This window comes from Ranitomeya imitator, chromosome 8 (genome assembly GCF_032444005.1).
Source record: "Ranitomeya imitator isolate aRanImi1 chromosome 8, aRanImi1.pri, whole genome shotgun sequence".
Lineage (NCBI taxonomy): Eukaryota > Metazoa > Chordata > Amphibia > Anura > Dendrobatidae > Ranitomeya > Ranitomeya imitator.
Genome location: NC_091289.1, coordinates 188,961,676 through 189,105,854, shown reverse-complemented (window position 1 = coordinate 189,105,854; position 144,179 = coordinate 188,961,676). Strand labels below are relative to the sequence as shown.

Sequence of the window (144,179 nt, the reverse complement as noted above, 5' to 3'; positions counted from 1 at the left end):
TTACTTTTTCTTTTTCACTCTTCATCAACATCTTGTCTGCACTATGGGTGCTGGACCATCCTTTTCCCTCACATACCAGCTTGTGTTTCACCTGCCATTGTCCAATACCTTGCCTGCCTTAAGCTGAAAACTGTTCTGCCAGTACACAATGTATTAGAAAAGAAAGAACACAGAGACAATGATCTGGCCCACTTGCTGTACAGACAAAGCCCCATCCCACTTCCTTTAGAGAGACAAAGACTCAACACCACTTCTAGTAGAGAGACAAAGAGCTTCCCACACTTCCTATAGAGATAAAGAAATGCCCACACTTTAAGATAAACATCCAATTCCTGTAGAGAGTTAAAGCTCCATCCCCACTTACTGTGAACAGACAGACTGGCCCCAAATTCCTTTAGAAAGACAAAGACCTGCTCCCACTTCCAGTAAAGAGAAAATACCCATATCCACTCCCTGTAGAGAGACAAAGATCAGTCTCCACTTCCTTTAGAGACAAAGACCCTGCCCCACTTCCTGTAAAACAAAGATCCTCCCTACTTCCTGTAGAAAAACAAAGATCCTCCCTACTTCCTGTAGAAAAACAAAGATCCTCCCAACTTCCTGTAGAGAGACAAAGACTCGCCCCCATGTCATGTTGAGAGACAAATACCCTCAATCACTTCCTGCAGAGGCAAACATCTGCCTCTTCCTGTAGAGATACATAGACCCCCTCCCACTTCCTGTAGAGAGACAAAGATCCACTATCACTTCCTGTAGAGACAAAGATCTGCTCCCACTACCTGTATAGAGAAAAAATAGCCCCCACTTTAGAGAGAGACCCGCCACTACTTCCTGTATAGAGACAAAGACCTGCCCACTCATCCTATATAGAGATAAAGAAATGCCCCCACTTTAAGTAGAAAGATGCAGACCCACATATTATAGATGGTTAAAGATCCATCCCCACTTCCTGTGAAAAGACAAAGACCCAACCCCACTTAATTTAGAGTGACAAAGACCCACTTTTATGTAAAGACATACAGACAAAGCAGACAAGGTATTCAGCCATTTGGATATAATACTTCACCAATTCATTAGTACAGCGTAAGAGGTTCCAGGTATATTAAAAATATTGTATCAAGACAAAAAATGTTACGTTTCAGACATAGAACGGTAAGGAGTGTTCTATGTCTGAAATGCGTAATTATTTGATTTGGTGCTAAATTTTTAATGTACCTCGTACCTCTTAAGCTATACTAATAAGTTGGGGAAGTTTTATATCCAAATGGCTGAATACCTTTGTTTTGCTCTGTCTGCATTTCATGCCAAGCAGGGACTTTTACTGTTTGTGCCTATGATCTTCACAACCAACCTACGGAAGCTGGTGAACTTTGAACTCTCTGTTTAGATAAAGACCCACCCCCACGTCCTGTACAGGGACAAAGATCTGCCATTACTTCCTGTAGAGAGATATAGGCCTGGCTGCACTTCCTGTCACAATATAAACCCACCCCACTTCCTGTAGAGTCATCCACACAGGTCCCCACTTCCTTTAGAAAGATATAGACCCACCCCACTTTCTGTAGAGAGATCTAGACCCGCTCCCACTTCCTGTAGAGATATAGACCTGCGTCACTTCCTGTAGAGATATAGACTGGCCCAACTTCCTGCAGAGAAATATAGACACGCCCCCACTAGCTGTAAAGATATAGACCCTCTCCCACTTCCTGTAGAGATATAGATCGTCTCCCACTTCCTGTAGAGAGATGTAGACTTACTCCCACTTACTGTAGAGAGATCTAGACTTGCTCCCACTTCCTGTAGAGAGATATACCTGTGCCACTTCCATTAGAGAGATATAGACTGGCCCCCACTTCCACTAGCTGTAGAGCGATATAGATGGGCCCCCACATCCTATAGAGAGATATAAACCGGCCCTCACTTCCTGTAGAGAGATATAGACCCACCCCCACTAGCTGTAGAGATATATAGACCCACTCCCACTTCCTGTAGTGAGATGTAAACCAGCTCCCACTTCCTGTAGAGAGATGTAGACCAGCTCCCACTTCCTGTAGAGAGATGTAGACTTTGTCACTTTGCCACCTGGCTTCCACACTTTCTTTCCTGTGACACCCCCACCCTTATCATGGGTGATTTCAACATCCCTATTGCCTCTCCCCTCTCCCCATCTGCTTCTCACCTTTTGGCTCTAACCTCCTCTTTCGGCCTCTCGCAGCATACTAACTCGCCAACACATGAAGATGGAAACTCCCTTGACTTGGTCTTCTCCCGGCTTTGCTCAGTGGATGATTTCACAAACTCCCCTCTCCCACTCTCTGACCACCACCTTCTTTCATTCTCTATCAAGAACTGCCATCCCGCTCAGGTCACCCCCACTTTCCACACTTATAGAAACATACAGGCCATTAACACCCAGGAACTTATGAAGAACTTGCAGTCCTCATTGGCCCCAATCTCCTCCATCTCATGTCCTGATTCTGCATTGAAGCATTACAATGAAACCCTGCAAAGTGCTCTGGATGAAGCTGCTCCTCCTATACATAAAACAACTCGGCACAGACGGCAACAACCGTGGCACACGCTGCAAACACGTTTCCTGCAGCGGTGCTCCAGGTGCGCAGAACGTCTGTGGAGAAAATCTAATCTACCCGAAGATTTCATCCATTATAAGTTCATGCTAAAGACATACAATTCTGCCCTTCACCTCTCCAAACAAACCTACTTCAACACCCTCATCACCTCCCTGTCCAATAACCCTAAACGTCTCTTTGAAACGTTCCAGTCCCTACTCAACCCAAGAGCGCAGGCCCCAACCACGGATCTCCGTGCTGACAATCTGGCCAATTACTTCAAAGAAAAAATTGACCATATTCGACAGGAAATCATCTCCCAATCTCTTCATACCATGCACTGTCCTCCCTCCCCCACTGCATCTAGTTCACTCTCTGACTTTGAACCAGTTACAGAAGAAGAAGTAAGCAGGCTCCTTGCATCTTCTCACCCGACCACTTGCACCAGTGACCCCATTCCGTCACATCTCCTCCAGTCCCTTTCCCCGGCTGTCACCTCTCACCTAACAAAAATATTCAACCTTTCCCTCACTTCCGGTATTTTTCCCTCCTCATTTAAGCATGCCATCATACATCCATTACTTAAAAAACCATCCCTCGACCAAAACTGTGCCGCTAATTATAGACCTGTCTCTAATCTTCCCTTCATCTCTAAACTCCTCGAACGCCTGGTCCACTCCCGTCTTACCCGCTATCTCTCAGATAACTCTCTTCTCGACCCTCTTCAATCTGGTTTCCGCTCTTTACACTCTACTGAAACTGCCCTCACTAAAGTCTCTAATGACCTACTAACAGCTAAATCTAATGGTCACTACTCCATGCTAATTCTCTTGGATCTCTCTGCAGCATTTGATACTGTGGATCATCAGCTCCTCCTCACTATGCTCCGCTCCATCGGCCTCAAGGACACCGTTCTCTCCTGGTTCTCCTCCTATCTCTCTGACCGATCCTTCACTGTATGTTTCGCTGGTTCCTCCTCCTCTCACCTTCCCCTTACTGTTGGGGTTCCTCAAGGATCAGTCCTAGGCCCCCTCCTCTTCTCTTTGTATACTGCCCCTATTGGACAAACAATCAGTAGATTTGGCTTCCAGTACCATCTCTATGCTGACGACACCCAACTATACACTTCTTCTCCTGATCTCACGCCTGCCTTATTAGAAAACACCAGTGATTGTCTTACCGCTGTCTCTAGCATCATGTCCTCCCTCTATCTGAAACTAAACCTGTCAAAAACTGAACTCCTCGTGTTTTCTCCCTCTACTAACCTACCTTTGCCTGACATTGCCATCTCCGTTTGCGGTTCCACCATTACTCCAAAGCAACATGCCCGCTGCCTTGGGGTCATCCTTGATTCTGACCTTTCATTCACCCCCCACATCCGATCACTGGCTCGCTCTTCTTACCTGCATCTCAAAAACATTTCTAGAATTCGCCCTTTTCTTACTTTCGACTCTGCAAAAACTCTTACTGTTTCACTTATTCATTCTCGTCTGGACTATTGTAACTCTCTACTAATCGGCCTCCCTCTTACCAAACTCTCCCCGCTCCAATCTGTCCTGAATGCTGCTGCCAGGATCATATTCCTCACCAACCGTTACACCGATGCCTCTACCTTGTGCCAGTCATTACACTGGTTACCCATCCACTCAAGAATCCATCCACAAAGCACTCCATGGCTCAGCACCACCCTACATCTCCTCTCTGGTCTCAGTCTACCACCCTACCGTGCCCTCCGCTCCGCTGATGACCTCAGGTTAGCATCCTCAATAATCAGAACCTCCCACTCCCGTCTCCAAGACTTTACACGTGCTGCGCCGATTCTTTGGAATGCACTACCTAGGATAATACGATTAATCCCCAATCCCCACAGTTTTAAGCGTGCCCTAAAAACTCATTTGTTCAGACTGGCCTACCGCCTCAATGCATTAACCTAACGATCCCTGTGTGGCCTATATTAAAAAAAATAAAATTAATTAACTGGTTCATGCAGCTTTACATGAACACCCAAGCCTTACACTATGGCTGGTCCGAATAACTATAGCAATTGTTACCATCCACCTCTCGTGTCTCCCCTTTTCCTCATAGTTTGTAAGCTTACGAGCAGGGCCCTCACTCCTCTTGGTATCTGTTTTGAACTGTATTTCTGTTATTCTGTAATGTCTATTGTATGTACAAGTCCCCTCTATAATTTGTAAAGCGCTGCGGAATATGTTGGCGCTATATAAATAAAAATTATTATTATTATTATTATTATTATGTAGACCAGCTCCCACTTCCTGTAGAGAGATGTAGACCCACTCCCACTTCCTGTAGAGAGATGTAGACCCATTCCTACTTCTTGTAGAGATGTAGACCCACTCCCACTTCCTGTAGAGAGATGTAGACCCACTCCCACTTCCTGTAGAGAGACGTAGACCCACTACCACTTCTTGTAGAGATGTAGACCCATTCCCACTTCCTGTAGAGATGTAGACCCACTCCCACTTCTTGTAGAGATGTAGACCCACTCCCACTTCCTGTAGAGATGTAGACCCACTCCCACTTCCTGTAAAGAGATGTAGACCCACTCCCACTTCTTGTAGAGAGATGTAGACCCACTCCCACTTTCTGTAGAGATGTAGACCCACTCCCGCTTCCTGTAGAGAGATATAGAGCTTCCCCAACTTACTGTACATAGAAAAAGACCCTCTCCCACTTCATGTAGAGAGCTATAGACCCGCTCCTACTTCATGTGGTCCGTCTCAACCTCTTTCCTGTTAGAAATAGGTTACACTTGATCACAGGCCCTTTTCATCAATTTTTGAGAGATGTCCACTTCTAAGTAGTATCACTGTTGTGCCAATTTTAAGCCACTTCTCGATGATGTCTTCAGGGGGCTTCATGTTAGATCTAATGCATGGGAAAGTTTTTAAACCTTTCTCCTGAGTAATAACTTACAACAATGGGATCCCATTGCTGTGTTGTAAGCGATTTATGGCTTTTGTTATAAAATGTCAGAAAAATCTTCCTACTACAGCAAAACTTTCCATAGGGTTAATCAGAATCACTGTAAATGATGGCAACTATTCTGAACACAATCAAATATCCATTTATAAGCAACCACATTATCTTAGTTTGTTATTTTTATTTTCCCACGCAAAATGATTTCTGTGTTTCCTCTTAATGGATTTGTACATATTATGGGCAGCACTACAGGTGGGAAAAGTTCTGACATTAATCTTTATCTCTCTCTCTCTTTGTATATATATATACAGACAGAATCCATGTAAATATGTATATATGTATATACAGTTGAAACCAGAAGTTCATATTACACTATATAAAATGACATATATACATGTTTTTCACAATATCTGTCATGAAATCAGAATAAACCTTTTCCATTTTAGGTCAATTATGATTACCATAATTATTAATATTTGCAAAATGGCAGAATAATGAGAGAGAGAAAATGTTTTAAGGCATTTTTCTTACTTAGTGCAAAGCCAAAAGTTTACATACAGTGGGGCAAAAAAGTATTTAGTCAGTCAGCAATAGTGCAAGTTCCACCACTTAAAACCACTTAAAAAGATGAGAGGCGTCTGTAATTTACATCGTAGGTAGACCTCAACTATGGGAGACAAACTGAGAAAAAAAAATCCAGAAAATCACATTGTCTGTTTTTTTAACATTTTATTTGCATATTATGGTGGAAAATAAGTATTTGGTCAGAAACAAAATTTCATCTCAATACTTTGTAATATATCCTTTGTTGGCAATGACAGAGGTCAAACGTTTTCTGTAAGTCTTCACAAGGTTGCCACACAGTGTTGTTGGTATGTTGGCCCATTCCTCCATGCAGATCTCCTCTAGAGCAGTGATGTTTTGGGCTTTTCGCTTGGCAACACGGACTTTCAACTCCCTCCAAAGGTTTTCTATAGGGTTGAGATCTGGAGACTGGCTAGGCCACTCCAGGACCTTGAAATGCTTCTTACGAAGCCACTACTTCGTTGCCCTCGCGGTGTGCTTTGGATCATTGTCATGTTGAAAGACCCAGCCACGTTTCATCTTCAATGCCCTTGCTGATGCAAGGAGGTTTGCACTCAAAATCTCACGATACATGGCCCCATTCATTCTTTCATGTACCCGGATCAGTCGTCCTGGCCCCTTTGCAGAGAAACAGCCCCAAAGCATGATGTTTCCACCACCATGCTTTACAGTAGGTATGGTGTTTGATGGATGCAACTCAGTATTCTTTTTCCTCCAAACACGACAAGTTGTGTTTCTACCAAACAGTTCCAGTTTGGTTTCATCAGACCATAGGACATTCTCCCAAAACTCCTCTGGATCATCCAAATGCTCTCTAGCAAACTTCAGACGGGCCCGGACATGTACTGGCTTAAGCAGTGGGACACGTCTGGCACTGCAGGATCTGAGTCCATGGTGGCGTAGTGTGTTACTTATGGTAGGCCTTGTTACATTGGTCCCAGCTCTCTGCAGTTCATTCACTAGGTCCCCCCACGTGGTTCTGGGATTTTTGCTCACCGTTCTTGTGATCATTCTGACCCCACGGGGTGGGATTTTGCGTGGAGCCCCAGATCGAAGGAGATTATCAGTGGTCTTGTATGTCTTCCATTTTCTAATTATTGCTCCCACTGTTGATTTCTTCACTCCAAGCTGGTTGGCTATTGCAGATTCAGTCTTCCCAGCCTGGTGCAGGGCTACAATTTTGTTTCTGGTGTCCTTTGACAGCTCTTTGGTCTTCACCATAGTGGAGTTTGGAGTCAGACTGTTTGAGGGTGTGCACAGGTGTCTTTTTATACTGATAACAAGTTTAAACAGGTGCCATTACTACAGGTAATGAGTGGAGGAAAGAGGAGACTCTTAAAGAAGAAGTTACAGGTCTGTGAGAGCCAGAAATCTTGATTGTTTGTTTCTGACCAAATACTTATTTTCCACCATAATAAGGAAAAAAAAATGATAAAAAAACAGACAATGTGATTTTCTGGATTTTTTTTTCTCAGTTTGTCTCCCATAGTTGAGGTCTACCTACGATGTAAATTACAGACGCCTCTCATCTTTTTAAGTGGTGGAACTTGCACTATTGCTGACTGACTAAATACTTTTTTGCCCCACTGTATATTAAGATTACTATGCCTTTAAACAATTCTGGACTGCACATATGATGATGAGACACACCTGTGGATATATTTTAATGCACACCTGAAACACACTGCTTCTTTGTATAGCATCAAGGGAAAGTCTAAAGAAATCAGCCAAGATATCAGGAAGAGAATTGTGGACTTGCACAAGTCTGGCTCATCCTTGGGTACAATTTCAAGATACCTGAAGGTGCCTTGTTCATCTGTAAAAACAATTATATGCAAGTACAAACAAGATGAGAATGTCCAGCCATCATACCGCTCAGGAAGGAGACGGGTTCTGTGTCCCAGAGATGAAAGTGCTTTGGTTCGACATGTGCATATCAACCCAAAGAAAAAAGCAAAAGACCTTGTGAAGATGATGCTGGTAAGATTGTGTCAACATCCACAGTGAAACAAGTACTATATCAACAAAGGATGAAAGGCCACTCTGCGAGGAAAAAGCCATTACTCCAAAAGAAACATAAAAAAGCCACATTAATGTTTGAAAATGCACACAGGAACAAAGACCTAAATTTTTGGAAACCTGTTCTGTGGTCTTATGAAACTAAAATTGAACTTCTTGGACATAATGACCATTGTTATGTTTGGAGGAAAAAGGGAGAAGCTTGGAAGCCCAAGAACACCATCCCAACTGTGAAACACAGTGGAGGCAGCATCATGTTGTGAGGTTGTTCTGCTGCAGGAGGGACTGATGCTCTTCAGAAAATAGATGGCATCATGAGAAAAGAAGATTATGTGGCAATACTGAAGCAACATCTCAAGCCATCAGCAAGGAAGTTAAAGCTTGGGCGGTAATGGGTCTTCCAAATGGACAATGACCCGAAGCATACTGACAAACTGGTAACAAGGTGGCTTAAGGATAACAAAGTCAATGTTTTGGAGTGGCCATCACAAAGCCCTGATCTCAATCCTATTGATAATTCGGTGCGAGCAAGGCAACCTACAAACCTGGATCAGTTACAACAGTTTTGTCAGGAGGAATGGGACCAAATTCCGACCAACTAAGCTTGTGGAAGGAGATCCTAAAAGAGTGACCCAAGTCATTCAGTTTAAGGGCAATGGAACCAAATACTAATGAAATGTATGTAAACTTTTGACTTTGCAGCAAGTAATAAAAATGCCTTAAAACATTATCTCTCTTTCTCATTATTCTGGCATTTGGCAAATGATAATTATGGTAATCCTAATTGACCTAAAACGGGAAAGGTTTATTCTGATTTCATGTCAGATATTGAGAAAAACATGCAGATGTGTCTTTTTTATATAGTGTATGAAAACTTCTGGTTTCAACTATATATGCACATGCTGGAAGGAGAAGAATCCACAGACTTAGAACTATCGCTTTGTGTTGTTAATGGTTGAATATAATTTTGAGAATATAACATGTAGTAATGTTTTAATTATATACATTTAACCCCTCAAATGCCTGACATTCAAACTCCACCAAGTTCCATTCAATTATTTTTCTTAGTGTCAAATGAACGTTTGTCAGCTTATGCAGAACTTGAAACTAATTAGGAGATATATGTTTCATTAAATTGCATAGACCTGACCCTCACAGATAAGTACCAATGTTATTAGCGCACGGAGCTAATTGGAGCCATTTCCAATATAACAAGTTTATGGCACAGAAATGTGCACCTGACCACAGTGGCATTTGCAAAAATGATCACCGCCTACCACCAAAGCTCCGTACATTATCTCCAATAATCTCTTCATTAATTTATTGCAAGAAGGAATATGCTACAGATATCATAGTTAGTAACCATCAAAATTATGGCGGCTTACAAGGAAATGGGGGTAGAGTAAAATAACACATACTGTACATCAATTAGAATAATACATGGCATTAATCATAAAATAAATGTAACATTACAGCTCAGTCCAAATCCAGACAATGTTTCACAGTTCATACAGCACAAATACCAGACTGTGTTCTGAAAATGCAGGGGGTAGAGGGAGGTTCAATCTCTGAATATTCCACTATTCACTATAATACAGGCTGCATCAGTACAGGATCAGTAATGTAATGTATGTACACAGTGACTGCACCAGCAGAATAGTGAGTGCAGCTCTGAAGTATAATACAGGATGTAACTCAGGATCAGTAATGTAATGTATGTACACAGTGACTGTACCAGCAGAATAGTGAGTGCAGCTCTGAAGTATAATACAGGATGTAACTCAGGATCAGTAATGTTATGTATGTACACAGTGACTGCACCAGCAGAATAGTGAGTGCAGCTCTGGGGTATAATACAGGATGTAACTCAGGATTAGTAATGTAATGTATGTACACAGTGACTGCGCCAGCAGAATAGTGAGTGCAGCTCTGAAGTATAATACAGGATGTAACTCAGGATCAGTAATGTAATGTATGTATGTACACAGTGACTGTACCAGCAGAATAGTGAGTGCAGCTCTGGGGTATAATAAAGGATGTAACCCAGGATCAGTAATGTAATGTATGTACACAGTGACTGCACCAGCAGAATAGTGAGTGCAGCTCTGAAGGATAGTACGGGATGTAACTCAGCATTAGACATGAGCGAACATGTTCAGCTCCCTCCTTTTTTTCAGAGAATATGAATGATAACACCAAAACTCTTTCCCCACTCATGGTTATTGGTTGGGTGAAGCCATTTATTGTTAAACTACTGTGTTTCTCTTTATATATCATAATGACAACCCAAAACATTCAAATGACCCTGATCAAAAGTTCACATACCCCATTTCTTAATACTATGTATTGCCCCCTCTAACATCAATGACAGCTTGAAGTATTTTATGGTAGTTGTGGATGAGGTTCTTGATTTTCTCAGATCATACAGCTGCCCACTCTTCTTGGCAAAAAGCCTCCAGTTCCTGTAAATTCCTGGGCTGTCTAGCATGAACTGCGAGCTTGAGATTTCCCCAGAGTGGCTCAATGATATTGAGGTCAGGAGACTGAGATGGCCACTCCAGAACATTCACTTTGTTCTGCTGTAGCCAATGACAGGTCGACTTGGCCTTGTGTTTTGGATCGTTGTCATGTTGGAATGTCCAAGTACATCCCATGCGCAGCTTCCAGGCTGATGAGTGCAAATTTGCTGATAACGTGCTGCATTCATCTTTCCTTCAACTTTGACCAAGTTTCCTGTGCCTTTGTAGCTCACACATCTCTAAAACATCAGCGATCCACCGCCATGTTTTACAGTAGGAATGGTGTTCCTTTCATATGCCTCTCTCCAAATGTAACGTTTATCGTTGTGGCCAAAAAGTTCAATTTTGGTTTCATCACTCCAAATTACCTTGTTCCAGAAGTTTTGAGGCTTGTCTCTGTGCTGTTTTGTGTATTGTAGGCGAGATACTTTGTGGCATTTGCGCAGTAATGGCTTTCTTCTGGTGACTCGACCATGCAGCCCATTTTTCTTCAAGTGCCTCCTTATTGTGCATCTTGAAACAGCCACACCGCTAGTTTTCAGAGAGTCCTGTATATCAGCTGATGTTAATTGTGTTTTTTTTCTTTGCATCCTGAACAATTTTCCTGGCAGTTGTGGACGACATTTTTGTTGGTCTACCTGACTGTGGTTTTGTTTTTACAGAGCCCCTGATTTTCCATTTGTTAATCACAGCTTGAACGCTGCCGACTGGCATTACCAATTCCTTGGATATCTTTTTGTATCCCTTTCCTGTTTTATACAGTTCAACTACCTTTTCCTGTAGACCCGTTGACAAATCTTTTGCTTTCCCCATGACTCACAATCCAGAAATGTCAGTGGCTGGATGAAAGAGGCGAGAGTCTTCTGGATCCCTGAAACTCACTCAGCTTTTATGCACACACACTGATTACAAGCAAACAGGTCACAGGTGAGGATGTTTCCTTTAGTAGCTATTCACACCCATTTGTGTCAACTTCTCTGTATGTTATCAGGGCAAAATCACCAGGGTATGTGATCTTTTGATCAGGGTCATTTGGATGTTTTGGGTTGGCATTATGATTTAAAATGAGAAAACACAGTAGTCTGACAATAAATGGCTTCACCCAACCACTAACCACGAGTGGACAAAAGTTTTGTAAAAGCCAGAGTTCTTCTTTAGTATGACTTACTACGCTACATTCTATTGGAGAAATTTCTGCGTCTAAAAATCGATTCTGTTTTTTTCAATAGGCTTGTTTCAGAGGAATGGAACCATTGTAGAACTTTCCACAACAAAAACAAATATGCAAGTTGTGAACTGTGAACATTTTCTTTGTGTGTATTTAGGTAGTGTGAACATACCCTGAGGAAGCAGAAAACACGGCCAATTGAGGAAATGTTACATTTTTTTCTGTTGGTGTAAATAAACACCAAAATACACATTAGAGCTTAAACACAGCAGATAATCTGCACAGAATAATCCAGTGGAAAAATGCAGCGTTTATGATATGTTAAACATGGCTTAAATGTGAAAAACTGCATGCTCATTTTGCCAAAATGCTATGTGGTTGCAATTTTTTACAGGTCAAATATATAATTTATGTTTTCACCTGTAAAACTAATTAAAAACTGCAACAGAAATGCACGGTCCTTCAGTTTCCAGTGTGGCTTTAGGATTTGTTCACACATAGTGTTTTTGATGAATTTTTTCCTTTCATTTTTTAGGAGGTCAAAATATTACATTTTACAGCAGCAGCAAATTAATGAGATTTTAAAAATATCATTCACATTGTGCAATTTTTCTTTGCATTGTTCTCTCTGATGTGTGTTCTTTTATGCACCATGTCAATTATTTCAGCTTTTTTTTTACTACATTTTTGTTTTCCATTGAGATCAATGGGGCTTTGCAGCAAAAAGGGGAAAAAAAGCATAAATTTTCCCCTGCATTATTTAAACTATAGTTTGATTTTCATGCAAAAAAGGCATAAAAAAATACATGTCAATATATCCTAAACCGCACTAAACAGCACAGTCTGAACTCTAGGCCTAGGTTCACACTTTGTGCTTTTTTTTTTCAATCAATTTTGGAAAATAGCAGCAAAAAGACGCACTGCAGTTATAACATGAGAACCTAGACTTAGGCTATGTGCACACGTTGCGGATTTCCTGCGGATCTGCAGCGTTTTTTTACCATGCAGAAACGCTGCAGATCCGCAAGTGATTTACAGTACATTGTAAATCAATAGGAAAAAAAAATATGCTGTGCTAATAGGGCAGAAAATTCCGTGCGGAAACGCTGCGGATTAAAAGAAGTAGCATGTCACTTCTTTTGTGAGGATCTGCAGCGTTTTTGTACCCTTCCATTATAGAAATCCGCAGGGGTAAAAAACGCAGTAAATCCGCAGCAAATCCACACAAAAAAACGTGTAAAATCCGCGCCTGCGTTTTCTGCCAAGAGATGCAGAATCCGCACAAAAAATTCTTGAGGCTAATCCGCAATGTGTGCACATAGCCTTAAGGGTCTCCAATAACTTCAGGACGTATATTAGCAATTAAAGGTGAATGACAATACATTACGTTCATCCATTTGTGTCGTCACAATGGAAAAATGCTTTGCTAAGTGAGAGTGGATTGTTTCATTTATCGCATCATGATGGTGAATACCGTACCGGACACGCTTCTTTTTCTGTGGACGTCCATTATATATTGAGATGGGGATCTGTATCAGAGCTGCCCACATAGGACTGTGAAGTCTGTATCCAGAATATTTAAGGGTGAGCGATTGCAACAAAGCAGCTTCTTCTCTCCTTAATTACCCAGGAGATATCAGTAAGATGGATGTTATACGCCGGGCCCGTCTGTTGTGTGCTTGCTGCCTGCTAACAAGCGTGTAAATTGGCTGTTTCCAGTATGAATGGGATAAGCAGGAAGCCTCATGTGTTATATTATTATGTGTCATCGTTATATTCATTGTAACAAGTTTTCTTTACTCATGTTCTATGGTAGGGGTGGGCATATCATTGGTGCAACCTATGCGGTCCCACAGGAGCTCAAAAAGTAAGGGCGCCATTTATACCTCCAAAGCAGGTGCAATTTTGCATTTTTAGGAGTTCTTGGGCTGCAATGGGCCCATATTTTGTTTTTGTGCAGGGACCCTTTTCTGTCTGTGTCCGCCACTGTGCTATGGATTCTGAGCGAAGTGTTGATTTCTTCTCCAGTCACAGCCAAAAGTAAAAATGTAGTTTTTATGTGCCCTTATAGGAGACCTCTATCTATTCAGAGCCACCTGGCATCACCGAGTGCAGCGGCAGCCGGCAAGTGTGATGAGCAGCGTCACTCAGTATGAATAGCAGTAGCGTTACTTACCGCTATTCACAGTCGCCTGGGCCGGATTTGGGAAACACTGGACTATGTCAAAACTGAGTGGGAACAATTTTTTTTTTAACCCCTTAAGCCCTGAGGGTGGTTTGCAAGTTAATGACTGAGCCAATTTTTACAATTCTGACCACTGTCCCTTTATGAGGTTATAACTCTGGAACGCTTCAATGGATCCCAGTGATTCTGACATTGTTTTCTCGTGACATATTGTACTTCATGATAGTGGTAAAATTTCTTTGATATTACCTGCGTTTATTTGTGAAAAAACGGAAATTTGGCGAAAATTTAGAATATTTCGCAATTTTCCAACTTTGAATTTTTATGCCCTTAAATCACAGAGCTATGTCACACAAAATACTTAATAAGTAACATTTCCCACATGTCTACTTTACATCAGCACAATTTTGGAAACAACATTTTTTTTTGTTAGGGAGTTATAAGGGTTAAAAGTTGACCAGCAATTTATCATTTTTACAACACCATTTTTTTAGGGACCACATCACATTTGAAGTCATTTTGAGGGGTCTATATGATAGAAAATAACCAAGTATGACACCATTCTAAAAACTGCACCCCTCAAGGTGCTCAAAACCACATTCAAGAAGTTTATTAACCCTTCTGCTGCTTCACAGGAATTTTTGGAATGTTTACAAAAAAATGAACATTTAATTTTTTTTTCACAAAAAATTTACTTCAGCTCCAATTTGTTTTATTTTACAAAGAGTAACAGGAGAAAATGCACCACAAAAGTTGTTGTATAATTTGTCCTGAGTACCCCGATACCCCATATGTGGGGGTAAACCACTGTTTGGGCGCATGGCAGAGCTCGGAAGGGAAGGAGCGCCATTTGACTTTTCAATGCAAAATTGGCTGGAATTGAGATGGGACGCCATGCTGCTTTTGGAGAGCCACTAATGTGCCTAAACATTGAAACCCCCCACAAGTGACACCATTTTGGAAAGTAGACCCCCTAAGGAACTTATCTAGATGTGTGGTGAGCACTTTGACCCACCAAGTGCTTCACAGAAGTTTATAATGTAGAGCCGTAAAAAAAAAATATAATATTTTTTCACAAAAATTAATTTTTGCCCCCAATTTTTTATTTTCACAAGGGAACCAGAAGAAATTGTACCCCAAAAGTTGTTGTGCAATTTGTCCTGAGTACGCTGATACCCCATATGTGGGGGTAAACCACTGTTTGGATGCATGGCAGACCTCGGAAGGGAAGGAGCGCCGTCTGACTTTTCAATGCAAAATTGGCTGGAATTGAGATGGGATGCCATGTTGCGTTGGGGAGCCCCTAATATGCCTAAACATTGAAACCCCCCACAAGTGACACCATTTTGGAAAGTAGACCCGTAGAAGCGCGGCAGCGCGAAACGGCCGTCGTCCTTTCTGTCCACGTTCTCCCTGTTATCACCTGCATATGTTCTAAATCAAGGACCGTGGTTTCCAAGACCGGTGAGTGCACTTTCGTTTTTTCTCATTTGGACATTTTGGAAAGTAGACCTTAGATGTGTTGTGAGAGCTTTGAACCCCCAAGTGTTTCACTACAGTTTATGACGCAGAGCCGTGAAAATAAAAATTATTTTCTTTTTCCACAAAAATTATTTTTTAGCCCCCAGTTTTGTATTTTCCCAACGGTAACAGGAGAAATTGGACCCCAAACTTTGTTGTGCAATTTGTCCTGAGTACGCTGATACCCCATATGTGGGGGGGTAACCACCTTTTGGGCGCATGGCAGAGCTCTGAAGGGAAGGAGTGCCATTTGGAATGCAGACTTAGATGGATTGGTCTGCAGGCATCACGTTGCATTTGCAGAGCCCCTGATGTACCTAAACAGTAGAAACCCCCCACAAGTGACCCCATATTGGAACATAGACCCACCAAGGAACTTATCTAGATGTGTTGTGAGAACTTTGAACCCCCAAGTACGGTGTTCACTGAAGGTTTTAACTAGCGGGACAGTTTTATAGGTGGGGTCGTTACCGACGCGGCGATACTAAATATGTGTACTTTTATTGTTCTTTTTTATTTGGATAATGGAATGTATTTATTGGAACAATATATTTATTTATTTTTATTTATTTATGAATTTTTTTTATATATTTTTTTTACAAATGTAATTTTTTTTTTTCATACAGGAACAGCAGGGAGACTTACCAGCGCTTGCTCTGAGGGTTTCAGGGAAGCCCGCAGGGAGCCCCCTCCCTGCATGATGCTTCCCTATACCGCCTGAACACTGCGATCATGTTTGATCGCAGTGTTCCGGGGGTTAGTGTGCCTGGGGTGGTCCATGACCACTCCTAGCACATAGTGCCGGATGTCAGCTGCGATAGTCAGCTGACACCCGGCCGCGCTCTCCCCGTGAGTGCCGCTGATCTCACTGGACGTACTATTGTCAAGGTAAAAATATACGTCTTTATACACTTTTGTACTTTTATATATTCTTATGCTGTGAAACAATAAGTTTTTCCCCTTCGCTTGCTAATGCAAATTTAACTGTATTTAAGATGGCTGCCAGTATTTACCTTTGCCCCACTTTCAGGCTGAAGAAACAAGTTTCACATTCCAGAAGGACAAGTATCATTTCTCTGGAAATGATACTTAAAGCGATGTGGACAAGATGTGGACAAAGGAATATTCATCAGATGATGTCAGAGCCAATCAGAAGGACTGAATACTAGATACATTGCTTAACCCCCGCCTAACCCCGCCCTCTGCACACCTTCCCCCAATGGACCATGTAATATTGTGTTTTAGGAAATAAAGTTCAGTAGTTGCTGTGAGGTTACCACTACGTGTGGAAGCATAAGCAGACTCTGAGTTTGAACCAGATTTTGTCTGACTCATTCTTCACTCCGGTACCACTGCTTTAAATCTGATTTGGAATGACTGGTGGATGAAGGGTATTGTCGTGACGACCCCGACAATTTGGCGCAACCAACGTGGGGCGTGGCCCGCGATCCGAGACCCCCTGGACCCATGCCTGGACGTCCGTGGACGACACCCGTAGTGGCTGACCTCGAGGACTGATCACCCTCTAAGCACGGTAGTGGAGAATGCATACTATGTATGTGTCACACTTGCTAGTGTTTCAGCCGTTATTGGTTAGTCTGTGGTCTCCTTGGGTCCGGGGAGTGACCGGTCGAGTGGTGAGACCGAGCGCGATCCCGTGCCATGCTTCGAACCAGCAACTGAGAGACGTCGCACTCTGCGCGTCCTCGTGTACACCACGCCTCCTCCACCGGTCATTGTACTCCATTCAACCACCCTACCCGTGACTGTTGCCTAGTAGTGATAGAGTGAAAGATTGAGGAAGTTTGTGGATTGGGGGCGGCTGAGAGAAGGGACAGGAGACGCAGCCTCTGTGATATTGTACCAACTAGGTAATTAAGACGTCCCGAGAGGGGACCACCTGTTTTTCTGTGGAGGGCTCTCACTAGGAGACCGCCTCCCGACTGGTCAGAATATCGTGACAGGGTAGACTGTTAATCACTGGTGTTCAGAGGTTAGGGACAACACGTCGAACGAGAGGCTCCATGTTTTTTTCGATGGGAAACCAGTGTTGTTACCGCTGTCAGCGATCCTGAGCTGCAGCAGGGCGTAGTATTCTGTGAGTCATGTTGCGTCTCTTGAAGCAGAAGTCCGTGCCCCACGAGTTAGATGAGGATGCTGTGGAAGTCAAGACAATAGTAGAGTCACGGGAGGGCAAGAAGGCAGTCAAGAATGTTGAAAGATGAAGCACTGTTAGAACAAGTGCAAGCTCATCTGCGAGTTGCGCAAGGTTTAAAGAACGAGGAATGGAAAAAGGTTGATGGAGAGGGAGGATGAGGAGATGCAGAGCCCGTGTTTGGCTATAAAATACCTCAATCATCAGTTTTTCTAAGGTGTTTTGGTATATGAGTTGTGTGAAGGTTTTGTAGAAATGAATTGAGTCTGAAAATTGCTGTATTCCGTTACTGTGGTTTTCCAAAACACCCCATGGGAGGGGGGAGTCAAATAGCTGCGTTATTGGGTTTTTTTTTTTCTTTTGTGTTGAGGAATGCTGTAAATTCTTATCTGTGTGCTTGTGGCCGATGGGAGGGGTGAACCCCTGCGCGAATTGTTTTTCTGATTTCTCCTCTTTGTGCTGCGGGCCAGAGAAAGGGGGGCCAAAGTTTCCAGAAGAACTTAACCCAGTCTGTATCAGCAGCTGCAGCAATCCTCACTCGCTCTCTAGCCCCCGCAGCTTCAAGGACACAGCACGTAGCTCGGTTCCTTATCAGTGGCCCAAGAAACAGATTCCAGCTCCAGCCCCCTCCCTTACACAAATCCAGTCTTACGCTCCAATATCTATTTTAACCCTGTGTCTGGAAATCTCTCTCGCCATGTTAACTCTCAGACCAAGACAAGACAGATGGACTTGTAAATATTGCGGTCAGACAAACCCAGACTGGAGAAATACTTGTATAATCTGTGCTGCAACTCGACCTAAGTGAATTACACTGATTCCTGTCCAGATAAGATCACATGTAGTGATAAGCTGACACAGGAAAGTGGGTAGTGGGGACATTAATTTTGGGAGTAAGCTGACAGTAATCCTTTTGGGAAGGAGCTGTAGACCAGCATGTCATGTCACCCCCAACCGGTCATCTAGTCACCCCCACCACCAGAGAACCAACCACATCAGGTAGTGTAAAACAGATACAGGAGTATTATCCCTGGAAGCCCTCTGACTAGCTAGCTACGCTAAAATAATTGGCTGACCCTGAGAACAAACCTTTCCCATTATACAGACAAAGATAATATGATGGATGTATAGGTGCACCTGAGCAGACCTAGAGAGTTGGTGAGCCAAGATGATGGTCAGATGGTATTTATGTTATTTAACCCCTATGTAGATGAGTATAATGAGATGTGTTATAAAAAAAAAAAAATAGGGGGGATAGTGTCTCTAACCCTGGCAGTTAGAATATCCCTATGTTATGCTGCTTTAGTATGTGGGTAATTTTTTTGTTTTTTGTTGTGTGCACAGACAGATCAGGAAGCCATTGTTGCCACAGTTAGTTTTCGCAAGTATCTGGCAGATCTGAACTGGCAGGTTTCGGCCTCGAAACTTCGGTTCTGCCTTGGTCAAGTGATATTTTTGGGTCACTGTCTCCTTCAGGGTGCCAGACACCTCACAGAAGAAAGGAAAATAGCCGTCAGCTACAAAGGATGTGACTGAGCTCCAGCGTTTTCTTGGATTATGTACTTATTGTTGTCAGTGGATACCGGACGCATCCCGCATAATGCAATTTCTCTACAAAGCCCTGAATGACTGTTCAAGATATGGTGATGATTTTGGCAGATTTCACACTGGATACGCTGTTACTACGGAAGATACTGTAGTGCACGCAGCTGCACTCCCTCCCTCCCTGTCAGCACAAGAAGCAGAATTTCGGGATCTGTCTACTGCATGTGTTCTGGCCAAAGACAGGCGGGCTAATATATATACGGACTCACAGTATGCATATGGTATTGCTCATGATTTCGGAGCTCTATGGACCAATCGAGGATTTGTTACTACCGCCGGGACCCAGTGAAGAATGCTGAAGCTGTTAAACCCTTATGGACTCAATCGAATTACCTACCCAGGTGGTCATTATCAAAGATAAGGAGCACGGTGCTATGGAACAGTAAACAGACTGTTGGTAACGCCTTTGCGGATATGCAAGCAAAAGCCGCTGCTCTCCTACCCGTTGAACAGACCATATCAGCTATGGTGACCACACGCTCTCAGCGTAAACAGTTACAAGAAACACTGACTCTACAAGAACCTGATGATCTATGCCAGACTGAGGTTTTCTGCCGGACCCCGCGAGACCGCTTAATGACGATGCAGAGAATGTCTCCAAAGGAAGAAGTGAAGCAGTGGAAAGCTGATGGAGCACGTATGGACAATGGTCGCTGGAAAAAGGACCAACTTGTGTGTCTCCCTAAGCGGATGTACCCTGCTATTGCCACGTGGGCGCATGGGCCCACACATCGAGGTATCTGTCAGATCTGCAATCCCGGTCAACTTCAACGTGTACCCCCGAAGTATCTTGCTAAGCCCGACTATCCTTTACAAAAGCTCCAGGTGGACCTCATCACGTTGCCGAAGTCTGGAAGGTATGAATATTGTCTGGTGGTTGTTGACATGTTCTCCAGTTGGCCAGAAGCATTCCCCGTTACCAACGTGACTGCAAAGACCACAGCAAAGAAACTGGTGATGGAAGTTATATGCAGATATGGTGTTCCAGAAGTTGTTGAAAGTGACGAAGGCCCGGCCTTTTCTTCTCATGTGTATCAGGAGGTTCTGACAATGCTTGGATCCACTGTAGCCCTCCATACTCTCCACAATCCAGTGGGAAAGTTAAGAGGCTGAACGGCACACTGAAGGGACAATTGACCAAATTGATGCAGGAGACTACGGCTCCATGGCCAGGGCTCTTATACACATTCGCACTACCCCTATTGCAAAATATGGCCTGTCCCCATATGAGATATTGTTTGGTGCTAGGTTCTCAGTTGCAAATTTTCAGTCTCAGTAGTTGTCAGAAGAAACTGACCGTGCTGTTCAATATGTTATTCAGCTTAGTAAAAAAAAAAATGTTGCTAACACCTCCGGGTCCGGATGGCATACACCCACGAGTACTAAGAGAACTAAGTAATGTAATAGATAAACCATTATTTCTTATTTTTAGTGACTCTATAGCGACAGGGTCTGTTCCGCAGGACTGGCGCATAGCAAATGTGGTGCCAATATTCAAAAAGGGCTCTAAAAGTGAACCTGGAAATTATAGGCCAGTAAGTCTAACCTCTATTGTTGGTAAAATATTTGAAGGGTTTCTGAGGGATGTTATTCTGGATTATCTCAATGAGAATAACTGTTTAACTCCATATCAGCATGGGTTTATGAGAAATCGCTCCTGTCAAACCAATCTAATCAGTTTTTATGAAGAGGTAAGCTATAGGCTGGACCACGGTGAGTCATTGGACGTGGTATATCTCGATTTTTCCAAAGCGTTTGATACCGTGCCGCACAAGAGGTTGGTACACAAAATGAGAATGCTTGGTCTGGGGGAAAATGTGTGTAAATGGGTTAGTAACTGGCTTAGTGATAGAAAGCAGAGGGTGGTTATAAATGGTATAGTCTCTAACTGGGTCGCTGTGACCAGTGGGGTACCGCAGGGGTCAGTATTGGGACCTGTTCTCTTCAACATATTCATTAATGATCTGGTAGAAGGTTTACACAGTAAAATATCGATATTTGCAGATGATACAAAACTATGTAAAGCAGTTAATACAAGAGAAGATAGTATTCTGCTACAGATGGATCTGGATAAGTTGGAAACTTGGGCTGAAAGGTGGCAGATGAGGTTTAACAATGATAAATGTAAGGTTATACACATGGGAAGAGGGAATCAATATCACCATTACACACTGAACGGGAAACCACTGGGTAAATCTGACAGGGAGAAGGACTTGGGGATCCTAGTTAATGATAAACTTACCTGGAGCAGCCAGTGCCAGGCAGCAGCTGCCAAGGCAAACAGGATCATGGGGTGCATTAAAAGAGGTCTGGATACACATGATGAGAGCATTATACTGCCTCTGTACAAATCCCTAGTTAGACCGCACATGGAGTACTGTGTCCAGTTTTGGGCACCGGTGCTCAGGAAGGATATAATGGAACTAGAGAGAGTACAAAGGAGGGCAACAAAATTAATAAAGGGGATGGGAGAACTACAATACCCAGATAGATTAGCGAAATTAGGATTATTTAGTCTAGAAAAAAGACGACTGAGGGGCGATCTAATAACCATGTATAAGTATATAAGGGGACAATACAAATATCTCGCTGAGGATCTGTTTATACCAAGGAAGGTGACGGGCACAAGGGGGCATTCTTTGCGTCTGGAGGAGAGAAGGTTTTTCCACCAACATAGAAGAGGATTCTTTACTGTTAGGGCAGTGAGAATCTGGAATTGCTTGCCTGAGGAGGTGGTGATGGCGAACTCAGTCGAGGGGTTCAAGAGAGGCCTGGATGTCTTCCTGGAGCAGAACAATATTGTATCATACAATTATTAGGTTCTGTAGAAGGACGTAGATCTGGGTATTTATTATAATGGAATATAGGCTGAACTGGATGGACAAATGTCTTTTTTCGGCCTTACTAACTATGTTACTATGTTACAATGTTACCTATGTTTTAGTTTCTTTTTCCCTTCCAGATTCAGCAGAAACCGATATTGGTCACAATTTGAAGCCTGGTGGTCTTATGGTCGTGAAAAGCTATGTCAGTAAAACTTGAAGGAAAGAGCACCTGGATCTACGCTTCACACTGTAAAAGAGACCGGACCAGCGCTTACTCATAGTGATGATCGAAGGAAAATGTTGCTGTTGTTTTTGGTCCAGAGGCTGGGGGCCATCCTCGCCCCTACCTCCCCGGCCCCTATTGTAAATAAGTATTCCGGTGCCACTATTCTCTGGGTAAACCTAACGGCCCCGGTAAATATCTGGTGATTTGATTTCTGCAATGTAGTCAAGTGCCCCGAGACTCAGCGGGTGGTAGAGGGAATTATCCAGTTTTATATATGTGTTACCAGAGATAACAATTGAACTGGGGAGGTATTTTCATAATGTGTTTAATAGTGGATACTATGGGAATTTAGGCCATATACAGCTCCAGGATATTAGCTTCAGACCTACCAAGGCCCCCGTTACCAGTACAGCTAAAACAGGCCCAGGTGAACGTTTGCAAAATATAGTTAACGAAGTAATCCCCATTCCAGGTCTCAGTTGGCAAGAAGTTTTCTCCATAGAAACACAAACAGCCCCAAGGACAAATTTATGGTTAGAATGGGTAAGATACAATGTACGAGTCCAGAATATCTCTGTAGGACGTATTGCTTGTGCTGCAGCGAATACACATCTATACACACATGCATTGTTTTTTTCCTGATGACAATACCACTGCCTGTGTTATGAATCTGTTGAAGGGTCTAATGCCCACTAATTGCTGAGATTATGTCCCACTAATTCATGAAGCACCTAAACTAAAGGTTCCAGGGGGGATAACTGTGTTAGCTGATAATTATACCTGCTATAATTCCCACGACACTACAGGTACACCAGTAGGGGTCTTCGAGGCAGGTTTCTGCAAAGAGAACAGTTCCCTAGATACTGACTTGCTAGCTAATCATACACAGTATATGTACGACATTTATTGGTTATGTGGAGATGGTAAGCTCCGTCCTAGGTTGCCTAATGCCTGGACAGGTCAATGCACCCTTGTTAAATTAGCTATGCAGTTCAAGATTTTACCTTGGGATCCGGAGACACCTGATGAATATACCAGAAAGAGGAGAAGTCTCGATCAGCTCCACATGAGTTATGAAGAAAATCCATTGGTATATGTCGATGGCATTGGAGTGCCAAGGGGGGTGCCTGACCAATTTAAAGCCCAGAACCAGATCTATGCTAGCTTTGCTTCTATAATCCCACAAGTGCAGATTAATAAAAATGTTGATTGGATCAAGTATATATATTACAGTGAACAAAGGTTTGTCAATTTTACCTGTGATGCCTTCCAAGGTATAGTTGAGGAGTTGGGCCCTAACACTGGAATGACCCTCCAAAACCGACTAGCCCTTGATATGATCTTAGCTGAGAAAAGAGGAGTCTGTGGGATGGTGGGAGAGGAATGTTGTACCTATATCCCTCAGAACTCTGGGGTAAATGGAAAGACCATGATAGCTCTTAAAAAGATAAATGGGTTAGCAGCAGAATTAAAATGCTGGAGTAGACACATCTTTCTTTTCCGGTTGGTTGGGTGGGCTCAAAGGATTCCTTCAACAAGCTTGTCTAGTACTGATTGCTCTTCTTGTAGTTAGATCGATAATCCTCTGTTGTGTTATTCCCCTGTATAAACAAGGTTATCACTGAGGCAACTCCGACTGGCACCTTCCTCAACCAAGAAGTAGACCCACTAGAGTACAATGGCACTGATCCAGGGGAGATCCCTAAGTATGTCCCCCTCAAGAAGTTAGACAAAACCCTTTACTCTCAGATGTTGCTAAAAGATTTAGTTTAGGGACAGTAGGAGAACTCCATGTGAAGCTAGTGAAGGGTTCAGCTGCCTGGAGGCCTCTCACAAGGGGAGAGCTTCTGAGGTGTCTGGATGAAGAAATCCAACTCCCCTTTCCCTATCACATAGACAGTCTCGAAGGATCTTTCTTTTTAGGGAAAAACTTAGTGTTTAGGGGGGATTGTCAAGGTAAAAATATACGTCTTTATACACTTTTGTACTTTTATATATTCTTATGCTGTGAAACAATAAGTTTTTCCCCTTCGCTTGCTAATGCAAATTTAACTGTATTTAAGATGGCTGCCAGTATTCACCTTTGCCCCACTTTCAGGCTGAAGAAACAAGTTTCACATTCCAGAAGGACAAGTATCATTTCTCTGGAAATGATACTTAAAGCGATGTGGACAAGATGTGGACAAAGGAAGATTCATCAGATGATGTCAGAGCCAATCAGAAGGACTGAATACTAGATACATTGCTTAACCCCCGCCTAACCCCGCCCTCTGCACACCTTCCCCCAATGGACCATGTAATATTGTGTTTTAGGAAATAAAGTTCAGTAGTTGCTGTGAGGTTACCACTACGTGTGGAAGCATAAGCAGACTGAGTTTGAACCAGATTTTGTCTGACTCATTCTTCACTCCGGTACCACTGCTTTAAATCTGATTTGGAATGACTGGTGGATGAAGGGTATTGTCGTGACGACCCCGACACTATCCTGTCACTGGGAATTAAGTCCCAGGTCACCTTGACGGGATAGTACGTCCAATGGGATTAAGGGGTTAAATAAAGTAATTTTTGTGTGTGTTTTTATTTTTAATTACTGTGTTAGTAATGGGGGTGTCTGATAGACATCTCTCCATTACTAACACCAGGATTTGACGACAGCTATGATTTTTGACAAATAACAGCTGGCATCAACCCCAACTACCATTACCCTGATTGCCAACACACTAGGGCAATTGGGAAGAGCCAGGCCCAGCGCCAAATTGGTGCATCTCATTTAATGCGCCACTTCTGGGGCAGCTGAGAGCTTGTATTTTTAGGCTAAGAAGGGCCCAAAAAACAGGGACCTTCCCAGCCTGATAATGCAAAGCATTCAGCTGTCTGCTTTACCTTGGCTGGTTATCAAACATAGGGGAGAAGTCATTTTTTAAAATGTATTTATTTACTAGTTTCAGTAAGGCTAAACACCATTTAGTATCACATGAAAGGTAATAAAGGGTGCAAGTTTATTATATGTAGATGCCTTGTGACATTAAATATCTACAGGACATCTATCTTATTTATCTATTCTATATATCTATTAATTCTGAGGGTTCTGGCTGTGAATTTACTGCAATTTTCTGGTTCCTCTAAGATGCGCTTGTAAAAATAGGTCGGCAGACGGACGATCTGTGCACCTTCCGATTTTTTTCCTCGCACCCATTGACAAGTCTCATCCGATATATGCAATCTCAGCATGCTGCAATTTTTTCCTGGTGCCGTTTAGACCCAAGAAAATATAAGCAGATGAGCACTGCCTCATTAAATAACATTGGTCAGACTGCAATGCATTGTTTGCTCGCATTGTCCTTCTCCATATTATACCCCAGAGGGAGCGAGCCCTTATAATGTTGCAATGTAACATGGCATCACTGCGTTCATTGGCCAGCCAACACAGCACCACGCTGATTATTTATTAACATATCTTCAGAACAGGTCAGAGCTCCATTATTCTGATCCAGAACTCCAAATATCCTGCTTAGATACAGAGGTTAATGATAAAGTTGTGTCCGCCTGCAGCCACCACTAGAGGGAGCTCCCTGCATACAGTTTACATATAACTGCATTGCATGCAAAAAAAAAATCACAAACCACCAACACAACCACATATTATGGAGGATTCTAAGCTTTATCCTATATAATTTCAATCATAGACCCCCATGTGGATACTTTATCATAACGGACACATCATTTATCAACAACCAAATTCCACTAGGGCACAAACGATGTACTAGTCCAATAAATGTTATATGATCTTTATTAGAAACGATAAAAACAAACTGACAGGTGTGTGAAAAATGCAACTATGAAAAACACTTATACCATGAGGCACAACACCCCGCTGTGTATGCCCACCAATTACCATACTAAAATTGTCCATTATCATAATAATAAACAGGGTGTTTTCCCCATTATTAGCACTGCCCTGCACCAAATATCCGTGACATGCTCATAACTTGTGACTCATCACTGGGTCATGTCCCTATTTGAGACACCACACCACAATATATTTGTATCTTTATACACACTGTAAAGTGCAGAGTGCGCAGCAAGAGGTTGGGGACCAGGGGAGTGTGCGCCCGCCCCAACGCGCGTTTCGGTCCGAAAGGAGCGGTACGGTTTATGAAACATGGGCGATATTGATAGATCGTAATGGGTTTAAAATGCTCTGTGTATTGGGACTTAAATGTTGGGAGCTTTAGGCTTAATTTTCATGGTTTTGTCATTGTGGAGAGGAAACATTGCCGGGTGCAGCCAAACACAATGTTCTATTTGCTCAGCAATGTTTTGTCTACGCCTGACGCCGGCACCAAATGTGTTAGTGTAAGTGTCAGCCTGGCCGATGTGAATGCCCCGTGGGGAAGCAGGCGACGTACGTGAATTCGCTGTCTTGTAATTTAACTACCTGCGGTAATGTGATTTTCGGCAGCAGTAAATGTCGTCTTTTCATTCAGTCTGTACCAGTAATAATATTACGGTGATGGCCGCCACCGCGTATAAAACATTATTTAGTCATATCATTGGCACATCCTTGATTTAAATTTCAGGAAGACAAATAATTTGTTTACTAATTTTCTTTTACTCCTATTTTATCATATTGTAACCAAACTCTTTTCCCTGAACCCCGTTCTCCTTCCTGGCAGCTAAGCCTATGTATCTAAGCCAACCATGTGAGATACTGCCTGCTGAGCTAGTGCATCTAATCCTGTCATGGGTGATACTGTATTCGTGTTGAGCCTGTGTATTTAAGGTTATCATGAGTAATACTTTCAGCTGTGACAGTGTATCCAACCCTATCAAGTGTGATAAGATCTACTAAGCTAGTGTATCCAAGTCCTTCCTATGTAAAACTATCTTCTTAGCCAATGTGTCTAATCTATAAGGTGTGATACTGGCTGCTGAACTGGTGTATCCAAACCTATCAAATATGATACTGTCTGCTGAGCCAGTGTACCTTATCTTATTAGGTATTATGCTGACTGATTAAATGGTGTATCTAAGCAAATCACATGTGATACTGGCTGCTGGTCCTGTGCAGCTAAGACTACCATTTGGTAAACTGTCTTCTGTGCTCTGGGTGTCACACCAATGTAAATACAAAGTACAAGAAATTACAGAAAAACCAAATAAATGAGCCGGAGCGTAAGTTGGTATACGCACAATGTGTAAGAGCACATTCACCTGGTGGCCAGTTTACAGACAAAACCCAAGGTAATAAAATATATAAATTCTTTGGAAAATTTGTCAATGAGCTGTGAATTCAGTTGTAAAATGAGTTACCCAAGAAAGCAGGATCAGACTACGCAGGGTTTGTTTGTAGTCTGTAACCATGGAAACACAATATTATTTTAATTACTTTTTGCAAAGCTGCTTTATTTTAAATATATTAAAAAAATAAGTTGTTAAATCCTAACAAATATTGTTAAACCCTGAAAATTATTTTATAGATATTTACATGAAGACGCAGTTTTGTGTAAACCAGACAAGTACAACATGAGTAAAAATACTTGGTTGACAGGTACAATGGCTGAAGTATGCACTGACTTAGTCACAGACATTACAACGAAGATAATTGTTTTAAATTAGGCATAATGAGAGCAAATAACGGAGAGAAATTGAATAACAACATTGTAATTAAGTGACAGAAAAACACAAACACCTGCATGTAGAAATCTGCATATGAAGCAAACATCCCTAAAAGTGTCATTAAAGGGAATCTGTCAGTAAGATCAACCCCCACAATCCATATGAATGCAGGTCTTGGAAAACCGAAATCTATTAACACCTTTAAATCTTCTATCTGTTGCTGCATTCCCCAGTAAACAGCATTTTATTAATATGTAAATGAAGTATTAAGTGATCTGGACATGACAGAGCACTTAAGGTGCTTCTGATTCCCCAGGTTGTTTTGTCGCCAAGCGCCAACTTATTTAGCTATATCAATTGCTTACTGCCAGACAAATTCAAGAGACAGGCAAAGAAATCCGACATTGAACTGGCTAAAGAGGCTGGTAATGGGCAGTACTTATATTCTAGTACATATGGACAGTATTATAGGAGTTATATTCTTGTACATAAGGGCAGTATTATAGTAGTTATATTCTTTTATATAGAGCAGTATTATAGTAGTTATATTCTTGTACACAGGGACAGTATTATAGTAGTTATATTCTTGTACATGGGGCAGTATTATAGCAGTTATATTCTTGTATGTAGGGGCAGTATTGTAGCAGTTATATTCTTGTACATAGGGGCAGTATTATAGTAGTTATATTCTTGTACTTAGGAGCAGTATTATAGTAGTTATATTCTTGTACATAGGAGCAGTATTATAGTAGTTATATTCTTGTACATAGGAGCAGTATTATAGTAGTTATATTCTTGTACATAGGAGCAGTATTATAGTAGTTATATTCTTGTACATAGGAGCAGTATTATAGTAGTTATATTCTTGTACATAGGAGCAGTATTATAGTAGTTATATTCTTGTACATCGGAGCAGTATTATGGTAGTTATATTCTTGTATATAGGAGCAGTATTATAGTAGTTATATTCTTGTACATAGGGGCAGTATTACAGTAGTTATATTCTTGTACATAGGAGCAGTATTATAGTAGTTATATTCTTGTACATAGGGGCAGTATTACAGTAGTTATATTCTTGTACATAGGAGCAGTATTATAGTAGTTATATTCTTGTACATAGGGGCAGTATTACAGTAGTTATATTCTTGTACATAGGAGCAGTATTATAGTAGTTATATTCTTGCACATAGGAGCAGTATTATAATAGTTATATTCTTGTACATAGTGGCAGTATTATAGTAGTTATATTGTTGTACACAGGGGGCAGTATTATAGTAGTTATATTCTTGTACATCGGAGCAGTATTATGGTAGTTATATTCTTGTATATAGGAGCAGTATTATAGTAGTTATATTCTTGTACATCGGAGCAGTATTATGGTAGTTATATTCTTGTATATAGGAGCAGTATTATAGTAGTTATATTCTTGTACATCGGAGCAGTATTATGGTAGTTATATTCTTGTATATAGGAGCAGTATTATAGTAGTTATATTCTTGTACATAGGAGCAGTATTATAGTAGTTATATTCTTGTACGTAGGAGCAGTATTATGGTAGTTATATTCTTGTACATAGGGGGCAGTATTATAGTAGTTATATTCTTGTACATCGGAGCAGTATTATGGTAGTTATATTCTTGTATATAGGAGCAGTATTATAGTAGTTATATTCTTGTACATAGGGGCAGTATTACAGTAGTTATATTCTTGTACATAGGAGCAGTATTATAGTAGTTATATTCTTGTACATAGGGACAGTATTACAGTAGTTATATTCTTGTACATATGGGCAGTATTATAGTAGTTATATTCTTGTACATAGGAGCAGTATTATAGTAGTTATATTCTTGTACATAGGGGGCAGTATTATAGTAGTTATATTCTTGTACATCGGAGCAGTATTATGGTAGTTATATTCTTGTATATAGGAGCAGTATTATAGTAGTTATATTCTTGTACATAGGAGCAGTATTACAGTAGTTATATTCTTGTACATAGGAGCAGTATTATAGTAGTTATATTCTTGCACTTAGGAGCAGTATTATAATAGTTATATTCTTGTACATAGTGGCAGTATTATAGTAGTTATATTCTTGTACATAGGGGCAGTATTACAGTAGTTATATTCTCATACATAGTGGCAGTATTATAGCACGGTAGCTATATGTGTATAGAGGTGCAGAGTGCCCTTGTGTCCATAGAGAACACAAATAATTTTAGTTCATAGATCTAGTTGTGTTTATGGCAGGAAAAGAGCTGCAGACTGGGCTCTTCTTGCCATCAAATAACAGAAGCCCAGGACAGAAAGGCAAAAATGCCAATGTGAACAGGACATTATGTAGCAAGTTTTGCCATTATATCCAAGTATCAATGAAGGGGGGGTGGGAGGTGGAAGATTATGGATCTGATTACATGTAAGCATAATTCCAAGATTAATTGGAGCTGTGACCTATCTGGGAATGGCCACAAAATAAATTAGCCAACATTTGCATAATTTCTTTTGAGATCTAAGAGACAGATCATTTCATGAAATAGTAGCTTCCCTATTTTGGTGGGTGCATTCCGTGGACCTGGCGTCCTTATGCACTGCATTATGCTGCTAATTTACAATTCAGTGTTTTCTAGGTACTGGTTTATAAGATCTCTGGACTTTTGAAACAATTTTATTTGGTTTTGATTTATTTTTTTGTATTACTTTCTTTACCCCCCAAAACCTAACTGTCAGGCTATTAGGTCATGCTGGGAGCTGTATTTTCGCAACAGATGCAGTGACGAGTTATGATAGATTCCGCTTTGTGTTTGGTAATGATGAGATCTGGAGGGTTTATGTATCATGTCGTCATCTTTGATCCTCTGTATAAATCTATCCAGTCCCATCTCCTCAACATCTGATTTCCCATTCGGAAATTCCAGAAAAATCCATGAAGAAGCAATTAAAAGTAACACAAAACTTTGCAGAACATCTCTATTTCCAGTGCAGGTTAAAGCAACCTATTGCTTGCTGTTATCAGCCATTCACATAGTAATGTTCTTCATGGGGAAGAATAATTTTAAAGAAAACTCCCTGTTCTCACAAATACTGAATAGAAGAACCCCCTGGACTGGAGTCACGGTGGATTTATGTAGCGCATCGACCTCTCTCTGGACTATACATCCTGCAGTGAGAACTGTAAGATGTTCTATAACTTTCAGGCAGCACTAATCAATACTATACTAGCAGCATGAGATTTATGCTTTATCTCTTCTCGCATGCCTCCGTCCACATATTTCCATCATGCTGTAAGGCCTTTACGAGATCAGAAAATGGTTTTCATCTCTTACAAGGCATTCCCAGGGTCAACTAATCTGCGGGAAGGGTCCACTCATTAACTTTACAAGAACTACGACGCTTTACAGAAAGTTTTCCTTCAAGTTATAGCCGTTCCAGGAAGGCTCCTAAGATAAGATAATGGCCTATGTTATGTATGTTTATATTCAATCCTCGCTTTCTATTCCAGGTAATTAGGTATCCATTCTTGGCGGAATCCATATTGTTCATCCAGGTTCATGAAAGGAGAGCAGAGAATCGAGAAACAAGAGCGAGAAATCGACTGGGAAATCTAGATACATAGTAATGTAGGAGGATACACTGTGCTGGATGACAACCCTACAGGCATTGTAATGTCTTCTACTAGTGGAAAAGACCTGGAAAAAGCAAACGACTCACTAACATTCCTACATAATATTTATTTAAAAAAAATAAAATTACTGGAATTACATATAATGCCTTTTAATCTCTATTTTAGTTTTGCTCTGCGTTGTATAAATATAGTTTAACTTTATAATACGGGTGAAGTCGATGTAAAAAAACAATGTTTTCCATTTCATTAATTTTGTATTTTTAAATAAGTTGTCTAAGATTTATGGACTCCATACACACGAAATAAGTTAGCCGAACCTACCGATATTGGCGTGATGGGCCAACCATCTCATGTGTATGGGTCTTCCTGACTATCCTCCAACATTATGTTTTAGGGGAGAGTCAAGAGGACCCCCAAACACTTTAGAGGATGGGGGGAGGGAGGAAACTGATATTAACCCCCACTGGTCCTGAAATGAAAAAGCTATATTTAAAACAGAGTGAAACCAGACCTGCCACAAATCCAAACATGGATGGTGACACAGGTTTCTGACAAGGTTTTTAAAAGGAATTTTGCTTGCAGCTCTGCAGGTGACTGGAGTACGAGACTTGCCGATAAATTATTAACCATCATTTGACATTTTTCATTACAGCGGCTAATTCAGACATGAAACGGATGAGTCAGTAATTTATAGTCTTTCCATACAAAACAGTGATGTAATATTTTGTCCAAAATTGACATAATTACAGTTGCAAAGGAAAATGCTAATGGATCAAATCCAGCCTGACAGAAATCATTCATTATGGTCACTGGATACTAAAATAAGTATACAAAACTGATAGACAATCCAAAAAGGACAAGATGCTATTTTGAATGTTCCTGTCGCCTTAACATTGTAAGGTCAGACATGTTTGCAGATTGATAGTGCAAATAACGAGTTGCATTACTAGTATCTAAAATCATATGCATGTGATATGCAAAGGTTGCTCCAGCACCTATAGTGCTGACAAAATACCAGTGAAGAGGATCCGCCCACCTAAATACATGGCATGTTACAAATTATGAAAATCAGCACAGTTTCTGGAAATATTAGATTGATATGTGCAGTATGAACTTGTTGTTAGGGACAAGGTCAGCAAAATCATGCTTTTCTATAGATTTTATGTCAAAGGGCAAAGCGACCCATTCCTCACCTCCGAGCAGCTAATGCTTCCCCTAATGTTCAAACACACCTCTGTCACATGTAAAATCAGTAAAAAGGAGATGGGAAAATTCAGGGAAGGGAGAGGAGGGAGACGCAGCTGCAATGTCGCATAAGGAGGAGCAGGGAAGGAAATATCTGATTGGTTCGAGCACACGGCTCTGACATCACATTAGAAAGAGCCCGGCCAGCATGGATCGCACAAAGGAACAATCATACAAACACCAGCAGACGGAAGGAAAAATACCCAAAATCTGCGAGTCACGCACATTTCTGGTTACTCTCCATCTGATACACATTTACAGCAGTCTAAGGATTTATGCAGATATGATAGGCGCTGTCGTCATATTTAAGCTCCTGTGGAGGTATTTTTTATCTATTTCCAAGAAATAAAATGTATTTTCCCTGGAACATAATCAATATTTTTCAGCAGACTGTCTTCTTACATCATCTGTCTACAGAGAGGACAGTACAGTATTTATGACACTCACACCACCCTGGGAGTGATCTCAAACAGCGCGATTCATAAAGAAAATCTCTTATTTAAAGGTGAACTACACTTAATCCACTGGCCTGTAATCTCGCACTGAGAGCACATGCCAGGACCAAGCTTTCCTGGAGTTCTAAAGGGCACATCTGCAGAGTTCAAAAGGTAGTCTCATCTCGAAATACCCATTTTCTTTTTCTTTACTGAACATGTCTTAGCATTAGCTGATCACTGCAGATCCAGAACCTCCATCGTAATGTCCATTTGACCCGATATAGTTTAGGATAAGAGAACCCTATAGGCATTTACTATCTAATCACAGGATAGGTGGTAAATATCCTGTGGTTAGATGGTAAATTCCTATTATTGGCACGTAAACTAATTCTTAAAAAACATTTTAGTACAGACACCTCTGCGATGACTACTAATGCCGAAATTCAGGCACTTTATGATCTAGAATCCCGGGCTAGGGAGCATATAATGAAGAGGACCTCTCTGATTGTCCCCCAGTACCTACACACCCGTATTGTTCTTCACGATCCTTCCCGCCTCTGCAGTCTTGCCCACAGGTTGAGATTTTCGTCAGGGTGGTCAAAAGTGAATTTGAGCGCCTTGACGATGAGATAAAACAGGATAATCTCACACCGGCCCAAAGGAATGCCATTAGGGAACTTGCATCCCTGAAAGACACCGTTATTAAAAGGGCGGATAAGGGCGGGAACATAGTTCTATGGATATCTTAAATGAGGGAGTGGAAAGGGGCAGCACGGTGGCTCAGTGGTTAGCATTGCAGCGCTGGGGTCCTGGGTTCAAATCACATCAAGGACAACATCTGCAAGGAGTTTGTATGTTCTCCGTGGGTTTCCTCTGGGTTCTCCAGTTTCCTCCCACATTCCAAAGACATACTGATAGGGAATGTAGATTGTGAGCCCCATTGGGGACAGCGATGATAATGTGTGCCAACTGTAAAGCGCTGCGGAATATGTTAGCGCTATATAAAAATAAAGATTATTATTATTAAAGGGACATTATTTAAACCAAACTCAAAGACTCCCTAATACAAGAACCTCCGGTGATGCCAACTTTTTATCTCCTTCCGAAGGATCACAAGGACCCCCAAAATCCGCCAGGCAGACCCACTGTCTTGGGGTTTGGGGGCCTTTATGTAGATATATTGACTATTACTTGCAAGGATGTTTTTCTAAACTCTACCATCATATACAAGAGATATGACAGATATTTTGAGAAAACTGGATGGTGTACACCTGGATGAGGACATGCTGATGGTCACCTGTAACTTGGAGACACTGTATAATTCTACTGGTCAGATGATGAGAGCTACAAAATTCTCTCTCGATATGACTACGGTAATTTGGATCATGATTTGATAGACATTATCATATCACTCTATTACATTTTGTACTGACTCATAACTTTTTCGTGTTCAAGGACCGCCCCTTCCTACAGCTCCAGGGAACAGCAATGGGGGCCACTTGTGCGCCCTCATATGCAAATCTTTTCCTGGGGCTGTGGGAAAGGGTAGTGGTCCTTGACACCCCAGGACATGAAAGCCTCATCTCGTGGTCACACTATATAGACGATACCTTTTTCATCTGGCAGGGCTCCACGTCACAATTACACAATTTCCTTCAATGCCTTAATATTAGTGAATTGAATATTAATCTAACCTGAAAATATAGTAAATCTAAAATGGAATTTCTTGACATCTTAATCACAAGAAGGGCTGATGGTATGGTGGCCACAGATGTGTTTCGAAAAAATATAGCGACAAATGCAATGTTACATGCTGATTCGTCTCATTTACCACAACTTAAAAAATCAATACCGATCGGTCAATGTTTAAGAGTACGCCGTACTTGTTCTGACAATTTTACATTCCATCAACAGGTAGAGAATCTTGCTAATAGGATCAAAGAATGAGGTTATAAATCTAAAGACATTCAAAAAGGTTATACCAGGGCCACCAAATGCAATAGGCAGTCATTGCTAACATACAAGTCAGCACGAAAACAACAAAAAAATTTCGAAGTGAAAGCACATTTCATTTCTACTTTTAACTCAAATTGGTTGCATATGAAGGAAAAACTTTCTAAAAATTGGCCCATCCTTCTCACAGATAAAGATCTTTAATACCACCTAAAGGTACCGTCACATTAAGCGACGCTGCAGCTATATAGACAACGATGCCGATCGCTGCAGCGTCGCTGTGTGGTCGCTGGAGAGCTGTCACACAGACAGCTCTCCAGCGACCAACGATGCCGAGGTCCCCGGGTAACCAGGGTAAACATCGGGTGACTAAGCGCAGGGCCGCGCTTAGTAACCCGATATTTACCCTGGTTACCTAAAAAAAAAAAAAAAACACTACACACTCACATTCCGGTGTCCGTCGCGTCCCTCACAGTCAGCTTCCCGCACTGACTGTGAGGGCCGGCCGGCCGTGAAGCAGAGCACAGCGGTGACGTCACCACTGTGCTTTATGGCCGGCACTCAGTCAGTGCGGGAAGCTGACTGCGAGGGACGCGACAGACACCGGAATGTAAGTATGTAGTGTTTTTTTTTTTTTTTTTTAGGTAACCAGGGTAAATATCGGGTTACTAAGCGCGGCCCTGCGCTTAGTAACCCGATGTTTACCCTGGTTACCAGTGAAGACATCGCTGAATCGGCGTCACACACGCCGATTCAGCGATGTCAGCGGGTGATCCAGCAACGAAATAAAGTTCTGGCCTTCTAGCTCCGACCAGCGATCTCACAGCAGGATCCTGATTGCTGCTGCGTGTCAAACACAACGATATCGCTATCCAGGACACTGCAACGTCACGGATTGCTATCGTTATCATTCTAAAGTCGCACAGTGTGAAGGTACCTTAACTCGTACCCCATCCGTCACATGGCGAAGATCCCGAAACTTCAGAGATATCTTGAACCATTATGTTCCATCTAAAAACAACCAATCATTGTTTGGTAGAAAAGTTCCACCATGGGGTTTCTTTTCTTGTGGGACATGTTCAGAATACAAATTTATCCCAAAAACCACACAGTTCTCTAATGGCAAGGGAGATAATTTTTTTTACCATTGTTCACCATATCTCATGCAATACAGAATCTGTTGTCTATCATCTCACAAGCCCCTGTGGCCTAATATACATAGGAATGACCACTAGAGCCTTGAAAGTTTGGATACAGGAGCATGTGAGAGATATCCTTAATGCATGGAAGATGGACTCAAGAGCATCCCAAGGCACTTTCGTGAACACCATGACTGTAACCCAAAAGGTTTGAGTTTGTGGGATAGATCGGGCATACATGGGAATAAGAGGTGACGATTTAAAATGCAAACTTCTACAACTAGAGACAAAATGGATGGTCTCTTTAAACACCACCACCCCCTTTGGTCTAAACGAATTTATTAGCTTCAAGTCTTTTCTTTAAATGTAAGATCAAGCGTTTTTTTATTAGGCTTCTTTCATTTATGTTTTTTTGTGTTCATTGTTCATTTTATATTTTTCATGTATTTAATTGTATATAATGTACAGTATTTCAGGTCTGGGTATGGTTCTATATAGCCATTCCATCCATCTTCTTTACCTTGGCGCGCTGTCTGTTCGGGATCCTTGCTTGCTTTTCACCCCGTTCTCTCTGGGATTTGCCATGCCTTCTGTCTGTGGTCAGGTGGCCGGCCCGTGGCGTAACTAAGAAAAGAAAAAAGAAAAGGAGAGGAGAATGACATTCTGTTTATTATTTTTTCTGATTATACACTTTGCTGTGATTATATTAATGGGTCGTGACTAATTTTTACTTCATTTTTCCTCTTTATATTGCCATTCACTAATATGACGATTTATTAACATTCAGCATTTGATTGTCTTGTTGAATGGCTGCTTATGAGAATAACTGTTTAACTCCATATCAGCATGGGTTTATGAGAAATCGCTCCTGTCAAACCAATCTAATCAGTTTTTATGAAGAGGTAAGCTATAGGCTGGACCACGGTGAGTCATTGGACGTGGTATATCTCGATTTTTCCAAAGCGTTTGATACCGTGCCGCACAAGAGGTTGGTACACAAAATGAGAATGCTTGGTCTGGGGGAAAATGTGTGTAAATGGGTTAGTAACTGGCTTAGTGATAGAAAGCAGAGGGTGGTTATAAATGGTATAGTCTCTAACTGGGTCGCTGTGACCAGTGGGGTACCGCAGGGGTCAGTATTGGGACCTGTTCTCTTCAACATATTCATTAATGATCTGGTAGAAGGTTTACACAGTAAAATATCGATATTTGCAGATGATACAAAACTATGTAAAGCAGTTAATACAAGAGAAGATAGTATTCTGCTACAGATGGATCTGGATAAGTTGGAAACTTGGGCTGAAAGGTGGCAGATGAGGTTTAACAATGATAAATGTAAGGTTATACACATGGGAAGAGGGAATCAATATCACCATTACACACTGAACGGGAAACCACTGGGTAAATCTGACAGGGAGAAGGACTTGGGGATCCTAGTTAATGATAAACTTACCTGGAGCAGCCAGTGCCAGGCAGCAGCTGCCAAGGCAAACAGGATCATGGGGTGCATTAAAAGAGGTCTGGATACACATGATGAGAGCATTATACTGCCTCTGTACAAATCCCTAGTTAGACCGCACATGGAGTACTGTGTCCAGTTTTGGGCACCGGTGCTCAGGAAGGATATAATGGAACTAGAGAGAGTACAAAGGAGGGCAACAAAATTAATAAAGGGGATGGGAGAACTACAATACCCAGATAGATTAGCGAAATTAGGATTATTTAGTCTAGAAAAAAGACGAATGAGGGGCGATCTAATAACCATGTATAAGTATATAAGGGGACAATACAAATATCTCGCTGAGGATCTGTTTATACCAAGGAAGGTGACGGGCACAAGGGGGCATTCTTTGCGTCTGGAGGAGAGAAGGTTTTTCCACCAACATAGAAGAGGATTCTTTACTGTTAGGGCAGTGAGAATCTGGAATTGCTTGCCTGAGGAGGTGGTGATGGCGAACTCAGTCGAGGGGTTCAAGAGAGGCCTGGATGTCTTCCTGGAGCAGAACAATATTGTATCATACAATTATTAGGTTCTGTAGAAGGACGTAGATCTGGGTATTTATTATGATGGAATATAGGCTGAACTGGATGGACAAATGTCTTTTTTCGGCCTTACTAACTATGTTACTATGTTACTATGTTATTTTTGATCCGATATGCTCGGACGCTGCTCCATGTTTCGTTTTGATATGTTTTATGCTTCCTGGCCATTTGTATTCTGATAGCATTCTATACAAACGGTCTGATAGGAACTTGTATACTTACTGCCATCAATAGAGCTTAGGTCAGTATTTCATTTTCCAGCCTATGCACCCAGACGCACTGCCGAATGTGCGCTTCCTCTGGCCTGTTTGGCACGGTGTCCGGTTTCTGTGGTGATCGCGGGGATGACATCACATCCTCCCTTCGATCCCATGCGGCGCCGTCCGCCTGTGTTGGCCACGGGGGGCGAGGCATCACATCGTAGTACGCCGATTGGTTCCCTAAACTGACTCTACATGCCCACCATCCGCCTATACCATGTGGACAAGTTCTTCGCTCTCCTATTGGCTGACAGCCCGGGAAGGTCCTTTTAGTACTTACTATGAAATAAGGTCCGATTCCTCTATTGGGTGAGAGTTTAGGAAGGCCATTTTTTCTAATATATGTGGCCGAGACTACTGTGACATGAGTGAAGGGTTCTACACACCAGCTATTTATTTTTCCTTGATTGTACGCACTATATAGGGAGCTCAATTTTTAAGTTAGCCATGCCTTCCGACGAAGCCTAGAGGGCGAAACGCACGTCTAGGTGCAGCGCAGTGCAGAGTAGAGACGAATATCGGTCCCTTTGTATAGGAAACATGGCCTTAAAGGTACACTGTCACCTGAATTTGGAGGGAACAATCTTCAGCCATGGAGGTGGGGTTTTTGATTCACCCTTTCCTTACCCGCTGACTGCATGCTGGCTGCAATATTGGATTGAAGTTCATTCTCTGTCCTCCATAGTACATGCCTGCACAAGGCAATCTTGCCTTGAGCAGGCGTGTACTATGGGAGGACAGAGAATGAACTTCAATCCAATATTGCAGCCAGCATGCAGCCAGCGGGTAAGGAAAGGGTGAATCAAAAACCCCAAAACCCCGCCTCCATGGCTGAAGATTGTTCCCTCCAAATTCAGGTGACAGTGTCCCTTTAAGTATTATTCAAGCAATTTAGCAATGTAGTAGCTTCTGCTTAACCTGTTTCCATCTATGAATTGTTCACTCATATGGATATTGCTACCTCTTGAGATACTGATGGGATTATCTGGGTTGGCAGATTTGGCCTGACCTATAACTTGCTGAGACTGTGCCCTCCACTTTTTAATCTCATTTGACTGGTTGGTCATTCTACAGAGGTGTACCTGTTGTTATTTAGGTTCCCATTAACTACAATCTCTGACTCCCAATAATATAAATTATTCAGTCTCTGACTCTCCCCAATTACCTGTACGGCTATGTGCACACGAAATATACACAAGGTTTTACAGTACAAGCGAAGTGAACGAGACCCCTGAAGTCTCATGCTCACGCTGCTTATTTTTTCCTTGCAGATTTGCAGCAGATTAAAATCTGCATAATGTCAATTCTTGCAGCATATTTCTCCTGTACTAATGGGGAAAAATACATAACAAAAGCAAGGCAAAAATGTGGGAAAAAAATGTATTTTACACAACTTTCTCCCTGCCAACACATTAGGACATGCAGCAGAATTTTCTCCTGCAAATCCAGAACATGTGCACATAGCCTTAGTCCCTATCCTGTGTCCCCCCATTCATTATAAGTCCTTGATAGCATCATAAGGAGTATGGGAAGACGCTATCATGTACTGAGCATCCTCCGCCACCTCCCAATTCATTACAAGTCCCTGAATCTTCTCCCACCATTCAGTTCCTTACAAAGTGTCCTATGCACCTTATCGCCTCCTCTCCCACACTCCAATAAATTTTAAGTCCCCGATAGCATCACAATGAATGGGGAAGTACGCTATCAGGGGCTTAGCACACTCCTCCACCACTCAATTCATTTTACATCCAGATCTAACATCTTCCTCCACCTCCCCGTTCTTAAGTCCATTATAAGTCCACCTTCTTCCCATCCCCCACCCCTCATTGTCCTCTCCCCCACCTCATCATTGCCTTCTCCATCACCTTCATCATTGCCCTCTGCATCACCTCCTTTATTGCTTTCAACCACCTCAAACACTAACCTGTCCACCACCTCCATCATTGCCTTCTCCCCCATCATTCCCCTTTCCACCTCCATCATTGTTTCCGCCCCATCACTGCCCTTTCCACCACCTCCATCATTGCCTTCTTCCCCATCATTCCCCTTTCCACCACCTCCATCATTGCTTCCTCCCCCCACCATTGCCTCCTCTTCATCGCCTCCATCATTGCCACAAACACACACACAGCACCACGGACCTCTCTGCACGTTTCCCGGCAGCCGCATCTTCCTCGCTGGCAGCTTTCTCTCTGGCACAGCTGTGTGCTGAATGCTGACGTCACCCAGCTGCGCTGCTGTATCGGACAGGAAGCACAGGCAGGAAGCAGAATGGATCCGTACAGCTCCGCTGCCATTTTCCAGGTAGCTGCCCGACGCCCATGAGGGCAATCTGGCCAGGGGCCCCTCGTCGGGCCAGATTGCTCTCAGTGTTAGCCGCCCTGCATGGGCCCCCCCTCCACCTCCGGGTCCCGATGAAGCCGTAACAGCTGCACATGCGGTGAATCCGCCCCTGACTAGTAGTGAGCTGTAACACCAGACACAACCGCTACCAAAAACACTGCACTGTGCAACAATGAAACCCTCCATACAGCAGATAAAGAGTGCAGAAAGTTGGATCCCGACAAGTCTAATGTAGATGAGCTGTGTGAAAAATTTGCCATCAATTTTGAAGACCTGAATTACGAATTTAACCATTTCCTTTCTGAAGGAGAGAGAGAAAAAAAAAAGACTCAGACCCTGGCCAGTGTAATTACACAATAAAACTGGGCAAGTGGTTGGATAGGCGATCTGGTTTCATTCCCAGTAACTGTGGTCAGGGCTTTGAATGTAAATTATACCATGAAGCAAATGTGTAAAATTGGTCAGACGCCGTGGAATGTGTGGTTATAAGGGACGCAATATTCAGGCCAACGGATGGTTTATTTACAGCTTATGAGGAAACAGAATGAAACAGAAAACAGCAGTAAGTGGAGCTGCGTCCTTAACATGAAGTTTCTAAAATAAAGTTTCTGTGCTGATAAATTTACCAATATATTTTTACATGGTCTCAGGAGTCTCTCTTCTTTTCATGTGCTACATAGACACAAAGCTTATAATAAAATGCACACTACCTGTAGCCACCACTAGAGGGAGCCCAATGTCTGTATTGAACACTATGACAAATACCCTTCAGTGAGCTCCCTCTAGTGGTGGCTGACAGCAATGTAAACTGTACTATTGAACGCTTTTCTAAGGAAGATATTGGAGCATATATCTACAGATCTTTATTGCGGCCCAATTATTACATATAATACACAAGCTGCTATAAAGATATATTAGGATGTGAATTAAGAAGTTAAAATTCTGCAGATTCGCTGATCACTAGTTGAATGCACTAAACAAACTTTACTGACAGCTGTTGGGAAAATTATTAGTTCATGACTCTTCAGATGAGTGGCTGCCCTTGTAGTATATAGATCACCCGAGCTTGCGAGAGAAGTCATCAGGTAGGAAAGGGTGATCCATAGACAATCATATGAAACATGAACGGATAATTAAACAACCCCTTTAATAGAAACAAAACGAGAAGAAATCTACCATGCAGAAGATAAAAACTAATAAATGAACGAATGAAACAGTAAAAAAGTTAATAAAGTTATATTAAAATCACAATTACCGATTATTCTTCATTTTAAGTCAAAGGTTATACAAAAAAAGTGTCATTAATTTTTATTGTTTTTTAACCTTTCTGCATAAATTGTTACAAATATGGAAAAGTGCTTCAGTCTCAAGAAAAAAAAAAAAAAAAAAACACAAAAAGCAGTAGAAATGACACGCTGAATATTCCAAGTCTCAATGTGATATACATTTATAAAAGTCAGACCAGGATACACGTGTAAAACACGTACGTCTTTCAGAAAAAAAAGTTTTATCACAATAGTAAAGTTTACAAAACTAAACATATTTAAGAAGAAAAAAACTGGACGTACGGCCTCCCGCTGCTCCCTCATCATTAGATATACCGGCCATGATCAATATACTAGTGTTGTATATACAGAGGATAATCGTGCGGCTGTCTATACAATATGATGAGAGGCTGCTGCGGTTCACCACTGCTCCCAGCTAAAGTCATCGCCTCTTCCAAAGACAATGAAAAATCCCAGAATCGTTAGGAAAATCACTGCATTCCCTGCAAGGACCAGGCCGCATGCTCCCCAGAAGATCTGAAAGAAAACACACAACAAGTAATAAGAACATTTTCATATGGAACCACTGAAATATTTGCAGACAAATCTCCCATTTCTGTTATGGTCCTTGGACGCCACCTAGTGGCAAAGTTTCAGCACTACTTGATGGGTTATACACCTCTTTGAGTAGGTCCTTTATATCACAGACAATATTTTGTTTTTTCCTACCATTCTTTTAAGTGCCATTACTTTTTACATTTTTTTGTGTACAGAGTCATAGGAGGGTGCTGTGGTGTAGTGGGAAAACAGGGGACAAAATGATAAATGAGTGCTGTGACTTTTTCAGTCTCAGAATAAGTGGGGCTTCCAGATGTCAGACCCCAGCCAATAAGAAAGTAATGGCATATCCCAGCAATATACTATCCCCTTATAGGATGGGATTAGAAAACCTTACAGACTAAGGCTGCCGTCACACTATCAGTAGTATTTTACATCAGTATTTGTAAGCCAAAACCAGGAGTGGGTGATAAATGCAGAAGTGGTGCATGTGTTTCTATTATACTTTTCCTCTAATTGTTCCACTCCTGGTTTTGGCTACAAATACTGATGTAAAATGCTGACCAAATACTGATCGTGTGACGGCAGCCTAACACTACAACAGTAAGGATTTAGGAGCCGCAATGGTAAATGGGTCCCTATGAGCAGAGAAGGGCACAGGTTTGCAGGCATTCCTGCAACATAAAAAGCATAGAAGAGCTGTAATTGGTGAGAATCATGGGCACATATGGTTCTAGTTACCCAATGGTGGTAAATATTTTCTTAGTTCTCCGCCCACAAACTGTGCAATGAAAGCTTCCATAAAATCATGATGCAATTATTCAGCAACTGCCTCTGTAATCGCTTCTCTAATAAAATCTGCTTCCCTACCTGAAAACTTAGTCAGAATCTTACTGTCTCAAGGATTGTTTCAACAGATGAGATAATAGCCTGGAAAAAGCTTCAGCCAAGCCACCCAAGGTTTATATGAGGGGTATGAGCACCATCTGGTGGCATTTCTGAAAATCACACCGTGGGCAGCCGATGGGACCAGCTTATAATAAAGATGAGCAACTACATTCCCCCTGGATCAGTGGCCATGTCAGTAGCCAGGAACCCTGCAGACTGCCTCCTGCCTGCCGGCCTCCCTGCAGTCTCTTCTGATTTGTAGGCCTGGTACAATGTCATTGTTGTAGCATGACGCACAATGCTGCATCAGGGCTACTTGTCAGAAGAGGATAGTGGCAGGTATGAGGCAGTCTGCAGTGCTCTCGCCCAGTGGCCATTGACTACTGACCTGGGTCCTCTGAATCAATTTGCTCATCTGTAGCTTATAAGTCTGCAATTGCACACAAACGTTTGATCCCTGAATGTCTGATACACTGAAATTGACTTTCCTCACTGAAACATAACTGGTTTCACGTCTTATTGTCGCAGAGAACATGAAGAAGATCCGCTGGACTTAGCTAAGCGTGTGAGGCACAATGAACAGTAATAGATCCGTCAATAAATGACGTAACGGGACCCTCAAGCGTCATCGTCCCTTTCATATAGACTTTATTGTTATGAAAAACAGATCAAGCTGCTATCCAGACTGAACAAAAAAGTTATGCAGAATAGCGAGTGCAGCTCTGGAGTATAATACAGTATGGAAATCAGGTTCAATAATGTACTGTATGTACACAGTGACTGCACCAGCAGAATAGTGAGTGCAGCTCTGGAGTATAATACAGGAGGTAACTCAGGATCAGTAATGTAATGTATGTACACAGTGACTGCACCAGCAGAATAGTGAGTGCAGCTCTGGAGTATAATACAGGATGTAACTCAGGATCAGTAATGTAATATATGTACACAGTGACTGCACCAGCAGAATAGTGAGTGCAGCTCTGGAGTATAATACAGGATGTAACTCAGGGTCAGTAATGTAATATATGTACACAGTGACTGCACCAGCAGAATAGTGAGTGCAGCTCTGGGGTATAATACAGGATGTAACCCAGGATCAGTACAGGATCAGTAATGTAATGTATGTACACAGTGACTGCACCAGCAGAATAGTGAGTGCAGCTCTTTGGTATAATACAGGATGTAACTCAGGATCAGTAATGTATGTACACAGTTCTGCACCAGCAGAATAGTGAGTGCAGCTCTGGGGTATAATACAGGAAGTAACTCAGGATCAGTAATGTATGTACACAGTGACAGCACCAGCAGAATAGTGAGTGCAGCTCTGGGGTATAATACAGGAAGTAACTCAGGATCAGTAATGTATGTACACAGTGACAGCACCAGCAGAATAGTGAGTGCAGCTCTGGAGTATAATATAGGAAAACTCGTGTAGATTATTTATATGGTTAAATTATAAAATATTGCTTAAAGTTAAACACATTAATATTTTTTTTACCTTCAATACATATTTAAAAGAAGCTACTAAAAAATATGACCTAAAAGTCTAGAGAGCGTAATTGCAGCTGCAGCAATTCCACAAAATACAGAAAACATGAGAAACTGTCTGTACATACAAACTCATTATCTTTTCACACAAATGGGACTTACAAACACCCAACTTCCAATGGTAAAGGTTTTTTACTGCCATACTACGTTGAGGTTAACCTCTTCCATGGGAATCATACATTACGTACCACGTGCATCCTGGCAAGAACAATGGGGAGGCCAAATGCGGAGACCACAATCCCAGTGGTGAAAAAGTACGCCAATTCTCGGCAGGCACTGCTCGCTGCATCGCTGTCATCACTGACTCTTGTGGCAATAAAATGTGGAATGGGGCTAATAACGTAAAATATTAAAACAAAGAGGGGCCAATAGGTCCTGAAAAAAAAGAGAGAATTTAAGTTCCAGAAAGGACTTTATTGGAGAACAGGGGAAACTAGGGACAAAAATATGTGGTGGCACTAGAAGGGCTGTGACATAAGCAGCTGATAGTCAGGTGGTTAACATGGTGTTCTACTTTCACAGCCCAAAAGCAAAATATTTTATAAAATTGCAAAATCAGTCTCAGATACCATCTCCTGCGCCAGAACTACTCATAGATGGTCAATGTTTACATGGTTGCAGAGGTGAAGTGACATCAACTGCACGCGACCACTGCCGCCAATCACTGGGCTCAGCGGTACGCTAATATAGACAGTACAAGACCGCTGCAGACAGTGATTGGCTGCTGTGGTCACGTTCTGTCGATGGGAAGTCATCGCTCCAGCCACGTGAACAAAGACCGTCAAGGAGAAGAAGCGGTTTCCAAATTAAGAGAAATTGAAAAGTAAAAAAAAATATATAAACGCTTTACCGCCATTGTTTTTTCTTGCATTTATGATGTTCATTGTGCAGTAAAAATTATCTAGCAATATGATTCACCAGGTCAGTGCAATTATGGTGATACCAAACTTACCATATATGTTTTTCATTTAAGAGGTGGGAAAAAAGTTATGAAATATAAAAAAATAAAAAACTGTGTTCCTATTTTCAGAGGCTTGTAAGGTTTTAATTTTTTGGTTGATAACAGCTGTTTTTTTTGTGATAATTAAAAGAAAAAAAAAAAGGAGGGTATGCAAGCACAAGGATCACCATAGGTATAAAAATATGTTTATTGACAACAAACCAAAACATTTAAAAACAATATTGGTGTATTTTTTATTGGCTTTTTTTTTTTTGCATATTTTTCTACAGACAGATGGATTACACTCAAATACTATACTGTTGTGGTCTGTTAGGCTAGTTTCATATTTGCGTTTAAATCCGCAGCGTTTAAAACGCATCCACAAGTGGTGAAAAAAACACATGTAAACGCGTACAAACGCTGCGTTTTTTAGACGCATGCGTTGTCGCATGCGGTTAAAAAAACGCTGCGTTTGTACGCGTTTACATGCGTTTTATCCTGCGTTTGCGCATTTGGTACGCATGATGAGAAATTTCACAAGCTGGTTTTTGTTCATTCTGCTTCACAAAAATCGGAATAAAAAGCAATCAAAAATGTCACGTGCCCGAAAATGTTACCAATAAAAATGTCAACTCGTCCCGCAAAAAACAAGACCTCACATGACTCAGTGGACCAAAATATGGAAAAATTTTAGCTTTCAAAATGTGGTAACGCAAAAAATATTTTTTGGAATAAAAAGCGTCTTTCAGTGTGTGACAGCTAAACAAAAATCCACTAGAAAACCCCTTATAAATAGAAATCAAACCCCCCTTCATCACCCCCTTAGTTAGGGAAAAATTAAAAAAATAGAACTATTCTTACCGTTAATTCGGTTTCTAGGAACCTTCCACGACGGCATATGGAGGTTGTCTCTTTGCCCTAATGGGGAACAGGAAACACAGAGAGGTTTAAAAGGACCTCCCACCTCCCACCTGCCAGTGACTTACAACTGAAACCATAGCACCGGTTTACCTTCTGAATCCCAGAACTAGTCCAGGAATATGTATCGGGTGGGAAATTAGTGCCGTCGTGGAAGGTTCCTAGAAACCGAATTAACGGTAAGAATAATTCTATTTTCTCTAGTCACCTTCCACGACGGCATATGGAGGAATACCAACTAATTTGGCACTAGGGAGGGACAACGGCCTGCAGAACTTTACGGCCGAAGACTAAGTCCTTATTGGACAATACATCTAATCTGTAATGTTTAGAGAAAGTATGAAGTGAAGACCACGTTGCTGCCCTGCAGATCTGCTCTGGGGATGCACCTGCTCTTTCTGCCCAGGAGACTGACGTAGATCTTGTTGAATGGGCCTTGATCCCTACTGGAGGTATTTTGTTTTGAGCAAGGTAGGCTTCCGTTATAGCCTTTTTGATCCATGTAGCAATGGTACTTTTAGCTACTTTTTTACCCTTATTTTGCCCAGAGGGATGGACAAAGAGGTTATGATCGATTCTGAAAGCACGGGTCTGATCTAAGTATTGCAGCACAATACGTCGGACGTCCAGAGTGTTGAATCTTCTTTCTTCCGAATTTGCAGGATTATGGCAAAAGGTTGGTAGAACAATCTCTTGGGAACGATGAAAATCAGAGACTACCTTCGGAAGAAAAGAAGGATCTAGACGAAGTACTATTGAGTCATCTCTCACTAGAAGATACGGCTCTCTTATAGATAAGGCTTGTAGTTCACCCACTCTTCTAGCCGAAGTTATGGCTACCAAAAACACAGTTTTATAGGCAAGATTTTGAAGAGAGCAGGAGGACAAAGGTTCAAAAGGCGGGCCTGTAAGACCTTGAAGCACCACATTAAGATCCCATGGGGGAACTATTAACTGTTTTCTAGGATTCATCCTAGTTGCTGATGTTAAGAATCTTTTGGTCCAGCGATGACCTGCTAGATCTTGATCAAAAAAGGAGCTAAGTGCCGAGACCTGGACTTTGAGAGTACTGGGCCTAAGACCCATTTCTAAGCCTTTTTGTAAAAAATCTAAGATGTTAGGTATATTAGGCTTGAGAGGGTCTGGAAGGTTAGGTAAACAAAAAGACGAAAACTTTTTCCATATTTTGTTGTATATGGCGTTGGTTACTGGCTTTCTCGACTTTTGGAGAGTAGCTATGACGGGGTCCGATAGACCTTTTGCTTTCAACACGTGGGCTTCAGTAACCACGCTGCTAAGTTCCATTTCTGAGGGTCTGCGTGGAGAATAGGACCCTGAGAGAGGAGATTGTTCTTTTGAGGTAATATTACCGGTCCATCCACTTGTAGTTGGATGACCAAGTTGAACCAACTTCTCTTGGGCCAAAAAGGAGCTATCAAGATAGTCGGAGTCCCTTCTGATCGTATCTTCCTTAGAACCTTTGCCAGGATTGGGATTGGCGGAAATGCGTAGGCAAGCTGGAAGTGCCAATCTTGGACTAGGGCATCCAGACCTCTGGGATTGCCTCTTGGGTTCAAGGAAAAGAAGGTTTTGACTTTTGCGTTCTGGTAAGAGGCAAAGAGGTCGACCTCTGGAAGACCCCACTTTTGAACTAGCATATTGAACGTCTGAAGATCCAGGCTCCATTCGCCAGGATGAATGTCCTGGCGACTCAGGTAATCTGCTTGAATATTTGCAGTCCCTTTTAGGTGAATTGCCGTCAGGGACAGCAAGTGTTTTTCGGCCCAATAAAAAATTCGAGCGGAGATCTTTTTCAGACTGAGGATTTTTGTACTGCCCTGGTGCTTGATATGAGCCACCGTGGTCATATTGTCTGAATAGATCTGGACATGTTGACCAGAAATCTGACGGCTTGCTGCCAACAGGGCCTCTTCCACAGCTTTGAGTTCTCTGAAATTTGACGATTTGTTGCTGATTGACTGGTTCCAAAGACCTTGGTAAGGAACATGATTTATTATGGCTCCCCAGCCCCTCCTGCTGGCATGTCTTGATTGTGACTAGCGGAAGCTGAATCCAACTTACACCTTTCAGGAGGTTTGTGGAATTCATCCACCATGTTAAGGATGCTTTCACTCGACCGGGTGTGTGAATCCTTTTTATTAGAGTGCCAGGACGACCATCCCATCTGTCTAGAATGTGGGTTTGAAGAATTCTCGAGTGAGCTTGAGCCCAAGCCACTGATTGTATGCAGGCTGTCATAGAGCCTAAGAGAGACATTCCCTCCCGAAGAGTAGAAAATCTCGTCTCCTTGAATCTTCTGACTTTTGCTACTAATGGTAGCCTGTGATCGTCTGGGAGAAAGGACATCTGTTTTGCTGAGTCCAGAACCACACCCAAGAACTTTCTGGTTTTTGAGGGTTGAAGCTGTGATTTCTTCATATTTGGAATCCAACCCAGAGACTTCAATATCTCCAAAGTGGTTGACACATGGGACATCAGGGTCATCTCGGTGGGGGCTACTATCAGGAGATCGTCCAGGTAGGGCACTATGCAGACACCTTAACTCCGGATAAATGACACTGCTTCTGCCATGATTTTGGAGAATACTCTTGGTGCTGAGGAAATGCCGAAGGGAAGGACTCCAAACTGATAGTGCTCCACACGATGACTCCCCTGTATCGCAAACCTGAGGTATTTTCTGTGTCTCGGGTGGATAGGGATGTGAAAATATGCATCCTTTAGGTCGATGGTTGCCATAAAGGAGTGATGTCCTATCAGAGGAATTGCAGATCTTACAGACTCCATCTTGAACTTGCGATATTTCACATGTTGGTTTAGACCCTTTAGGTTTATAATAATTCTTACATCCCCTGAGGGTTTGGGTACTAAGAACAGCCGGGAATAATGTCCTTTTCCCTGTTCCAAAAGTGGAACTGGGGAGATCACATTTGATTTCATAAGATCCCTGAGACCTAGAGTCAATAAACTGTGATCTCTTGAAGTCGGCAGGGTAGTAATTTTTAGACCCTGAGGGGGGGAAGAAATTAACTCTATTAACAGGCCCTCCTTGATGACATTGAGGACCCAGTGGGAACTGGTGATATTTTCCCACTGACCCACATATTTCGAGAGTCTCCCCCCTACCGGGTCGGAGTCATTGCTTGTCCTGTTGGGACTGTTGCTGCTGCTGCTGGGGGACAAAAATATTTTTCCCTCTACCTTTTGCGTAACTCCACCCATTCCTGATTAATCATACTAACGATGTTAGCGTGCACCGGGAACCCCACTCTCTTCTCCGATCTGAGTCCACCAAACATCTGATCCTGTACGGACTGTGGTTCATATTCCTCTTCTAGGCCCATAGTATTACGGACAGCAGATACTAAATCCTCAATATAATCTGAGGAAAAGAGGTATTTCCTGACCTCAGCTTTAGGTGATACAGGATCTTCCCAGCCCACAGATGAAGTATGGGAGAGGTCTGAATCAGAGTCCGATTCGACCACCTGAATTTTCCTCTTTTTAGCTGGGGAATGTGGTGGCGGAGGTGGAGGAGTAGTAAAAGCTGCTAACGAAGATTGCATCTCCTGTTTTACTAAGGAGCGAATTTCATCCAGCAGAGATGGTTGCTCAGCTTTTACAATCTTGTCAGTACATGGCTGGCAGAGTCTTTTGTCCCAGTTAAGAGGGAATTTAGTAGAACAGACTGGGCACTTCTTTTTAATAGCGGCTTTAGGGGCAGACTTCTCTCCCTGAAATGACAAGGGAGAGGGGAGTGAGGACATTAAACCCCCTATAGGTACTACCTCCCGGATCCTATCCCTGCAAAACACTTACTGTAGCAGGGGTAGCGCTGGGCTCCGCAGATGCAGGGCACAAGGAACCATCCATACTGGGAAAAATAGTCTTACCTCAGTGGTGGTTCAGCAGGGTTTAAGAACGCTGTCCGCACCTGCCTCCAGCAATCAACAGTTCCCCCTCCCCCTCCGGGATCCATGTGAGGGGACGCCATCAGTCCGACACACCGGCCGGCGAACCCGGAAGAAGCGGCCTCCAGGAGAACGAAGGACCGGAAGTGACGCGCGAGACCGCCGACGTCACATCCGGAACGCCGAGCCGGCAATGGAGGGGGAGAACGCCGAGCAGCTCATGGAGGAGCCCAGCGAGGGATCCCAGGCCTGCTTTGCCCTCGTGGGGGCGCGGGAAGGCCGGGAGGGGGTCCCTGAGGCACCTGCATAGCAGGACGACGGGAGCACCAGGGGAGGAGGCGGAGCGCGACCATCAGCTGCCCGGCTATAACAGGCAGAGCCTGCACAAAGGTACCGCAGTCGCCGGCCACAACAGCACCTGGAGACCTCTCCCTGTCCCATGGGGAACAGGAAAGACACTGGCAGGTGGGAGGTCCTTTTAAACCTCTCTGTGTTTCCTGTTCCCCATTAGGGCAAAGAGACAACCTCCATATGCCGTCGTGGAAGGTGACTAGAGAAAAATGTATTTATTTCCATTTTCCCATTAGGGTTAGGGCTAGGGTTTGGATCCCTTTATCACCTTGATGGTGGCTTAGGGTTAGGGTTAGGATCCCTTTATCACCTTGATGTTGGGGGTGGCTTATCAGTGTCTAGACTTGGTTTTCTCTATTGAAACGCATGCGTTCAAAAACGCTACCAAACGCATGTGCTTAAAAACGCATGCGTTTACATAGACAGTAATGCTTTTTTTTTTCACGCAAACCGTGCGCAATTGAACGCATGGGTTTCCTGGCGGCAAATAGAAGCCTCTAAAATTACATGTTGCATTTCCGCGCCAAGCCGCAAGCGACAAAAAGACACATGTGTCGTCAAACGCGGCAAAACGCGAACAAAAAAAAAGCATGCGTTTTTAATGTTAAATAAAGAAAAACACGACGCATGCGTTTATATGCAGTACAAACGCTGCGGCAAAAAACGCAAATGTGAAACCAGCCTTATTCTGTTATGGAATTGTATGTTTTTTTTAGTGTTTTTAACCCCTTCGTGACATGCGCCGTACTATTACTGCGCTGCCGGCACTGCATTAGTGCCAGCAGCAGTACTAGTACGGCGCACCGATCACCGCGGTCTCGCGCTGAGCGCCGCGGTGATCGGGTGCGGGTGTCAGCTGTATATGACAGCTGACACCCCGCAGCAATGCCCACGATCGGCGCTATCGCCGATCGCGGGCATTTAACCCCTCTGATGCCACTGTCAGTAGTGACAGCGGCATAGAGGGGGATCGCGCAGGGACGGGGGCTCCCTGCGCTCTCCCACCGGAGCAACGCAATGAGATCGCGTTGCTCCGGTGACCCGGAAGGAGTCCCCGGATCCAAGATGGTAGCCGGACTCCTTCCGGGTCATGAAGTGACCTGGCTAGCCGGCGCCTGCTGAGAGCAGGCGCCAGAAAGCCACCTAAACTGCCTGTCAGATCGTTGATCTGACAGAGTGCTATGCACAGTGTCAGATCAACGATCTGATCTAATACAGAGATGTCCCACCCTGGGACAATGTTAGAAAGTAAAAAAAAAAAAAAAAATAGAATGTGTAAAAAAAAAAAAAAAAAATCCCCAAATAAAAAAAAACACATTTCCCAATAAATCCATTTATTTATGTAAAAAAAAAAAAAAAACAATAAATGTACACATATTTGGTATCGCCGCGTCCGTAACGACCCGCTCTATAAAACTATCCCACTAGTTAACCCCTTCAGTGAACACCGCAAAAAAAAAAAAAAAAAAACAAGGCAAAAAACAACGCTTTATTATCATACAGGCGAACAAAAAGTGGAATAACACGCGATCAAAACGACAGATATAAATAACCATGGTACCGCTGAAAACGTCATCTTGTCCCGCAAAAAAAAAGCCACCATACAGCATCAGCAGAAAAATAAAAAAGTTATAGCTCTCAGAATAATGCGATGCAAAAACAATTATTTTTTTATATAAAATAGTTTTTGTTGTGTAAAAGCGCCAAAACATAAAAAAAATTACATAAATGAGGTATCGCTGTAATCGTACTGACCCGAAGAATAAAACTGCTTTATCCATTTTACCACACGTGGAACGGTATAAACGCCCCCCCTAAAAGAAATTCATGAATAGCTGGTTTTTGTTCATTCCGCCTCCCAAAAATCGGAATAAAAAGCGATCAAAAAATGTCATCTGCCTGAAAATGTTACCAATAAAAACGTCAACTCGTCCCGCAAAAAACAAGACCTCATATGACTCTGTGGGCCAAAATATGGATAAATTATAGCTCTCAAAATGTGGTGATGCAAAAACTATTTTTTGCAATAAAAAGCGTCTTTTAGTGTGTGACGGCTGCCAACCCTAAAAATCCACTAAAAAACCCGCTATAAAAGTAAATCAAACCCCCCTTCATCACCCCCTTAGTTAGGGAAAAATAATAAAATGTAAAAAAATGTATTTATTTCCATTTTCCCATTAGGGCTAGGGTTAGGGCTAGGGTTAGGGTTTCAGTTATAATTGGGGGTTTCCACTGTTTAGGCACATCAGGGGGTCTCCAAACGCGACATGGCGTCCGATCTCAATTCCAGCCAATTCTGCTTTGAAAAAGTAAAACAGTGCTCCTTCCCTTCCGAGCTCTCCTGTGTGCCCAAACAGTGGTTCCCCCCAACATATGGGGTATCAGCGTTCTCAGGACAAGTTGGACAACAACTTTTGGGGTCCAATTTGTCCTGTTACCCTTGGGAAAATAAAAACATAGGGGATAAAATATCATTTTCGTGGAAAAAAAAAATATTTTTTATTTTCACGGCTCTGCGTTATAAACTGTAGTGAAACACTTGTTGGTTCAAAGCTCTCACAACACATCTAGATAAGTTCCTTGGGGGGTCTAGTTTCCAATATGGGGTCACTTGTGGGGGGTTTCTACTGTTTAGGTACATCAGGGGCTCTGCAAATGCAACATGAAGCCTGCAGACCAATCCATCTAAGTCTGCATTTCAAATGGCGCTCCTTCCCTTCCGAGCTCTGCCGTGCACCCAAACAGTGGTTCCCCCCAACATATGGGGTATCAGCGTTCTCAGGACAAGTTAGACAACAACTTTTGGGGTCCAATTTGTCCTGTTACCCTTGGGAAAATAAAAACATAGGGGATAAAATATCATTTTCGTGGAAAAAAAAATATTTTTTTATTTTCACGGCTCTGCGTTATAAACTGTAGTGAAACACTTGTTGGTTCAAAGCTCTCACAACACATCTAGATAAGTTCCTTGGGGGGTCTAGTTTCCAATATGGGGTCACTTGTGGGGGGTTTCTACTGTTTAGGTACATCAGGGGCTCTGCAAATGCAACATGACACCTGCAGTCCATTCCATCTAAGTCTGCATTTCAAACGATGCTCCTTCCCTTCCGAGCTCTGCCATGCACTCAAACGGTGGTTCCCCCCCACATGTGGGGTATCAGCGTACTCAGGACAAATTGGACAATAACATTTGTGGTCCAATTTCTCCTGTTACCCTTGGGGAAAAAAAAATTGCGGGCTAAAACATCATTTTGTGGAAAGAAAAAATGATTTTTTAATTTTCACAATGCTACATTCTAAACTTTAGTGAAACAATTGGGGGTTAAAAGTGCTCACCACACATCTAGATAAGTTCCTTAGGGGGTCTTCTTTCCAAAATAGGGTCACTTGTGGGGGGTTTCCGCTGTTAAGGCACGTCAGGGGCTCTCCAAATGCGACATGGCGTCCGATCTCAATTCCAGCCAATTTTGCATTGAAAAGTCAAATGGCACTCCTTCCCTTCCGAGCTCTGCCATGCGCTCAAACAGTGGTTTATCCCCATATATGAAGTATCGACGTACTCAGGACAAATTGCACAACAACTTTTGGGGTCCAATTTATCCTTTTACCCTTGGGAAAATAAAAAATTTGGGGCAAAAAGATCATTTTTTGTGAAAATTAATATAAATTTTTTTTACGGCTCTACATTATAAACTTCTGTGAAGCACTTGGAGGTTCAAAGTGCTCACCACACATGTAGATTAGTTCCTTAGGGGGTCTACTTTCCAAAATGGTGTCACTTGTGGGGGTTTCCACTGTTTAGGCACATCAGGGGCTCTCCAATCGTGACATGGGCTCCGATCTCAATTCCAGCAAATCTTGCATTGAAAAGTCAAATGGCGCTCCTTCCCTTCCGAGCTCTGCCATGTGCCCAAACAGTGGTTTACCCCCACATATGGGGTATCGGCGTACTCAGGACAAATTGTACAACGACTTTTGTGGTCCAATTTCTCCTGTTACCCTTGGTAAAATGAAACAAATAGGACCTGAAGTAAAAATTTTGTGAAAAAAAAGTTAAATGTTCAATTTTTTTAAACATTCAAAAAATTCCTGTGAAGCACCTGAAGGGTTAATAAACTTTTTGAATGTGGTTTTGAGTACCTTGAGGGGTGCAGTTTTTAGAATGGTGTCACTTTTGGGCATTTTCTGTCATATAGACCCCTCAAAGTCACTTCAAGTGTGAGGTGGTCCGTAAAAAAATGGTTTTGCAAATTTTGTTGCAAAAATGAGAAATCCCTGGTCAACTTTTAACCCTTATAACGTCCTAACAAAAAAAAATTATGTTTCCAAAATTGTGCTGATGTAAAGCAGACATGTGGGAAATGTTGTTTATTAACTATATTATGTGATATAACTCTCTAATTTAAGGGCATATAAACTAAGAGTTTGAAAATTGCTAAATTTTCATAATTTCCGACAAATTTTTGTTTTTTTCACAAATAAATGCAAGTCATATCGAAGAAGTTTTACCACTATCATGAAGTACAATATGTCACGAGAAAACAATGTCAGAATCATCAGGATCCGTTGAAGCGTTTCAGAGTTATGACCTCATAAAGTGACAGTGGTCAGAATTGTAAAAATTGGCCCGGTCACTTAGGTGAAAACAGGCTTTGGGGTGAAGGGGTTAAATGTTTTTGTCTTTTGTTGTTAATAAACATACCATATACATTTTTTATATTCCTGGTGATCCTTGTGCTTGCATACCCTCTTTTTTCTTCTATTATATCAGTTCAGTTATCGGACAGGTAGATCCCTATCATATTTATAGTGGTGCTCTCTATTTTTCCCTTTGGCTGAGCTGTATTTTTTAAGACAAGCTGCCTTTTTTTTTATTGATACCATTTTGTGGTATATACGACATTCTGATATCTCTTTATTGCAATCTTTGCCAGAGCTGTGGCAACCAAAAATCCACAATTCTAGCATTTCTATTTGTTTACTCATTAAGGCATTTACCCATTGAGTTAATTTTACATTTTGATAGACTGGACTTTACAGACACAACAATACTGCATATGCTTATTTTTTGTGAAGGTACAGATGAATGGCCTCGGGGAGACCAAAACATCCAACACCGCGGAGACACCATCACGTGTTTCTCAACGCAGTGATCCAGAACACTGCCCCCATCCCTTATGGGAAATATGCAAATGCATGTAAAGTAAGCTGCGGAGACACCATCACGTGTTTCTCGACGCAAGCAATGAATAGCCAGGCCTTTCCCCAGGAAGGAACAACCACGGGAAGGGCAGCCTCCAATAAAGGAAAACATCCAATAAAGGAAAACCACCTATGCCAAGCATGGTATCCATCCACAGACAGCTGTTTCGGGGTTTTTGCCCCTCAAACATTGGATGTTTTCCTTTATTGGATGCTGCCCTTCCCGTGGTTGTTCCTTCCCGGGGAAAGGCCTGGCTATTCATTGCTTGCGTCGAGAAACACGTGATGGTGTCTCCGCAGCTTACTTTATATGCTTATTTTTTGTTTTATTTCTTCATTTTTAAAGGGGTAAATGGCAGTGTGATTTGAATTTTTTTAAAAAATTTTTTTTCAATTTTTCTCTAAGTTTCATCAGGGTATGTGTACACGATTAGGAATTAGCAGCGCTATGGAAGCAGCACATGTCCGCTGTGTCCAAAGCACTGCCGGCTATTGAACGCAGTTGAATCCGCATGTGTTCACTGAACCGTGCAGATTCACAGCGTGCATTAGATTGTATGGGTGATATATATCTTGCGGGGACTCGCTTCTCCGCACGATAAATAAACATGCTGCGGTCTGGAGAGACACACCGCATGTCCGTCTCTGTGGGTGAGCCGTGGGCGTCTCTGGACGCATAGTGGGCGTCTTTGGACGCATAGTGGGCGTCGGATTTCTTGAAATCCCATCCACTAAGCTGTAACATCTGGACACTGCGGGTTGGACGCTGTGCAAGTACGCAGCGTCCAACCCACAGCGTTTATTGATAGTGTGCACATACCTTTAGGGAGCATGAATCTATGACCGTCTGTATGCATGTACTAAATACTGCAATATATGATATTGTGGTATTTAGTAAAAAAAAATAAAAATAAATCATGGACTCCCAAGAACACAAGGAAGAGCCTGTTCTTCACAGAAGCATTGTTATGGCAGGTACAGGGGTCTTCAGTAGAACCCAAGATGCCATAACCCGATGTCACCCCATGGACCACGTTGTGTGGGTGAATGGAAAGGTGCCACCCTCCCCCAGAGCTTGACAGCAGCATTTAAGGAGTTAACAGCAATGGACAGATTTGAGCTTCACTCCCTGCTGCGGGAGGCAGATAGATGCAGGCTCAGGATCATACACAGGAAACTGATGTTTGATGTCAGGAAGGGGTTAAAGTTTAAAAGTGTAAATCCCCTTTAACAATTCACACGTCAATCACAAATATATTACAGGATCCTTACTTGTAAGTCTCTAAGGCACATCCCAGCATGAGAAAGGTCAAACCAATGGCTCCACTAAATGATAAGGCGACAAGTGCTATAAAAAAAAAATATATATATATGAAAAAAAGTGTAATAACCACAATTATCGCTTACAGATGTAATGCAGAGTAGATCTGTCGCCCAGAAAGGCTTTATAAATAAAGTTTTAACGAGGCAATAATTTGTTAGCAATTTATACGTTACCTGACCAAGGACCAAGGCTAATGAGCGCACATGGGGGCACTTACTTATTTCATCCAAACTGAATGCCGGTTGTATAATATGGCGCCAAAATGAACAAGATGACGCACGAGGCCGAGCTCATGCGTCAATTCACACATTCTATGCGCCCAGCATTAGGAAGTTGATAAATGAAATTCACACATGCAAAAGTAACGAGTGACAAGCGGAAGCAAAAGAAGAACGTCAGCGGTTTACGGGACCCGCCTGCGCTCAGGTTAGCGCCATTAAAAAAATAAAAACACACTATACGCCTTCATAAAAAAACGTAATCAAAAGCGATCACGGCAGTGTGTATGTATGAAGCCCAGAATGATAGCAATAGAAAAAATACAGCAAGCCCTGAAACTGTTGGGTTAGGGGGGAAGGGGGGGGAAGATACGGATGTAAAAAAATTAATAAATGGCGACAAAAAAAAAGTTCCAATAGAGTTTTAATTAATAAAACACTATAAAGGTTGGTATAGCTGTACTCGTACTCAACGCTACAAGTCAATGGACGCCATGACAATAATGGGGGAATTGTGGGTTTTTCTTTTTTTTCCACCAGACTTTAAACTTGTTCCCCACTTTTTCATTAATCGATTCAGTAAAATAAACGACGGCGTTCAAAACTACGACTCGTCCCAAAAAAAACGACTCTTCGTACCACTATATGGACGGTAAAATACAAAAAAATATGGCTCTTGGAAGAAGGAGGAAAAATAAAATAAAAGGGCATGGTCATGAAGGGGTTAAATCAATAGTCACACTGTTTCCAGCGTTTTGCGCACAGAATTGCAGCAGTTGCTTCCTTTACGGCCAGTAATAGTTCGGCCTCGATACTTTATACACAGGACTGAATTTCGTGAGCCTTTTTGCACAGTATATAAAGAATCCGCCCATACCTTTTATCCCCGCCATGTTGGCGAACGGCTATCTTTGGTACAGTGTTTACACCGCAGCTTCCTGACTGCCAGCCACTGAGAGGAAACAGGAAGCTGACAGGAAAGCTGCACGCTGCACTGCGATTGGTCACATTCACCTGTCAGTCATGTAACATAGGTCCTGATTGGCCGGTCTGATCTCCCGCCTTCCTACTTTGTAGTTTTTTTTCCCCCTTCAGTTGCTGTGAAATCATAGTGAGAGAGGGCAGATTACGAGAGAGAACGTTCTGATTGGTCAAGAGGAGCGCGTCAGGAAGATTATGCCGATTTTTGATTGGAAGATAGGAGTGGCTTGACAAAGACGTGCATTTCTATTGGACGTTCATCTTTTCCTCAGAGAGACAGCGCTGTGTGACGTCGAGCAGTCAGCTGCTTTGTGGGAAGCCTCCAGTTACCTCATCCATGTTTTTCCTGTGACCTCTCGGCTGCAGATTTGTCATTTTTCATTTGTAAGTATTTTAGGGCACAAAAATGGTAAAATAATAAAAAAACACCTATTATTTTTGAACATTTTTGTTTGTATTTTTTTTTGGGGGGGGGGAAATGTATGGTAAGAATATCCTGGTAACACGATTCTCCAGGTCGGTACCATTACGGCGATAACATTTTTATTTTTCCATGGACGGAGCTGGGTGAGGGTTTGATTTTTGCGCGTCGAGCTGATGAGTTTATCGATACCAACTTTGACGACATGCGAAGTAGCTATCGTTTTTTATTGTGTGTTTTTTTTTAGAGAAGTGCGAGTGGAAAACAGCGATTTTTTTTTTTTTTTTTTTTTTTGATTTTTTTTTTCCTCGGGTTAATTTTATATTTTGATAGTCTGGACGTTTCCGGACGCAACAATACCAAATATGTTTATATTTATATATTTCAATGAGGAAAAAAAATGATTAGAATTATTTATTTTTTTTAACAATTTTTATTTATTTATTTTTACAATTTTTAGTCCCTTATACTTTAGTACCATAGTTTGGCAATATATAGGTTAAATCTGTCTTCTTTGAAGGCTAACCTGCCCAGCCGTGGGCGGCCCCGGTGCCAGCAGTGGACCCCCCACCTGTCATCACAACGTCAGCTGTAGCGGCATTTAGCCGATACAGCTGATCGCATTGATGGGAGGAGCGCTACACGCCTTCTCCCATTATCCCCCTCTCAGCGTTTGACGTCACCGACACAGACACTGACAACGGGCGCAATGTCGTCACTAACCGGCGCCTGCTGTCAGGAGATGAGCAGGCGCTCAGAGCTGCGGGAGGAAGAGAGGTGAGTATTTATTTTTTATGGGGGCTGCCTAATACTACAGGGTCTGCCTCTAGGGGTGCTGCCTTATACTACAGGGTCTGCCTATGGGGTTCTGTCTTATACTACTGGGTCTGCCTGTGGGATGCTGCTTTATACTACAGGGTCAGCCTATTGGGGTTCTGCCTTATAATACAGGGTCAGCCTATGGGGGTGCTGCCTTATACTATATGGGTCTGTCTATAGGGGTGCTGCCTTATACTACAGGGTCTGCCTATGGGGGTGCTGCCTTATACTACAGGGTCTGCCTATGGGGGTGCTGCCTTATACTACAGGGTCTGCCTATGGGGGTGCTGCCTTATACTACCGGGTCTGCCTATGGGGGTGCTGCCTTATACTACCGGGTCTGCCTATGGGGGTGCTGCTTTATACTATAGGGTCTGCCTATGTGGTGCTGCCTTGTGCTATAGAGTCTGCCTATGGGTGCCTTTCACCAACAGGTACGGCACCCACCAGCTATATTCAATTGCAACGGCTTATTATATATGTCTCAGCGTGTCAAGCTCCAACTTTTCCCTCTCCCCCTCTCTCCCACAGACGCCTGTATACAATAATAATCTTTATTTTTATATAGCGCTAACATATTCCGCAGCACTTTAGGCTAAGTTCACATTGCGTTAGCAGCAGCCCGTTCAGCACATACGCTAACGGGCTGCTGTTAGCGCAGGTGCCGGCGTTTGCATCGCGCTAGTGCAGATAGAGCATCTGCTAGCTCTATCTGCGCTAGCAGTGACGGACCCAGAAACGCTGCAGCCATTGTGGGCGTGCGCTAGCAATGCGTCCGACATTACAGTCAATGGCGGCCGTAACGGACTACGTTACACTGTGTTTATGCTGCGGTGTAACGTCCGTCTAACGGACACCATTGACACAGTGTGAACCCAGCTTTACAGTTTGCACACATTTTCATCGCTGTCCCCGATGGGGCTCACAATCTAAATTCCCTATCAGGATGTCTTTGGAATGTGGGAGGAAACTGGAGAACCCGGAGGAAACCCACGCAACCCACGCAAATACATTATACTATACAAACTCCTTGCAGATGTTGTCCAAGGTGGGATTAGAACCCAGGACCCCAGTGCTGCAAGGCTGCAGTGCTATCCACTGATCCACTGAGCCACCGTGCTGCCCTTACAATATATAGTAGGCCTATGGGGAGTGCAATATACTATATGGAGGCTTATGGGGAGTGCATTATACTACATTTAGGACTATCTGATGCATTATACTATATGGAGGCTATCTAGGGGCCATCATACAGTGTGAGGATTACAGTGAAGGGGCCATGATACAGTTTGGAGGCTACTAAGGGGTCAGTATACTGTGTGTTTGGTACTATACAGCGAGGGGGCATTATACTGTGTATATTGGAGCTGTACAGGGGGCAGACTCGGGACATTATTAAATGTAAAGTGGGCACTTATTGTTATAGGGGAACTCAGGTTTCTGTGACTATCAAAGGGGCACACAGGGCATTATTACTTTCTAGAGGGCAAAATATGGGCACTGTTTTCTAGGGCACTTGAACCCGGCATTACTATATTATAGAGGGTTGCTTTAGAATTTAGAAGGCGCAGAGAACCACACAGCAGGTGCCGTAATAGGGACACATACGGCAGCAGTGGCTCAGTATTGGGATATCAGCAGGATGAGGGGTTTGTGCAGGTTGGGAATAGATGGTGATGGCTGGAATATGAGAAGTGAAACGTGTCTTTGTTGTATTCTCTTCAGCCGAGTCCTGGCTGGAAGAAGTTGTCATGTTGGTCTGGGCCAGATGGAAAAGACGGGAAAAATGAACAATTCTATCGGAAAGAACGTCAGTCGTAAGTCATTTTCTGTAACTGTAGGGCTGGTATCTACCACTGACCATATGGCGGTAATATGCATGTTGGTCGTTATATAGAGACTAGATGGTGGCCCGATTCTAACGCATCGGGTATTCTAGAATATGTATGTCCATGTAGTATATTGCACAGCCCACGTAGTATATTGCCTAGCCACGTAGTATATTGCCCAGCCACGTAGTATATTGCCCAGCCACGTAGTATATTGCCCAGCCACGTAGTATATTGCCCAGCCACGTAGTATATTGCCCAGCCACGTAGTATATTGCCCAGACACGTAGTATATTGCCCAGACACGTAGTATATTGCCCAGACACGTAGTATATTGCCCAGTGACGTAGTATATTGCTGAGACACGTAGTATATTGCCCAACCCAGTGATGTAGTATATTGCCCAGCGACGTAGTATATTGCCCAGTTACGTAGTATATTGCCTAGTGACGTAGTATATTGCGCAGCCACATAGTATATTTCCCAGTGACATAGTATACAGCACAGAGCCACGTAGTATATTGCCCAGTGACGTAGTATATTGCCCAGTGACGTAGTATATTGCACAGCGACGTAGTATACAGCACAGAGCCACGTAGTATATTGCACAGCGACGTAGTATATAGCACAGAGCCACGTAGTATATTGCACAGTGACGTAGTATATTGCCCAGTGACGTAATATACAGCACAGAGCCACGTAGTATATTGCCCAGTGAGGTAATATACTTCCCAGTGACGTAGTATACAGCACAGAGCCACGTAGTATATTGCACAGCGAAGTAGTATACAGCACAGAGGCACATAGTATATTGCCCAGCTACGTAGTATATTGCACCCAGCCACGTAGTATATTGCACCCAGCCACGTAGTATATTGCCCAGCCACGTAGTATATTGCCCAGCCACGTAGTATATTGCCCAGCCACGTAGTATATTGCCCAGCGACGTAGTATATTGCCCAGCGACGTAGTATATTGCCCAGCGACGTAGTATATTGCCCAGCGACGTAGTATATTGCCCAGTGACGTAGTATATTGCCCAGTGACGTAGTATATTGCCCAGTGACGTAGAATATTGCCCAGTGACGTAGAATATTGCCCAGTGACGTAGTATATTGCCCAGTGACGTAGTATACAGCACAGAGCCACGTAGTATATTGCCCAGTGACGTAGTATATTGCACAGCAACGTAGTATACAGCACAGAGCCACGTAGTATATTGCCCAGTTACGTAGTATACTTCCCAGTGACGTAGTATACAGCACAGGGCCACGTAGTATATTGCACAGCGAAGTAGTATACAGCACAGAGGCACGTAGTATATTGGCCAGTCACGTAGTATATTGCCCAGCTACGTAGTATATTGCCCAGGCAGGTTTGTCACAGGTTAAAAAATAAACGTATACTCACCTTTCCGAGGGAGCCCTTGTAGTCCACGGCAGCTTCCGGTCCCAGGGTTGGTATCAGCACAGGACCTGTGATGACGTCGCGGTTACATGACCGTGACGTCATGGCAGGTTTTTGTAGCGCAGGGCCTGTGATGACGTCGCGGTCACATGACCGTGATGTCACGGCAGGTCCTGCCACCGGAACCTGCAACGGAGGATGGCGGCCGGCGCGAGCGGCAACGGAGGGTGAGTATAGCAGGTTTTTTTTAAATTATTTTTTTTACTATTGATGCCTGTGTTAGCGGTGACCGGAGGGGAGTATGCGGGCGACGGGCACTGACTGCGGGCGACGGGCACTGACTGCGGGGAATAAGGAGCGGCCATTTTCTTCCGGACTGTGCCCGTCGCTGATTGGTCGCGGCAGCCATGACAGGCAGCTGGCGAGACCAATAGGCGAATGAATAACCGTGACAGAAGGACAGACAGACAGACGGAAGTGACCCTTAGACAATTATATAGTAGATTATCTTCAGTAACAGCGCAGTCATCTGCTGAGGTTCTCCTCCACTATTAAGGTGCGTCACCCAGTTGTAATCAAGGTTACCTGGTTAGGGGCTCGCTCAGAAGTTCCACCCCCCCGAACCAAAACCCTAGCTACGCCTCTGCATATAGTGATATGTCGTAGTTATAAAGCAAACAGGAGGGAGTGTAGCAACAATCTATAGGGACCCTTTCAATTGTCCATCTCCCTATTATCCATGGTTCCCTACTGGCTGTATCTTACCTTTTTGTTGAGATGGGCCCTACTAGTTGTTGATGCTCATAGCAGCTATTCTGCGTGATTACCTGGTAGATAGGATGCCTTATAATACTTGTTTCAAAGAGCCAACATTGTGCTACACCGAGCCCAAAACATGTCTCATTGATATTGCTAGTTTTACTTTTTATTGAATCCAGGACTATCTGATGAAAATCAGAGTCTCTTTATTCTGGCACAGTGGCGCTACTATACTTTTATATTAAAACTCTTGCATTATAGAAGATGCTTGTGGCTTTCAGCACATGATGGCTGTTGTAGTTTCGCAACAGTTAGTCACAGGATGAAAACTGCTGCTCTGCATTGTAGTTGGTAAGATTATTACTTTAGGCGGATCTGCATTGTTGCCATGAGAAAGTACTCTTAATTTCCCTTAACACTTTTTCTTATCTGATTAGCTTTTAATTAAACTCTGCAGGGATTATTTGTCGCATGCAAAGCTGATTTTCTGAACTTGTGATATTATTACGGTTGCTAACATGTAGATTCAAGTGATGAAAATGGCATGTTTATAAGTATGCAGGAAGAAGTTTGTGATCTGTCAGGTCTCCTATCAAAGAGGAGCATAGAATAGACGAGAAGACGCTGAGCTCTTGGATGTAAAGTTTCTATGATTTGATTTTGTATTTTCATGTAAAACTAAATGAAAGGGGTTGTCCAGACGCAAATTATTAATGAGCTATCTATAGGATGGGACATTAACATTAGATCTTCGAGGGTCCGATCTGCTGAAAACAGAGTTACAAGAATCAAGAGCATAGGAGCCTTGCTGCAGTACCTGGCGGCGGCTGCTACACATTAAATGGGGCTGCACCGAGCAGCTCCGTTGAATGTGTTTACATCTGGTGGCTGCTAGAGCGGTTTTGAAGTCAGTGGGGGTACCAAGTGTCTAATCCTCACCAATCTTATATGACATACAATGATGCCACAATCTAAACCCCACAAATCTCATATTGATTACCTATCCTATGGATTCGATCAAGTTATCCCTCGTTACTATTATGATTTTTGTGGCTAAAAAGAGCTATCCATACGATAAGCCAACAAAATTGTCTGCCTGGAAAACCCCCTTAATTCTGTATGGATACACGAGGAAAGTCTGTGAGTCTTGCTTACTCCACGCACACAGAGAAATTCTGCATCACCATACTTACTCATAGAGAAAGCTTACGAGTCCTGCTTTCCTGCCCATTCATAGGGAGAACCTGAGTCCTACTTCTCCTATCTTCTCACACCTCATAAATATAGCCTGAGCATCTTGCTTCCCCTGTCCACTCATAGAGAAAACCTGGGAGTCCTGCTTCCACCACCTATTTATGGTGAAATCCTCTAAGTCCTACTTCCCCAACTACTCATAGAAATACACCATGTTCTACTTTCCACACCCACTCATAGACCATAGAAAATGCCGGTGAGTTCTACTTCCCCATATCCACTCATAAAGAAAGCCTGTGAGTCCTGATTCTCCCACTCACTCTGTGAACCCAACCCACTCATAGACGGATGAAGCAGGACTCAGGCTTTCTCTATGAGGGGGAAGCAGGAATCACAGGCTTTTTCTATGAATTCGGTGGGGAAAATTGGACTCCAGGCTTTCTGTAAGTTGGTTGTGGAAGTAGAACTCAAAGGCTTTGTGAATTGGTAAGGGAAGTAGGACTCAGGCTATTTCTATGAGTGGATGGGGAAAGTAGGCCTCAGGCTTTTTTTGTAAGTGATTGGCGGAAGTAGGACTCACAGGCTTTCTGAGTGAGTGGTGGAAACTGGACTCACAGGCTTTCTTTGAGTGGATGGTGGAAATAGGACTCCGTCACTTTCTCTGTAAGTGGCGAAAGTGCAACTCACAGGCTTTCACTGAGTGGGTGGTGGAAGTTGAGCTCACAGGCGTTCTCTGAGATGGAGGTTGTAGTTGGACTCACAGCCTTTCTCCATGAGTAGGTGGGGGAAGTAGGACTCAGGCTTTCTTTGTATGTGAGTCAGGAACTAGAACTCACAGGCTTACAAGCTATATGAGGGAATGGAGGAAGTAGAACTCACAAGCATTCTTTATCATTGGGTGGAGGATGTAGGACTCACATGCTTTCTTTTACATTCTTATAGAGTCTACCATGGATGTCCCCATTGTTATATAGTTAGTTCCCCGTTTCCTCTCATTCAACATCAGTCTGTACTATAATTCTAGTATTCCCTTAACAAATTTGTAAGATCGGTTCATCCACTTGACTTTCACATTGTCTCTCTCTATGGCTGGTGTCACACTAGCGTATAGCATCTTATGCAATATGCTAATGACCCTTGACTCCTGCTCTATTGCGAGAGGAGCCGAGTTTCATGCTACTGTAGTTCGATCCTCTCGAATAACAGAATCGGAGTACAGCTGCGGAGGAGACAGAGTAAATAATTTCTCCATCTCCTCTGCTGCCGGTGCTGGCGTATATCGCACTGCACTCGGGTGATATCCGAGTGCTGTGTGATGTTTCACTCGCACCCATAGACTTGTTATACGGTAGTGTGACTCCGGCCTATACCTATTGCTTTTACATAGTACTGTTGATAAAATACCTCCATCCATCTGGAAGTTAAAGACTATAATGCATGAGCTAATCTGCCCAAACATTCTGATCCTGAGTGCCGATTAAAGTGATCGTTCAGTACAAGAATTTTATACATGTGCATAAATGTTGATGTTACTTTCGTCTTTGACTGTACGTTGTTGCAATAATTGCATGTATTAGATGCCCTGTTCTTTTACAGTAGATCTCATCAGCCCTCCTTATGTCTGCACTTTCCATTTTTGATTCAGGATTTGCATGTGTCTTTTTAGCAGAAACAGGCTCGTAACCTAAGACAATGAGATGAACTAGGAGTCGCCAAGCATAGCTGCGTGGATCCATGGATAATGCATCTGCTGATAACACGAATGGAAATAACAGGTAAGCTTTGCATCTACTTTAACCATTGGAAAAAAAAATTACCACCAAACGATCCACATCGTAATAATACGAAAAGCTCTTTCATAAGAAAAAAATGCATGTTTAATCGCTTTAAACCACAAACAAGCATGAAAATAAATCTTTTGAAAAATGTTAAACAGTTATGTCGCTATCTTTTTTTTTTTTTGAGATGACAAAACCATTTTTTAGTTAGGAGTTGAAATTGAAACTTTATTACACAATGCTAAAGCTATGAGACCGGGCAACGAGTCTAAGCTGAGTGAAAATTAAAGTACTATGACAAGTCACTCTATCACTGGCTCTCAGAACACACAAGAATATCTACAAACATAAATAATGAACCGGTCATTAACAAATGAAAGGAGAAGAATTCACATTCCAGGTAAAGAAGACAAGCAAATGTTTGTTCAGAAGCTCAATACAGTCTACAGACCGTATAATCATTAATTGTGGTTTTAACTTCATTGTATTTTTTTGGGGGGTGTATTTTTTTACAACTTTCAGTTTTGCATAAAAAGTGGAACCCAACATCTTGACAATATTACATAGAATAATAAAAAAAACTGGAAAAAATAATTACAGTATGGAGACATAAAAAACAAGTCCACCTGTATCGATAAAATCACACTGAAAAAACCTTGAGATGTCCTTCTCTACAGATTGGAAAAAGAAATTGTATTCAACTTGGGTAAGAATCAACATGGCCCCATTATAGTTCCCGCAATGATTGTCACCAAGCTTCGCTCCTGGACAAACAAGACGTCCTAGATGTGCACTGAAATATCACTATCACCCACTCGCCTATTAAAGGGGTCATCCAAGACTATAACATTTTTTCACTATGCACTGAAGAACTAACAGGCAGGTAATTGTTACCTACCTGCCTGTTGTGCCTTCTGCTGACGCCATGTCGACAAAGCTGCAGATTCTCATCCATTCTGTTCTGTTGAGGCGGAATGACTGCTTACATCATGCTGATAGACAGGCGGCTCCCCATTGCCTAACTGTTGGAAGCCGGCTGTCAATCAGCATGACGCCATCAGTCATCCCTGTCAACAGAGCAGCCTGGAAGAAGAAGAGCTGCTCTGTTGATGTGGAGCAGGGAGGTAGTTGCCTCTGTTAGCAACTACCTGCCTGATAGTTTTTTTTGGTCCATAGTAAAAAAAAAAAAATGGTCCAGGATGACGTCTTTAAATTGCAACTAGGCAGTTGCGGACAGCAGGAAGAGACAAGCAGAATGATATATAGTATGGAGGAAAAAATCAGTACACAGCTGGTTGTACACAAATGTGAAACACATACCATACTCTGGTTGGAATTTCCAGCCCAACGCCGGGATTCCTGACCTATGCTAATGATATATATATTGCAATATGGGCAAGGTGCGTGTTTCACAATTTCATGAGACCGGTCTATCTTGCTTTTTTTATTTAAATCTTTACTAAATTTGAGTTTAGAAGTCCAGAAAGCAGTCTAACTTATTATAAGCTCATAGCTTATTATAACTCATAAGCTCAGGACCAGCTGCGGAATTTAAGTGAATAAAATAAAAGTTATTCTGAAGCTTTTCCTACAGAGCCAAACATTAATCCGCACAGCTCCACCTGCCATATGTTGGACACCGTGTTAAATGTGACAGGTTTCCTCTGAGGATAATGATATAGTAATCCCTACTCGAGCTGTAATTGCGGCCTTTACGAGTTATCAAGTGAGAATAAATTATCAGATATAACTTTATAATGGTTTAATATAATATTTAAAAATGCTATAGAAGAGCATGACTGAAGGACTTGTATTTGCTTGTGATTTTTGACATTTTGGTGGTCTTCACAGAGGTGTATATCTTGTAGTTTATGTGTAGTAATGCAAATCACAACATTGCTGTTTTCTTAAAAACAGAGGTGGCATTAGGTGAAGTGAAGTGAGTTCAACATACATTTTCTTCCTCCAGAAACCTGTAAAATATGTTATTCCTTTGTGTTTGGGCAGGGTATAGGGGAATCCGTATTCATAAAAAAAAATAATACAGGCACATACCACGGACAAGAGCTGTCACTTGTGTTTAAGTTAACGCTTTCAACTCCAGAGGATTTTAATTGAAATCCACTTTATAAATAATTCAATAAATTATCAAAATAAATAAAACACTAAGGAGAGGAACTTAAGACAGCGATATTTACTGCTACACGTTGAGTGCAAATGTTTGTTCTCAAAAGGATATCCATGTCAACAACATTCGCCCTAACACACGAGATAAATGGAAATATTGAGGTTTGTAGAGAAAACCAGGGAAGGTCCGTCACTTTCGTGGATGGATGTTATACTGCACAGAAGATAAGGGGGAGATATGTAGATTAGTATAACGCTTTCTGTCCTTGATTCTCAAATTCTGACCAGGCGTCATTCAGCTCCATAAAGATCATCTTTGCATATTGCTCGTAGGGCTGCCCAGTGGCCTGTGAAATAAACACAAAGGCATTAAAGGGAAACTCCTGCAGACACGTTTATGCATAGGCAGATGTGAACCAAACCTTTACATAGCTACAGTGTTAAAAATATTCTTCCCTTGTTCTTTATGTAACTTGCTGATTAGATTAGACAAACTGTTTGGCCTTTGGACTGCAGACGTTGCTATCTGCATGCAGCACTGCTGAAAACTACATGCCCCATGATGCTGTGAAGAAGGTCACAAAGGGACAAAGATATCACAATGCAGATACATATCTCGAATGCAGAAAAATGTAACTCAACACCTAATGATACATATTCAATGGCTTTTGTTGTGTTATGGGTTAAGACTTAAAGGGGTTGTCTGGTCACAACACTTCTGAAAGGTCAACAATATCAGATCTGAGCTGTTATTTGTTCTGGTGTCAGCCAGATATGAACACTTTTAGGGTACCGTCACACTAAAGCAGAGCGGTGACGTCACCGCTGTACTTTACGGCTGGCCGGCGCTCACCAGTCACCGGGAATGTAAGTATGTAGTGTTTTTTTTTTTTTTTTTACATTTACACTGGTAACCAGGGTAAATATCGGGTTACTAAGCTCAGCCCTGCGCTTAGTAACCCGATGTTTACCCTGGTTACCAGTGAAGACATCGCTGAATCGGCGTCACACACGCCGATTCAGCGATGTCAGCGGGAGATCCAGCGACGAAATAAAGTTTCAAACGATCTGCTACGACGTACGATTCTCAGCGGGGTCCCTGATCGCAGTAGCGTGTCAGACACAGCGAGATCGTAAGGATATCGCTGGAACGTCACGGATCGTGCCGTCCTAGCGACCAAAGCGCCACTGTGTGACGGTACCCTTAGCCCCATTCATTAACACTGGCGCTGTCATGACACAACTGTCGGGTGATCAGGTTCCAGGGGCTCCTTCCCTGTCCCTAACACTAGGGGGAGCCCTAGCACACCCTATTCCCAGGGATACTTCTGAAGGTGAAGATGCTGGGGCCTCTAACCTTGCCTTATCTCCTGAGTCAGCCCTCCGTCTGTTCTCTTCCCTCACCCAGGGAAGAGGGGGCGCTACTGTGCACCGTAGTACACCAACCCGACAAACAAGGCAACCAAAACAAGGCTTAACAGAAAGCTCCAGGCATACAAAATATTCACTCACATATAACAGAGGAATGCACCGGGGCATGGAGGTAGGGGAATAAATCAAAATAGAGAAGGATAAGGAATTACCACACAAACAAACCAAGCAACAGTCACTGATGACTCCTCCAACTCTCCTTTTCAGAAGAACTCTTCTCCCTCCGTTAGCCTTGCAGCAAATGTTTGCTCTGACAAGGATTTGTAACAGAGCCCAGATTATAAGGGGGTAAGGAGTGGCTTATCGAGCACAGCTGTGCTAGAGCACATTTAAAATGAAGGAGAAGTGTTTTTCCTCAGCGCTGGAGTAGGAGTAATCAGATGCTGCGGTCTTCTGGCTCCTCACTGTCCCGGTATCTCCGTGACAGGCGCTATGCACCCCAGTCTAAGTGAAGACACCCCTGGAATAACTTGCACCTAATTAAAAGGCACTCTCCTCTTAATCAATTAGATGCATCTTACAACTGCCATGCATCTTTGCCAGAAATGTTACTCCAGTAAGAGACTAGAGTACAATTCTGGTGTAATTTATACACTAAAGTGGTGTAATTTTTTTTTATGTATTTGCTGAGCAGGCTTTGTCATGCCATGACTTACCCAAGCTTTGCCCACTTGGGCACAGCTGGCCGAGACGGGAGTAACTATGTCAAAAGTCGCAAAATATTTGTTCTGCAAACATTTTTCGACATTTCAAGATGTGTTAGAAAACTGTCAAAATAACTTGATGAATTAGGCCCTTTGAATTACAAAGCGCAGCTCCATTTAAGGTGAAACAGAAGCTGCCAGGTACTGCAGAACAGCTACGAACAGAAAGAATACCGCAATACCTGGCGCTGACACATTGAAAGGCGCTGCACAGTGCAGCTGTGTTAAAACCATCCTTTTCTGTCTGCCAAAGGAACAAATAACAGCTAATAGTGGGGGTGCGATGTCATTGTGTCGGACCCCCACTAATCTGAAATTGATGACCTATAGTTGGTGTATATGGTCGTGCGAGAGAAATAAGGACTTGGCATTTTGAATTTTAGTATATTCGATCCTTTATCCCTATGGAGGATAAGTTAGTGCCAGAAGGGTTTGGCAGCTGCTTGTCTACCCCTGTAAATGTTCATTAGACAGCAGTTGTTATACTATGAGGACTTTAAAAATGACATATTGAATTCCTGGGACCATGCACCAGAGCAGATGTAGCTTTGTTACTATAGATGCAGATTTTCAACACAAACGCTATTGATGGCCGTATCCAATTACACTGATTCATTGAGTGCTGGGAAGTTTCCCCATGTGCCCTCTCACCGTCTGCTGGCCTTGTTTAACAGCACACCATTGCAGAGATACAAATCTAGCCCGCACAGAGCTCCATCAAAGGAAAAATAATAAAGTTACAGAAGTTAGAATATAGCGACACAGATCCAATTATTCTTTTAAACGGTTCTGAATTTTTTTAAAGAATTAAAATATTTGCTTATGTCAGTTTGTTTGTTATCGCCGTATTTGTACTAATCTGGAGAATCATGTTGCCAGATCCTTTTTATTGTACAATGAACGCCGTAAAAATATAACAAAAAATGAAGGAATTATTTTTTCACCATCTCTCCCCACTAAGAATTTGTTTAGTGCTTTCCAGTATATTGTATGGTCAACTGAATGGTGGAAAGATATATAGCTTTGTACTGTGTTAGTCAGTAGATAGTAGACTCTCAATTCCAAATATTTTTCAAGTGAATGGTGTAATTTAAAAATTAAAGTTGTCCCCCCAAAAATAAGCTTCCCTTAACTATCTACAAGGAAAAATTGTTATGGCTCTTGGAATAAAGGGAAGAAAACATAATGAGAGTAGCTAGTACTTACTTTGTCTGGGTGAACCACTAACACAGCTTTCCGGTATACTTTTTTAACTTGTTCCGGGGTGACCAGATCTGCCATGCTGATTGGTTTCCACTTGGTTTCCCCTGCCCAAAGCACAGTGTGCATGGTAGAGAGCAACGCTCGGATGTTTCGCTCTTTACCTTCAATCCAGTCTAAGATCTGCAATAGAAAATGGAATTTTATATTACAATTCTCAAGGAATATGGCATCACCGTCCCACCAGGGGTGTAAATAAAAATCATGGGGCCCCATAGCTGAAGTTCTAATTGTCCCCTCCCCTCCCAAACAAGAAAAAATATTTGTCGGGGTCACAAAAGAGCATATGTCACAACTTTGTAGCCTCTGCAAAGTAATTTTACTCGTACTGAAGCCCTAGAGTCCCCCATCATTGAACCCATAAAGTATGATGCCAACAAAAGTGTCACACAAACACTGTATGATACCCCCACAGTGAATTCCTCCACACGCACAGTATGATTACCCTACTGTACCCCACCTCAACTCCCCTGGAAAAGTATGGTGACCCCAAAACAGTATGGTCCCCCAACTGGGATCCCCCCACACAGCCCTCCATGAAGTAAAATGGACCACATATTAATTCCACAGCCCTTTACATGTATATTGGAAATATCCCCTTTGTGGCTCACAATCTAGATACTCTTAGTATGTCTTTGGGGTGTGGGAGGAAACCGGAGTACCCAGAGGAAACCCACAAAGACACGGGAAGAACATGCAAACTCCTTGCATATGTTGTCCTTGGTGGGATTTGAACCCAGGACCTCAGCACTGCAAGGCTGAAGTGCTATCCCAGTAATAGTAGTAATAGTATAATGCACTCCCCATAGTCCTCTATATAGTATAATGCACTCCCCAGTCATTCATCTATAATCTATAAAGCACTCCCCAAAGTCCTCTATATAGTATAATGCACTCCCCACAGTCATTCATCTATATTCTATAAAGCACTCCCCATAGTCCTCCGTACAGGATAATGCACTCCCCAAAGTCATCCATATAGTATAATGCACTCCCCATAATCCCCCATATTGTATAATGAGCCTCATAGTCCTCCATATAGTATAATGGGCCCCGTAGTCTTTCATATAGTATAATGCACTCTGCATAGTCCTCAATATAGTATGATTCACTCCACATAGTCCTCAATACAGTACAATGCACTCCCCATAGTCATCTATATAGTATAATGCACTCCCCATAATCCTCCATATAGTATAATGGGCCTCATAGTCCTCCATATAGTATAATGCACTCTCCATTGTCCTCCATATAGTATAATGGGCCCCATAGTCTTTCATATAGTATAAGGCACTCTGCATAGTCCTCCAAACAGTACAATGCACTCGCCATAGTCATCCGCATAGTATAATGCACTCCCCATAGTCCTCCATATAGTATAATGGGCCCGTAGTCTTTCATATAGTATAATGCACTCTGCATAGTCCTCTATATAGTATAATGCACTCCACATAGTCATCCATGCAGTACAATGCACTCCCCATAGTAATCCATATAGTACAATGCACTCCCCATTGTCCTCCATATAGTATAATGAGCCTCATAGTCTTTCATATAGTATAATGTACTCTGCATAGTCCTCCAAACATTACAATGCACTCACCATAGTCATCCACATAGTATAATGCATTCCCCATAGTCCTCCATGTAGTATAGTGCACTCCTCATAGTCCTACATATCGTTTAATGGGCCCCATAGTCTTTCTTATAGTATAATGCACTCACTGATTTAAAAAAAAAAAAAATACTCACCTCTCCTCCCTGTTTCCGTCTTTGCATAGTGTGATCTGAAGTGCCGCACATCTGAGTGCAGCAGGCATAGTGATGTCATTCCATAGTGACGTAGTGACCTCATTGCATAGCATGTGGGGACATCATTTCGGCCACTGAGCTGAGACATCAGATGCTGAGGAAGAATGATGAAGGAGGAAGCATCAGTTGACGCTCCCTCTTTCATCATTGCTATCAACTGTATTGGCATCCAGGCTGCCTTTGGCGGTACACAATTGCATCCCACTATGACACACAGAACTGCGGCTCATTAATCTGAGAAGGAGCTGGGCAGACCAGGCCAGAAATATTAGGTATGAACTGTGTTTATGGATAAGTATATGGAAAGAATGAATGTGGAATGAAATAAGAAAAGTTGCATAAAAAAAGAACATCAGGAACTAGAAGAATGTGAAAAGGTGCTAGAAGTTCACTTCTGTTTTTAGCACATTAATCGAAAGGAATTCATACCCAAAGTGATTGTCCGGTAAAAACAAGTTATCAACTACCCACAGATAGGTGATAACTGATAGATTTTGGGGATCTTACCGCACTGCTGAGACCAGCATTGATCAACATAACTGGGCACTTTTATTCCTTTTACAATAAAACAGCAGTGCATAGATCCAACTCTAGCTCCATTTATTTCCTATGGGGCTGCTGAGTGCTGCGCTCGGCTTTTTCTGGCAGCTCCAGCAGTCTGGAATATGCACAGATCCATGCTTAGGCCGGGAACACACATGTGACAAATACGTCTGAGTCTCGCATGGTAATACCCGGCATTGCCACCGTCACTCAGGAGCGGAGCGTCGGCCGCATAGCAATACATGCGGCCGCACGCTCCACTCCTGAGTGACGGCGGGAATGCCGGGTATTACCATGCGAGACTCGGACGTATTTCTCGCATGTGTGATCCTTGCCTAATGAGGATAAAAGTGCCCCATTGAGGATAAAATTTCCCCGTCCTGCTGATCCCAGTGGTCAGACTCCCACGATCAATAAGTATCCTGTGAGTATGAGTTGTTTTCACCAGACAAGTCCTTTAGATTTTCCAATACTTCTCACTCTCCCAATACTTTTGCTACTTATTTTTAACTGCATCAGGGTTCAGAAACCAAATAACATGTTCATTCTTCAGATTACTTCTGCTAGGAAGCCGCTTGCCACTATAATGGAAAGTAAAGAAAAAGACACCGGCAGTTTCCTGAAGTGGCTCTGAACAGAAAAACTTGGTGGCCCAAAAAAGACATCATATGCATATACCCTTTATTGGAATGTGCCTAATTTGGAGGTTTACTTTAGGATCGGCTTCAAAGAAGTAGTATGCACTTTTTCCAGCCAGTGTTTTTCAAAACATCTTAAGTAAAAAAGACTCTCAAAACTTCATATGAACAGGAAAGTGTATGTCCCAAATAGGAAGAGTTTTCCAAGCAGCCTTTGTGTATGTGCACAATGAGGCTTCTTGCTGAGTTTTTTGAGCGGAAACTAGGAAAAAATGTTTTTGAAGAGTTTTGCATTTTTGAGGAGGATTTAGCGAGTTTCCACTACAAATTCTCCACGAAAGCTCTGTGTCCATATACTGTTAAGAAGGATTTTGAGGAGGATCCACTCCGAAAAGAAAAATCCTCAAAAAACTGTATGAACATAACCTTAGGGGATTTTAATCTACGATCCTCTGATGAATGGGCTTCACAGGAGAACTAAGATGACAGTCATGGTGGCCTTCAGTGGGGTGGCTGACAGCAGTATGTAAGTGGTTAAACAGCAGGGATCAGAGCAAGCTGCCAGGTAGCATGGGTGCTCACACTGACTCATACATGGGGGTCCAATGTAGGACGTATTGTTACTTCCTATGTTGGAAAAGGGTTTAAATTAAAAAAAATAGCCTTTTAAGGAACAATTAGTCAAAAGGTTGGGATTTCTTATTTCAGGACTACAAAAATTATCTGAACTCCAGAGAGGATAGAAATGGTGCAGCTAGCTCTCGTGGAAGAATCTGAGACTGAGAATTCTGATGCATTTTCATTAGTAAATCTGCCCCACTCTTCTCACCTTTAATTTTTCAGGATCCATTTCTTTTGACATTTCTTCTTTCCTCATTTCAGCAATAGTTCTTGGTCCTTTCCTCTCCTTGTGTGCATTGAACCCTTGACTAGAGAGCAAATCTTCAAAGTTGTCAGCTGAAGCCTTCGGTTTCACATCTTAAATAACAAGAATATCAGAGTATAATAACTAGTATATCTAGTAATAACTTGTAAGGCTATGTGCATACGTTGTGGATTGGGGTGCAGAATTTTCCGCACAAAATCCGCATCTCCTGGCAGAAAACGCAGGTGTGAATTTGCCGCGGATTTTATGTGCATTTTGTTGCGGAATTGATGCGGATTTTCTGAGTTTTTTACCCCTGCAGATTTCTATAATGGAAGGGGTCAGAAACGCTGCAGTTCAGCACAAAAGAAGTAGCATGCTACTTCTTTTGATCCACAGCGGTTTCATGTGGATTTTTCCGCACCATTAGCACAGCTTTTTTTTTTCCAATTGATTTACATTGTACTGTAAATCACTGTGCAGAACTGCAGCGCTTCTGCGTGGAAAAATCCGCTGCGGATCCGAACTAATTCCGCATCATGTGCACACAGCCTAAATACAACGCAAGGCAATAGTTTTGTATAAGGTGGCGACAATGTATTACATTTCACTAAATGTATTAAAATGACGCATGCAGTGTGACACATGGAACACTTCTGGTTATTCAACTTAAGCTTGACAGACTTTACACCAGTATTTTGGGCCAAATAAAGCGTGCATAACATTAATTAATATACGGTACTACTTTTTAGGCTTTTGTAAGCCATAGCTCTTTTTCAGAACACTTCCAAAAACTGCCAAAGTAGGTGCAAAATACGAGAAAAATGCATAATTGTATAAATACAACAATTATGTGACTCCCTGATAACTGCAGTGCAGCGCCAGGAGCCAAAATGCTGCACGTGTGAACAGTAGATAGAGCTTTATTGTGTAATGTCCTGCAGCTTTCTAATCTTCTAAGGCTACTTTCACACTGGCGTTTTTTTCAATACGTCGCAATGCGTAGTTTAGGGGAAAAAACGCATCCTGCAAAGTTGTTTGCAGGATGCGTTTTTGCCCCATAGATTAACATTAGCGACGCATTGCGACGCATTGACACACATTGCAACCGCCGTGCGACGGTTGCGCCGTGTTGTGGCGGACCGCCGGGAGCAAAAAACGTTACATGTAACGTTTTTTGCTGCCGACGGACCGCTTTTTCCGACCGCGCATGCGCGGCCGGAACTCCGCCCCCACCTCCCCGCACCTTACAATGGGGCAGCGGATGCGCAGGAAAAATGCATCCGCTGCCTCCGTTTCACTGCTAGCGTCGGAACCTCGGCCCGACGCACTGCGACGGGCCGAGTCCGATGCTAGTGTGAAAGTAGCCTTAGTGTCTCAATTTTAAACCATTTTCAATACTTGCTATTAATGAAAAGGCAAATTATTATTTTTTACATACAAAGGCTGAAAAACTATCCAGACTCAATGCAGTACTTTTTAGAGCTGAAGGTTGCTTCCGGTGTTGCTAGACAATCCTTTTCCTTTTAGTTCCCTTTAGACCTGATTCACACGTTCAGTATTTAAACACATGAAAAAATGGTACTAGTATATTCTGTGTTTTGGGATTAGTGTGTCTTTGTTTTTACCATCAGTGTTTTTTAAGGATGTGTAAACAAAATAAATAAATTACAAAGCTTCGCTTATACTATGCAATGCTAAACACGGACAGCACATATGGCAGCCATGGATAGAATGGAATTAGATTTGTGGGGAGGATGCATAATGTTATAGATGATGTTCATACTATATAATTGTATTTGGATTGGGGAAGGCACTAGGGGGGTCTCGAAGGGGGGGGGGGGGTTTGTTCATAATAATATATGATTATATGTGAATAATAGCTTGATGTCATGTTATAATTGTTTTCCTTAATAAAAATTTATCTATTTAAAAAAACACGGACAGCACATAGATGGCACACGAAGCCCGCCGGATCCCTCGTCTTTTTGGGCACATGACTACTGATTTTATCAGCTGTCATGTGTGCCTAACAGCTGCAGGTGGAATCTCGATCCACCCGTGGCTGTTAAAATGTTGAATACCGCTGTTAATCTCTGACACCGGCATTTAACATGAGCACGCCGGAAGCACGTCATTAACCACGCTCATCGGCACCCCTGTAACATGATCGCAGGGCGCCAATGGGTTGACATTACATCCGGGGGTTGGCGTAGCCAGTGTTCATAGTAGATGAGCATTTCTGTAGCACAAGCAATCAGAAGATCACAGGTTCAAGTCCTAAGGAGACCACTGAAGCAAGTAAAAAGTTTAAATAAAATATAAAAAAAAAATGTAAATACTTTTGTGCCCAAAAATGATAAAAGTATTCTCGGAGTGATACCTTTATTGGCTAACCACAAAAAATATATTTGCAAACTTTCAGAGCACAGGGTCTCCTTCAGGCGGGTTAACAAATTAATACTTTTGGACATAAAAGTATTTAAATGGATTTTCTGACTCACACAGTGCCAATAGCAGTACCTTGTTTGGGGAATTGAGGACCACAATATCATGCCTTTCTTCAGGTTGTAGAATGGGTGTGCTTTAGGTATGTAAAATAACCATAAATATTCTGTAAAACAGCCTTACCAGAGCTGGCGGCACTCTTTCCCCTATCGTTCTGGCCGCTGTTCACTACGGAGAAGCTGATATTGTAGTTGGGTCTGTTTTGCGGTGACGAGTGTGGGACATTTTGTTGAGGTTTGGAATGTGGTTGCCAGGAATATCCAGAATTCGGCTGCCAGCTGCCCCCTGCATGCTGTGGAGATGGCTTCTGGGGTGATCCTACAGGAGGAAATCCCCCGCCGCTACCGGTTGGGGTTGTTGGCTTACTTGCAAATGCAGAACCACCTGTATCAAGACAGTTACAAACATATGATGAGTGACAAGAAGGAGAACCAATACATCATTACTGATAGTGTCTGATAACTTTATGTGACTATAATGTGAGTTATTTGCTGGCAGGAATTGGTTGCAAAAAATGTACATATCTTCTAAAGATCATTTGCCTTATAATAAAACATATAATAAAAAATAAAATACCAGTATTTTTATGACCTTTAGTCATGTTGTTAAAAAATGCAGCTTATCAGCTTAAAAAAAGCTGTAAGATAACCAATATGGCTCCATTAAAGCTTCTAGTGGGGTTATTATCTAGATAAAGAGAAAATACATCTTTACAAGAAGACATGATCTGGAAAGATGGATCACAGTCCTCTCAGAAGCTGGAATAAAGGCCAAAATCAGCTGTAACTAGAAAATGGCTGACTAAAACTTTTAATGACTTGCCAAAATGTTTGGGGTTTTTTCTTTTGCGAGCGTTTTGCTTTTGCAGACCATACTAATACGATATAGAGTCATAATATTACCAGCAAGATTTGCACCCAGAGCTCCAAGGTCAGCAAATGGATCTAGAGTCTGCGGCTTGGTATGGTGCTGCGGGGATCCCGTTGGACTGGTAGCAGCCGATCGACTCCCTACTCCTAATCCACCTTCAGGAAATAAATCATCAATGCGAAATTGTCTTAGGCTTCATTCAGACAGCCACTGTTTTCTCATACATGCTAAAAAGCAAACTGATTTTCATCTGTTTTTGGGGGGTCAAATTTTTATCACTGTTTGGTCAGTGAGTCTGTTTTTACCATCAGTAATTTAGTCGATTAAAACATAAAAGTGAAAAAAAAAATCACAATGCTTCGCCTTGTCATTACAATGTTAAAAAAAATCATAACTTTAAAGGAAAACTGTGGAAACCACACTTTACCTTGTGCTGGGGAACCCCAGTCCCATGTTGATGATGATGATATGTCAGGCTGGATAGATACAGATGGTGGGGCTGGAAAGAATACAAAAGACATAATTAAATAGGGTCTTCCGGTTAAAGAATAGGAATTTCCTATGTAAACTATCTATATAAGGGGTGCACCTTAAAAGGGGTTTTATATGTGTAACTATCTGCTGTAATTTTCCACTGCATCAGACCTATCGCTCCATTTTGCAACGTGGAAAAAAGTACCCTGCTGAGGATAAAAATTCCCCATTTTGCTTATTGATGAGAGTCTAAATGGTAGGACCCCTTCCGATCAGTAATTTATCACCTAGTCGACAAATATACATTACGGTAATTTCTTTTAGCCTGTCAATCCCTTTTATATACAGTAGACACAAATGGAATACATATAGACAAAGTAATCCCAGAGAAAAAAAACCCTGTTAAGTCTGGTTAATGCCTTCAGAAAGCCCACATCTATAACAACATGGCATGGGTAGGAGCATTAGGGTATGTGCACAAGTTGTGTTTTTGTCATGTTTTTTTCTTTATTCAGAAAACCTGAAGGATTTCCTAGTACCAGCAAAGTGAATGAGATTCATGATGACTTATGCACAATTTGCTTATTTTTTTCAAACCAGATTAAAATTTCCATCATTTTTGCAGCAGGTTTCACCTATACTAATGAGTGGGGAAAAATCCGCAACAAAAACACACGTATTTTACTCAAAGAGTTTTTACTGCTAACACATTGGGATTTGCAGCCAAATTTTTAGTTGCTGAACGTATGCACAGCCTCTTACTCTGAGCACCTACCCTCTTGTTTTTTCCTTCAATTTTGCTCTGATTATGAATTAGTCCACAGAGCCCTGAAGAGAAAGGGACACAACTATCCAATGCAAACAGCCCCCTACTTATCAGGTTCCGCTATTGCTGCCTTCCATAGCTGCTTCTTGGTGATGGTTTCTAATTTTTTATTTAAAGGGAATCTGTCACCCATGCCCTGGGACATATATGACCTATTAATTGTTAAACTAATTGTTAATTAGAATTGTTAAACTAGTACTACCTGTATGTCTCATATTTGTGGTCTTCTTGTTGAGAACTCATATTTTATTTCTATACGGTAATGATTTCTTCCAGGCTCAGGGGCTTGTGGTGCCTGGAAGAAATCTCTGCCCCCTGTCTTTATTATCATACCACCCCCCTCATCAGCGTCACAGTATCTGGTGACATGTAACGGTGGCCCCAGAATCCTGCGACTGCGTCCTGCAATAGCGTACCTTTCCTCCCTTCTATGGGCATTGGCTTCATCGTTCTTCTGTGCAAGCGATGGCGAGTCATTGCTGCTTCCGTTGCAGTGACGTCCGGTGTGTGCGGAGATAAGGTGCTCTTCCCACCATGCATACAGGTGACAGGGATATCAGAAACTGTATGGTTCCTAACTATGCAGGGAGGAAGGAAGTGGGGAAAGCATCTTATCGCCGCACACGCGGCACCTGTGCAGAACGCTGAAGCCAATGCTCATATGAAGGCGGAATAGCTATTGTACAATTGCATGGCGCAGGAGCAGAATTCTGGGGCTGCTATTACGCATCACATGGCAATGTGACGCTGATGGGATGATAATAAAGACATAAGGCAGAGATTTTTCCAGGCACGATCTGTAGCCTGTAAGAGATCATTATCATACAGAAATAAAATACTATTTCGCAACAAGACTGGAGCTATGATGCATACAGTTAGGACTAGTTCAACATTTGTATCACCTGTATGCCCATATTAATAGCTTATGTACCTCCCAGGGGGTGACAGATTCCCTTTAATGTCACTATCCATAAGAATGTTCAGAAATCATCTACCGGAGGAGAGTTAATAAGATGATATTTCTTGTTTTCTGTAGCCCGCCTGTCGACCTTGCTGTATAGACTGGGAAAAGGCTCAAGGCAAGGACGATTTAACGTCAGATCTATTGTACTGCGGGAGGCATAGCTAAAGCAGGATATTAAGACTATACCCAGGAATAAGGCTTGGTATACAGCTCTCCTGTCGCTACCTGGTCACTTGGGAAGGAGCAATACTACATCACTTGCAGGAGACACAATGCAAGGAGTTGCACAGGTCTCCAATCTGGCTGCCACAAGGTTTTTTTCTATATATAAACAGTGGTGTGAAAAAGTGTTTGCCCCCTTCCTGATTTCCTCTTCTTTTGCATGTTTGTCACACTTAAATGTTTCAGATCACCAAACAAATGTGAATATTATTATTATAATATTATTATAATATTATTGTTATTTGCTCAAGATTAATGTATTTGTCTATTTTTGCCCGTATTCACATGTAAAGCGCCATGGAATAAATGGCGCTATAAAAATGTATAATAATAATAATATTAGATAAAGTTAACACAAAATGGAGTTTACAAATGAAGGCCTTCATTATTAAGGGAATAACAAATCCAAACCTACAGGGCCCTGTATGAAAAAGTGATTGCCTCCTAAACCTAATCACTGGTTGGGTCACCCTTCGCAGCAACAACTGTAATCAAGCGATTGCGATAACTGGCAGTCTTTTACAACGCTCTGGGGGAATTTTGTCCCACTCATCTTTCCAGAATTGTTGTAATTCAGTCACATTAATGAGCTTCCAAACATGAACTGCCTTTTTAAGGTCATGCCACAGCATTGGATTAAGGTCAGGACTTTGACTAGGCCACTCCAAAGTCTAAATTTTGTTTTTCTTAAGCCATTCAGTGGTGGACTTGCTGGTGTGTTTTGGATCATTGTCCTGCTGCATAACACAAATGTGCTTCAGCTTGAGGTCACGAACAGATGACCGGACATTCTCTTTCAGGATTTTTTGGTAAACAGCAGAATTCATGGTTCCATTTACCACAGCAGTCTTACAAGTCCTGAAGCAGCAAAACAGCCCCAGACCATCACACTACCACCACCATATTTTACTGTTGGTATGATGTTCCTATTCTGAAATGCTGTGTTTCTTCTATGCCAGATGTAATGGGACATACATCTTTCAAAAAGTTCAATGTTTGTCTCATCAAACCACAGAGTATTCTCCCAAAAGTCTTGGGGATCATAACGATGTTTTCTGCAAAACTGAAACGAGCCTTTATGTTCTTATTGCTTAGCAGTGGTTTTCATCTTGGAACTCTGCCATGCAGGCCATTTTTGCAAAGTCTCTTTATTAAGGTGGAGTCATGAACACTGACTTGAGAACAGGTGTGGCAGTAATCAGGCCTGTGTGTGGCTATGGAATTTGAACTCAGCTTCACAAAAATGTGATAAACCACAGTTACTTTATGTTTTAAGGGTAGAGGGGCAATCACTTTTTTCACACAGGGCCCTGTAGGTTTGGATTTGTTTTCCATTAATAATAAAGACATTCATTTATAAACTGCGTTTTGTGATTACTTGTGTTATCTTTGTCTAATATTTACATTTGTTTGCTGATCGGAAACGTTTAAGTGTGACAAACGTGTAAAAGAATAGGAAATCGGGAAGGGGGCAAACACTTTCACACATGTTTGTATGTGTGTGTAATTATAAAGACCCACATTAATTAGAAAAAAAAAATTAGATATTCCTTTTATATTACAAATATAATTTTTCATATTTTTACGTACTAGTCACCTTCTTATTTTTTAAATTAAAATTATGTCTTACCCATGTTAAAAGGATCAGCATGGCCTCCTGGGGTGGGAGAGGGGGATGGACTCCTTGTAGCTTGCAGAAACGTGTCTCCGGAGGTGTTGTTGGACGCACTCAGGAAGGAGCCAAGTAAGTCCGGCTGTTTAGGGCTTGATCCAAATGGGTCAAAGCTGGAAGCTGAGAACGGTAAAGAAGATATTTCTTAAGTTCCATTTACAATACTCTGATTCTGTTAAGGGTTCTATCCACTTTACAATAAATATGGCCGGAGAGATCATCCTCAATGACTATTGTAATGTTTATATGGCTACAATTATCCATTCTAACCTAGGGAAATTGAGCACATAAAATAATGGGCTTTTACAGGATTAGGAGATGACAGCATAGAGCAGAGAGCAATCTAACACAGCCACGTACAAACCTACACAAACCAAGAAAATAGCAAGTTCATTGTACCTTCCCCTACTCTCGGAGACTGCGATGGAGAGGGTGATGCAGCAGATCGCCGTGGTGTTGAGTGAGCAGATCCTACTCCTCCTGTCTGAAACATGGCATCTCCAGGTGCCTGAGCTGCCCCAAAAAGGTCACTGAGGAGGTCGGAGTTAGAAGGGGGTGGTTTGGGCTGAGATGGAGCTGTATTTACCGAACTTCCACCTAAGCAGAGTAGATCAGCATCTTCTGGAGGAGCTGAAGGAGCCGGAGGGTCGATCTTTTTGTGTTTGGGGGTTCCATGGTGCTTTTCGCCACTGGTGTTGCTATGCTGACTAGAGAGGGACAGAAGTTCATCATCTGATTGCTCACTCTCTTCATGGACCAAGGCAGCCCGATCATCTGAGGCTGGATGAGAGCCGGCCTTGTCTGACTTCTGGTCTGAGGTATCAACACAGAAGAGCATACAGAAAATTCACTGATCCGAGATCATCGTCACATTTACATTTTTTTTTAGAAATTTCTCTAAACAAACAAAAAAAATCCAATACTTCGGAAAGTAGCCAGAATTAAACAAGAGCAAATTTGGCCAGCGACAGCTCCTCCATAGGTTATGTTCACACGCTGCGCTTTTTTTGCTGTGTTTTTTTTAATGCAAATTAAAAGCTAATGTTACAGTACCAGCAAAGGCTTTGAGGTTTCAGAAATCTCATGGACACAATTGTTTTCTTTATCCTGACTGAATTTGAAAACTGCAGCAGGTCAATTCTTTCAGCGTTTTTGCAGTGTTTTTTTTTTTTTTCAGAAAGCAATGAGAAAGTGAAAAAACAATGAAATACAAACAAGCAAACTGCATTTTTGCTGCTTTTTTCTTGAATAAAACTAACTTTATTAAATAGTGACACATCTACTCCACACCAAAAAAAGCTGCCAAAACGCAGCAAACCCTGCTTTTTGTAAGCAGGTTCTTTACTGCCAAGAGAACTGGTTTTGCCTGCAGAAAACAACGCAGCAAAAATGCAATGTGGGAACATAGCTTTAAAGGGGATGGGTCATCAGGAAATTACCTATTGTTTAATCCAGGTTTCGGTGTTAAATGTTGGGGGGGGGGGGGGTTGTTGGCAATGTTTATTTTTTCAGTATCACAATCTTTGATAAGGAAAGAACTGAAAACTCTGTATCAAAAATACTGAAATAATTGCAAGAGTGGTAATTTGTTTTGTTTGTTTTTTTTCATAAATATCGTGATATGAAAAAAGTCAAATTGGCAATCTTGGGTTAAAAATAAATGTAACACAAAATCCTGATTTAAACAACAAGTCATTTTCTGGCTTTCTTTTAAAGGTAAGGATCATTATATTATATCAGGACATGATTCTGGTGGATTTTATGCTCATGACGGTAAAGCAGAATATTTGATGCAGATTGTACCTTGCCAGCTCAAGGAAGAAAAGAAAGCTCCCTGGCCAGCATTCCTGATATTGTCTTGATGTTGCTCTACGGGAGGAGGTCTGCCTGTTTCAGACAAAGACGTAGGATAAGTTACGGTAGCTTCTTCATATGAGACAGAAGTAGCTTCGTTTGCTAGCACTGTCTCTGCTCCACTGCTTACCTGCCACAGCCACTGCGTCCTGCTGCTCCTGCTGCGACGAGAACAGGATACTGGGGTTCACATCTTTAGATACAAAATTCTCCCAAGGAGGGGTGAGGTCAGTCTGTCTGTCGGTGGCTTCAATCTCAATGTCCAAGGTGACATAAAACAGCTGAGGGTATTTGTCTGGTGAGTCACAAGCATCAAGTTCTGGCCTACAAAGTTGTATCAGGAAAAAGAAAAATTAATCATTAAAAAAAAAAGATGCATTAAATATTCTGAGCTGTAACACGTGTACATGTCAGTTGTTACTACCAGGGTCCTGCAGCTGGAATGAATTGTCTCTACTGGTAAAAGGGGCATCCAATGACTAGCACATATAAGAAGTGGTGCAGTGGGGTTGTAACAGGGTGCTCAGTCCTGCCCTGCTTTCCTCTCTATGGACATCGAAATGGGAAGCAGAAGTAGCTTCTGAATGTGAAAGTGCTCAGCGTGTCTGCCAGGAATATGATGGACTTAAACTTCGTGATCTTCTAATGTAACCCCTTAATGACAGCCAATACGTCTTTTAACTGACCTGAGATATAATAGAATAGCCTCCCCATACAGGTGACAATCCAGCATCTGTCGGCTGTACACTATAGCTGACAACTTGCTGTATCAGCCACGATCAGTGTTTGCCCCGTCCAAATCTGTTTAGCCCCATAGATGCTGCTGTCAATAGTGACTACATCATTATATATGGTTAACAGAGTGTGGGGGCTTCCTCTTTATCCAAATTGGTGCCCTCAAATCCTGATTTTGTGGTCCTGATGTTTGCAATGGCAATTCACGACCAAATAGTGGCCTTAGAGTCTGCCGGCTGTAGTATTCTGTTCAGAAGTTTGAGGAATTTAGGTGGTAATAATACACATTTTCATTTCTGTCATACCACTTTGCATTAATTCCTGTAAAGCACCTGAAGGGTTAATAAACTACCTGACAGCAGTTTTCAATATGTCAGGGGGTGCTGTTTTTAAAATGATATCATGTTTGGGGGTTTCCCAATATTTGAGACCCCTAAAGTCACTTCAAACACGGATAAGTCCCTAAAAAAAATTTTTTTGTAAATTTCCTTGAAAAAAATGAAAAATTGGTGCTACATTTTTAAACCTCCTAAAATGCTAACAAAATAAAATAACATTTTACAAATGGTGCTGATGTATAGCCGACATGTGGGAAACGCTATTTATTAATGGTTTGCTGTGGTATGACCATCTGGATTAAAGGGATAATCATTAAAATTTTGAAAATTGCTAATTTTTTACAATTTTTCTCAAATGTTTGATATTTTTCATAAATAAACACAAAACATATTGACCTAAATTTACCATTATCATAAAGTATAATGTATAACGAAAAAACAATCTCAAAATCACTGGGATTTGTTGAAGCATTGCAGAGTTATTACCACATAAAGTGACACTAGTCAGATTTTAAAAATTTGGCTCCGTCACTAAGGGGGTAATGTTGCTGGCATCTAGGCCGAGAAGAAGACCACAAGATCCATGAGAAATAATGCTATATCCAGACCTGCATATACAGCAGCGCTCCTGCATTACCACTCTCCTTTTTGAGCAGATATGTATACACCCCTATGTCACACCATTACTGAACCTTTTGTAACTTCATACTTACTTTGTAAATTTTAACACTGTTGTCCCGAGTGCTATAAATCCAGTATGAAATTGTATCTGCAATATCTGAGTATTTGTCATCTGGAATGAAAAAAATTATAATATACAATAACAAATCTACTTTTAAGAAAAACTGAGCTCCCAACACTATAAAGATATATTTAAAAAAATAATTGGAACAAAAATTTTTGAGCCTAAAATGATATTTTTGTAAAAGATGGAGATTCAAATTATATAGGATTGTACTGTGAAAAACGACTTGTGATCTACAGGCTAAAGAAACACAGCTCCCGAGACCTGTGTCTCAATGACAGAGGAGCTGTATTGTAAGCACACAAACCTCAGTGAGCTGAGGAGAATGTCTGTGACAGGAGAAGAAGTAAATCTTCTCTCCAGCTGACTGCACATGGAGGACCAAGGCTGAAAAGAAAACTTTGTGCTCAGTCATCTGAGAAGATTTATTTTCCCTTCTTCTCAGCTCACCAGAATGTGCTCTTAGAATACAGCTCTTCTGTCAGTTAGGACACAGGTTTCGGGAGCTTTGTTTCTTAAGACTGCAGCCCATCCTGACACTTTACTAGGATGAGCTACCGTTTAAATTACATGATGGGGGCCAATTTATTAAAATTTGGGAGAACTCCTTTAAGTTGCAAGATAAATAAGCTTCATGTAGTCAAAAAAGGCCAGATTACTTTATCTGGAACATTCAGTCCTACCTTCGCTTGTAGTCTTCCTCCAATTGTAGACCTCATATGATAAATGGAAACCACAACATCTCCATGGACCGTGACACCCAAAGGAAACACCACTTTTCCTTCCTGGACACGATACTCTCTAAAACATAAATGAAAAGAGTAAAAATGTAAAATTCTCATGCGTTTGCATAGCTTAAATTTACATATATTTTAGCTTAAAATATACACATAGCTAAATTTCTAGGGTCGCAGCCAACATAATTTTTAATGCAGTTCTTGATGTGATTTGAACATAAGACATGTTGTACAAGAAACTTTATCGATTAAATCAATTAAAGAAAATAAATCTTTCAGGGTCCTTGCATTGTGTTACACCTTCATCCATCCTTATGGTTACAGAACTGTAACATTGCCCCATAGTAGTCTATGGAGCCCTACTACAGCTCTGCATGACTCCGGTTCCATTTGGAAGCATAGAAAGTTTTTTTTTTTTTATGTAGCCTTTATTTGTGCAATGAATGCTACTTTGCCTTGAGTTATGGATCTCAATATCTGGACGTTTATTATTCCACTAGGTGCAACAGAAACTTTTATAACATATGAATGCAGCTTCTTTACTCTCACATATTGGCAATCTCTTCAAGTAAACAGCTTTTACACTGTACAGAGAGTGTCAAAAGTGGTGCTCTGTGTGCAAATGCCACTCCCTCCCCCATTAAGGAATGAATAAAAACAGCTCCGCATCTTCCTGAAAACCAAAGACAAGAGAAAAGGGTCATTGTATCACTCACTTCATTCTCTCATAGTCTTGAATTGTGCTGAAGATCCGCGTTTCCCCAATAAGAACTTCACAAAACGGCCGGCAGCCATTCCTCTGCTTGTTAAAGCACGGCACTGGGCTGATGGTGGCACTCTTGATGACAATAGGTTTACAGTGAGGATGCACAGGTTTGTCAGACACCAGGTCACAGATGTGCCCAATGTACCTGAACACAAATCATAGAGGAATCATTTCATTGCTTATTACTGAGTTGCTTTATTCTGGTGTAATGCAGGTGTTCTCACCTTCTGTGTGACGGCCACAGTCCTATTCCTGGGCGTTTCGCATTTAGCAGTTGGATTGCAGACACCGGATTGGTGAAAAGGTGACAAAAACAGAACATGGCGCTGACTAACACTGCAGATGCGGCACGGCCGTCCTGGTCAGACAACAAGCAAATAGTAAGCACTAAAAGCACTACGGATAGTATATACTGTATAGGTAGGTGCAGTTTTGACAATTTTATTTAGTCTGCAGAAAGTTGACTCACTTTTAAAACATATTACATTACTTATCCTGTACTGATCCTGAGTTACAGCCTGTATTACACTCCAGAGCTGCACTCACTATTCTGCTGGTGCAGTCACTGTGTACATACAGTACATTACTGATCCTGAGTTACATCCTGTACTACACTCCAGAACTGCACTTACTATTCTGCTGCTGCAGTCACTATGTACATACATTGCATTACTGATCCTGAGTTACCTCCTGTATTATACTCCAGAGCTGCACTTACTATTCTGCTGGTGCAGTCACTGTGTACATACATTGCATTACTGATCCTGAGTTACATCCTGTATTATACTCCAGAGCTGCACTCACTATTCTGCTGGTGCAGTCACTGTGTACATACATTACTGATCCTGAGTTACATCCTGCATTATACTCTAGAGCTGCAATCACTATTCTGCTGGTGCAGTCACTGTGTACATACATTACATTACTGATCCTGAGTTACATCCTGTATTATACCCTAGAGCTGCACTCACTATTCTGCTGGTGTAGTCACTGTGTACATACATTACATTACTGATCCTGAGTTACCTCCTGTATTATACTCCAGAGCTGCACTCACTATTCTGCTGGTGCAGTCACTGTGTACATACATTACATTACTGATCCTGAGTTACCTCCTGTATTATACTCCAGAGCTGCACTCACTATTCTGCTGGTGCAGTCACTGTGTACATACATTACACTACTGATCCTAAGTTACATCCTGTATTATACCCCAGAGCTGCACTCACTATTCTGCTGGTGTAGTCACTGTGTACATACATTACATTACTGATCCTGAGTTACATCCTGTATTATACTCCAGAGCTGCACTCACTATTCTGCTGCTGCACTCACTGTGTACATACATTACATTACTGATCCTGAGTTACATCCTGTATTATACCCCAGAGCTGCACTCACTATTCTGCTGGTGCAGTTACTGTGTACATACATTACACTACTGATCCTAAGTTACATCCTGTATTATACTCCGGAGCTGCATTCACTATTATGTAATCTTTTTGGAAACAGCAGGGTTGGCAATGCAGCTGTGAAGGAGAATGTCAATTATTTCAGTGGAAAATGCAGTTGTGGAACAACAGCTGCTCTACCTCAGACACAAATCATAGTATGGCTATGTCCAGGGACCATGTCTTTAGTAACATCATGCAGGTTTCTTGTTTTTCCTTAATTTTATCCACTTCTGATAGAATCTAGCTGGATAATGATAACCTATGGGCACATTGGACATATATACTGAATGAATCCCCCCCCCCCCCCACCGCTGCTGCCCCAGCATTAATAGCATCCTATGGGATATTTCATTCACATTGGCCAAAACTTTATATCTGTAGTACACTATTCTCTACGATGCAGCACTGAGCGATCCCTTACCATGCAGTGGATGACGCAGACATTTTTGGGGTTCTGCTGTAACCAGTTGTGCATGTTTTTGCAAACTGCAAATAAATTATGCAAACTGGGAGCTTGTCTTACTGGCCAACTGCATTCTGAGACCTGGAAAAAATAAGCACATATCAGACCCGACCCACACAGGACATCTAGAAGGATTTCTAAAATAACACTACACAAGAGTAATCGTGTACCCAACTCATTCCTACATGGAAACAAGAAGTTCAGTGATTCTTCAGAGATCAGAAGTGCCGAGAAGAATCACATGATACAACAACCTTTGGACAATCCCAGCTTATTAGTAGGGATAATTGACAATAAGCTGATCGCAAAGTTTCACCCTGTTGAGACCCCCAGCGATTAGTTGTTATTTATAGGGAAATCTAGTACTAAATATTTACCCCTCCTTTTCCTCTTCTGTTTTTTCTTCTTTCAAATGTCATAACTTTTTTTATTTTTCTTTTGTCATAGCCATATGCAGGCTTGTTTTGGGTGGGACGGCTTGTAGCACCATTATACTGTCATTCTCCTCCATAAACAGACCTTCCAGATTGGTGCAATGCCTCTGCACACAGCAAGGTACTGTTGCGGTGACAATAGTACCAAGCTTGTACAGTATTATGCATGGGTCCAATTTTCATTCATTTATTCTCCTGGTATGGTACAGTTTTACCATATAACATACTGAAAATGGGCAGAAAATTCCAAGTACAGTGAAAAGCTGAAAAAATCCCTCTATTGTTTTTTTGGGGGTTTCATTTTTACATAATTCATTGTGCAGTAGTAATAACCTGACAACGTGATTTCTCAAGTCAGTACGATTTTTATGAAGCATATATATATTTTAGAGGGTTAAAAAAAAATCTGGTTTGTGTCATCTAGTCTGAAACCTGTAACTATTTTATTCTCCCATCAATGGAATCATGTGAGGGTTATTTTGTGCCTTTTAAGCTGTAGTTTTTATTTATAATATTTTGAGTTATGTACAATGTTTCAATTACTTTTAATTTGGGGGGGAAACTACGACAGCCAAAAAATAGGCAATTCTGGCATTACCACCTTTGTTTATCTACAGCGTTCAATGGAATGGGATAAATATTTTTATCTTTAATCACTTCAGGCGATACAAAATATTTTACATTTCTTTATTTTTTAAAAATTTAGCTATTTACTTTTGGGGAAGAAGGGGATGATTTAGCACCACCATAAGATTGTAAAATAGACCAGTGCATGCTCAGTCATGCTAAGATTCTCCCCATAGTCTTTCACAATTTTTTTAACTTGCTTCTTAGCAACATAATGCTGGAAATGTAGTAGTATAGTCCATTGCTGTGGAGCTGCTGGCAGAATGATGAAAGTGTTATTATTTGTCTGTTCTTCTGGTGGGGTGGAACACTCCTCCAACTGTACCATACCAGGAGAATAAATGAATGAAAATTGGACCCATGCATAATACTGTACTAGCTTGGTACTACTGTCACCGCAACAGTACCTTGCTGTGTGCAGAGGCATTGCACCAATCTGGAAGGTCTGTTTATGGAGGAGAATGACAGTATAGATGCGCAGTTTATCAAAACTAAACTGTAGGGAGGAGCAATTACTGCAAGTAAAATTCACTGCACTTTCCAGTGGATCTGTAGAGGGGTTCCTGAATGGAAGACCACTACTGCTGTCAAATCAAATGACAATCACACACCCGATTATGGAACTTGGCACTGCGGTAAGACTTGGGTGACAAATTGAACACTGTATAATGGTCCAGATGTCTTGAATCCAGGAAGGAGCGAACATCTTCAATGTGGTTTCTGAATCCTAATTCCACACCTTCTGCCGGGAAGGACATGACTAGGAAAATCATAAAATGCTGCATTACTAAAGATTAGGCCAGAACAATAAATACACATAGAAAATGGAGCCCTACGTTCCATTGTATGATCAGTAAAGTGTATTTATGCTAAATTTATACAAAAACTATACTTGAGTCACTGTGTACATATTTCATATTACTTATCCTGTACCGATCCTGAGTTACATCCTGTATTATACTCCAGAGCTGCACTCACTATTCTGTTGGTGCAGTCACTGTGTACATACATTACATTACTGATCCTGAGTTACATCCTGTATTATACTCCAGAGCTGCACTCACTATTCTGCTGGTGTCGTCACTATGTACATACACTACATTACTGATCCTGAGTTATATCCTGTATTATACTCCAGAGCTGCACTCACTATTCTGCTGGTGTAGTCACTGTGTACATACATTACATTACTGATCCTGTACTGATCCTGAGTCACATCCTGTATTATACTCCAGAGCTGCACTCACTATTCTGCTGGTGCAGTCACTGTGTACATACATTACATTACTGATCCTGAGTTACATTATGTATTATACTCCAGAGCTGCACTCACTATTCTGCTGGTGCAGTCACTGTGTACATACATTACATTACTGATCCTGAGTTACATCCTGTATTATACTCCAGAGCTGCACTCACTATTCTGCTGGTGCAGTCACTGTGTACATACACTACATTACTGATCCTGAGTTACATCCTTTATTATACTCCACAGCTGCACTCACTATTCTGCTGGTGCAGTCACTGTGTACATACATTACATAACTGATCCTGAGTTACATTATGTATTATACTCCAGAGCTGCACTCACTATTCTGCTGGTGCAGTCACTGTGTACATACATTATATTACTGATCCTGAGTTACATCCTGGATTATACTCCAGAGCTGCACTCACTATTCTGCTGGTGGAAGTCACTGTGTACGTACATACCATTACTTATCCATTACTTATCCTGTATTGATCCTGAGTTACATCTTGTATTATACCCCAGAGCTGCACTCATTATTCTGCTGGTGCAGGATATACCTCAGGATCACTTACAAGATCAGTAATGTAATGTATGTACACAGTGACTCCATCAGCAGAATGGTGAGCGCAGCTCTAGAGTACAAGGGTATGTGCACATGTTGAGTTAAATTTCTGCACCATTTCTGCATTTCTTGGCAGGAAAAACGAAGCGTTTTTACCCCGCGTTTTTATAGATTTGAGTGAAGTCAAGAGAATTGACACGCTGCAGATTATTTTCTGCACCAAATCTGCAAGTCAACAATACTCAACGTGTGCATGACACTTCAGGTTTCTCATTTATTTTGCTGGCATCAGGTTTTGCTTCAGGTTTCGTCACTAATCCGCACAGAAAAAATGTGACAAAAACACACCAAATCTGCTACGTGTGCACATAGCCTAATACAGGATCGGGACAAGGTAAACGATGCAATATAAGTTCACAGAACTACTGAATCAAATATGTCAACAATAAATTGATGATCAAAAAATTCAATTTAAAAAAAACTGTACAGATGTGATTAGTTTGCAATGCAGAACAACAATTTCTTACCAATAATCCTTGAGGTAATGTATGAGATATCCAGCTCTCCTTTTGCATAACTGAAAAAAAAACCAAGAAAATGTCATAAATTGTAAATGCAAGAAATTCATAAAAACAAACATAACATAATGACTACGGTATGTTATTCCACTTCTTATCTCAACAATACTGATTACAAAAGTCATCTCTTTATCTATGCTGATTTTGTAAAGTTCTTGATGATTTAATAAACCTATATTACATATCACAACTTACAAGACCATTTATAACTTTAAACTGCTGTACAATTATCATAATCTACAATATGCCCGGGTTATACCAGCATGGTCTATATACTTGTATACAAGAAGTTCTAAAAGTTGTACATACAAGTGCTTCTCACAAAATTAGAATGTCATCAAAAAGTTAATTTATTTCAGCTCTTCAATACAAAAAGTGAAACTTATATATTATATAGCGTCATTATATAGCGTCATTACAAACAGAGTGATCTATTTCAAGTGTTTATTTCGGTTAATGTTGATGATTACGGCTTACAGCCAATGAAAACCTTAAAAGTCATTATCTCAGTAAATTAGAATAATTAACAAAAAACACTTGCAAATGCTTCCTAAGCATTTATAAAGGTCCCTTAGTCTGTTTCAGTAGCTCCACAATCATGGGGAAGACTGCTGAAGTGACAGATGTCCAGAAGGCGTCATTGACACACTCCGCAAGGAGGGGAAGCCACAAAAGGTCATTGCTAAAGAAGCCGACTGTTCACAGAGTGCTGTATCCAAGCATATTAATGGAAAGTTGAGTTGAAGGAAAAAGTATGTTAGAAAAAGGTGCACAAGCAACCGGGATAACCGCAGCCTTGAAAGGATTAAGAAAAGGCCATTCAGAAATGTGGGGGAGATTCACAAGGAGTGGACTGCTGCTGGAGTCATTGCTTCAAGAGACATCACACAGACGTCTCCAGGACATGGGCTACAAGTGTCACATTCCTTGTGTCAGCCACTCATGACCAATAAACAATGCCAGAGCTGATATAAATTAACTTTTTGATGTTATTCTAATTTTGTGAGAAGCACCTGTATATGATTATATACAGAAGATGCTCAGGTTATTCCAGCATTTTTCGTACCACAAATCCGCAAGAATATACCATCCTCTCGAATGTACAGAACTTTGCTTGCTATATGGATTTTAGAGCTTACCTGGCGACAGATTGCATTACTTTCGTAGATGTATCCTTCAATGTATCCTTCAGGTTGTCCTTAAAGTTACTGAACAGACGTCCTGCTCCCCCTTTGACCATGTCCAATAAGCCTCCTCCATAGTTGGACTCCAGGTCTGGTGACGAGGCACCTGAAAATACATGGAGGCAGGGGGTCAAGTAACTATTACAAATAAGCAAAACTTGATCGATATAAAAATCTGCAGGTTTTACATTTTAGGACTCATGAAATATATTTCCATTACCAAGCAATTGAAATTGACAAGCTCTGCTAGAAAATTTGCTGAGCACATTCAGAATAGACTCGGGATTCCCTCAAATAGTCCGATTTACTGAATACATTGCACTACCTAGGTTAATACGATTAATCCCCAATCCCCACAGTTTTAAGCGTGCCCTAAAAACTCATTTGTTCAGACTGGCCTACCGCCTCAGTGCATTAACCTAACGATCCCTGTGTGGCCTATTTATAATAAAAAAAAAAAAAGGTTCCTCGCATCATGTTCTCATACACTTTATGCAGTATTAGCCCTCTGTGTCTGTACTGCTACATACTTAGGCAGGTAACTGGTTCATGCAGCTTTACATGAACACCTGAGCCTTACACTATAGCTGGTCCGAATAACTAAAGCAATTGTTACCATCCACCTCTCGTGTCTCCCCTTTTCCCCATAGTTTGTAAGCTTGCGAGCAGGGCCCTCACTCCTCCTGGTATCTGTTTTGAACTGTATTTCTGTTATGCTGTAATGTCTATTGTCCGTACAAGTCCCCTCTATAATTTGTAAAGCGCTGCGGAATATGTTGGCGCTATATAAATAAAAATTATTATTATTAATACAACTTCTGTATTGCCGAACAAATATGCTGCAGAGCCGTGACACGTTGACGGCTCTGCCGACAATCAGTTAGCTCGGTGGCTCTGCCACTGTAGGCCGCATCAGCTGCTGATCACAATGATTGGCTGCAGCATGGCAAACAACAATGGACGCTGGGAGCAGTGGCAGAGAGTCAGCACTGGACCCAGGGAGCGTGAGTAAAACATTTTTTTTTATATAGCTACTTCAGCCTATGAAAAAAATGTTCTTTTGAAAGGGGACAACATGTTAAAAAAAATCCAAATTAAAATAAAAATGGCCTAATTCATTACTGCTTTTTGTAAAATTTCTGGTTTTGAGCCTTTTTTTGTTTGCACCAAATACATATTTTCTTTTGCACCTTTTTTATTTTCTATTTTAGTTGCAAAAATTGTCACACATGTACTCCAGTCTCCCCTAGAGTGCTTATATGTACACCAGAACTTTTTATTAATTTTTATGTCATTTTGAAAAAACAGGTGAATTCTTGCTGTAAAAAAAAGGCATGAAAAATGAATGAACTATGTGCGCCATTTTCATGAATTCAGCATAATAAATATCAGGTTAAACAAAGAAAAGAGGCTTTAAAATAATACACAAATGATAAATCAGGCCTGAAATTCTTATACTAAATTTAAACAAGTCTAACACCTTCTGAAACAAAAATTAATATACCTAACAGGTTTATTAAGAGAAATTTAAAAAAGGCTTAATATGCATTTTGAATAAAGTTTGCATTTTTACACCAATACTAACTTGGTTTAGATTGTGCATATATATTTGCAACACAGTCTAATATTTATGATTAATTAATGTGTCGAAAACGGCCGTCACTTTGAATAAAAAAGAAAAGGAAACAGATTTGATCTTGTTGATTTATGATACAACATTCATTAAGACGCATTTACATTATAAACGTGGTGCAAATCTTATGCGACAAAGTTCTGGGGCAATTTATGATTCGAAGCTGGGGTAAATGCAAAGGTAATGTACTATGAATTGTATTATTATTAATATTATTATTATTATACATTTATATAGCGCCATTTATTCCATGGTGCTTTACATGTGAAAAGGGGCAAAACTGTATGACCCTAATGACACAAACAATGAGAAGCAAAACTTTAGAATGAGCAGTCCTACTTACAAAAGCCCTACTTAGATCTTCCACTGGTATTTTATCATATTTGTTGGGAACCAAGCTCAGATTTTGACACACAGAAAGCTCCAAATCTCCTGCTTCACTTCAAACTTTATATAAAACTGGCAAACTGCAGCCACCACAAAGGGGGCTCCGTGCATACAGATGTATACAGCTACAAGTAAAATAAATATTTGGGCAGTGAACAACTTTTACTCTCTGTTCACATTTGCAACATGGTTTCCGTTTATAACAGAAACTGTGACATTGTGCCAAAAAAATCAATGCATGCAAATGTTATGGAATCTGCAGTGAAAAATCCTTCTACGCAGACTCGACTGCACACCATGAGTCGAGCAACATGAGAAGCAGTTCACTTCTGGGCTCCCTCTCATGAATATCAAAGACTGTCACTTTCAAACAGAGAACAAGTGTGATCAGGTGCATACTAAAGGTACCTTCACACATAACGATTTCGTTAACGATATCGTTGCTTTTTGTGACGTAGCAACGATATCGTTAACGATCTCGTTATGTGTGACAGCGACCAACGATCAGGCCCCTGCTGGGAGATCGTTGGTCGCTGGGAATGATCAGGACCTTTTTTTTGGTCGCTGATCACCAGCTGTCATCGCTGGATCGGCGTGTGTGACGCCGATCCAGCGATGTGTTCACTGGTAACCAGGGTAAATATCGGGTTACTAAGCGCAGGGCCGCGCTTAGTAACCCGATGTTTACCCTAGTTACCATTGTAAAAGTTAAAAAAAACAAACAGTACATACTCACATTCCGGTGTCTGTCACGTCCCCCGGCGTCAGCTTCACGCACTGACTGTGAGCGCCGGCCGGCCGTAAAGCAGAGCACAGCGGTGACGTCACCGCTGTGCCTTACGGCCGGCCGGCGCTGACACAGTGCAGGGAAGCTGACGCCGGGGGACGTGACAGACACCGGAATGTAAGTATGTAGTTTTTTTTTTTTTACTTTTACAATGGTAACCAGGGTAAACATCGGGTTACTAAGCGCGGCCCTGCGCTTAGTAACCCGATGTTTACCCTGGTTACCTGGGGACTTCGGCATCGTTGGTCGCTGGAGAGCTGTCTGTGTGACAGCTCTCCAGCGACCACACAACGACCTAAACAGCGACGCTGCAGCAATCGACATCCTTGTCTATATCGCTGCAGTGTCACTAAATGTGACAGTACCTTTAGAGTATCCACCTCCATATATAACTAACAAAGTTGCCCTCTGTAACGCTATAGCATGCAAATATGAAATTGGAATGGCATTACTGCTCTAGAAAATAGGGGGGGAAAAAAGATATTTAGTGCATAAATTGACTAATTCATGTGTGCACAGCAGCCACGACGAGGCGAACCTCTTCTGGGAACCTAACATATACCTCTTCTGGGCTGTTAGCCTGCAATTATGGGTAGGTAGGATCCTGCTGGGATTAAAATCCCCATAGGCTGATGGGCGGCGTGCTCTGTCAGAGAGCCTATGTATACAGATATCAAAGACTGACCATCACTTCCAAACAGAGAACAGGTGTGTACAGGTGCATACTAAGAGCATCCAGCTCCATATATAACTAACAAATAAAGTTGCATACTGTAACGCTTTAGCACACAAACATGGAATATATATACAACTTTTAATCGCTGTTCACATCTGCAACATGGTTTCCGCTTGTAACAGAAACCGTGACATAGTGCCAAAAAAAATCAATGCATGCAAATATTATGGAATCTGCAAAGGAGACTCCTATGCAAAGTCGACAGCACACCATATGTCGAGCAACATGAGAAGCAGTTCACTTCCGGGCTCCCTCTCATTATGGGCCCCTTTGTACGGTGCTATCTCTCTGGCCTTGAACATTAAAGGCTAATGCTATAAAGTAATGTCTGCCTTAGCCGACAGTGTTGTTCTCACATGAGGAGGACAATCCATCATTGCTTTGTGTTGTCCTTGAATACCCACAATACCAAATTCCCTATGACATTCAGATAAATTACAATTTAACCTGCTATCCTTTCACTCCACTCATGTACAAAAATACTCAATCATTGTAGAATAGGTAACAATGCACAGTTTCCAAACAATTATTTATTGAACATTCTCAATTCTGCTGTTTTTATCGCTCACAGCAGCCCATGTTGCCAGCACATTTCATGAGTGGGCATTAGGAAAACAGTAAGAGCTGCGTACAGTCAAATCTAAACATAGTTCAAACTTTAGCTGGAAACCTGCTCCTACATTGTACAAAATCTGTGGGGAAGGCATTCACTGTGGCACCTGTCACCTGAATAAGCAAGCTCTCGGATTAAATGCAATAATGTGACATAAGCATGCCATCATCCTAAAACAGTTAGCCTTGACCTGTCCAGGCCAGTTTTTAAAGTATCGATCCCATAAGAGTGTGCCAATCATGGTTGTAATACTAAAATTCTGTCAGTCATTAAGCTCATTTAACATAGCTCAGCATACAGATTACCCCAAGTGTAGCCACAAATGCAAGTACAATTGCCCTTGAAATTAGTTAAACTCCATTACACATTAGGTTTATTAGCAAAAATTATAAACTTTCTGCTGTTTGCAAACCCCCCCCCAAAAAAAAACAAAAAAACAAAACAAACAATCAAACAAGAACAATGTTAATAGCTCCACATAAAAAGAAAAAATAGGACCCGCACACCTTTAATATGAAATTAATGCACAGGTGAACAAACACGCTATGTGGCCAATATATCTTTCCCACCTAATTTTTTAATTGTGAGCTATGCTTGGCTTCTTTTTCACTCCTCATTCACGTGAGGCTGTTTTGGCACATAAAGAGGTGAGGCATTTAGTAGCTAGTGATCATTCATATAAAAAGGTTCTCTTGACGTGGTTGGATTGCTTTTGCGCTCTTGTGAAGCATCTCCAGATCATCACCGATCCTCCACCAAATTTCAAAGTGGGTGCAAGATACTGTGGCTTGTACACCTCCTAGGGTCTCCGTCTAACCATTAGACGACCAGGTGTTGATCTGGGGATGCTTCAGCAAGGCTGGAATTGGGCAGATTAACCCCTTTCTGACCTCTGATGGGATAGTACTTCCGAGGTCAGATCCCCTGCTTTGATGTGGGCTCCGGCGGTGAGTCCACATCAAAGCCGCGACATGTCAGCTGTTTTTTAAAGCTGACATGTGCGCGCAATAGCGGCGAGTGGAATCGCGATCCACCCGCCGCTATTAACTAGTTTTTTAGCAAAGTTTGGATTTTTTTTTCACCACTTAGATAAAAAATAACCTAGACATGTTTGGTGTCTATGAACTCGTAATGACCTGGTGAATCATAATATCAGGTCAGTTTTAGCATTTAGTGAACCTCGCAAAAAAGCCAAACTAAAACCACGCATGGGATTACACTTTTTTTGCAATTTCACCGCACTTGGAATTTTTTTCCCATTTTCTAGTACACGACATGGTAAAACCAATGATTTTGTGCAAAAGTACAACTCGTCCCGCAAAAATAAGCCCTTACATGGCCATATTGACGGAAAAATAAAAAAGTTATGGCTCTGGGAAGGAGGGGAGCAAAAAACGAACACGGGAAAACGGAAAATCCCAAGGTCATGAAGGGGTTAATCTTTGCGAAGGACGTATGAATCAAGCTGCATACAAGGATATCCTGGAAAAACAGTGGATTCCTTCTGCTCAGGCGATGTTCCCCAACTCTGAGGACTGGTTTTTCCAGCAGGACAATGTGCCATGCCACACAGCTAGGTCAATCAAGGTGTGGAAGAAGGACCACCACATCAAATCCCTGCCATGTCCAGCCCAATCTCCAGACCTGAACCCCATTGAAAACCTCTGGAATGTAATCAAGAGGAAGATGGATAGTCACAAGCCATCAAACAAAGAAGAACTGCTTTCTTTATTGTACCAGGACTGGCATAAGGTCACCCAAAAGCAGTGTGAAAGACTGGTGGAAAGCTGCCAAGACACATGAAAGCTGGGATTAAAAATCATTCATGGTTATTTCACAAAATATTGATTTCTGAACTCTTCCTGAGTCAAAACATTAGGATTGTTGTTTCTAAATAATTGTGAACTTGTTTTTTTTTTTTTGCATTATTTGAGGTCTGCAAGCAAGGCATTTTTTTTTTGTTATTTTGACCATTTCTCATTTTCAAAAAATAAATACAACATTTATTGCTTGGAACTTCATAGACATGTTGTCAGTATAAAGAGAAAAATCAGGCAAACTGAAAATTTTGCAGTGGTCTCTTAATTTTTGCCAGAGCTGTAGACCAGCTATAAGGTTTGTAGGTATAAAGCGAGAGGTATTAAAGGGGTGGCCAACCTGTAAAGTTTTACGAGCTGAAATGATACATGGAAAATAATGAAATCAAGCATAACCCCTGTGTGTCCAGAATGGAACAGAAAGCGATGCCTTAGAATCCTTAGATGAAGCCATAGGTATCAGTCGCAGGAACAGACATCAGTGGTCAGGAGACTGAAGAACAGGATGTCATTGCTTCTTTATCGGGATCAATCCAGTGGAGTGTCCTGCGCTGCATCCACGGAGGATGAAGTTGGTGAGTTTGTCTAATTTTATACCAGCTTTGAGAACATTTTACTTATCTTTCGTTTTTAAGTAGTGAACAAGAATATTCCTTATTATTTATGCTGAGGAATTGAACATAAAAATTATACTGAAAAGTTTTGAAAAACTGGAAAGTTTTTTTCTGACTTTGCTACTCATCTGAATGGGGTTTTGCTAAAATGATCCCATTTACAGGAATTATTTTTGTAACTGCAGAAATATCTGCAAGAAACCTGCTGGATGTGAAAATGTCCTACTAGAATAGCATTTTATGTCTAGTTTACTTGCTTGTTTTATATCAGCACTATGAAGAGGAAAAGATTGCAAAAGGGCATGCGTACCATAAAGGCATCACATTGTTTCTGAAGTGAGAGGATTACTTTTGGTTGCCCACATATTATTGGGTTGTGATAACCTGCACAATGAGGTGCTGCAATGCTAGCAAGCTTAGAAAATGGAACAGGGTCACAAGGACTTCTTCCCGTGGGTGGTTATTAGTGCCCTGATGTCAAGATATATTATGGCACCATGTTCTGGAGTCTCCACAAATGAGAAAATAATGTTAGTTTTGTCATTTTTCTGTAATCCACCACAAATTACCTGTAATGACAATTAGGTAATTACCTCCTAACGATGACACAAATCAGCACTATAGAGCATTAACCTCACATCAACATCCCCAGCTCCGGTCATCATTGCGCTGAACTACAAGCAGGATCCTGATATCACCATGAACTGCTCTTTATCGTATTATCATCCATACTCATAAAACTGATTCCCAGACATCTCCAGGGCCAACCGGAGCGCACGATGAGGAATTACCGAAACGCTTTTACATCCAACATCAATTCTAAGCAGCTCTAACATTTTCCTGCATATTTTTGACTTTCTGATGAGCAACACAAACTTGTATAATCCAAGAAAATTTCCATAGAACATGAGCTGCATGTCAGTCGTGCCTGCCAAACTCCCCGACCCCACCATGAGGTATCAGTCAGCGTGAAGAAGGAGACACAAAACTGGCTCCTTTGTATGGAAATGCAAACACACAGCAATACAAAGACATCCTTATGTGAAGGTCGATGGGAAAGCAGATAAATAGGCTGACTGAACGCCGCGCGTCATCGCAGTGATGCACTAGAAGCAACATTTTAGCTGGAATTAATGGAAAAGTTAAGAAAATGGAGAGTTTGAAATTTACACAGGATACAAAAAGTCGCCTCACCTTGATCGCCTGAAATGTTAGCTCAAAATCATGTGAACATTACATACAGAGGGTACGGAAATAAATTTGCTAAAATTTCTACATTTTTGTTGTTTTTTTTTTCAGTCAAGATGTGGTGCAGAGTGAACATTAATTAGAAAAAAATGAACTTTTTTTTTAAATTTATCAAATAGCTGCAATGAAACAAAGAGTGAAAAATTTAAAGGGGTCTGAATACTTTCCGTACCCACTGTAGATGTTTAGATTGCAGGTCTATTGCAGATGGATATTTGTGAGGGGCTCTACCTGAAAAAGTAGAATCCATTCATTTCTATACTGTGGCCCTCAACTTCAGCTAAAGGAAAGGAGCCCCAAACAACGAGCCCTCTGTATTAGTAGAGCATTCTCTAATAAGTCATCCACATCAGAAAATCTCTGAAAAAGAGTTTTCCAACATACAATTTTAACAGCAGTTGTGCCCTCCACACGAAAACAAAGACTGGGGAGAGAACCAGAGGGGTGTCGCTTTGAGAAAAATTAGCTGAATACGTTGTTTTTTGTTGTTTTATAACATTGGCAGCTATTTCTAAAAAAAAGTTTGATGTTAGATAAAACTTGTTAAAGGGCTGTCAAATCTTGGGGCAAAGTCTGCAGTCAATAAGTAGGACCAAATCATGACCGCATGCGATGTGCACCACGTTACGATCCTGCGGTGCTCCCTGTGTTAGTCGCCAGTCACGTGAGCTCATGTATGTGACTTGCACACTTGCGATTAACTGCCGACTAAACTTTTTTTAAATCGATCTCCACTCACTATATGAATTTATTAGGAAATTATTCTGTACAGAGTTTTTGACCAATTTAGATTTCAAAAAAAGCAAAAGCTTAACTTCATTATATTAGGTATGTGGGGGCAGAATCTTTCTGTTAACACTCTGATAAAGAAATCCCTGCGCTCCCTCTGCCTCTGGGAGGGATCCCTAAACATTGCAGATTCTACTTGCATCCCTGGGAATGATAACAACCGTAACCTGAACTGGGATGCAACATCATTGTCTTTCATTGTGTTTCATTTCGGCAGTGAAATGTCTCAATAAATTGAATCTTTCCCTGAATAGAAAATATTGAAAAATAGTTTCTAAACTGATATATTACATCCTTTCCACTAGTAGTGCTATAGGGGACATAAGAGGAGACGGGGCCCCTATATTGCGCTGCAGCACACCACACACTAACCTCAGGTAACAGGGATGTGTTTACAAACCTTTAGGTACCTGTTGAGAATAGGAGTCCGTACAGAGAGATCTCCCACACTAGGAGTGAGTATGAAATAAATCTGAATCATGCCATCTTCTCTACAGCGCTGGACAGGCCTATATGGTGTACATTATATTATACATAATTGCTATGCGTATAAATGCTACAAGATTAAGTGAACAGCACTGAGTTTACAGCCCGTTCTCTAGTAGAAAAATATCCATATGTTAAAGGGAACTTGTTGTGTATAGGAGTAATTTCCTGCAGATATTCGGTTAATTTGCAGGTAAATAGCATTAAATCCAAGCCAGCCTGCCTTACCGGAGCAGAAGCTACAGGGAGAAAAAAACTTCTATCCTTCTTACAGCCGCTCTCTTCCAGTTATTGGGGTGGTGCAGGCAGCGGTTACAGTCACTCACTATACAGCGAGCACAGCTGTAATCACACCCGGCACATTGATTGACAACCTACTCTGCACACACACACAAACTGCGGAGCAAGCTGTCAATCAAAGTGCTAGGGAATGAGCACAGCACTCTCACTGTATAGGATAATTGTTTCTGCTCCCTGCTCCTCCCTTATGACTGGATAGTGGCTGTAGGAATTATATAGGTCCATTTTTTCCCTTAGCTGCTGCTCCAGATTTTAACAATATTTACCTGACTATATCTGCAGGTAAATAACATTTCTAAACAAGACAGGTTCCCTCTAACCCCTTCACGACCTTTGACGTATAGGTACGTCAAAGGTCGCGTCCGTGCCTTTGATGTAGTCTGTCATGTGCCTCTAAGGCTACGTTCACATTAGCGTTGTGCGCCGCTGCGTCGGCGATGCAACGCACAACGCACGCAAAAACGCACCAAAACGCGCGCAAAAACGCTGCGTTTTGCGACGCATGCGTCGTTTTTTGCCGAAATTCGGACGCAAGAAAAATGCAACTTGTTGCGTTTTCTTGGTCCGACACTTGCGGCAAAAAAGACGCATGCGTCGCACAACGCAACAAACAAAAACGCATGCGTCCCCCATGTTAAATATAGGGGCGCATGACGCATGCGTCGCCCGACGCAAACTAGCATAACGCTAGTGTGAACGTTACCTTACAGCCACGGGTGGATCTGAGATCCGAAAAATAAAAAAAGTTATGGCTCTGGGAAGAAGGGGAGCAAAAAACATATGGAAAATTGTAAGGTCGTGAAGGGTTTAAAGAGGATTGTCTGGGTTAGAAGTCCAATTTTCCAATTTAGCAGTAAGGAATTATGAGATAACAAAAGAGGGGTTCCCATTCACGGTAATTAGCTGTCAGGGTGGGAAGCAGATGTGAAGAAAGTTTCTCATTTTGGAGGACCTAGGAAGTCCATGTATAACAGGGCTAGCCCATTCATCTGAATGAAAACAGTAATACCTCATTTCTCCAGTGGATGCGCTGCAGGGAATATCAATTATAAGTTGCTCTGATGCCTACCATCTGCAGTAACTGATGGTGGGAATGAAGTGCATCGCCACCTGCCAGCCTGACCATTGGCCTGACAATGACCATCCACATACAGATTCTGCATGTTGCCTAGAAATAATGATCTGTATAAAATAATAATGGCACGACTGGAGGCAACATTCTATAATTGACCACCCCATGTGTTATTTGTAGGCACAGAAGCCCTCCTTGTGGCATCTAAATCCTAAATGTAATGAAAAATAAACATCAAAGCTATAGAGATGTAGGAGAGCTGAGTCTGTCATGTATCTCTTTGCAGAAAAGCAGAGACAGTGTATGTTGATATTGCGGTAGATTAATGTGCAGTCATATGTAAACCAACAGCTAAACATGATATGGACATGATCTGCAACAACATCAGCTCTGCTGCTTCTGACAAGATTAGCTCTGCTACATCTGTGGACAATAGTTCATAAAATCAGTGGAAAGGCACAATAATAATGTTTTGAGGTACATGAATAACCAACAGTGAAAGTTCAACCTTACAGTAAGGGTATGTGCACACGTTGGAGATTTCTTGCAGATCCGAAGCGTTTTTTTCTGCGCAGAAACGCTGCAGATTCACAAGTGATTTACAGTACAATGTAAATCAATGGCAAAAAAAATGCTGTGCTAATGGTGCGGAAAAATCTGCACGGAAAATGTAGCAGATTAAAAAAAAGGACCATGTCAATTCTTTTTGCAGATCTGCTGCGTTTCTGCACCCATTCCATAATAGAAATCTGCAGGGGTAAATAAAGGAAGGGTACGTGCACAAGTTTCAGATTTTGCTGCGGATTTGCAGCTGTTTTCCATGCGGTTTACAGTACCATGTAAACCTATGGAAAACCAAATCCGCTGTGCCCATGCTGCGGAAAATACCGCGTGGAAACGTTGCGTTGTATTTTCCACAGCATGTCAATTCTTTGTGCAGATTCCGCAGCGGTTTACACCTGCTCCTCAATAGGAATCCGCAGGTGTCAAACCGCAGGTGGAATCCACATAAAACCTGCAGGAATTCCACGCTAAATCCGCAGGTAAAACGCAGTACGTTTTACCTGCGGATTTTGAAAAAACCGGTGCGGAAAAATCCGCACACGATTCCGTAACATGTGCACATAGCCGAAGAAATCCGCACAAAAATTTGAAACGTGTGCACATACCAAAAAAAGGCGCAGATTCTGACCTGCGTTTTCTGCCAAGAAATGCAGAATCTGCACAGAAAATTCCACAGTCAAATCTGCAACGTGTGCATATAGTCTCAGACTAGAGGACTATGGATTACAACATAGATATGGTCACATTTTGTGAATGCAGCAAAGACCGTGTGACTATAACCCTGGGGTGCAGAATATCAGTGCAGCTATAATGTATTATCCACAGCATAGTTCTTATAGTGTAACAGCTCCCACATGCAGGGAGAGGGGTTTCATACTAATATCACAGTTCATCAGGAAGAACAAAAATAATAGCAATGACATGGTTTGTAAATGTAAGCAATGTCCAAGTGTGATGTCCACAGAACCAGCATGCAGGGCCCTCCAAATAAAATGCTGCCTACCATGTACAGGCTCAGAGCCCAATATACTGCAATCAACAAATTGCAGCATAGACAGAAGAACCACCCCAAACAGCATTCACAGAAGCAGAGCCCCACAGTCAGCATGCACAACTGCAGGACCACCAATGTGGCATATATGTAAGCCGAGCACCCCAGAAAAGCATATATAGATTCAGCCCCCCCTCCCAAATCAGCATGCATAGAATCAGTGCTTTCATATGCAGCATATAGAAAAGCAGGGCCCCCACATTTTGTATATACTAGAACCAGCTCCTCTACTGCAGCGTACAGAGGCAAGGCCCCCCCATACACCATATAGAGGAACAGCCCCCCCACATGCACCATACCATACAGACAAACAGGGCACCCTACATGCAGCATATGGAGGAACAAGCCCCCAGATGCAGCATACAGAGAAGCAAGGCACCTCCCATACACCATATAGAAGAACAGCCACCCACATGCAGCATACCATACAGACAAGCAGGGCACCCTACATGCTGCACATGGAGAAGCAGCATTCCCCACCCCCTATACAGCATATGGAGGAACAGGCCCCCACATGCAGCATACAATACAGAGAAGCAGGGCACCCTACACGCTGCACATGGAGGAACAGGCCCCCACATGCGGCACATAATACAGACAAGCAGGGCACCCTACATGCAGCATATGGAGAAGAATTTCCACACCACCCCCTTCATGCTGCATAAACAGCAACAGGCCCCCACATGCAGCATATACAGTAAAGAAGCAGGGGTACCCATATACAATATATACAGGAACAGGATCCCCCATATACAGTATATTCAGGATCAGGCCCCCACAAGCATATACAGAATCGGGCCCCCATATGCAGTATACACATACACCTGATCAGATCCTCACATGCAGCATATAAAGAAGCAGGGGCCCCCATATACAGTATATACAGAATGAGGCCCCCACATGCAGCATATATAGAAGCAGGGGCCCCATATGCGGTATATACAGGATGAGGCCCCCACATGCAGCATATAGAGAAGCCGGGGCCCCCATTTACAGTATATATAGGATCAGGCCCCCCACATGCAGTATACACCTGATCAGGGCCCTCACAAGCAGCATACAGAGAAGCAGGGGCCCCATATACAGTATATACAGAATGAGGCCCCCACATGCAGCATATATAGAAGCAGGGGCCCCATATGCGGTATTTACAGGATGAGGCCCCCACATGCAGCATATAGAGAAGCAGGGGCCCCCATTTACAGTATATACAGGATCAGGCCCCCCACATGCAGTATACACCTGATCAGGGCCCTCACATACAGCATACAGAGAAGCAGGGGCCCCATATACAGTATATACAGAATGAGGCCCCCACATGCAGCATATAGAGAAGCAGGGGCCCCATATACAGTATATACAGGATAAGGCCCCCACATGCAGCATATAGAGAAGCAGGGGCCCCATATAGGGTATATACAGGATGAGGCCCCCACATGCAGCACATAGAGAAGCAGGGGCCCCGTATGCGGTATATACAGGATGAGGTCCCCACATGCAGCATATAGAGAAGCAGGGGCCCCATATACAGTACACATAGGATGAGGCCCCCACATGCAGCATATAGAGAAGCAGAGACCCCATATACAGGATGAGACCCCCACATGCAGCACATAGAGAAGCAGGGGCCCCATATGCGGTATATACAGGATGAGGTCCCCACATGCAGCATATAGAGAAGCAGGGGCCCCATATACAGTACACACAGGATGAGGCCCCCACATGCAGCATATAGAGAAGCAGGGCCCCATATACAGTATATACAGGATGAGACCCCCACATGCAGCATATAGAGAAGCAGGGGCCCCATATACAGTATATACAGGATGAGGCCCCCACATGCAGCATATAGAGAAGCAGGGGCCCCCATATGCGGTATATACAGGATCAGGGCCCCCACATGTAGCATATAGAGAAGCAGGGCCCCATATACAGTATATACAGGATGAGACCCCCACATGCAGCATATAGAGAAGCAGGGGCCCCATATACAGTATATACAGGATGAGGCCCCCACATGCAGCATATAGAGAAGCAGGGGCCCCCATATGCGGTATATACAGGATCAGGGCCCCCACATGAAGCATATAGAGAAGCAGGGCCCCATATACAGGATGAGGCCCCTACATGGAGCATATAGAGAAGCATGGGCCCCATATACAGTATATACAGGATGAGGCCCCCACATGCAGCATATAGAGAAGCAGGGGCCCCATATACAGTATATACAGGATGAGGCCCCCACATGCAGCATATAGAGAAGCAGGGGCCCCATATACAGGATCAGGGCCCCCACATGCAGCATATAGAGAAGCAGGGGCCCCACATACAGTTTATACAGGATGAGACCCCCACATGCAGCATATAGAGAGGCAGGGGCCCCATATGCTGTATATACAAGATGAGGCCCCCATATGCAGCACATACAGAAGCAGGGGCCCCGTATACAGTATATACAGGATGAGGCCCCCACATGCAGCATATAGAGAAGCAGGGGCCCCATATACAGTATATACAGGATGAGGCCCCCACATGCCGGGCAGCCCTGCTCTCAGTGCTCTGGGGGAGGCCGCGCACACATCCCTGTCATGTACCTGAGCTGTCCATGGTGCTGAAGTCAGGCTGCTGCTGCCGGCCCGGGCTCCTGGATGCTGGGGGTGAAGATGCCGCCGCCCCGCTCACTCCTGGCCTGCTCCCCGGCCGCTCCTTGCTGCAGCCGCTTCCTCCGTCGCTGTTAGCGTCCCCGGCGCTGCTCTCCACCAGCTGTAAAGACTCATAGCCGTCATTGTTGGTCTTTTTCCGGTAAGCACCGAGCAGGCTCATGGGTGACCTTCCCTCCCTCTCCCCGGAGCTGAGGGGATTACTGTGGGAAGGGACTGGCCTGGCTGGCGCCTCCCACTGGTGGCACTGGCACTTCTAGGCGTCTATTGTCCTGGCAGAGCCCTCCCCTGCCCTCCCTCCGTGTAATACACCCAGTATCAGACTATTCCTGGCCCCTCTGCCAAGGGGATTAGCTGGGGCCATATGCTGCGAGCAGGGACAGGAGGCTACAGGAAGCTGGAGATGGAATAATACCCAAAAGATAACATATAATAACCAATATATCCTGTGCAGGGCTTTCCCACAAACAAAAGGGCATTTTAATCAATAGATCTTGCAATAATAATACTTTACACAATTGGATGTGTTTATATTAAATGTTCCTGCGCTGAGATAATCTTATACATGTCCCCTGCTGTGTACTGTGTAATGTCTGTGTCTGACCCTGCAGGGACGTGGTCCCATCATATCTCATGAGCAGGGGAGAAAGGAGGAGAGTATACAGACATTACAGTAGGGGATCACATCGAATTGTGAAAATTATTATTATACCAAGATCTATTGATTAAAATCAACTTTTGTTAGTGGAAAACCCCTTTAATGGAATATATATACTATTCATATAACTCATGTACTGTTCATGTAATACACATACTACTGTGCGAAAGTTATAGGCACATGTGGGAAAAATGCTGCAAAGTGAAGGCGTTGATAAAAATAGAAGTGTTAATAGTTTATTTTTTAGCAAATAACAAAATGCAAAATTAGTGAAAAAATAAAAATCTAAATTCTATCAATATTTTGTGACTGCCCATCGCCTTGATCACTTTTTCTCGGTACACGTCACTGGTACACAGATTTTGAAAGAGCTCGGCAGGAGATTGGCCCAAACATCTTGGAGAGCTGACCCCAGATCTCCTGTGTATGAGGCTTGTGCGGATCCTTCTGTCTCATGTGATCCCAGACAGATGGGATGATGTGAGATCAGGGCTTCATGGGTCCGGATCATCACCTCCAGGACTCTTCAATTTTAATGGCATTGGTTGGATGTTTGGGGCAATTTTCCAGCTACAGAATAAATTTGGATCCAATCAGACGCCTCCCTGATTGTGTTGCATTATGGATATGTATCAGCTTATATTTCTCAGCATTGAGGACACCAAGAAATGCACAACAAAGACCATAGAAACAGAGAAGAAACTTAGTGCAGCAGATGAAAGACACATTATCATTATTTCCCTTCAAAATCGTAGGATATGCAGCAGTGCCATCAGCTCAGGACTATGGGCTCATACTCACTTGCGTGAAATACGGCCGAGTCTCGCATGTTAAAACCCAGCTCTGCTGCTGGCACTCCAGAGCGGAGCGTGCAGCTGAATAGCAATACACGGAGCAGCACGCTCCGCTCCCAAGTGCCGGCGGCAGAGCCGGGTGTTACCATGCAAGACTCGGTTGTATTTCCCGCAAGTGAGTATGAGCTTGTCACGGGGTCCTTCTCCGGTATCACACAATCAACAGAGCTAGAGTATAGTAAACAATTCCAAGACCTTTATTTAGGCAAAACTATGAAAGGTCCATATACAATCCACCACACAAAGGATAAGATAGTCCAGAACCTGAATGCCGTTCAGTAACAGGATAAAAGTCCAACAATCCAGCAGACAGAAGATAGCATAGTCCATATACTCTTTCTCTCTGAGATGCTGTGAACACATCATCATTCCACACAGGAATATCACCTCCCTGATATTTTAAGTCTCCCTCCTCATTCACAGGTCAGGAGGGGAAAGGTCTCAGGGGCTCATTGTTTCAACAAGCTAGGTCAACATGTCATTAGCATATTAGCAAACAATACAGTACTGTGGGGGCTGATATCAGATGGCAGCAACAGCCATTCATCAATTAGCAAATAACTCCTTCTATAGGAGAACACCATGAAAATAAGTAAAATAGAAATATACACAAAAATGATACCCACATAGCATATCACACCATCACAACCCTAAGAAGAAAAACAGTGAGCCAAATGTGGTTTATCCATGCTTCTGGTCGGCTATGAAGATCCAAATGGAAGTATAATAAAGGATTTTTTATATCCGGTTGTTTAGTTAATGGGTTTCAGTTATTCCAGACTTCTTCCTCAGGACACAAACCGTATATCAGCTCAGAACTGGGAGCAACAAGTGGAACCCAATTACACCCATCTACTGTCCAGAGAAGTCCCGCCCAGAGTGGTCTTCATGGAAGAATAGTGGCCAAAAACTCATACCTTCTACATGGAAGCAAGGTCAAGCGACTCAACTATGCACAAAAACATAGGAACTGGGGTGAAAAAATGTCAGCTGGTGCTCAGTCCTCTGGAAAGATGAGTTAATGTGAAATATTCAGTAGTAATAAAAGCAGTTTGTTCACTGAAGAGCAACACAATAATGAGTGTCTGTAAGGGCAGCAACGCATGGTGGAGGGTCCTGTAAATTTGCAGCTGCATTTGAGCAAATGGTGTTGGGGATTTCGCCAGGGTTAATGGTGTCCTCAGTGTTGAGTAATACAGGCACATGATTATTCAATATTTAACCCCTTAATGACCCCAGCTTTTTTCGGTTTTGCATTTTCGTTTTTTTTGCTCCCCTCCTTCCCAGAGCCATAGCTTTTTTATTTTTCCGTCACTATGGCCATGTGAGGGCTTCTTTTTTGTGGGACAAGTGGTACTTTTGAACGACATCATGGGTTTTACCATGTCATGTACTATAAAACGGGGAAAAAATCCAAGTGCGGTGAAATTGCAAAAAAAGTGCAATCCCACACTTGTTTTTTTGTTTGGCTTTTTTGCTAGGTTCACTAAATGCTAAAACTGATCTTTTATTTTTTTGCTGATGATGCTGTATGGCAGCTCGTTTTTTGCGGGACAAGATGACGTTTTCAGCGGTACCACGGTTATTTATATCTGTCTTTTTGATCGCGTGTTATTCCACTTTTTGTTCGGCGGTATGATAATAAAGCGTTTTTTGCCTTTTTTTTTTCTTACGGTGTTTACTGAAGGGGTTAACTAGTAGGACAGTTTTATAGGTTGGGTCGTTACGGACGCGGCGATACTAAATATGTGTTCTTTTATTGTTTTTGTATTATTTAGATAAAGAAATGTATTTATGGGAAAAATATATATATTTTAACTTTATTTAGGAATTATTATTATTTTTTTTTTTTTTACACATGTGGAATTTTTTTTTTTTTACTTTTTTACTTTGTCCCGGGTTGGGGACATCACAGATCGCTGATCTGACAGACTGCACAGCACTCTGTCAGATCTGCGATCTGACTTACAGCACTGCAGGTTTACCAAGCGCCTGCTCTGAGCAGGCACTTGGTAAGCCACCTCCTTCCCTGCACGACCCGGATGCCGCGGCCATCTTGGATCCGGGCCTGCAAGGAGGAGGAGGTAAGAGACCCTCGCAGCAACGCGATCACATCGTGTTGCTGCGGGGGTCTCAGGGAAGCCCGCAGGTAGCCCACTCCCTCCGCGATGCTTCCCTGTACCGCCGGCACACCGCGATCATCTTTGATTGCGGTGTGGGCCGAGGGTTAATGTGCTGGGGGCGGTCCGTGACCGCTCCTGCACATAGTGCCGGATGTCAGCTGCGATAGGCAGCTGACACCCGGCCGCGATCGGCCGCGCTCCCCCTGTGAGCGTGGCCGATCGCACTGTACGTACTATCCCATCCTTGGGAATTAGGGCCCACCCCACATGGACGGAATAGTACGTCCAATGTCAGAAAGGGGTTAAACTTTTATATTTTTATTACTTTTTTCATATTTTTAAAAACATTTTTTTTTACTTTTGCCATGCTTCAATATCCTCCATGGGAGGCTAGAAGCTGGCATAGCCTGATCAGCTGCTATATAGGAGCGATGCTCAGATCGCTCCTATGTACCTGAATTACAGCATTGCTATGAGCGCCGTCCACAGGGTGGTGCTCACAGCAATCTGGCATCAACAAGCATAGAGGTCTTCAATAGACCTCTGGTTGTCATGCCGATGCATCGCTGACCCCCGATTACGTGACGGGGATCAGCGATGCGCGTATTTCCGGCCCTATGGCCAGAAGCGGTAGTTAAATGCCGCTGTCAGCGTTTGACAGCAGCATTGAACTACTTAATAGCGGTGGGTGGATCGCGATTCCACCTGACGCTATTGCGGGCACATGTCAGCTGTTCAAAACAGCTGTCGTGTCCCAGCTTTGATGCGGGCTCACCGTGTGCGTGTATTATCTACAAGTGCATGTCACAAAATTAGAATATCATCAAAAAGTTAATTTATTTCAGTTCTTCAATAGAAAAAGTGAATCATATATTATATAAAGTCATTACAAATTGAGTGATCTATTTCACGTGTTTATTTCTGTTAATGTTGATGATTATGGCTTACAGCCAATGAAACCCCAAAAGTCATTATCTCAGTAAATTAGAATACTTTATAACACCAGCTTGAAAAAATGATTTTAAAATCTGAAATGTTGGCCTACTGAAATGTATGTTCAGTAAATGCACTCAATACTTGGTTGTGGCTCCTTTGGCATCAATTACTGCATCAATGTGACGTGGCATGGAGGCGATCAGCCTGTGGCACTGCTGAGGGGTTATGGAAGCCCAGGTTACTTTGATAGCAGCCATCAGCTCCTTGGCATTGTTAAGTCTGGTGTCTCATCTTCCTCTTGACAATACTCCATAGATTCTCTATGGGGTTAAGGTCAGGCGAGTTTGCTGGCCAATCAAACTCAGTGATACTGTTGTTTGTAAACCAGCTGCGGCTGTGACAAGATACTCACCCTCATCTGATGGTCCTGCAAGTCCCTGCATCTCTGTTGTCCCGGCGCCGGCAGCTCTGCTCTCCTCTTCTCAGCGGTCACGTGGTACCGCTCATTAAGGTAATGAATATGTACACGTCTCCACTCCCATAGGTGTGGAGCGCATATTCATTACCTTAATGAGCAGTACCATGTGACTGCTGAGCTGAGAAGAGGAGAGCTGCCAGCACCGAGACAACAGAGATGCAGGGATCTGCAGCGACCGCGCAACGAGGATGAGTATGATGGGGGAGGACAGGGGAGGAGGGGGAGCAGGGGGGAGGACGCGGAGCCATGCATACAAGAGGGAGGATGCCGAGCCATGCATAGAAGGGGAAGATGGGAAGGACGCCGAGCTGTGATGCATTGAAGGGGGAGGACGTGGAGCCATGCATAGAAGGGGGATGGGGAGGACGCCGAGCCATGCATAGAACGGGGAGGACGGGGAGGACGCCCAGCCATGCATACAAGGGGGAGGACGTGGAGCCATGCATACAAGGGGAGAACGGGGACGACACCCAGCCATGCATACAACTAGGACACTGGGGGAGCCACACATAGCAGGACAGGGATGAGGGGACAGTGCATACCCGGCTTATACTCGAGTCAATAAGCTTACCCAGTTTTCCGTGGCAAAATTAGGTGCCTCAGCTTATACTCGGGTCAGCTTATATTCGAGTATATACGGTAATTAAGAATTAAATAAAAAAAAAGTGGAGTGGGCTTCCTCATAATTTTCATAATTAGCAGAGGGAAAGCTCATGACTGGCGGTTGAGTTTAATAATCTGGGACAAGGGACAATACCCCAGAAGTTTCCCAGGCTGTTTCCCAGCTGTTTGCTTAGCCTTTTCTAGTTAGATTACGAGGGACTGAAGAAAAAAAATGACCTAGGCTACCCCAATAAATTCAAACCAGCAAAGGCTAAACAGACAGCTGGTATTAATCGCCTGCGAAGGGGTAAGAGAGATATTGTCCCCCCTCCCAGGCTACCAACATCAGCCCTCCATAAGATGCGCCAAATCTGGCACTCAGCCTCCCTCTTCCCACTTGTCCTGTGGCAAATGGGGTGATAGGGTTGGGGTTGATGTCAGCTTTGTATTGTCAGCTGACATCAAGCCCAAGGATTAGTAATGGCCTCTTCCCAGACTATTAATATCAACCCACAGCTGTCTATTTAGTCTTTGTTGGTTTGAATTTATAGGGGTCACTACATCATTTTTTTCTGGGGTCCCCTGTAAACTCACCAGTAAAGACTAAGCAAACATCTGTGAGCTGTTAGTAATAGCCTGTGAACCTGTCACGGGGCTACGGCGACAGAGAGGTTCCAGAGAACTGCAGCGCTCTGGGCCTCATTCACACACAGTGAACAGAAGCTCTTCACCTGTATTCTGACCTGGCTGCTTTGTGCCAGCAGTGCAGGAGTTAACCTTATTGCTGAGTTGCTGAGAGCTGGGTCTCTCTCAGCTGAAGTGGATTTTGTAATCTGATCCTCTATATAGACCCAGTCCTGACTTCAGCTATTGTCAGTGATCAGTTCTACTGCCTGGCTTGGAGGTTGAAGGAGCGTAGTGTTGGTGTTGGAGGTTTATTTACAGAGATTGGTGTCTGCTGTTTTGGTTGCATGTTTAACCTGTTTTCCTTCCTAGTTTATTCCTTCTCTTCCCTTCTCTGTGTTTCCTCTGTGGTTGTGTGAGCATTTGGTGAGTTTGAGACTTTTAGTTACCTTGTCTGTGTACCCTGTTATTTGTTGTATTATTACACTGGTGCAGTCACCCTCCTTTTGAGGGAGAGGGGGCCACTGATAGGGCCTGCACAGGAGACAGGGATACGCTGGCGGCTCAGGCCTCCTAACCATCATAGGTACCCCCGAGATAAGGGAAAGCCAGGGCCCCATTAAAGTGGTAGGGACATGTGCGGGTCCCAGTACGCCGTCCTGCCCCTTTAACGCCGCGCGACAGAACCTTTTGGGATATTGTCCCTTGTCCCAGATTATTAACATCCACCCTCGGACTTGGGCTTTCCCTCTACTGGTTATGAATATTATGCGGAAGCCCACTCCACTTTTTTTTTAATTCTTAATTAAATTAATTTTTAAAAACTGACGTGTGTGGGTTTTTTACATGGACCCACGGTTTATGTGAAAAACCTGACATGTGCGTACAACCATTGAATAGAATGGGTGTGCATATGTCTGTATTTGCAGTCACATGTTGGTTTCTAACCGATGATGAGAACAATGCTCCATTTTAAAAAGGATATTTTTTTATCATCATAAAATGCTTGTACAAACAAGCAACTTTGGAATTTGTTATTAAAAATCCTCTCTGTTATAAAAAAAAAAATCCAGGGGATTTTTAATTTTATTATATAATGCTCTTTGCCTAGTTTACTTGCCACCACTGCAGTGTATCAGCTGTGGCCAGTCTTGTAGGCAAGGGGGGCAGTGCTTACAAGCTCTTTCCCATAGAGCTTGTAAGAGCTGCTCTGAGACCGGCCAGATCCTCTGATCTCGTAGTGGCAAAACTGATTCTGGTTACAGCATCAGAAAGCAGACAGATTGAACCAGAAGCACAAAGATATAGTAGGATCTGTCAATCTATCAGGAGTACATCATCACCTCACAAGGCCGGAGACAAAACCCTTAAAGAGCATCTCACAACTATCTTGCAATACCTCACAACTACTGTATCTTGCAATACCTGTAGGATGAAAAAAGTAGTAATACGCCCTGATTGAGCACTTTATTACTTCCTTTTTTTCTCCAGTACTAAATTCACTGCAGGTAGACTGTTCATGAATATAGCGTTCCCCAACCCTCCCAATGAGAGAGGGAGGTTAATAGCATTTTTTCATGTAACAAGTTCTCTTTAATATTAACCCCTTCCCGACCTGTGACACAGCGTATGCATCATGAAAGTCGGTGCCAATCCGACCTGTGACGCATATGCTGTGTCACAGAAAGATCGCGTCCCTGCAGATCGGGTGAAAGGGTTAACTCCCATTTCACCCGATCTGCAGGGACAGGGGGAGTGGTAGTTTAGCCCAGGGGGGGTGGCTTCACCCCATCGTGGCTACGATCGCTCTGATTGGCTGTTGAAAGTGAAACTGCCAATCAGAGCGATTTGTAATATTTCACCTAAAAAACTGGTGAAATATTACAATCCAGCCATGGCCGATGCTGCAATATCATCGGCCATGGCTGGAAACACTTATGTGCCCCCACCCCACCCCACCGATCGCCCCCCCAGCCCTCCGATCGGTGGTCCGCTCCCCTCCGTCCTGTGCTCCGCTCCCCCGTCCTGTCCGCTCCCCCGTGCTCCAATCACACCCCCCGTGCTCCAATCAAACCCCCCCGCACTCCGATCACCCCCCCGCACAGCGATCCCCCCCCGTGCTCCGATCTCCCCCCCCGTGCTCCGATCCACCCCCCTGCACAGCGATCACCCACCCCGTGCTCCAATCCACCCCCCGTGTTACGATCCACCCCCCCATGCTCCGATCCACCCCACCCCCGTGCTCCGACGCCCCCCCCCCCCGTGCCCTGATCTCCCCCCCCCCCTTATACTTACCTCCCAGGATCCGTCCGTCTTCTTTCCTGGGCGCCGCCATCTTCCAAAATGGCGGGCGCATGTGCAGTGCGCCCGCCGAATCTGCCGGCCGGCAGATTCGTTCCAAAGTGAGTTTTGATCACTGAGATAGGTTATATCTCAGTGATCAAAATGAAAAAAAAAAAAATAGTAAATTACCCCCCCCCCCTTTGTCACCCCCATAGGTAGGGACAATAAAAAAAATAAAGAATTTTTTTTTTTTTTTTACACTAAGGTTAGAATAGGGTTAGGGGTAGGGGTAGGGCTAGGGTTAGGGCTAGGGTTAGGGCTAGGGTTAGGGTTTCGGTATGTGCACACGTATTCTGTTCCTCTGCGGATTTTTCCGCTGCGGATTCGATAAATCCGCAGTGCTAAACCGCTGTGGATTTATCGCGGATTTACCGCGGTTTTTCTGCGCATTTCACTGCGGTTTTACAACTGCGATTTTCTATTGGAGCAGTTGTAAAACCGCTGCGGAATCCGCAGAAAGAAGTGACATGCTGTGGAATGTAAACCGCTGCATTTCCGTGCAGTTTTTCCGCAGCATGTGCACAGCGATTTTTGTTTCCCGTAGGTTTACATTGAACTGTAAACTCATGGGAAACTGCTGCGGATCTGCAGCGTTTTCCACAGCGTGTGCACATACCTTTAGAATTAGGCTATGTGCACACGGTGCGGATTTTGCTGCGGATCTGCAGCGGATTGGCCGCTGCGGATTCGCAGCAGTGTTCCATCAGGTTTGCAGTTCCATGTAAACATATGGAAAACCAAATCCGCTGTGCCCATGGTGCGGAAAATACCACGCGGAAATGCTGCGTTGTATTTTCCGCAGCATGTCAATTCTTTGTGCGGATTCCGCAGCGTTTTACACCTGTTCCTCAATAGGAATCCACAGGTGAAATCCGCACAAAAAACACTGGAAATCCACGGTAAATCCGCAGGTAAAACGCAGTGCCCTTTACCCGCGGATTTTTCAAAAATGATGCTGAAAAATCTCACACGAATCCGCAACGTGGGCACATAGCCTTAGGGTTAGGGTTGGAATTAGGGTTGTGGTTAGGGGTGTGATTAGGGTTATGGCTACAGTTGGGATTAGGGTTAGGGGTGTGTTGGGGTTAGTGTTGGAGGTAGAATTGAGGGGTTTCCACTGTTTAGGCACATCAGGGGTCTCCAAACGCAACATGGCGCCACCATTGATTCCAGCCAATCTTGTATTCATAAAGTCAAATGGTGCTCCCTCACTTCCGAGCCCCGACGTGCGCCCAAACAGTGGTTTACCCCCACATATGGGGTACCAGCATACTCAGGACAAACTGCGCAACAATTACTGGGGTCCAATTTCTCCTGTTACCCTTGTGAAAATAAAAAATGCTTGCTAAAACATCATTTTTGAGGAAAGAAAAATTATTTTTTATTTTCACGGCTCTGCGTTGTAAACGTCGGTGAAACACTTGGGAGTTCAAAGTGCTCACCACATATCTAGATAAGTTCCTTGCGGGGTCTAGTTTCTAAAATGGGGTCACTTGTGGGGGGTTTCTACTGTTTAGGCACACCAGGGGCTCTGCAAACGCAACGTGACGCCCGCAGACCATTCCATCAAAGTCTGCATTTCAAAAGTCACTACTTCCCTTCTGAGCCCCGACGTGTGCCCAAACAGTGGTTTACCCCCACACATGGGGTATCAGCGTACTCAGGATAAACTGGAAAACAACTTTTGTGGTCCAATTTCTCCTGTAACCCTTGGGAAAATAAAAAATTCTGGGCTAAATAATTATTTTTGAGGAAAGAAAACGTATTTATTATTTTCACTGCTCTGTGTTATGAACTTCTGTGAAGCACTTGGGGGTTTAAAGTGCTCACCTCACATCTAGATAAATTCCTTTGGGGGTCTAGTTTCCAAAATGGGGTCACTTGTGGGGGGTTTCTACTGTTTAGGCACACCAGGGGCTCTGCAAACGCAACGTGACGCCCGCAGAGCATTCCATCAAAGTCTGCATTTCAAAACGTCACTACTTCACTTCCGAGCCCCAGCATGTGCCTAAACAGTGGTTTACCCCCACATATGGGGTATCAGTGTACTCAGGAGAAACTGGACAACAACTTTTGGGGTCAAATTTCTCCTGTTACCCTTGGGAAAATAAAAAATAGCGGGCTAAAAAATCATTTTTGAGAAAAGAATTTTTTTTTTTAAATTTTCATGGCTCTGCGTTATAAACTTCTGTGAAGCACTTGAGGGTTCAAAGTGCTCACCACACATCTAGATTAGTTCCTTTGGGGGTCTAGTTTCCAAAATGGGGTCATTTGTGGGGGATCTCCAATGTTTAGGCACTCAGGGGCTCTCCAAACGCGACATGGTGTCCGCTAATGATTGGAGCTAATTTTCCATTTAAAAAGCCAAATGGCGTGCCTTCCCTTCTGAGCCCTGCCGTGCGCCCAAACAGTGGTTTACCCCCACATATGGGGTATCTGCGTACTCAGGACAAACTGGACAACAACATTTGTGGTCCAATTTCTCCTATTACCATTGGCAAAATAGGAAATTCCAGGCTAAAAAATCATTTTTGAGAAAAGAAAAAATATTTTTTATTTTCATGGCTCTGCATTATAAACTTCTGTGAAGCACCTGGGGGTTTAAAGTGCTCAGTATGCATCTAGATAAGTTCCTTGGGGGGTCTAGTTTCCAAAATGGGGTCACTTGTGGGGGAGCTCCAATGCATAGGCACACAGGGGCTCTCCAAACGCGACATGGTGTCCGCTAACAATTGGAGCTAATTTTCCATTCAAAAAGTCAAAAGGCGCGCCTTCCCTTCCGAGCCCTGCCGTGTGCCCAAACAGTGGTTTACCCCCACATATGAGGTATCGGCGTACTCGGGAGAAATTGCTCAACAAATTTTAGGATCCATTTTATCCTATTGCCCATGTGAAAATGAAAAAATTGAGGCGAAAAGAATTTTTTTGTGAAAAAAAAGTACTTTTTCATTTTTACGGATCAATTTGTGAAGCACCTGAGGGTTTAAAGTGCTCACTAGGCATCTAGATAAGTTCCTTGGGGGGTCCAGTTTCCAAAATGGGGTCACTTGTGGGGGAGCTTCAATGTTTAGGCACACAGGGTCTCTCCAAATGCGACATGGTGTCCGCTAACGATGGAGATAATTTTTCATTCAAAAAGTCAAATGGCGCTCCTTCCCTTCCGAGCCTTACCATGTGCCCAAACAGTGGTTTACCCCCACATGTGAGGTATTGGTGTACTCAGGAGAAATTGCCCAACAAATTTTAGGATCCATTTTATCCTGTTGTCCATGTGAAAATGAAAAAATTGAGGCTAAAAGAATTTTTTTGTGAAAAAAAAGTACTTTTTCATTTTTACGGATCAATTTGTGAAGCACCTGGGGGTTTAAAGGGCTCACTATGCATGTAGATAAGTTCCTTGGGGCGTCTAGTTTCCAAAATGGGGTCACTTGTGGGGGAGCTCCAATTTTTAGGCACACGGGGGCTCTCCAAACGTGACATGGTGTCCGCTAAAGAGTGCAGCCAATTTTTCATTCAAAAAGTCAAATGGCGCTCCTTCCCTTCCAAGCCCTGCCGTGCGCCCAAACAGTGGTTTACCCCCACATATGAGTTATCTGCGTACTCAGGACAAATTGGACAACAACTTTCGTGGTTCAGTTTCTCCTTTTACCATTGGGAAAATAAAAAAATTGTTGCTGAAAAATCATTTTTGTGACTAAAAAGTTAAATGTTCATTTTTTCCTTCCATGTTGCTTCTGCTGCTGTGAAGCACCTGAAGGGTTAATAAACTTCTTGAATGTGGTTTTGAGTACCTTGAGGGGTGCAGTTTTTAGAATGGTGTCACTTTTGGGTATTTTCAGCCATATAGACCCCTCAAACTGACTTCAAATGTGAGGTGGTCCCTAAAAAAAATGGTTTTGTAAATTTCGTTGTAAAAATGAGAAATCGCTGGTCAAATTTTAACCCTTATAACTTCCTAGCAAAAAAAAATTTTGTTTCCAAAATTGTGCTGATGTAAAGTAGACATGTGGGAAATGTTATTTATTAACTATTTTGTGTCACATAACTCTCTGGTTTAACAGAATAAAAATTCAAAATGTGAAAATTGCGAAATTTTCTAAATTTTCGCCAAATTTCCGTTTTTATCACAAATAAACACAGAATTTATTGACCTAAATTTACCACTAACATGAAGCCCAATATGTCACGAAAAAACAATCTCAGAACCGCTAGGATCCATTGAAGCGTTCCTGAGTTATTACCTCATAAAGGGACACTGGTCAGAATTGCAAAAAACGTCAAGGTCTTTAAGGTCAAAATAGGCTGGGTCATGAAGGGGTTAATGGACTATCCTAAGAATATTTAAAGGTTGGATAACCCTTTACCTTTGCCTATACAGCAGACCAGAAGCCTTGTGTCAGGAATCGGAAGCAGTGAGTGACTGCTATAAAGACATATATAGAAATACTAGATGGTGGCCCGATTCTAACGCATCGGGTATTCTAGAATATGCATGTCCACGTAGTATATTGCCCAGCCACGTAGTATATTGCCCAGCCACGTAGTATATTGCCCATCGATGTAGTATATTGCCCAGCGACATAGTATATTTCCCAGCCATGTAGTATATTGCCCAGTTACGTAGTATATTGCCCATTTACGTAGTATATTGCCCAGCCACGTAGTATACAGCACAGAGCCACGTAGTATATTGTCCAGCCACGTAGTATACAGCACAGAGCCACGTAGTATATTGCACAGTGATGTAGTATATTGCCCAGCCACGTAGTATATTGCTCAGCCACGTAGTATACAGCACAGAGCTACGTAGTATATTGTCCAGCTACGTAGTATACAGCACAGAGCCACGTAGTATATTGCCCAGCCACGTAGTATACAGCACAGAGCCACATAGTATATTGCCCAGCCACGTAGTATACAGCACAGAGCCAAGTAGTATATTGCCCAGTGACGTAGTATATTGCCAGTCACGTAGTATACTGCCCAGTCACGTAGTACACAGCACAGAGCCACATAGTATATTGCACAGCGACGTAGTATACAGCACAGAGCCACGTAGTATATTGCACAACGAGGTAGTATATTGTCCAGCCTTGTAGTATACAGCACAGAGCCACGTAGTATATTACCGAGCCACGTATGTCACAGGTTAAAAAAATAAAAAATAAACATACTCATCTAACGATCCGAGGGCCCCTTGTAGTTTAACATACTCACCATTCTGGTCGCTGCTCCTCAGCGTCCCGTCTCTCCGCCTCCTGGGATCCAACGGCGCTGTGCAGATGGGCGCGCGGCTGCCGCCATCTTGCGTTCCCAGGATGCTTTGCAAAATTACCCATATGACTTAGCGGTCTCGCGAGAGCGCTAGGTCTTCTGGGTAATTTCGCAAAGCATCGCTGGGAAAGGAAGATGGCGGGAGGCGCGAGAGCCTCAGTGGACAACGGAGGGTGAGTATAGCAGGTTTTTTGTTTTTTTACTATTTTTAACATAACTTTTTTTTACTATTGATGCCGCATAGGCAGCATCAATAGTAAAAGGTTGGGGACACACAATAGCGGCGGTAACGGAATTCGTTACCCGCGGCATAACGCGGTCCGTTACCGCCGGCATTAACCCTGTGTTAGCGGTGACCGGAGGGGAGTATGGAGCGGGCGCCGGGGACACTGACTGCGGGGAGTAAGCAGCGGAGCGCCGGGGACACTGACTGCGGGGAGTATGGAGCGGCCATTTTCTTCCGGACTGTGCCTGTCAGCCAATCAGCGACTTGGATTTCCATGATAGACAGAGGCCACGACCAATGAATATCCGTGACAGACAGACAGACAGACAGAAGGACAGACGGAAGTACCCCTTAGACAATTATATAGTAGATCATAGAATGAATCAGCCCAAAACTTTGAATACAATGGCAACCTATGTTTTCTGAGTAAGCACCTCTTTATACATCAGGGTGATATATATACACAAACAGTTGGGTGAAAACATGATTTTAAATCCTTTTGCATGTTTGTCAAACTTAAATGCTTCAGATCATCAAACAAATTTAAATATTAGACAAAAATAACACAAGTAAACATAAAAGTAAACATAAAATGCAGTTTTTAAATGAACGTTTTAATTATTAAGGGAAAAAAAAATCCAAACCTACATAAAGAAATCCAAACCTACAGGGCTCTGTGTGAAAAAGTGATTGCCTCCCCTTAAAACATAAATTATCTGTGGTTTATCACATTTTTCGGAAGCTGAGTTAAAATTCCCTAGCCACATGCAGGCCTGATTACTGGCACCCCTATTCTCAATCAAGTAATGACTTAAATAGGACCTGCCTGACAACGTGAAGTAGACCAAAAGATCCTCAAAAGCTAGACGACATGCTGCGAACCAAAGAAATGCTGGAACAAATGAGAAGCAAAGTAATTAAGATCTATCAGTCTGGAAAAGGTTATAAAGCCATTTATCAAGCTTTGAGACTCCAGCAAACTATAGTGAGAGCCATTATCCACAAATGGCAAAAGCATGGAACAGTGATGAACCTCACCCAGGAGTGGCTGGACAACCAAAATTACCCCAAGAGCGCGGCAACGATTCATCCAAGAGGTCACAAAAGACCCCACAACAACATTCAAAGAACTGCAGGCCTCACTTGTCTCAGTTAAGGTCAGTACTCATGCCTCTACAATAAGAAGGAGACTGGGCAAAAATAGCCTACATGGCAGAGTTCCAAGACAAAAAACACTGTTGAGCAATAAGAACATAAAGGTTCATCTCAGTTTTGCCAGAAAACATCTTCATGATCCCCAAGACCTTTTGGGGGAATACTTTGTGTGGACTGAGGAGACAAAAGTTGAACTTTTTGAAAGGTGTATGTCCCATTACATCTGGTGTAGAAGTAACACAGCATTTTAGACAAGGAACATCATACCAACAGTAAAATGTGGTGGTGGTTGTGTGATGTTCTAGGATTGTTTTGCTGCTTCAGGACCTAGAAGACTTTCTGTGGTAAATGGAACCATGAATTCTGTCTACCAAAAAATCCTGAAGGAGAATGTCCGGCCATCTGTTTGTGACTTCAAGCTGAAGCGCATTTGTGTTGTGCAGCAGGGCAATGATCCAAAACATGCCAGCAAGACCACCTCTGTATGGCTTAAGAAAAAAACAAAATTAAGACTTTGGAGTGGCCTAGTCAAAGTCCTGACCTTAATCCGATTGAAATGCTGTAATGACCTTAAAAAGGACGTTCATGCTCGAAAACCCTCTAATGTGACTAAATTGCAACAATTCTGTAAAGATAAGTGAACAAAATTCCTCCATAGCATTGTAAAAGACTCATTGCCAGTTATCGCAAACACTTAATTACAGTTGTTGCTGCTAAGGGTGGCCCAATCAGTTATTAGGTTTAGGAGGCAATTACTTTTTCAGGGCCCTATAGGTTTGGATTTCTTTTTCCCTTAATAATAAAGAACTCAATTTAAAAACTGCATTTTGTGTATACTTGTGTTATCTGTATCCAATATCTAAATTTGTTTGCTGATCTGAAACATTTAAGTGTGACAAACATGCAAAAGAAGAGGAAATCGGGAAGGGGGCGAACACTTTTTCACACAACTGTGTATATATTTACAGTATGTATATGTTTAAATATATATATCTACTATATAATTAAGTGTCACTTCCGTCTGTCTGTCTGTCACAGAAATCCAAAGTTGCTGATTGGTTGTGGCCCCTGCCGTCAGTGCCCGCTCCATACTCCCCTCCCGTCAGCGCTCACACAGGGTTAATGGCAGCGTTAACGGACTGCGTTATGCCGCGGTGTAACGCACTCCGTTAACGCTATTAACCCTGTGTGTCCAACTTTTTTACTATTGATGCTGCCTATGCAGCATCAATAGTAAAAAGATCTAATGTTAAAAATTAAAAAAATAAAAAATCATTATATACTCACCTTCTGTCGGCCCCCGGACGGATACAGCCCAGGCCTTTCCCGCTCCTCGCGACGCTCGGGTCCATGCATTGCGGTCTCGCGAGATGATAACGTAGCTAAGTCATCTGGGTAATTTCGCAATGTATCACTGGGAACGGAAGCTGGCAGCAGCATTGCGCATCAGCACAGCTTCGCTGGACGCCGGAGGGTGAGTATATAACTATTTTTTATTTTAATTTTTTTTTTTAACAGTGATATGGTGCCCACACTGCTATATACTATGTGGGCTGTGTTATATACTGTGTGGCAGCTTTATACTACGTGGGCAGTGTTATATACTACGTGGCCTGTGTTATATACTACATGGGCTGTGCTATATATTACCTGGGCTGTGCTATATATTACGTGGGCTGTGTTATATACTGCGTGGCTGCTATATACTACGTGGCTGCGCTATATACTACGTGGCTGTCTGTGTTACGTGGGCTGTGCTATATACTATGTGGCTGCTATATATTACGTGGCTGCTATATTCTACATGGCTGTGCTATATACTATGTGGCTGTGCTATATACTATGTGGCTGTGCTATATACTACGTGGCTGTGTTATATACCACGTGGCTGTGTTATATACCATATGGCTGTGTTATATACTACATGGCTGTGCTATATACTATGTGGCTGTGCTAAGCGCGACGTACATGCATACATACATATTCTAGAATACCCGAAGCATTAGAATCAGGCCACATCTAGTATATATGTATATATTGACCAACGAGTTCTTCTGGTTTTCGGTAGGAAGTAGTGAAGTCACTCATACACCTTTTTTTCTCTGTTAGTGATCGATCACTATAATTCCTAATTAGAGGTAATACTCAAGGAAATCGTCTGTATATTTTTACAGGAGATTACTGCTGAAATGACATTATGTCTATGTGTGATATATATAATATATAGCTAATAATGGACAATAATTATTTCCGGTCGTTAGGTCATTTCTGTTTATATTACATCCATAGCCAGATGAACAATTAGAGTAACGCTATTATCCAACAAGTTCCGGAAATCTTCAATATATGAAGCAGAAGGATGATATCTTCAAAACATCTAGGGCACAGTTACTTATAGGGTTATTCCCAGGATCAAAAGTTATCCCCTATCCATGTGATAAGACATAACTTATTGGACCTTCAGTGATAAAAAAAACAGAACTCTGGATCCTGAGCTTGAATGGAGTGGACGGAGGTGTGCATGCTCGGCTCCATTTAATCTTCGGGATTATTTGAAATACCTGAGAACAGTATTTCCATCAGTCCTATAGATATTGAATTTAACAGACGTGGAGCATGCACACCTACACTGTATTCAGGACGAAGCTCTGCAGACTCCAGGTCCTGGGATCAAGAGCTCCATTCTTCTTTTGATTCTCGTAATAATCTTCTAAAACTGCCTTGTGATAGACCAGCTTTAATCCCTTAACTGCTGATTAAAATGAACTGTATTTATAAAGAGGTGCATGCCTGCTAATAGATTTGTCATATGTTGGGTAGCCCAAGCAAAACTTTTGGAAATCAACACCAACTTTGATCATTTATACTTTTTTCCGTTAAAAATTATTTTATATTAATTAGTCTGACCCTGACACATTGCTTAATTTTAAGAAACGTGGCAAGGGGTAAAAAGATTACCCAACTCAGGACATCTGTTTACCATCCGCAGAAGGACAGCCTAATGGAAAAGTTCAACAAGACCTTGAAGTCTATGCTGAAGAAGGTCGTGGAGAAAGATGTCTGGGACTGGGATTGCCTGTTACATTACCTACTGTTCTCCAAGTCCCACAGGCCTCTATGGGGTTCTCTGTGTTCAAGCTGTTATACGGATGGCACCCTCAGGGACTTCTGGACATTGCAAAGGAGACCTGGGAAGCGGATGTAACACCTCACCGAAGCATTATTGAACATGTGACCTAGATGCAGTACAAGATCGAGAGAGTTATGCTGATTGTGAGGGAGAGCCTCCTTCAAGCACAAGAGACCAAGGCAAGGGTCTACAATCAGTCGGAGAGACTGAGACAGTTTAGCCCTGCAGACCATGTGTTGGTGTTGATCCCCACGATGGAAAGTAATTTCCTGGCCAAGTGGCAAGGGCCATTCGAGGTGGTTGAAAAGTTGAGTGACATCAACTACAAGGTCCACCAACCCAGGAGAAGAAAGCCGTACCAGGTGTACCACATTAACCTGCTGAAACCTTGGCGAGACAGGGATCCGGTGGAAGCAGCGTGCCTAGGGGCCACTCCTGAAGCCAGGGTCGAGGAGGTCACAGTGGTAGAGACATTGTTGCTGGCCCAGAAACAACAGTGCCGTGAGTTTCTTCAGTTTCCGGAGTTACCAGGATGTACTCAGGTTGTGGAGCACGAAATCCTGACTGAACCGCATGTGACGGTGAACCAAAAGCCGTATCTGATTCCCGAAGGTGATCTTCAAGGAGGTGAGGAGAATGTTGAGCCATGGCATCATTGAGGAGTCAAAGAGCGACTGATCCAGCCCTATTTTCCTTGTGCCAAAGCCGGATGGAGAGGGCGCTTCTTTAATGACTACAGGAAGCTAAATGCGATGTCCAAGTTCAATGCATATACGATGCCCCAGGTCGATGAGCTCATTGAGGGGCTAGGGTCAGCCAGATATATCACCATCCTGGAGCTAAGATAAGGGTACTAGCAAACTCTCCTGTCCCCAAGTGCCAAGGAGAAGACACCCTTCTCTACACTTGATGGGTGCTTTCAGTATACCAGGATGCTATTCAGACTACAAGGAGCCCCAGCTGCCTTCCAGAGGGCCATGGACTGGATCCTAGCCTCTCACAAAAAGTATGCCGATGCTTATCTGGACGACATTGTAATCTTCAGCCTGGAATGAGGAAGTCACCTGCAGTAGGTCCAGGCGGTACTGAATGCACTGAGGAAGGCAGGGTTTACCATAAACCCAAAGAAGCGTGCCCTTGGGGAAAGAAGAGGCAAAATACTTGAGCTACATTGTCAGGAGGGGCGAAATAAAGCTGCAAATATATATAAGGTGGAGGCAATCCAAAAGTGGCCGCAGCCGATGTCCAAAGAGCAGGTTAGGGCGTTTCTGGGAATTGTGGGATACTATTGGCGATTTATCCTGAGTTTCGTCATGATAGCCGCCCCTGACTGATCTTCTCAAGGGCACAAAGACATTGATGGTCAAATGGTCTTCTGAAACAGAGATTGCATTCCAGGAGTTGAACCTCTTCCGGTGCAGACAGCCAGTCTTGATCGCACCGGATTTCATTAAGGAGTTCGTGCTCCAGGGTGGGATTTATGTTGTAACAGGAGATAGATGGAGATGAACATCCATTTAAAGCAAGAGTGTATCTACCTCAGTGTGCAGCGAGTGAGCTGGCCTACAATATATAAACTGTACACTATTTCAACTGATTTATATAACAAATACGCTTCTTTTGACATTGCCTATACTTTTTGTAGAACAATTCCTTTAAGCAGTGTTTTAAGGGGAGTGTCAGAAATAAAGCAGTGATCATGGGAGATGAGAGTCTGCTGGGCCTGTCAGGCATTCCATAGAAGAACATTACAGCCAGACTCATGCCTGTTTAAAATAGTTGATAACAGAAAGCAGTAACTTATAATTATTTGCACTGGAAATGTGAACTTTTTTTTTCCATTTTTTTTTTTTTCTGCTCCCGGATTTTAACAATTTTTTGGTTAGGATAGTGTTTGTACAGCAGGATGTGCACATTTCTAATATCATGGCAGTTAAGGATCCAGCTTGTCTTATTTCGAACTGCAGATTTTTTTGTTCTTGGCAAGATAAACCACTACCAGAGAAGTTCGTCAACAACTGTCTCGTAGACAACACAGGAGCACATGGCCACAACTGGATAACAAACGATGGAGAACGTTTTTACCTTGTGATGGCCCCAGGACCGGACTGGCCATCTGGCAAATGCCAGAAGGGCCCGTCCAACTGTAGGCTGCATTGTGTGCTATACTGTTAAAGGAATCCTCAGGACGCCGATGCTGTTTAATAGTTGTGGCAGAGCACAGAGCCACCTACTGCATCACTTACTCCATCAGGCATCCTTTAACACTGCGACCTGCTGGAGGCCAGCACCACTCAGGGGACATTGGTGGGGGTGATGATGTCACTGCATCGTCCAACCAGCATCCACTGCGAGACCGGATAGAAAAGTAGATGGCTCCGCTTGGTATTATGGCTACATTGGTAGAGATGCACTTATGCCTCTTTGACACCTTTAAGCATTCAGTAGTAAGATTTTATGCATAAATTATATAAACTATTGGTCTAGATGGCCTTAAATGTCTGTCTTGATATGGGCAAAACAAGTTATGTACTACATTACCATATGACATTTTAATTCTAACATTCGGGTAAAGTGATTTTTGTTTTCTGACACTTCAATTGCATGACCCTCAGTAGTTCCCTAAGAAAACAAGAGCGCTGTGCAGGATTGTACCATAATTGGACAAAATATGATGAAGAATAGATTACTGGAGAAAAAAAGGTAACTTTGGCACTCCATTCTTGTAGTTGTTTCATTCTGCCACTTCTCATAATAAGTAACACAGTAAAAAAGTTTTTATCCTATAAGTATATTGCAATAACCATATTATACAGCACTGTGTACTTACAATTGCTCGTTTTGCCTTTCTACCCAGCTAATTCTTCTGTTTTCTCTGCTCTATATAGAAACAGGACGTTTCTTGTCCCTGAAAAAAATCATCCCCCTCTTCAACTCCTGACCCTTCGGCTCCATTCCTCCCTCCCCTTTGCCATAGACTTTTGGAGTAATGATATGACTTGTGCTGAGAAAATTGACCTCCTCTTTCTACTTAGAGCTTAGAAGGATTCAGCTCATCAGTTTTTGATCTTGTGATGTCATAGACCTAATGAAAAGCAGAAGAACTACCTGGGTAGAAAGGCAAAATGAGCAATTATAAGTGCACAGTGCTGTGTAATATGATAGCTGCAATATGTTAAGAGAATACAAACTTTGGTGGGAGTGATACTTTAACAATACTATGATGCTATGCAGGTCCACCCTTGCTTGAGTATAGATCACAAAGAAGTTAGGAGGTTCAAAGAAATGTTAGGTTGGTGAACCCCAAAGCAAAAATCATTCTATGCTGATTCATTTCATAGCATGTCTTTTTAAAGACATCAGATCACTTATTCTGATACAGAGTTACAAACTCCCTGCTTTTCTTGTTTGTCATTGAGTGAAATGATAAAGTTCTGCCTGAAGCAACCACTCTGGGGGGCTTACTGCATACCGATTCATAGAACTGTCACTGAACTAGTGGCAGCTGTGAAGAGATGCAGCTGAGCAGTTCAGTACTGGACAAAATATGACTGGTGTGATCTGCCTGGATAGTAGGTTACTTACTAGATAATGTGGTGTAAATACAATATCCTGAAACTTTTGGCTAAATTGAAGTGGAAAAAAATTGTTGCAGATTTTGCTACGTAATTTCACATGATTCTGTTTTAAAATACAGAAAGTTAAAGGGAACCTGTCACCAGAAAAAACGCTATTAACCTGCAGATAGCGGTCCTGTTTCAGTAACCACACCCCTGACTAATACTGGTTCTACGTTGGGACTGGCTGTCAGTCGGGGTCGGCTGTCAGTCAGGGCCGGGGGTGCTGTTACAGCTGCCCCTCTGTATTCTCAGAGCGGTGTCTGAACCAGCACCCGTGACTGAAACCGGAACACTGCCGTGGAGAATAAAGTTCATTTTCTCCCCGCTGCGTGTGTCTAAGTGTGGGCAATGGGTAGGTTATTAATACTATTAACATGCACATTAACCCCATATCTGAAGGTTCATATCGTTGTTTTCTGGTGAAAGCTTTCCTTTAATTTCTGTGTCAATTCTGTGTAAATTTATTTTAATCATGTGGATAACATTTGGTGAAATCTCACTCACCTCACCTGTCATAATATCCACCTTAGAGCAGTCTCACACGTCCAGATAATTCCGGTACCGGAAAAAATCGGTACCGGAATTATCCGTGTCCGTGTGCCCCTACGTTTTTGTGGCACATCAGTGTGGCACACGTGCGGCACACGTGCTGGGTACCACACGTACCAGCATCTGGTGCTGAAGCCGCGATTCATATCTTCCCTGCAGCAGCGTTTGCTGCAGGGAAGATATGAATAATAGTGTTTAAAATAAAGATCATGTGCCCCCCGCCCTCCCACCCCCTGTGCACCCCCGCTGTTCTGAAAATACTCACCCGGCTCCCTCGTTGGCTGTCGCTTCTTCCTGTTCTGGCCGCAGCTTCTCCTGTATGCGGTCACGTGGGGCCGCCGATTACAGTCATGAATATGCGGCTCCACCCCTATGGGAGGTGGAGCCGCATATTCATTACTGTAAATTAGCGGACCCACGTGACCGCATAGAGGAGAAAATGCGGCCAGGAGATGAAGCAGCGCCGGCGATGGAGCGAGCCGGGTGAGTATTTTCAGAACAGCGGGGTGGTGGGGGGGCGCACAGGGGGTGGGAGGGCCTTTACACATAGATCTTTATTTTAAACACTATTATTCATATCTTCTCTACAGCAAACGCTGCTGCAGGGAAGATATGAATCGCGGCTTCAGCACCACACGCGGGGGGGACAGCGCTTACAGTAGCGCTGTCTCCTGCACGGCACACGGACTGCACACGGACAACGTCCGTGTGCGGTACGTGCTTTACACGGACCCATTGACTTTAATGGGTCCGTGTAATACATGCGCTCCCACGAACACTGACATGTCTCCGTGTTTGGCACACGGAGACACGGTCCGCAAAAAATCAATGACATCTGAACAGATGCATTGATTTTTATGTGTCTACGTGTGTCAGTGGCTCCGGTACGTGAGGAAACTGTCACCTCACGTACCGGAGCCACTGACGTGTGAAACCGGCCTTATGTGAACAGACCCTAAAAAGTATTTCCATGTTCGGAAAGTAATATTGCTTCCAATCACTTAAAAAATAATGAAGAAACTCGTAAAAACAAGTTTCCAAGTATTTGTTTATACAATATCTCCATGTTACCATGGTGTCTGATCTTACAATCATTAGCCCTTCCCTCTGCCCCCTATATCTTGGTAACATGGAAGGTTTGCAAAAGTTGGATATGTAAAAGAGAGTATGACTATGGCATCAGACTACACAAGGTTTGTTTGTAGTCTGTAACCATAGAGACAAAACGGTCCAAATAGGAGCGGCATAACACAATTGTAGAGTTGTCATCAAGATTATTTTCAAAATTGCTTTTTTTTTTACATTTCAGGTTTGGTTGTAAAACTATACATGAACTTTACATGCACAAAAATATCACAGACTCATATAAATGTCTGGTGCTAAAGAACGTGAAGAACTTGGGATTTTTATCAATGTGTCGGAATGTTTCATGATAACTGACATTGCAGAGAATCGGACACCTTACCATTATCTATTACTATGGATGGCAAATAACAAGTCAGAGCTTTGCACCAATGTGAAGCACCCATCTAGTCCCGGGCGTTTGGGCTTCAGGATTTATCTCTTGGAAATATTGAGCGAATAGTCCAGTTTACCCAATGGTCCATAATCTTGAAAATGGCAGCATGATAAAATGTATCTGCATATTCTAATAATGTACCCATAATAAGAGCTCCAAAGAGCAGGAGAAGTAAGAAAATAACTTCCGGTTCTATCAGAATTCCTATGATAGACTAATAAATTAAGGATGAACCCATACGCAAACCATTTGGACAACTGCAATCCTAGAGTCTCTGTAGTATTCCTACTTATACCCTGCATCTCTTTGTCTGGAAAACACTGCCTTGGTTAATTATCTGCTCATAAAATAAACCCAAATACAAAGGGAAAGTTGCTAGAAACCAATGCCGGACAGATGACATCCTGGAAATGTAACTGAAATTCCTTAATATTCCTTATATAGTAACTTCTATTTGGCTGCAACCCCATCAATCAGATTGCTGTAATATTTTGTATACTCAAATAATAAACCAAAAAATGCAGTGGTGAAAGTGCTTTGGAACACCAGATGCCAGGCAGTAGGAATCTAGGATTATAGCCAAGCTTCCTGCCGAATAGTCCAGAGAATCTGCTGCCTGGAACAGAATTTTTCTCTCTATTAATGCCCGCTTGACCCAAGTGACTGCCTTCAGCTTCATTCTAGTGACATTGAAATGAAGCGCTCTATAAATACAACGTGTCATTGATTTCTTTCTATTTTGCCTCTCTGAGCGCTCACCACAATGTATCGCAGAGACGCCGCCAATCAGATTTGGTAGCATTGCAGCCTGACATATGGGCTGAGAGTTTATGACTTTCTCGTTTTGGAGAGGAATCGTTGCGATAGACTGCATTTTTTGTGTGACACGCTGCACTCTTTTTAGAAGCACTTAGATGGAGAAAGCACATACGGGGATTAAAAAAAAAAAAAAAGTGGAATCAGCAGATACCGGCGGCTTCCTGGGGTCTTTCTATATAACGCAGCTGCTCAAGGGCAAAATCCAACCTTTACATGATGACGTAAAAAAAAACGAATAGAACACAACCAGGTTCTACAATCCCCTATGGATATATGGATGTAGCACATCCCTGTCCTCAGCAGCCGAAAGGAAGATGGAGTCCGTTTTACAGACCCAGGGAAGCGTCTTGATGCATTAACTCCTTCACTGCTGTAATGACACTGTAAGCCGGAAACATTGTGATTGTCCTACACGTGCCCAGATGATTCCTTACTTTATTTACCCTATTCCTGATTTTTTTTCTGTCTTTCCATTTTTTCCACCCTTCTCCCTTTTTCCCATTCCTCCATGTTTACAGCAAGCGATGTATCCAAAAGTGATTGGTCTCTGCTCGCTTTGTGGATGGATGTGAATACCGATGTCATCCAGTGTGAATTATTGTAAAGTGTATTATTTGATACATTGTACAGTATGTGGGATACATATACACACACATCATCATCTGCACAGATCAGATCCTTCGCCTTCATTGATCTCCCTACAATCTGATGATGCTCAGCAGGAATGATGATGCTCAGATGAAGCCCTTTACCCTGTATTCCCCCATGATCTGTATATAAGGATGGTCCTTACCTTGCTGAGCGGATTCTTTCATTTTCTATGCGGAGAATATAAGGCTTCTGTCTCCAGCTGCTTTTGGGAATGGCGAGTTTTGATTTGTCATTCACAGGCAGTCAAAGGTCACCGGAGTGCTATGTCCATGGACCTGGCTTCTGATGTGTGACTATTGCAAGGAATTGCGTTTTGTGCTGTGGTTGGCCTGTGTGGATTTAAGGGAAGGCTTAGCAACCTGTCATCGAGACTCATTCTAAAACATGGCATGGATTCATCCACGTCCCGCACCTTCCTAGCAGATTTCCCAGATCAGCACCCAGTCAATCAGTGTTCAGTTCCCATTGTCCCTAAAACAAAACATTGTGTTAAACCGGATAGAATAGACTGACGTTACACAAAAGACTGCAGAAATCCCTGAGCTGTTTCCAAATGGAAAGCCCTTTACCCCTGAGGCCGGGACGGGACTCAAAGCATGGTCTTCTCTAAAAGGCTATCAGAACAGTTATCATCAAGTCATAGGCTCATGTACACTTATATATAAAGCAAAACCCCAATGATCCGGCATTATCCGCACCACTGAAATGCCCAACTGTGAAAAATTCAGGACTTAAAAGATAGATAACATGGGATTGGTGGGGTCCATACACTGGGACTCCCCCTTTCATCCTTCCGAATGAAACGTCTGCCGTTCATATGTACCACCACTCGATTCATTGTCTATGGGACCACTGGCGGACACAGACACAAATAAACCCCTGTGCAAGAACAACAATAAATGGTCCCTTTGCTGTCCAATAGCTCATTATAATGAACAATTCTACTTTCGTTGGACATGGTAGTGGCCCCTTTACCTCTTGAGCCCCTGTGTGGCTGCACAAGTTGCAGTAATGATATGTCTGCCCTTCTGGGACTGATGTATAGCCGAATAACCATAAAGTTTTATAAGAACCTCTGTGCTCAGCCCCCACTAGAGGGAGCTCACTGAATACTGAGCTATTAGTGATCCAAATATATAAGTAGTATGCTGCAAGCTCCTGAGCTCCATCTAGTGGTGGCAGTAGGGAGATAGTCAAACCCTCAAATTCTATGTCCATACAGTTAATATTGAGCTCTGTATCAGAAAAATTAATAGAGAGCAAAAAAAAAAGGGATATAAGTAAGGTGCTGCAAATTTCTGCAAATCTCTGATATACCACACGTGAAACAAAGCATTAAAGAATCTAAATTTGTCTATTACTGTACTATTAGGTCTGAGTGCGGCCTCTACTCTATAGTTATTATTGCAGGGCAGCTGGTGAGGAAAGAGTTAAAACATCAGCCTTATGTGGAAGTGACTACAATGGCTCACATGTTAGTTAAAAATAGATATGTGATATTTCAGAGGAAAATGTAGGAATCCAGTTAACATTGAGAAATCGTCATGTGCACTATATCATGATATTATTATAGGTTCCTTCTTCATAGACCTGTGTAAGCACAGCTTTAGTGATTACAGATCATTTCCCACTGAAAACACTATACATTTTGGCTCACACATTACATGCACTGAATAAAATATCAATTTATATGGTGTGAAAAAAACATGACTAGTGATGAGCGAGCGTAAGGTGTTATCTGAGCATGCTCGAGTGGTAATCGAGCATTTTGGTGTGCTTCAATACTATGCTCGAGTCCCCGCAGCTGCAGGTCTCGCGGCTGTTCGACAGCTGCAACACGTGCATGGAATGCCTAACAAACAGGCAATCCTTGCAGGTGTCGCAGCTGTCGAACAACTGCGAGACATGTAACCGTGACGACTCGAAAATACGCACTTAAGACACGAGTATGCTCGGATAACTCCTTAACCGAGATGCTCGCTAAGCACTAGACATTTATTTCCAGAATTTAGTGCCACCTGGTGTTCAAAATACAGAGCAATGTGCAGATCTATCCACTGACCTGAGCACTGGTGGACACACAGCTCAGTCACTCTCCGCCAGTCTCTGCATAGTGATTAGCTGCGCTGGAATGCTGTAGATAAGCCCCCGATGTACCCTGAAGGCCGGGATCACACATGCGAGAAACACGTCCGTGTCTCGCATGTGAAATCCAAGCTCTGGCGCCGGCACTGTGGAGCGGAGCGTGTGGCTCCATGTGTTGCTATGCGGCCACACACTCCGCTCTGGAGTGCCGGCGCCACAGCTTGGATTTCACATGCGAGACACGGACGTGTTTCTCGCATGTGTGATCCCGGCCGAAAGATGAGAAAAAGAGGTTAGATTATACTCACCCAGGGGCATTCCCGCTGCGGTCTGGTCCGATGGTTGTCACGGTCTGGTCCGATGGGTGTCACGGTCCGGTCCAGGGCCTCCCATCTTCTTACGGTCACGTCCCCTTCTTGTCTTCACGCCGCGGCTCCGACGCAGGCGTACTTTGTCTGTCCTGTTGAGGGCAGAGCAAAGTACTGCAGTGCGCAGGCGCTGGGCCTCTCTGACCTTTCCCAGCGCCTGCGCACTGCAGTACTTTACGCTGCCCTCAACTGGGCAGACAAAGTACGCCTGCACCGGAGCCGCAGCGTGAAGACAAAAAGAGGACGTCATCGTAAGAAGATGGGAGGCGCCGGACCGGACCGCGAAACCTATCGGATCGGACCGCCCGCCCAGGTGAGTATAATCTAATCTCTTTTTATCATCTTTCAGGATAAATCGGGGGCTTATCTACAGCATTACAGAATGCATTACAGAATGCTGTAGATAAGCCCCTGATGCCGGTGGGCTTAGCTCATCTTCGATTTTGGGCGTGACAGGTTCACTTTAAAATAGAAGTCTTGTGTGGAGAAGGAAGGACACAGAATTTCAGGGGAAAAAAAAATATCTAACCAATAGTGATGAGCGAACGTGCTCGATAATGTCCAAGCATGCCCAAGTGCTATCCGAGTATCTGTCAGTGCTAGTATATTATGTTAGAGTTCCTGCAGCTGTTAGACAGCCGGAACACATATGGAAATTGCATGTTTGTTATTTTTTAATTATTGGTGTTTGGGTGCTATGAGCCCCACTTATTACTGAAAATAGTAGAGGTGCCCATAAACTAAAATTCATACCAAATTATGCACATTTTGGTGCAAATTTGAAGCTTTTTATTTATACAGATAATGCAAAACAAAAAAAAAATACTTTAAAAAGGAATTTAACTTACCATTTAACTAAATGGTGTTTCAAAGCACTGTTATTGGTCACCTCACAGCTCTAAAAAAGGCGGCCACAGTCTGTGCACTGGCAATTCCAACTATCAGGTCCCTGGGGAGCATTGGCATTCACTTTTTAATTCATTCATTTACTTATTTAACTAATTAATTCATTCATTCATACATTCATTCAGGGATCTGGACTTATGTAGAAACCCAGTGCTATGTCCTGGGAGTAGTATCTGTCCGGTGTTACAGGCTGGCAGGAAAAATGGTCAAGTAGCCAGGTGAGATCTTGGAAGTGCAGATAGGGACAAAATCATCAGGAAAGAGAAAGGTTAGTAAGCGAGCCAAAATCAGACTCAGGAATATACAGTAGAAACACATGAACAAAGGAACAAAAGAATTCACCATTGCTAACCCCGATCCCAAAAATGGATGGGGGAAGGGTGTGGGGGGGTGTGGGGGGGAGATACTGTGTACAATGCAAAGAAAACAAGAATTCAATGATCTGAAAATCTCTTATCGCCATATTTTGACAGCAGAACATAGAACACATGTTGGAAGGTGAGCATTGGACATTTTTTCATTTCATTTGAAAAAATTAACACATTTAGAAATTGATGGCAGTAGCAAATATTTAAAAAAAAGTTGGGTTAACAAAGACTGGAAAAGTAGATGGTGCTAATGAAGCACAACGAGGGTCAATTTTCAATTAAGTAACATGACTATATAAAAAGAGCTAGTGAGAGGCAGAGTCTCTCAGAAGCAAAGATGGTCAGAGATCACCAATCTGTGAACAACTAAGGCTAAATATTGTGGAATAATTTCAGGAAGATGTTGCTCAATGTAAAATTGGAAAGACTTTGAATATCTACCATCTATAGAACATAACCTCACCAAAAGATTCAGCGATTCTGTAGAAATCCATGTGCACAGGGGGCGAAGACGATAGTCAGTACTGGATGCTCATGGTCTCTGGCCCTCAGGCGGCACTGCATTAAAAGCAGGCATGATTCAGTCATGAAAATCACTGTATGGGCTGAGAAATGCTTCCAGAAACCATTGTCTGTGAACACAGCTCTGCAAATGCAAGTGAAAGCTGTGAAGAATGAAGATGCCATATATCCACACAAACCAGAAAACCTACCATCTTCTCTGGGTCAAAACTCTTAAAATAGACTGAGACAAAATGGAAAACTGTTCTGAGGTCGGAAGAATCAATATTTGAAATTCTTTATGAAAACTGGGGACGCCATGACTCAGGAGGAAAAAGAACCATCCAGCTTGTTATCTGCACACAGTTCCTGCATCTCTGGTGGTCTGGGGTGCATTAGTGCCTACGGCATGGGCAGCTTACACATGAAAGTGCTGTCGATGCTGAGCATTATACAGAAGTTTTAGAAGAACAACATATGTTCCCATCCAGTAAATCTATACTTCATGGAAGGCCTTGCATATTTCTGGTAGACAATGCTAAACCCCATACTGCATCCATCACAGCAGCATGGCTCCTCAAGAAGAGTTCTGGAGATGAACCTGCCGCCTGCAGCCCTGACCTTTCACCAATAAAAAACATATTGTGAATTATTAAATGAAAAACCCAACAAAGAAAGATTAGCGATGAACAAATTGCTTTACATGACCCGGGTCCACAGTCCAGGACAATTCTCTCTGGCCGTAAATAGAAGCTTATGATTATCTGTGCTGGCGTGTCGTTAATAGTGTGCCTCGCGGCCCAAACATGACGTCGCAACAGATCAGTGAATCAAACGCCACATTAAAGAACCAGGAAGGTCAGGAAATTCACCGCTCCTGTGAAAGCACAGACCTGGACCGTGAACCGGGGTTGCACAAAGTGATCCGCTCATCTCTACCCAGCACTGAGAAACACCTAGAATCCTACATCAGACAAGAATGAGACAACATTCCTCTCCCAAAACTCCAGCAATTGGTCTAATCACTTCCCAAATATTTATAAATCATATAGAGAATGCCCTAACGTTTAAAAAATACTTTATTGTTTAAAACCAGGACAAACTGCCGTGTTCAAACGAAAACCAACACAAAAAAAAACCAACACAAAAGTGCTCAAAACAACTAAAAATCTAATGGGGAAAGGCTAGATAACCCTAGCTACGGCACCTATATATGCCCCTGTCTGACTGCGTAGGTTGGCACCCTAGGGGGGGAACGTTGTGGCGCCCCCGCTCCACGATGGCTATCCCTATTGGCCCTGATAAGTCCTACCGCCGCAAGTGAGCACCTCTACCCACAAGCTAAAGGATCCTCTAACACTAAACAGAGGACTGCCTATGCTAGGGAAAAACTAGGTCCCCAGAAATAAAAACATTGTATGAACACATGGCGTGTATAGATTGGGGAAACAAATAACACCGCCCTATAGGAGATCACTCATGTATCAGCCTCAGTGATCTAAGTATCACTTTGATAGGTATCCCCAAAAGTGGAGCAAGGGTCACAGAATCGCCTATATATAACACATAGATGTATGCAGACCAATAAAATATTTAGTTTTGATTAAATACATGTCATTATATGCAATGCAGGACAAATGTAGCTCGTAGAGCACGTCATTAGTTTAGATCCCCTGCAAGAACCAATCTGTTCCTAATACCAAAAAAAACACCTTGCATTAGTGCCAAGATATATGGAATACAAAGATAGATACTCATCTCCCGATGTGTCAGTGGTGGTTCCCCATACGCCCTTGATATATAGCGCGCCTCTACGCGTTTCGCCCACACGGGCTCATCAGGAGGCCTGATGCAGAGATAATATGTGTCATATCTGATGGTAAGCCACTTCCCAAATATTTACAGAATTTGAGTTGAATTTTTGAGGTGTTTTGCTGCGCTGTCATTAATTTCACAGTGCACTTTAAAATATGATTTGCACTGGTTAATTGTATCTTTAATTTAAGAAAAGTTTTATTTTGTACTGGTTAAAATGGGATTTGGGGCCTTTGGTTATTGGATTTAAAATGCCACCAATTTCTAAATGAATAAATATTTTCAAATGAAATGGAAAAAATGTCGGGAATCTGGGAGTTAATTCTGCACATTATACAGTGATACTGAGCTAATTGTATATTACACGGGGATCAGACAGGAGGTTCAGCGCCTCTGATCAATAACCGCTGCCTGCCACCGGCTGCCTACATGAGTCATAAGCCTCCACACAGCAATTCCCACTCGCCCCATCTATATGGAAACATATTTGTTGATTGAGACAAGCGGATACCGAGTCTATTATCTATTACGCTCTATGAGACACATGTATCAATGTAATAACGATAAATGAGACTGAGATTAATAAATAAATCATTCTGAACCAAAGGAAGAGCGCACCATATTCTAATAATCCGACAGTGGTCATAGACGTGTGCAGCAAAACTGAACAATTGTGATTTGAGTTGTTTCCTCTACTGCCAGAGCGCACCGCACCCGACGTTATCTGATGCTGTTATGTGAGGCACCTTTGACGCTCATCACAGTTGTACTGAAGCAATCTGGCCAGTGTCAGAGCAATGTATACAGGATCTATATGAAAGAGTTTTCAAGCGCTGTGTATGTTCGGCCACCGCTGCCATACTCCAGATCTGAAAACCGCGTAAAAAAAATGCAGGAGTTTCTCTCGAGAACTGTGCTGGATATTTCCACCTCAAAACAACTCTTCAGTGAACATTCCTAAGGGCTCATACTCGCCTGCAAGAAAGTCGGATGAGTCTCGCACGTCATACCCGGTGCTGCACCCGGCACTCAGGAGCGGAGCGTGCGGCTGCATGTATTGCTATGTGGCCGCACGCTCCGATCTGAGTGCATTGATGTGCAAGAATCAACCGAGTTTCTCGCAGGTGAGTATGAGCCATAAAGGGATTTCCAAAAAACTACCTATAGCCACCCAATCTTCTCTGCTGGTCTCTTTTGGTATGTGCATACGCTGTGGATTACTCTGCGGATTTTTCCAGACTGATTTTGGTAAATCCGCAGGTAAACTGCACTACGGATTTCCTGTGGAATTACCGCGGATTTTTTTTTTACAGATTTTGTGCGGATTCCACCTGCAGATTCCTATTATGGGGCAGGTGTAAAACGCTGCGGAATCCGCATAAAGAATTGACATGCTGCGGAATAAAAAATACTACGTTTCCGCACGTTTTTTTTCCGCAGCATGGGCACTGCGGATTTTGTTTTCCATAGGTTTGCATGGTACTGTAAACTCATGGAAAACTGCTGCGAATCCGCAGTGCAGGGCCGCCATCAGGGCATTACAGCCGTGACTGGCGTATGGGGCCCGGTGAGCAGAGGGGGCCCGCATCGGGCCCCCTCTTACCTGCTCACCGGGCCCCTACCGGCAGCCGCAGGCTGAACCAGGCCCTTAGCGGCGGCCGGCGCTACAGCTGTACGCTATTGACGTGCGGGCCCGTGCCCGCACGTCAATAGTTAACAGCCGCCAGCCGCAGCGTGCAGGTCGCCGGCGTCTGACGTCATTGTCAGTCGCCGGCGAGTGCACGGTGCAGCTGCGTGGAGAGAGGAGCGCGGCAGGTAAGTAGAACTTTTTTTTTTTTTTGAGAGCGGCGATGCGGGGAG

General features: G+C 42.6%; 2 protein-coding genes across 7 annotated transcripts; both read right to left on the bottom strand.

Moving 5' to 3' along the window:
• Nucleotides 1-41,483: 41,483 nt before the first annotated feature.
• LEPROT (leptin receptor overlapping transcript) lies at nucleotides 41,484-59,111 on the bottom strand. The gene is made up of 4 exons (XM_069738206.1): nucleotides 59,002-59,111; nucleotides 57,855-57,930; nucleotides 45,431-45,617; nucleotides 41,484-42,785 (listed from the first exon to the last, which is right to left on the bottom strand). The coding sequence occupies exons 1-4, from the start codon at nucleotides 59,015-59,017 to the stop codon at nucleotides 42,669-42,671; spliced, it is 396 nt and encodes a 131-aa protein (XP_069594307.1). The 5' UTR covers nucleotides 59,018-59,111; the 3' UTR covers nucleotides 41,484-42,668.
• An 8,258-nt stretch (nucleotides 59,112-67,369) lies between these two features.
• On the bottom strand, nucleotides 67,370-136,598 carry DNAJC6 (DnaJ heat shock protein family (Hsp40) member C6). 6 transcript variants are annotated; one of them, XR_011315104.1, is made up of 21 exons: nucleotides 136,419-136,576; nucleotides 110,649-110,817; nucleotides 95,913-96,063; nucleotides 94,723-94,772; nucleotides 92,993-93,141; nucleotides 91,279-91,401; nucleotides 89,628-89,761; nucleotides 89,354-89,548; nucleotides 88,584-88,701; nucleotides 87,869-87,948; nucleotides 86,213-86,406; nucleotides 86,032-86,115; nucleotides 84,628-85,041; nucleotides 84,187-84,348; nucleotides 80,498-80,569; nucleotides 80,103-80,225; nucleotides 79,324-79,584; nucleotides 76,657-76,805; nucleotides 72,781-72,957; nucleotides 69,267-69,786; nucleotides 67,392-67,957 (listed from the first exon to the last, which is right to left on the bottom strand). XR_011315104.1 is itself a non-coding variant. In XM_069738205.1 (20 exons), the coding sequence occupies exons 2-20, from the start codon at nucleotides 110,659-110,661 to the stop codon at nucleotides 69,685-69,687; spliced, it is 2,751 nt and encodes a 916-aa protein (XP_069594306.1). In that variant the 5' UTR covers nucleotides 110,662-110,817; nucleotides 136,419-136,593; the 3' UTR covers nucleotides 67,370-69,684. The 6 variants fall into 6 exon arrangements, 3 of the variants coding, with proteins under 3 accessions (XP_069594306.1, XP_069594305.1, XP_069594304.1); XM_069738205.1 differs by having other exon boundaries at nucleotides 67,370-69,786; nucleotides 136,419-136,593; XR_011315103.1 differs by lacking the exon at nucleotides 110,649-110,817 and having other exon boundaries at nucleotides 136,419-136,598.
• Between the last annotated feature and the right edge of the window lie 7,581 nt (nucleotides 136,599-144,179).

Bases quoted from the DNA above. Each gene is read 5' to 3' on its own strand.
- DNAJC6 (XM_069738203.1), bottom strand. From the start codon at position 110,877: ATGAGCCTGCTCGGTGCTTACCGGAAAAAGACCAACAATGACGGCTAT. The intron at 89,549-89,627 runs GTGAGAACACCT...ATTTGTGTTCAG, and splicing joins CTGTGGCCGTCACACAGAAG to GTACATTGGGCACATCTGTG. The intron at 85,042-86,031 runs GTACAATCTGCA...TTGATACCTCAG, and splicing joins TTCTTCCTTGAGCTGGCAAG to ACCAGAAGTCAGACAAGGCC.
- LEPROT (XM_069738206.1), bottom strand. The intron at 45,618-57,854 runs GTAAGGATCCTG...CTTTTTTTTCAG, and splicing joins TGTGCCTTAGAGACTTACAA to GACCTATTGGCCCCTCTTTG. The intron at 42,786-45,430 runs GTACGTAATGTA...GTTTTCTTTCAG, and splicing joins TTCTTGCCAGGATGCACGTG to ATCTTCTGGGGAGCATGCGG.